Source organism: Elgaria multicarinata, chromosome 2 (assembly GCF_023053635.1).
Source record: "Elgaria multicarinata webbii isolate HBS135686 ecotype San Diego chromosome 2, rElgMul1.1.pri, whole genome shotgun sequence".
Taxonomy (NCBI): domain Eukaryota; kingdom Metazoa; phylum Chordata; class Lepidosauria; order Squamata; family Anguidae; genus Elgaria; species Elgaria multicarinata.
The window spans coordinates 145,008,897-145,153,075 of record NC_086172.1 but is presented as its reverse complement, the minus strand read 5'-3'; the positions used below and the strand labels follow the sequence as shown (position 1 = coordinate 145,153,075).

The window sequence follows — 144,179 nt, the reverse complement described above, 5'->3', positions numbered from 1 at the left end:
GCCTACCAAAATACATCCACACCAACATCCAGAAATCAGTCATACTTAAAACATGCTCAATAGGAAATCCCTAAATCAGTAAAAGACAGTATAACTTGGTGAAGTCCGTCATGTCCGTCCAAAAAACCACCACGAGCAGAAAAGGGAACAACAACAACAACAACAACAACAACGCCAGTGGGTCTGTCAAGAGAAGGGGGAGGATAATCAAATCAGAAAGGCCAACTATGGCAGAGGTATTTTCAATGTAAGAAAATGTATTAATCATATTGACATATCTGTAGCCTTTTCTTTTCCTGGGGATGGACACCCTTTGAAATAAGGATTTTGCCAGATCCACAATTGCAATGCCTTTTTCTCACCCTGCTGAGATGGGGAGATGGATGTTCCCTGCTGCCCAGGCATGAGCACCCAAGTCTGGATCTTGCTGCTTCCAGATTTTCAGAATGCTCCCTGCTCTGGCTTAGGCTGACCATATTTTGGAAACAAAAAAGGAGGACAACATGGCCGCCCCAAGGGGGCATGTCCACCAACTTGTCAAACCCCCAAGGGGGTTTGCCCACCAACATGAATAGCCCCTAAGTGGGCATGCCAACCCAGAAACAAGTCCCATTGATTTCAATAAAGCTTACTTCCAGATAAATGAATACAGGATTGCAGCCTCTTCACGTCTGTTCACCTTCCAGTAGCAAGTGCAAGCCCCTCCTGTCAAGGACAACCATGCACTTACAGGACCTGGCCTCGTGGCTCATGCCACCAACAGGTGCTCTCCAGAAAGATGCTTTCAGAGCCTAGGAGGTCCAGACACACTCAAGGAAGTCAGGCCAAATCATGCTATGCACTCACATAATTATCTCACTAGGACAGAACAATTGTGGTAGAACATTTGAGACATTAGCTGCCATGCCACAACAACAGTTTGTTCACAGATAACTGAGAATAAAAAGTGAACACGCCAAGATAAGTACAGATGGCTACTGAGAGGAGACTTAATATAGCAGAATGAGTAGCCCATGCTTGCAGTGTAGAGCAATTGTCTTTCAAATCATGCCAAAAGACAAACAAGCTGCTTTTCAAAACCATGGGTTGTATTCAGAGTCTAAATTCCATTCATTTCAATGGGTCTAAGACTAACATTGGATACAACCAATTGTTCTTTTTCATGGGATTTTTCATACACCATTGTCTTCATCTTCTTGCTATTGGTTAGACAACTGTGTATGGCAGCTGCAGATTAAATGCAACTAGTATGCTGACATGAATACTACTAAAACCAGATATCTCCAATATATTATACTGATTTTACTGAGGCAACTGCCCCATCATTCCAGATGCTCTTAAAACAACTTTCAGATATTCCCATTCAGTTACAACGAAATACAATGGAAAACTTTACTGAGGTATCATTTTATGGCAATTCCAAACCCACCCTCCCTAAGACAATTAAAAACAAACAAACAAACAAACAAACCACACACACACACACAGACACACACACACACACACTTAACTGGGGGTCAGGAGGAGCACAATAAAAATCCAGCCCACACTCATGAAAGGCAAAATAATAATAAACCACAGCAACCCACACAAGGAAAAATAACATTCATCAACATAATAAATCCACACAGGCATACACACACCCAAGGCAAACTAAACAAACAAACAAAAAACACCATTAAAAATACAACACACCCATATACTCTCCCAAAGCATTGTGAGCATCATCATCCCACATATGCACTAAGGCAAAAACTAAACAAACGAGAAACATACATACACAACCGGGCTAAAAAGTAAAATACAAATCTACACACACCAACATGCTCACCCACTAATAATTGTTTTAAAATACACCCAAGGCAAGCCCACTCCCAGCATACACTCACCCAATTAATTCATCAAAACCAGTACGCAAAGAATGTATAGAAAGTCAGTGACAATTTATTTCATCAATGCAGCCAGCGATTAAATCCAATCTACCTCCCTCCACTATAGGTTGCAGCTAGAGGCATTTCATTTGGACTTCAATTACTTTAATAAACCCCCCACACATACAAGAGCAGCAATTCCCAGAAGTGCAGAGAAACATGCCTGTCCAAAATACACACACACACACACACACACACACACACACACACACACACACACACTTTGTATAGTTGAGCAACTTTTAAAACCACTGCTTGAAGAGATGCCCTCTTTTTGGAGACCTGGGCATGCTGTGGCTGGGAGGGAGTTGCTGGACAACAAGGTGGGCTGCGCTGACTCAAGCAAGCAAGCTGGTATGGCCCCCCCAAAATTCAAGCCTCATGAGTGCCTATGGCGGCTGAAGAAATGCTGGCTGGAACAGAGAGCAAGTCTGGGCATGTCTCGAAAATCAACAAATTTTCTTTCTGTCTTCCTTTTTTAAATTTACCCTTTTTTGCCCTCTCAGTCACAGTTATAAGAACATTGTTTTTGTTTTTAATAGAAGGTAAAATTAAACGTATCCTACTTATGTGACAACAGCTTCTAATTCCAGGGGAAAGAAAGGAGGACAGGGGCAGCCAAGCAGCATGGGCTAGCAGCCCAGCAAAACACATCGCTCCAGCCTCGCAGGGGCACCGGCTCCAGCTCCAGCCCTGCCCCGGCTCCAACTCCAGCCCTGGCTCTGGCTCTGGCTCTGGCTCTGGCTCCGGCTCCAACTCCAGCCCCGGCTCCAACTCCAACTCCAACTCCAACTCCAACTCCAGCCCCGGCTCCGGCTCCAACTCCAGCCCCGGCTCCAGCTTCAGCCCCAGCCCCGGCTCCCGCTCCAACTCCAACTCCAACTCCAGGACCGGCTCCAACTCCAGCCCCAGCCCCAGCTCCAGCCCCAGCCCCGGCTCCAGCTCCAACTCCAACTCCAGGCCCGGCTCCAACTCCAGCCCCAGCTCTGGCTCCAGCTCCTTCATCCCTGGCTCCGGCTCCAACTCCAGCCCCAGCTCCAGCCCCGCCCTGGCTCCAACTCCAGCCCTGGTTCCAGTTCCAGCTCCAGCCCCAGCCCCACCCCGGCTCCAACTCCAGCCCTGGCTCTGGCTCTGGCTCCGGCTCCAGCTCCAACTCCAACTCCAGGCCCGGCTCCAACTCCAACTCCAGCCCCAGCTCCAGCTCCAGCTCCAGCTCCAGCTCCCGCCCCAGCCCCAGCTCCAGCTCCAGCCCTGCCCCTGCTCCTGCTCCAGCTCCAGCCCCAGCCCGGCTCCAGCTCCAACTCTAACTCCAGGCCTGGCTCCAACTCCAGCCCCAGCCCCAGCCCCAGCCCCAGCCCCAGCCCCAGCTCCAGCCCTGCCCCTGCTTCAACTCCAGCCCCAGCTCTGGCTCCAGCTCCAACTCCATCCCTGGCTCTGGCTCCAACTCCAGCCCCAGCTTCAGCTCCAGCCCCGCCCTGGCTCCAACACCAGCCCTGGCTCCAGCTCCAGCTCCAGCTCCAGCTCCACCCCCACCCCCACCCACACCCCCAACTTCAGGCTGATTGCGCAGGCCAAATACAAGGCCAGATCGGGGCTGAGCAGGGCTAGGGAGCATGCTGGGTGGCGCATGTTTTCTCTGGAGTTTTGGGGGCCAGAGCCAGTTGCCCTGGAGATGCTTCGTCTTACCGGCGGTCTCCAGGGTTTCCCGGTGCATCTGGTCACCCTGCTGCGATACCAGGGCTGGATTATGGGCTGCATGAAATTGGGCCTCAGGCTCCCCCCCCCCCCCCCAGACATACAAGTATAAGAAAATGCCTGATGTAAAAACGTTGGTAATGCCAGAAGAATGCTTTGAAATTTTGTGTACTAATTGCTTAAATCTCATCTAGAAGTGTAGCCCTGTGGTAGCAAAGAACACGAAAAGTCCTGTGGCACTTCAAACTCTCCCTCAACACACATTTATTGTGACATTCTGTTTTACATCTATGTTCCTGCCACAATAAATCTCTGCATTTTTGCAAGTACTATTCATTTTAGTTCTTCTTCTTATGTGGATTTCATACTGACTCAAGGGGTGGGTGGGAGAGAAATCACTTATGAAGCAAACTAGAAATTTGCCTACCTGCATTCCATTTATATAGTGAAGTATCCTGAGATGGCATCCCTCCATCTCATAATGAGTTCATTGTATTTGCCATGCAACTACACTCAGAATAACAAGACATGCCATTGAACCAACTAGGGTCAGAAAACTGTTTGTTCAAGAAGCATAAAAAAAATAGAAAATGTCATCAATTAATAATAGGTTACTGATACTTTGAAGGTGACAGAGAATAAATTTATGGGAGCAATCCAGCAAGTGTGGCTGCTGCACAACTTCCATCCATTTTATTGAGCCCCTAGTGACTGAAGTAAGAGCAGAACTGCATGTTATATGGGCCACCTTGCTTCCAACAAAAATGGCAGTCCTGTGTTGAGTTTCTCCTTCTCTGCAACATGTTGTACAAATTACTCTATGTCCTGATGTCATTTTGGTGATTATTTATCCACCTCTGCTCGTGGCAGCCAGTGACGTTGGTTTAAATGCACACAGCAAATTGGTGTCTGGTGATGATGTCAGGTAACTTATTTGAGGTAAGTTTACTACACTATACACTATGGAATGAGAGTACGGCATGCAATACAGGGCTGCCATTTTTGGTGGCAACCCCCTGCTTTTTATAAGCATTATTCATTTTGCTATTGAGAAAATTCATTTTTGTGAGTGTGGCTGTATAGTACCCAGTAACAGTTACCTGGCAATAATTTTATTTAGAAGACTTGCATTCCACTCAGCTTTCTTTCACACACGGCAGGATGTGTTTCTTCTCATCTGGCGGTTGATGGGTAATAGTTAAATAAATCATAGCTTTCTGTTATTCCTTTTCAATCGCAAGCATATATGTCCAGAGAACTGAAAATGTTAGATGCTATTCTGGGACCTTTACCGTTACTAGTCAGAAAAGGGCATGCAAATCGAAAGGGGTGCCTCATCACCTGAATTTCCTTGCAACCAATGTTTTGTCTAATGCATTTTCCTTAAGCTGAGCAACTTATGTACTGGCATTGTGTGCACGTGTGCAAAGACAGCACATTTCATTCTGATGCTGCTTAAGATGTATTTCCGTGTTTTCTCATTATGTGTAATTTTGGCTACAGTCCAGTGCACAGTTCAAAAAGAAAAAGAAATACTCAGAGATCATAAATTTCATTTTAGGGGATCAATTTAATTTACTGTTCTGCACCAGATGGGATGAAAAGATGACAGACCTCTCATGCAATATCAGCCAAGGTTAAAAATGCAATTTTCAGTTTATTAAACTGCAGAAGGTCGTACTTCAGTAATTGCATACCTACTATCATAAGTTCTCAGGAGACCACTGATACCAGTGCAAAGAATCCATCATCCTCTAAGAAAATGAGTGATGCTTGCTTTCCTGTAATACATGATGCCATTTCTGACTTGGCCTTCGATCAGTTAGAGAAGTAATACATTTGTCTATCTTATTCTTCTCTTGGGAATGGATTTTCTGATGCTTTGATTCTGTTCTCAGAATGCTTTTTTGTATATGGTTATGCTGTACATTCAAGGGATCATTCCCACAATACTTTCCCATGTACTATATATGTACTGGCAGTTCTTCAGTTATCTTAATCCAGCCTTCCCCAGTCTTCCTTCCTGCAGATGCATTGGACTACAACTCCCATCATCCACACCCAGCATGTCAAATTGTAGTCCAACACCTCAGGAAGGCCCCAGGTTGGGAAAGGCTAATTTAATCTCCCTGTATATGTGAACTTCAGTTTTGATTGATTTTGGCTTTCAAAATGTTTCTGTCCATTACAATAAGATGAAGTTTAATAGGGATGAAATTAGTTAGTAAAATTAACAGGCTTTGGGAATAGTTAATGAAGATGACTCACTCTTTGGAAATGAGTAAGTAAAGCAACAGTTTTTACTAGTGATGTTGCTGAATCCATTTTATCCATAGCAGTATAGATGGTGATTCAAGATTTCCAATGAAAATAATTTATTATAAATTTCAATCATGACCACAGTGTTGTTTCTTTATTTGCCCATATGTTCCAATGAGTATGCAAACTTCTGAGCACAAAGCTAAAATTACTGAAAGCCCTGGATAGAAATAGGGTTATTACTTGAAATTGTTGATATTTTGAGATAATCTCTCTATTGGGATAAAGGTTTGAAAACTGTCTGGCATGAGAATTTATTTCAAAGGGATATACACAGTATTAATGAACATGGCACATTAATTTACAATGTATATCTCAACCTACACTTCTAATATGATGGTGCATCACTTTCCCCTCCTACAGGAAAAAGTTGTGTGCATCATCCAGATAGTCTCCAGAAGAACTTTCCTGTTGATGTGAATAGCAGTTGTGCTGTAGGGGGCAAAGGGTTAAAGCTCCCTGGATCCCAAACTGGACCCCTCTGTAATGCCTGCTCTTTACTTAAAAAAAAATTCATTCATAAGCTTTTCCTAAGATTATGAGAACATAAGAAGAGCCATGCTGGATCAGACTAGGGGTCCACTGAGTCCAGCTCTCTGTTTATACAGTGGCCAACCAGCTGTTGTCCAGGAACCCACAAAATAGGACACAAATGCAACAGCATCCTCCCACCCATGTTCCCCAGTAACTGATATAGATAGGCTTACTGCCTCTGATACTGGAGGCAGGATATAGCCATCAGGTAGGGTGACCATATTTTATTTATTTATTTATTTATTTATTTATTTATTATTTTTATTTTATTTACTAGCTGTACTCTGCCACACGTTGCTGTGGCTCAGTCTGGTTAAATTGAAAAGAAAGAAAAGACAAAGCGGATGTTTCTAATATGTTTAATTTCACAATGCTTGTGGATATACAATATTTTTAGTTGTTCCATTGTCTGTGTAGATATAGAGATTGTCTGGTTTGCCGACTCTAGAACACGCAACATATAATTGTCCATGTGAGAAGCAATCTGTGTCTAGATCTAAACCGCACAATTCTAAAGATTGGCCTTGAGCTTTGTTGATGGTGATTGCAAACGCCAATCGAATTGGGAATTGCAATTTCTTAAATTGAAATGGCATATCTGTTGGAATCATAGGAATGCGAGGAATGAGGACATCTTCACCTTTGAAAGGTCCTGTCAAGATTGTTCCTTCTATGACGTAGCTCAGTAATTTTTTTACTGCAAGCCGCGTGCCATTGCAAAGTTTTGTGAGAGAACATGCAAATAGGAGAGGAGGCAGAGGCAGTGGATTGGCCTACTGTTTGGTTTTTTAAAAAAGGATGTTTTTACGGTGAGGAGGTTAGTGGAAACTCCTGGCAGTTACCTTTCTTCAGAACGTGTAACTGTCACAGGTGTGACATCTATATTCACTCAGCCAATTGTGAGAGAACATGCAAATAGGAGAGGAGGCAGAGGCAGTGGATTGGCCTACTGGTTGGTGATGTTACAATGACCTATAAGAGCAAATAGGAGAGAACATGCAAATAGGAGAGAAGGCAGAGGCAGTGGATTGGCCTACTGGTTGGCAATGTCACAATGACCTATAAGAGCAAATAGGAGAGAACATGCAAATAGGAGAGGAGGCAGAGGCAGTGGATTGGCCTACTGGTTGGCGATGTCACAATGATCAGCGGGACTGGTTTTTAGGAGGCCTATTTCTTCGATTTTAAGACAAACTTTTGACCCCATATAGAACATAGTTACATAACAACGCTTGCATATTCGAATGCAACATTGTGTCAAAATTTCAAAGCAATCGGTGAAGAACTTTCGGAGATATAACGTCTGTTTCGAACGAACATTTACATTTTTATTTATATAGATTTATTTAATACATTTATATCCCGCCCTGTATCAATAAGATCTCAGGGCAGCCAAAAAGGAGAACAACATGCTCAGCCACAGGGGGCATGTACAGCACCAAGGGCAGGGGTGTGTGCCCACCCGAACATAGCCTAGGTCACATGTCTGATTTTACAGCACATAATTAAGACAAATCTGTTCTACATAACATCTTAACTTAAAATCACTGAAATAAAGAACAAGTGAGACATTCAATGTATCTGAAATTAACTTCACTTACTCCTACTTTTGTAGCTTCTGCTGTACTTTGAAGCTTTTGCTATACTCTGTGTGATACATTCTCTCCTTCCCTCAAATATCTTTTCTGACTGTATCCTCACTCCACTGCAAGCTGCTACTGCTGCTGCTGTTAATGGTGTTTGCTGCTGGCTCTCTCACTCTGCCAAAGTCTCCTGATGGTCCAGCCGGGCTGCACACTTGTGGCCAGGGGTATTGCTTATTGCAGCTTATTGCTTGGTCATGTCTGGCGACTTACTTTAAAAACCTCTACCACCAGCTGCCTCCACCTCCTTTCTGCACAACCACTCGACTCTGATGCACTCTTAAAACACTCTGGGTGGAAAGCCAGCCTCTCAGGGCCAGGCTACAGGTGCATCTAGGTTGCCTTCAGCCTCTCTCTGCCTTATGCCAGCCAGCCAATGTCTACAGCCTTCAGCCTCAAACAACCTCCACCCCAATCTCTCTCTGCAAAAGTCTTCCAACGGTCCAGCCAGGCTGTGCACTTGTACCTGTGGCTGCGGGTAGGGTGCCAGCTTATAGCTTGGTCACATCTGGTGACTCCTGTTTTTTAAAAAACTCTGCTGCCAGCTGCCTCTCCCTGAACCAACACTGGACTCTGAGACACTCTTAAAAGGCTTTGTGTAGCATGCTAGCCTCTCAGGGCTAAGCCACAGCTGTTTCTGAGTTGTGACTCTGTCTGAAACGGATTCCAGCCAATGACTCCAGCCAGCCAACGCCTGCACCAACACTTGATCCTGAGATACTCTTGAAATGTTCTGTGTGGCACGCCAGCCTCTCAGAGCTCAGCTAGAGATATATCTGAGTTGTGTCTTGAGTCTAACTCCATCTCTAATAGATATGCCAGTCAGCCAAAGCTGCAAATCTATTTTTCTCTGACATGCACTTCAAATGTTCTACATTGCATGTCAGCGGTGCAGACAGAGCCTAGCTCACAATTGAACAAAGTGAAGTGGAAGGGAAGGGGTAGCGAAGCAAAGCAATGACATGCCAGGTTCCAACATCTGCAGCAATAGGACATCCACAAAGATGATTGCCTCTTTCTTGACTGGCACCTCACCGTTGGTTATGAGTTTTTCTCTAAGGATGACCCTTCATTGTCCTTGATGTGGAACTTTGAGAAAAAGGCCTCTGGCCCATTCTAAAATTATTATTTTTAAAAACAGCTGGAGCCATATCCTTCACACTAAAGTTGTCAAACCTCCTCTTTGGGGTCTTTCACCTTGAGCAGTTTCAGCCCTTGGCATCAAGGGCATCTCCAGTTTTTACTTATGGAGTGCTGGGAGAGCAGGGCACCTCTCCTGTTGCAGATTTGGTAGGCCTTTGGGTGCCTGCTCAGCAGAGGTGAGGCATCCACAAATCAAAATGTGGGAAAGGAGAGGTCTGTCAAAGCAGCCCTCAGACTGAAGAGCTCCGTGCCCAGTGCCCCTTTCTCGCCTCCTCACGTGAGGAGGCAGGACGAAGCCAGGGCGGACGCCCACACACCTCCCACGGTCTCTGGATGATCTCGAGACCGTGGGAAGAATCAGGTTTTCCCAGGGATTATTTATCCCTGGGAAAACCCGTGCTCATCCCCGCTTGCCCCTGGGAGTCCCTGTGCATCATTTGGACACACAGGGACTCAGCGTTGACCAGCCCGGATTTTCGGGCTGGTGTAGAAACGGCCTAAGTGTAATTATACATGCACAAACTTGCAACCAGTGCAAGTTCTAACTATAGCACAAGAACTTTCTTGTTTACAACAGCATTTCCCCATTACTTTGTGTTTTATTTTTATTACATTAAATTGTCTAACACAGGAACATTTGACCATGCTGCAAATTCTCATAGGGCATAGTGTACTTTTTTAAGTGAATCTATTGAACTAACAAAGACTGATTCTCTCCTCTGGGATTTTTGTTGTACTTGTATTACTTGCTGTATGCTGAATCTTCAGTACAATTTGCTTTGACGTTTCAATATGCACCATCTTCAGAAGTCTCTATCAAACATATGTGTGTTCCTGTGAAGAAAATGCTTAGCCACAGCAAGAGCAAGCATTTGAAAAAAAAGTCAATCACACCTTTGGTGTCTACAGAAAAGTGATAACATGCTTTAGCACTGAAGCGTGTGTAGTTTTTGTTTCAGTGTATATATATTCTCAAGAGAGGAGAGGTCCAACTCAGCACTTCTGTTCTTGCATTACTGTCCTGCAAGGCTGAAAAATCACAGACTGGAGACCTTTTAAAACATTACTGCAGCTGTGTGGCAGCTGCTTTTCTGTGAATGGCTCCTGGGCAGTTTGGGGACTGTTTCAATGAGTCATGGGGACTGTCTTCATGGAATCGAAGTGGTGGTGCTCTACTGCCAAACCGCGTGGTATCACTGGTGCAGGGGGAGGGGCAGCAAGTAATACAGATGAAGGGAGGCAGTGAGGGCTTTCTGGTGGCCATTAGATTCGCTAGGCCTGCCCTCTGCCTGTGCAGTTGGCGACCAATCAGGAGTCACCATCCACCCGGCCATGCCTCCGGAGGGAGGATAGATGGCAGATGCGCTTTACTTGCCTCGCTCCATAGAAAAAAGTTGGGGTAAGTACCTGCCTTTTTTTCTCCACAGCTTCACCGGAAAGACCAAGGATGGGTGTGCGGTGTCTGCTGCATCATAGTATTTGACACAGCGCCACCATGTACCTACTCCAGGACTTTTCGTGCATTTAGACAGCCCTATGGACTGGTTTTACATGATCTCGGAGGGGGAAATAAGCCATTGTGGGTTATTCCCCCCACCACACATGGTGGTTACATGCTGGGGGGATTTGTATAATGATTAAATTAGACAAATTTGTAAAATTACTAAATGATAGTGCTCCCGAAACAGATTATTCCACAGAGATTACTCCATAGGGAATTTGGACCTAAACAGAAAAAAGCTTCCTCCAACCCTGATTGAAATACTGCCCTATCCACATAGGAGATGTTCATGGAGTATGTTACTGCTGGGATAATATTAAAAGAGGCCTCGAAAAGCCACCTTTGATCTTTCATCCATTGCAGGAAGTCAGAGATAATGAAACATGTTAATCACTCCCCAAAGAGAACAAACCTTAATAAAATCAATTTCAAAATACATAAATAAAATGTTGTGGTATTATGTAGGGGCATTGGTACGTCACAAATATTAGCATTATGTGGCAGCAATATTTGCGGCTAATAGAGTTCTTTGACTGTGGAGTGGGGGAGGACACATTTAAGACAAATAATTGCATCATAAATTGGTTCCACATTAAGTAATATATGTAATGCAAAACAATGCTGTATTGTATTTTAGTTCAATGCAAGCACATAATAATCCCTACTAAGAAATGGTATTATCTCTCTTCCTATATAACTCCCAAGAGAGACACTGCTAATTTTTCTCTAACTAAAGACTAGAAGAAGGAGAAAGAGAGATAACTTGATAGCTTTTGTGTGCTTTTTGTGCACTGAAGAATTATAGTCCAAACTATCTGGAAGGCACCAGGTTGGGGAAGGCTGCTTTACATGATCCTAGGTGAAGAAACATTAGTTTTTTGTAGCCAGATTTAGAAATACAATATTTGCATTCATGCTTGAGGGCTTTTCTACACGAGGCATTTATTGTGTTCACGTCAATTCCTATTCATGGGTGTGGCGTTACACCCCACAAGTCAGTTCCCTAATGCATGTCTGATATTGGTAAGTCTATGGTGCTTAGAATGTTGACCTGAGTGGGTGGAGTTAGAATGTCTTAGGAGGTGGGAGGAGTGATATATAAGGGAATGACTGAGGGGGTTGAGTGGAGACTTTTAGGTACTCTTAGAGTCTTCAGCCTTTAGTGCTTTAGCTCTCTGTGTGTAGAGTACTTGGGTTCTGGAGAGTTTGAGGTTCAGTGTAGAGAGGGTGTCTTTTGAGTGGGGTGTGCAGATAGAGAGTTTGTGTAAAATAAACAATACTGATAATAAAATTCAAGAGTGAATGTGTGTGTGAGAGGAAAGAGTGTATGTGAATGGGTGAAAGGATTGGATGAGAGGTTTCAAAAAGGTTTTTAAATGTTTTATTTTGAAACAAAGCTTGTGAACTTTTAAAATAAATTTTAATTATTTTGTTTTAACTACCACAAAAATCCCACGTGTCTGTTTGGCATTTATCATCTGAAGTTTATTCATTTAGCACCCACTCTGACAATAATTCACCTCAGCACATATAATTCACAGCGCATTATTTTATTATTGAAATCCTTCTCCATCAACATAGTTTGGAGAAAGGCAGTGTTTGTCCCTCACCTCAGGTGTATCAAGCGGTGGTGCTTGGCTTGAGCAGGCAGTGTCCGCAGCCGGGCCTGTTGTTCAGAGCCTGTGTCGTGGCAATGGGTTCTTTAGATGACGTCATGACCCTTAAGTTTTGCTTCTGTTTGAAGACAGCACTTTCAGCGAATTTCTTTTAGAGCAGGGAAAATGGGGTATTATTTCTGATGGCAAAAGAAAATGCTTTTTCACTTGTGTATTTATGCCATTCCACTATACCACAGTGCCACTGAGAGATTATGTAACAGAAAAGTAGGAAAGGAAACATTCCATGTGTAGTGGTCAGATCTCAGTTCTGTGACAAAACCAAAGGTAAATGCAGTGTATTAACAATCTTGTGTAGAAAAGCCCTGAATGTTAAGCAATTCTGGTTTTCTAACAAATAATGTTATTTTTATTTATTGCACAATTACCTATGGATTTAAACTCTCTGCGCCTACCAAGGTTTAAACTCTTTTGTGCCACATTTTACTGATGAACAGATACTTTGCCTAATATGAAAAACTGAACATCCCCAAACACCTAGAGGGCTAAATGAAAGCTAATTTGGAGTGATAAGTAATTTGGTTGTTTTTCTAAAGTTTTTGTGATAAAAAAAATGAATTGACAACTGTCTGAAGGCACAAGGTGAGGGTGTTCATAACCCCCCTGTCCCAGGGTCTCTAATGAGGATCTTCTATGTGGGACTGCCCTTGTGCTTGGTTCAGAAGTGGAGCACCTAGCTAAACCCATTTTACACCTGTATTAAAAGAACTGCACTGGCTGCCTATCAGCTGTGGAGCCATTTCCAAGATTTTGCTGTTGACATATAAAGCTCTAAACAACTTGGGACCAGGATATCTAGCCAACCACCTTTGCTTATATATACCCAGTTGACCCATGAGATCTTCTGAGGAGGCCTTTCTGGTCCTTTCATAGCCAAAGGAATGTTGTCAGGTAGCCGTGCACAAGCTTTTCAGTGGTGGCACCCACCCATGCAAACACTCTTGCACATTGGCAAGTTTTAAACACCTTTTGAAAACACCGATTCACACAGGTTTTCTCTGATCTGTGAATGACTGATTTAAAGCACTTTGAAAACGTTTTGAAAACTGTATATGCAGTGTGTCTTGGGCCCCAACAGTTGTCAAAACTGTTATAAAGTGCTTTAAAGCAGTAGTGTAGATCCTGCCTCTGTTAGTACCCTGTTATTGTTATAGTATTATAAATGTTTTAATTTATTATTATTTAATCTGGATGTCATATTGTTATGTTGTATTTTAATGTGAACTGCTTTGGGCTTTTAATAGATTAAGAGGCATAGAAGTATTCTAAAAAAATAAATAATTCTGGCCAGGAATGTTATGTGCATAGCCTCTAAGCATCAGCAAGAGCAACCAGTCTTATACAATATGCAAACAACTATGTTCCCTTAGAGTTTTCACATAAAGTCTAAAACAAATGCATGGCATCTTGCTTTAATTTAATCATCCAATTATAAATCACAGTAGCAAGGTTCATCGTTATAGATATAAATTCTAAATAGACCATTCATCACCTAAATCTGTTTGCAAACTGTAATGGATTCAGGCACTAAATATTTCTTTGGATATATGTGAAATTCTGAAGCCCCTATTTTAAAAGTCCCATCCTACTTTTGCTCTGACTTAATGCTGATTTTTCTTTTCTTGCATGAATGAATCATTAGGCTTCATGATTCACTTTTGAAATATCACACTGAAATATCAAGCCATATTTTGAAAATATTTTAGAGTGTATAGATGTATTAAATAACTTCTTGCTGAATGCACTATAGTGATATTGGTGGGTAATATTCGGAACTTTAGAATTGCCAATTTGGAGAGATCAGTGTTTTACACTTCAACAGAAGCACATTGTAAAATGCACAATATGATAGTATTTCTAGTCACAGAAACCAAGTGAGAATCTTATACTGTCAAGCTGGATAACTATGAGGTGCTATGCAATTCCAGCTCACTGCAGCTGGTTTTATTTCCATATGAACATGTATAGCCTTGTTCAATTGGATTGAAACAAAATCTGGTGCGCCACAGGAGAAACAAAAGAAAAATAAAGGGAAGATTACCTTTCCACTTGTACACATACTCCTCTGTTCCTTCCATGTTGCTATGCGTCTGCCCTCATTTTTCCAAGTGGCTAGCAATTTCAGTGGCACTATGCTTACCTGAGTTTGGAATGAGATAACTGGAGGCTTACTGGGGTTTTGTAATATTTGTATTTATCTACAAATATGCACAGGGCAGTATCCAAAGCTGCCCGCACACCAGTCAGACCCACCACTAGCACAATGGAGAGCTAGGGGCTCTAAAAGCAACTGAAAATGGGTGGGGACCCTCATTTCTGGAAGTTCACAGTGGAGTTCTCAGAAGAGAGCTCTGTTGATGTGTCCGGACTGGGAAATGAGTGTTTCCATTTGTTTCCAGGGTTGCTTTAGAAAACACTAACTCCCTGTTGTGCAAGAGGTGGTCCTGCGGGCAAAAAGGAGGGAGGAAAAGATGCCAAAAGAAGACTAATTTGTGGACCCAACATGTTTCAGAAATCCTTCCTCAGGGGCACTATTTCAGCAATGATCCATCAATGCCAGAGGCACTCCAGTGGCTCCTATTGGAAGAATCCCCTTGAAATAAAGTCACTGCTATGGGAGGGATTCTTGAAGTAGGAGTCACTGGAGTGCCTCATGCATTTGGGGATCATTGCTGAAAACGTGTCCCTGAAGAAGGATGTCCAAAACACATGGGGCCTACAAATAAATCTTCTTTTGGCGTCTGGAGTCCCTCTCCTTTCTTTCCTGTTTGTGGTGCCATCCCCTTTGTTGTCTTTTTCCCTGTGAGTGCAACAGAATGATTGGAGGCACAGTGGCAGTATTGGATACTAACCAGGTTGAGCTGCATGGGTGGAGGTGCACAGCATAACACTCCAAATGCTGCTGCTCCCACGTCAGGCAGGGGAACAGTGTGCCCCCAAAGGTGCCTCTAAGCCCAGCTTAGTCTCTTGTCTCCCAGCCGTCTTCCAAAAACTGCCTGTCTAGGCTTTTAACTTTCACACACACAGCTCATTGATGAGACCATTCCCAGCCAAGAGAGGGGAGGGGATAAGCCCCCATCCAGGACAGTCCCCAAAGCCAATGACTGAGAGCCTTCAGCCTAATCTCTATAACAGGGAGCTATATGCTTGGAGGGGGAAATTTTTATCTCTAAAGAGGACAATAAGACCCCTGCCATAATCAGGACATAATACTATTGGTCAGTGTGAGCAAACAAGCACTATGATGACTTGCACTGTGGCTCATGCATTGAGCAGGGGATTGGACTATGGGTTTTTTGACATTATATTATACTTTTATACTGTTTGTTTTATATTTTGAATGGTTTCTATGGTTTTAATTTTTGTAAACTGCCCAGAAAGCTTTGGCAATTGGGAGGTATAAAAATGCAATAAATAAATAAATAAAATGAGGCTTAACCTGCCATTTTGCTGAGTCTTTTGCTTCCAGATTATTTGTGCAATTACACTCCTTTACACATGTTTCCCCCCGGGATTTTCCTTTTCTATATGTTCCATTACACAAGCACTAGGTGGCACTGTGGTATAGAGAAATTGCACAAATGCATGAGGGTTTTGTGCCATCATTTACGGATATACCAGACATTCCTCCTTAGAAACCCCCCTGCTATAATGGTTGCAAAGCGTTGGAGAGGCCCTGAAGGATGAGAACATCATGTAAAGTACCTTCCTTTTTTCAGGCTGTTCCATTGTATTATTTCTCCCTCCTCCTTTCAGACTCTTCCAGTGAATTCACTGTCAAGGTGGCAAAATTCTGTGTCTGGGCATGTTCTATCAGTAATCAGATGATTAAATCCCATTATAATTCATTTTAACATTAGCTGATACCAATAGATCCCATTGCTAAAGTTAGCGTTGATTGAATTTCCTCCTTTATGTATAATTTTGCATTTGTAGTTTGTATTTGTATTTGTATCTGCTAGTTGACTTCATATATTATATTTTAGTGGCTGGTCTGCAACTGTAACTAAATAAACTTGAAGCACCCACAAACTCCTGTGAGTGAGGAATCAGGAGTGCTCAATAAATGCCTCATGTCGAAAGGCTCTGTATCAGAGGTGCCGAATTTCTTTCAGCCCAGAGGCTGAATTCAGTGTTGGAGAAATTCTCAGGGGACAGAAAGTTGCATTCCAGTTGTGATCAGCGCCAAAAGGGGTGAGGTCAAAAATACCACACCCACCCCAGCATAGTTAAGCTTAAAGCTCTTACTGCTGGTAACTAAGGCTTAGGCAGGGCTTTTCAACCTTTTAGAATGGTTGAAACCTGGGAAACCATCCAAGGATTGGTGGAGGGCAGTGGGAGCTCCTTGTGACATGGGAAAAGGTTGACATGAGCCCCAGCGGGTTGGGCCTGAGGTTCAATACTCGTGGACCATATGATCTCCAAAGCCCCTCATGTAAAATATACTGTTTGTGTAGAAGCTTAGAAAGAAGCTTACTTTCATCTCTTCCGGCAATAGTGCTGAAGACAGATTGCTATCTCCTGGCTTAGGATAATACTACATGGTGTTTAACAATATTGGGCACCCCTTTGTGGATAAATAGCTCAGACTGAATGCAGCATGCAAACCAGAAGATTTTTACAAAGCTAAAATCCTGCGGATTAGCCATTTTGCTGAAAAGGGAAAGGGGCTCCCCCTCCCCCTCGTAAAACCATTTAGCTTGATCTTTCCCCCCAAAAAAGTCTCCATGTGTGCAGCCTGAGTTGTTGGATTGGAAAGGAGAACTGCATGTACAGGCTGCACTGTTGGATGTGGTTCTTCAGTCAGGTAGGGATAAACTGGGTCAGAGCAAGTAAGTTCTATACTTAGAATCATAGAATCGTAAGGGAAGGGACCTATAAGGTCATCAAATTCAACCCACTGCTCAATGAAGGAATCCACCTTAAAGCATCCCTGACAGATGGTTGTCCAGCTGCCTCTTGAAGACCTCTAGTGTGGGAGAGCCCCCAACCTCCCTAGGTAACTGGTTCCATTGTTGTACTGCTCTAACAGTCAGGAAGTTTTCCTGATGTCCAGCCAGAATCTGGCTTACTGTAACTTGAGCCCGTTATGCTGTGTCCTGCACTCTGGGATGATCGAGGAGAGACCACGGCCCTTTTCTGTGTGACAACTTTGTTTCCCTAGGGTGGCCATATGAAAAGGAGGACAGGCCTCCTGTATCTTGAACAGTTGAATAGAAAAGGCAATTTCAGCAGGTTTCATTTGTATGGCGCAGAGCAGTAAAGCAGCAGTTTCTGCAGCTGAAACTCTCCCCACGGCCTGAGTTCAATCCCAGCGGAAGCTGGTTTCAGGCAGCTGGCTCGGGTCGACTCAGCCCTCCATCCTCCTGAGGTCAGTAAACTGAGTACCCAGTTAGCTGGGGGAAAGGTAATAATGGCCGGGGAAGGCAATGCCAAACCACCCCGCTATAAGGCCTGCCGAGAAAACATCAGCGAAAGCTGGCATCCCTCCAAGAGTCAGTAATGACTCAGTGCTTGCCCAAGAGGTTCCTTTCCTTTCCTTCATTTGTATGCATGTAGCACCTGGTGAAATTCTCTTTTTATCGCAGCAGGAGCCTGCTCTCTTTATCTGGTCAAGAGGGCAGGGCTCCTGCAGATTTAACTGTTGTGATGAAGAGGGAATTTCACCAGGTGCTGCATGCATACAAATGCCACCTGCTGAAATTGCCTTTTCTATTCAACTGGTTAAAGATACAGGAGGCCTGTCCTCCTTTTCATATGGTCACCCTAGGAGACTGTCTCCCCTCAGTATAGACTTGCAGATCAAGCTGGATGGTCAGGTTTCTCGGTTTCTCTCTGACTACAAGTAGAAGTGTTGCATTTCACTGTGTTTTCTTTACCAAGAGCTACATGCCTGGAAGGGAAAATGTAAATCTCTGTAGAGATAAAAATAAGATGCCTGTCATGATCATAACATAATAATCCTCTTTGCTCAGTGTGAGCAAATAAACACTATGATGTTGTGTGACTAGATTTCTAGGGAAGTCTGATGAACACTGAAATGTGTTTATATGGCCAATTGAGCACTTTATTCAGTGCTTCATCAGAAAGGGCAATATAATAGCAGTGCACTGGGAACATCCTATATATTTAGAGCTCTAGATATTGAGAACAGGAATTTCAGTCTTTTCAGCATCTGTTTGGGCCAGCATCCAAGTTCCTGGTGTTTATTTGCATTTGTATACTTAACATAGATTCAGTTCTAAACCATTTCCCCAAACCATCAAGTAATGTTGTTTTGTAATGTGGACAACATGATTTAGTAATCACTCACCGCAGCCCAGCTGTGGGCCATAGGCATCTAGAAGCAGACCTATCCCAGTTGGGTGAAGCATCTTGTGTGCAAACAGGTGCACTGCACGTGCAGTTTCTCTCCCTGGTCCAGCTGCTGCAGTTGTGCATGTTGACCCCCTTCCAAAAGCTGTGCCTGCCAGCTGTTTGTGATGGGGAGCAGGTGGGAGAGCAGGATTTCATGGTCTCCCCTGGACTTTAACCCCTCTTCCTTCCTGCTGATTGGCGTGATTTATGAAGATAGCTTTACCCTGCATGCTCCATCCACACACACCATTATTAATATTAATATTTATTATTATTAATATTTATTTATATAGCCCCAACAAGTTTTCATGGCCAATATAAAATCTGGAACAAAATGGAGTCTGAGAAATGCAAGACTGAAGTATTATGTGTTGGATCCAGACTTGCTCCTCTGCTGAAGGAGGGAATTTGGACCTAGTAGAGGCTCCCTGCTGAAGAAAGGCGGCTGTGGGGGGGGGGGAGACTTCCATTACTTCCTACTTCCTCTTGCAGCCCCAGAGTCACCTCCAATGCTAATCTGGAGGGCCCCCATCACAATCACCCAGACCAGCCTTCAGGGGGCATAGGGGGCTGCAGGGGGAAGGAGGACATGGGCAAAAATGGCCTCCACCCCCTTCTTCCTCCAATGCAAGCAGATCCAGCCCAGTGCATGTGCTCAAAGATTGGTCTTCAGCTCATGAATCATTATATCCAACTGAAGGCGGATGCATCTGCGGTAGCACCACAATTCATGCATTGCAATTGTGGTTTGCTTGTCAGTTTACACTTTTAAGAGGATAAAAATGAATAAGAGAATAAGAAGAACAGAGAGCAAGAGGAAAAGGATGGTTATATATCGGGGCAAGCAGTTTGTGGCCCTTCAGATGTTTTGGCTTACACCACCCATTATCCCTAACGGTAGGGTGACCATATTTTGGAAACCAAAAAAGGAGGACAACATGGCCGCCCCTAGGGGGCGTGCCCACCAACATGTCCAGCCCCCAAAGGGGTGTGCCCACCAACATGCCCAGCCTCCAAGGGGGCATGCCCACCCAAACTTGGCCTTGGTCACAGGTCTGATTTCACATCACACAATTAAAACAAACCTGTTCTACATAACATCTTAATGCTAAAATCACTGGAATAAAGAACAAGTGAGACATTCAACATATCTGAAATTAACTTCACTCATTTCTACTTTTGTAGCTTTTGCTGTACTTTGAAGCTTTTGCTATACTCTGTGTGATACAATCTCCTCTTCCCTCAAATATCTTTTCTGACTGCAAGTCCTTCACTGGATGACCATAGTCTAACCTTTCCTAGCATTTAACACTCTTTCTCCATCACCTTTCTCATATCCATTGTCACATATTCAGCATACTGCTACCACTGGACAAATGAAGTAGTTGACAAGTACAGAAAAATCTAGTACAACGAACAAGCAACGAAGCATTCAGAAATAGTATAAACTACTATTACCCTGCAAACATTAGCCATGGAACAAAATGGACTAAAGGCTAGCATCTCTTAGCTTGTTTCAGCTTCAACCAGACATAACAGTCAAAAACAACCAAGAAAAACACACCTACCTCATTGACATAGCAATACCTAATGACAAAAATGTTTCAGAAAGGGAAGAGGAAAAGAGAGGAAAATATACACCACTGGCTATGGAAGTTAAAGAACTTTGACAAGAGGAAAAAATTACAATTATTCCATTAATCACATCACTCACCAGCATCACTTCATTATTATTATTATTTTAGAGAAAACCTACATGCACACCAACATCCAGAAAGCAATCTTACTTGAAACATGTTCAATAGTCAGGAAATTTCTGAATCAGTAAAAGACAGCATGACTTGGCGAAGCCCATCATGCTCATCTAGAAAAACCACCACAAGCAAGAAAAGAGAGATAGATGATGATGATAATAATAGTAATGGTTACCCTGTAATTTTTTTAAAAAGATTTTAAAGAAGGATGAACAATTAACAGCCATTGTTACAAAATATACGTCATGCCAATTATAGCAAACAAATTGGAGAGGAAGGTCTATGAGTCAAAATGCATTATTTAATAGGAATATCACCTCCAGCTCATCCCCCGCAACTCACACACAGAAAACTACAGCCCTCCCCCACCACACACTGCAAACATGCACATGCATTCAAACACCCCATGCACCCCATTCAGACATCAATACACACACTGCCAGCACCCCCACACGTGCACTCCCACACACACACTCAGATCACTGACTCCAAAAACACACTCATGCACACTTCCATTTATTTATTTATTTATTACATTTTTATACCGCCCAATAGCTGAAGCTCTCTGGGCGGTTCACAAAAGTTAAAGCCATCATAAAACAATCAACAGGTTAAAAGCACAAATACAAAATACAGTATAAAGTGGGGGTGGATTTAGGGTGGATTCCTGCACTGAGCAGGGGGTTGGACTCGATGGCCTTGTAGGCCCCTTCCAACTCTGCTATTCTATAATTCTATGATATATTGTTACCATCCTTGGACTCAATCCTCTGCCTGTTCAGACAGAAAAAAAGTCCTACAACTTCCAGAATGCCCAAGCTATCTATGCTGGCTGGGACATGCTGGGAGCTGTAGGACTTTTTCTGTCTATAGGATTGCACCCTAACTCAAGCTGACTTCTCTTGGACCTAGTTCTAACCTTAACCCTAAAAAGAGCCCTGTGCAACCCCATGCATGTCTACTCAGAAGTAAACATGCTGGCTGGGACATGCTGGGAGCTGTAAGACTTTCTTTCCTGTCTAAACCGACATAGGATCACGCCCTAAACTAACGAAAGGAAGAGAATAATAGAATTAATAATTAAAAGGAAAGAAAAGTGTTTCCCAAGCCTGGTAGGGTGGTGGATCAGTGCACGGGTCTGCTATGCCTGGGCTCTCCCTTCCGTCCCTCCTTCCCTCGTCCACGCCTGGGAAAGGCAGCAGCCGCCCCTGAGCTGTTGCTCGACCGTGATCTTGTTGATGTGATCCACGTGGCGATAAGCTCCTGCATGATGGGGGCGGCAGCGGAGGCAGCAACAAACTTGGGACGGGTGAGAGGAAAAAAGAAGGAAGCAAAGTGTCTTCCTCAGTTCTTCCTCTGCCATGTGCTCCACTCTCATCCCACATACAGTATAAAACTGTAACCCTTAAAGGGCCGTACTGCGCCCCTCTGAGGTCTGCGCCCTGCCTCCGTTCTGCACAACCTACAAACACAACACAGTCCCTTGCAAGCACTCCTCACACGCCCCAAACCCTAAACGCAACAACACTGAAAAGCGGTCCAGCCGTTTTACTTAATTAATAAGTAAGAGGCTGGGAGCAAAGGGAAAACAAACAAATAAGCAAAACAAACAGGAACGGAAGAGGAGAGGGAACACTCACCCAGTAGAATGACGATTTCCCCCGAAGGGATTTTAGAAAGAGAACGAGTGGCCACCTCGCTGAGGATACAGGACGCTGAAATGAGGGCAAGGGGCGGGGCTCCTTGTTCAATCCCCATTTCCAGCGGCTGTGCCAGGCCCGGACGGGGAACGAAGTGAGCTCCATCCCTTGCCCCTCATCGCAGCATGACAAGTGGGAAGGGGAGGGGCTCAGTGTTCGTTCCCCTTCTCCCAGCTGCACCAGGCCTTATCCAGGCGGGAGGAAGAGCAAAGTGAGCCCCGCCCCTTGCCCTCGTCGCAGCATGATGAGAGGGAAGGGGAGGGGCTTGGTGTTCACCGGGGAGCGAACAAGCCCCGGATGGCACTGGAAAGAGCTGGAGACGCATCCTCCAGGCCTGCCCACTCAGCCATCTGGGTTTTTTCTGGGCCCCTGCCCCTCCAAGCACGGCGATTGCGCCGGCCAAGAGAAGGCCTGGATTAACCACGAGACCGCGATTTTGCCGGACATTTGGGGGAATTTAAAATCTCCCTCCGGATCCCGCTTGGGGGCGGGATTTCCTGACATGTCCGGGCAAATCTGGTCATTTGGTCACCGTACCTAACGGGGAGGGATGGTGGGAGTTGTAGGCCAAACAGATGGAGGGCCAAAAGTTGTTCACCCCTGTTATATAGCGTCAAAAATGGATCCCATGTTTGGAGATAAAGGTGGGTTCTGCTGGATCTGAAAAAAGATGAAGACTACTGGGCTACGATAGGACAAAATTCCACTGAAGCATGTTATTATTCAGAACCTAACTTGAACATTTTCCCATCTCAGTTGCATCAGAGCACAAGGGCTTTAATGTCTTTTAACCAGTATTTGTTTTGGGATTTCTGCCAACCTTAGGCAAAGAACCTCAAAGCAGTGCGCATCCAAAATTCACAGCCCGGTTTGATGACTAAGTTCTTACCAATGCATTTGCCAAAATCAATGAAAGGGATAGTGAAGGTAATGCAAATGCGAAATACAGCAATTTGCCACAGTGCTTTAAGTTAAAGGTGTATAGCACATTTTGCAGATATACCCCTCTCCACCCATACTTTTATTTGCATAGGTTTTGGTGGAAAATGTCATATTTTCAGTCTGGCACAGCTCCAATGCCTCTAATAGCTGCTCTACAGGTAAAAATCAGACCCCATCTCCCTATTTAGAGATACAGGATTGTTCAGACTTCCTAATCCTCCCCTCCCCTGTGCAGTCACCTGTGCACCCAACTCTGTGGAACATATTTGGAGAGGAGGCTGGAGGGGAAATGTGTTCCACCAACAGTTCCCTCCCACTGGAAGTATACACCATTGGATATAACTCATATCCTCCTCCTCCTCCTCCATCTCCCCTTTCCTCTGTTGTTTTCCCTGTCTATAGTTTAGATTGTAAGCCCTTTGGGGTAAAGATGTGTCTACCTGTTCTTTGTGCATCGCCATGTATATAGATGGCACTATATAAAACCATGGTGTAATGCTACCTAGGAGCATCATTGCACACCTAGCCCTATCACATTAATATCTGCTGTTCTTAATCAATATTTAGTACTGATAATATTTGTAATCCAAGAGAGATAAATAATAACTGGTTTCAGCTTTGCAATATTTGCCACATGGATTCCTGCATAATTTTGGTTCATTTGTTATGCCAATGTTCTTTTTTAGCCCACTAACATTGGAAACGTACTGTACTCTTTTAGCTTCTCTTCGCGATATTGATGCGTTCCTGTGATTAGAGCACTGTAAATCACTGGGAGTAAATGGGCCTTTTCAGCATATGCAGCAGAATCAAATATATCCATTTGTCATGCCTGCACAAAAGCAAGGCCTGTTCACAGCAGCAGGTCACTGAGTCTAAATCACGGAGGAATGGCAGAATTAATAGCAGTGCTGCTATGAATGCTTCAAGATAATGTACTCTCATTACTTGAAAATAATGACCCAATAATGGAGAATTTAGAGAATCCTAGTTTGCAAGAAGATATTTAGGGTGGGGTTTTTTGCTTTGTTTTTCTAGCGTGGAAAAATGTGCATAAAGTTTAACCCAGGCACCCCTGTAATATTCTTCTGGACTAGTAGAAACAAAGAGAGTCTCTCTGGTTAATTCTCATTAGCCGATGAGTAGGGCCGTTTCTACCGGGATCATCCCTGCGCATCTAAATGATAAACGGGATCCCGGGAGCAGGCAGGGACAATCCCTCCATTTTCCTGGGATAATCATTAGGTGTAGAAAGGGCCTAGGGTTTTCTCTGTTTTCCCATTGTGCATAATGTAGATGGACCCGATCCCTCTCTGATCAATCAACAAAGTGTAATTGTCTGACATGTCATATAAGAATATGGATTATTTATCTGTTGATTTATGTCATGAGTGTTGAACTTCTTTCAACCTGAGGGATGAATTCATTTTCAGAGAAGCTTTTGGAGACCACATTCCGGGGGTAGGTGGTGACAAACGCAAAAGTGGCAGTGCCAAGGCAAAAGAGGTGGGCCCCAAATACAGGTGTGCGCAGCACATTTCCTTAGAGTGTGCACTGAGGGAATTTTTCTTTTAAAGGTGAAGATTTATTGAACACTCAATAATAAGGCATATTATTTTTATTCATTTATTTATTAAACACTGTAGGCACTGATGCCCTACTTCGCATTCAGCTTGCCTGACCATGAGAGGGCCATTGCAGGTGATGGGGGGAAATGAGGAGATGCTCCTCAAGCCCCAGCATTGGTGGGGCTTTGTGGTGACACTGGCCAGAGGAGGGGCTTAAGAGGCGACGTTAGCCTTTGGGGACCTCCACCTGGCCTCTTTGAAGCGTGGCTCCCAGCAGAGTGATTCCTTTTCATTCCTGTTGCAGTGAGCAACAGTGTGCAGTTGGTGGCAATGGGGCAGCTGGAGGACCATTCCTGCTGCACCTGGATCCCCCTCTGGATCTCTACTTAATGGCCCCCAATTTGGTGCTTATTGCTTGAGACATTAGGGTGTGCCTGGGCCCACTTGGCTCACCTATGGCCCCAAATACCCCAGATCATAGCATATTTTAGCTTAAACCTCTTACTGCTTGTAGCTAAACTTTAGGAGAAGCATTTCAACTCTTTACAATGGGGAAGAAATTGCACAAAAGCCAAGAAACCACCAAATGATGAACAGTGAGGTGTGTGTGTGTGTGTGTGTGTGTGTCGGGGGGGGGGGAGAAACCACTTGGTGATATGGTTAAGGGGCCATGGCCACATGGGGGAACCCCAGTAATCCGGAATGGCATTCTTATAGGTGGGCCAGATTTGTCTCTCACATGTGAGATACTTCTGTTTAATATAGTGCAATCAATAGGCATGGCACTTCACAAAGTATAAGAGGCAGGTGAGTTTGAATGCACATCAGAATGCACATCCAATTCAACGCAATGCGGTGCAGATAGATTGCATTCTCACTTTTGGGGATTATTCAAATGTGCATCTGAATGCACATCTATTATTTACTGATCACACATGTCTTGTGAACAGGCCGATTGTTACTTTCTTTCATGCTTGATCTTCACAGATAGGTGCATTTGCATGCAGTCTTGCAGCGTTTCTGGTGTTCTGTGAGGGCTGCCCATCTCAACGATTGAAATGCTCCTTCCTTGATTAATTTAACCCTTGGGAAATTGACCCAAGCCACAGTCTGGGCCAATTTCCATACAATCAATATGGAATACAAATAATTCCATGCAATGGCTTAATTGTATCCACATTTAATTGTCCCAAGAATGATTCTGCTTGAGTTTACCTTCTTGGTAGGTAAGAGAACCAGAGTTTTGTCCAAGAAAATACTAGGATGTATTTTGGGATGGGTTGGGGTATACCTTCCTTGGGAAATTTAGGGAAAGGATATTGCCATGGTTACCAAAGAAAGATATGAACCTTGTATTTCAGTTGCAGAGCATTTTAAAAACCTAACCTTTCTCATGCTCCTTTTGGTTTCATGTAGAGTCTTTGAAGCTACACTTATTTGACTGAATTGTATTCCCATTAATCCTAGGGTTGAAACCCCAGGATTTCTCCATACAGATAAGAAGGAAATGTGGCATTTCATAAGATACTGAACTGAAATTATGTTCAGCTGTAGGACTTGCTCACTTAAAAGAGACAGAGAGAGAGAGAGAGAGAGAGAGACTTGATCACCTATTTGTAGCAGAAATTTTGAAACAGGTTTAGAAGGTCCCTTGTGCTGGAATGACCAATACATGTGTTTTGTTTGCCCCCTGAATGCCTGGGGATCCTGGGTGAGGTTCTGCACTGTACTGTGCCTGTGCTTTAACTCATGCATGATGGGAGTGAGGAAACTGAGCTGTAAAGCCGAGCCATTTTCTGGTCTCTTTGGAGTGAGTGCTTGAGCTGCAGAATAAAAGAAGACCAAGAGCTTCGCTACGTTAAGCAAAAATCCCACATCCTCATCGGGCTTCTTCTTCCGGAGTCTTTCCATGTTTACAATGGGCTCCCTTAGATGCCAAACACATGATTTGGAATTGAAAATGACCCTTCTCGGCAATGCTCTGTATGTTCAGTGAAACAGTGCCATCTAGTGGCTGAATTATAGAGCACCGCCAGTATTATATGGTGTCATTCACTTTTATTACAGTTTATCTCCAATCTTTCTCAAAGTGAGAAAAAGGGGGTGGGGAGCATGGGAGATGTCCTGAAGGTTGACAATGTTATGTAAAGGACCTGCAAACTTCTGTGAGTGAACTAATCATGAGTGTGCAATAAATTGCTCGTGTAGAGAAATTCTGAGCCAAACATTTCATGGCTGCTCCTGCTGGAGAAGGGAGAGCAAATAGTCTTGGTTTGAGTGGGAGTGAGCCAGCGAGTGGAGGCCATATTGTTGGCTGCCCATGTGATGCCATTAACTGTTATTACAGTTGCCAACCAGGGATCTAATGTTCCTATGAAACATATATGTTTGGCTAGCCTTCATGCTCTGTGTTCTAAATTGTGTGTGTAGGCATTTCAGTGTAGACATTGTTTGAATACATGGTATACAATGCTTTGCATAAGTATTCACACCCACACACACCCCTTTGACTTGTCCACATTTTGTGTCTTACAACCTGGAATTAAAATGGAGTTAATTGGCACGTTTATCAAAAGGGAGTGAATAGTTATGCAAGGTGCTGCATATGTCAAGAAGATGATGTTGCAGGTGGAACCAGTGGGATGGTTCTGCTCCTGTGTTTGACCCATTCTGGCCTCAGATAGGAACCATGCAAGTTATGGCAAACCTACTTCTGCTACCTTCGTCATGCATCCGGACATTATTTTTGGGCAGAGCCTCTGGAAATTCATGCCTGTCTTGTAACAACACAACAGTGTCCTTTTAGTGTGTTGATTTCATACTATCACTTCACAGTTGAGGAAAGAGCAAATATATGCCCTTCTTCGGAAAAAGATTCATGAAGTTGTGTATTTATCCAACGAAGTATACTTCAGGCATTGTTATGTGTTGGGTATATTGTTTGTGTTCTGTTCACATCTGTGTCATTTCGTGGAGCCAGTTGCCATTCATCTGACAGAGAACTCCATCAATGACATTTTCAGAATGATTATTTGACCAGTAATTGTCAGCTGGCAGCTTTATTTTGTAATCAGTGTTGAAAAACCCTTATTTGCCATTACTGCATTATAGTTCTGTGCTGTCTCATATAACAGAGGGCTTGCAGCCCCTTTATATTTTCTTTAAATCAAGCGTGGTATTTTCTTTTGCCTGCTTGCTTTTCTTTTGCATTTTAATTTCACAGTGCTTAATCCGTACTAATGAAGGGGGTAAAAGGTAAATTTCGTTTTTGAAGAGGATGACAAAAATATGTATTGCTTGTATGGTTTGGCATCCAATCCAACACATTGTCCATTCCTGGATACTAACTAGATATCATCTAAGCCTCCAAGTTCATTCTAGCAGCAATTATTTAGGGCACATTTCATAGGATAAAATGATAATATGGCCAACATGACGCTACTCCATTTACAGAGCAACTTGGTAGTCTTTCAGACATGGGGGAAGGCAATGAATATTAATAATGATTCACTGTGGTTCTGCATTGCTAATTTGCATAAGTTACTGAGCAATGACTAAACCTATATGAGAGCAGTTTTGCTTCATTTCCTGAATGCAAACCTGAATATCAATAAAACATTTCACTTTCATCTTCAGTTTTATGATGAGGCATATGCTTTCAGTATTAATGTTGTAAATATCTAACCATGGTTCTTTTAATTTTAAATTATTTCTGTTGCACTTGGGTTACCATGATGGAAATTCCAGCCCTACCTGCAAGGATGGCTTCAGAGCTAGTCTTTTTGGCTAGTTGCCAGATTTTTTTTTTTTTATTCTTCATTCTGTTCCTGTGTTGCTTCAATACATTTCCAATCCATCACACAAAGGTCAGAAAAGGAATAATAATGGGAGAAGACAAATAGCAGACTGGGGAGCCGTACTTGTAAGCAGTACCTTTGCTAGCAGAAAGACATTCCAGCAACCAGCCATTTTAACTTGCAAGCCTAGGTGCCCATTTGCAAGAAGATAAACTGTACAGACTTACACAGGCCAACTCAGAAATAAGCCTCATTGTATTCAATGAGGCTTGCTTTCAGATACATGTGTACAGGATTGCAGTCTTAGATGTGCTCAAACATCAAGCTGAAGGGTCTACCTGTGAGTAAATCTACTTGCAAGTAGGCATCTCAGCCTGCTCTTTATAGCAGGAGCTTGAAGGGGAGAATATTCTTAGCGACCTCGCTTCATTTATCACAAGGAACATTGCAGGGAAATTAGTATGGATCCGATCCAAGTTTGACCTCCTGCCGCAGAACGGATACCCTCCAGAGCAGATTTGGAGAACATGCGGAGGCTACCGGGGGGGGGGGGGAGGGGGCAGAGGATGGGCAAGTCCTGTCCTGCCAGCTGTACCCTTCCACTGGCAGAAGCTCAGAGCTTGATCCAAGCTTATGTCTTTAATAAGATACTAACTTCCTGATACAAAACGCAGAAGGGGAGTCGACTTAGGGTGACCATATGAAAATGAGGACAGGGCTCCTGTATCTTTAACAGTTGCATAGAAAAGGGAATTTCAGCAGGTGTCATTTGTATGCATGCAGCACCTGGTGAAAGTCCCTCTTCATCACAATAATTAAAGCTGCAAAGTCCTGCCCTTTTTTGTACCTGGACATGCTAAGCAGGGCTCCTGCAGCTTTAACTGTTGTGATGGAGAGGGAATTTCACCAAGTGCTGCATGCATACAAATGGCACCTGCTGAAATTCTGTTTTCTCTTCAACTGTTAAAGATACAGAAGCCCTGTCCTCCTTTTCATATGGTCACCCTAGGAGTCGTAATACCCAAGATCAGTGGTGGAGCTTTGCTTTGATAGCAACCAACGAGTGCCGAAGGCACACAACTACTATAGTAATATACAATATACTAAAAAATACTAAAAAAAAAGGGGTGAACACTTATATCAAACAAAAGTTTATATAACATAATAATCAACCATAAACAGTCATAGTACACATTAGAATAATGATATACAATTGTAGAAACACAGAATCACAAAATGTAAACACAAATTTCAACAGTATTTTTTGAATTGACATAAGCTTCTTTCAATAGGCTTTTTGAATTGGCACCTTTGGCACTCGTTGGTTGCTATCATTCCTATCAACTACTGCCTTCTCTAATTTTGTACATGGAGCACATGCTTTGAACATTAAAGGTCCTGAGTTCAAACCCACCTTCTATTAAAGGATCATGGAAAAGACATAGGGGAGCTATTGCCAGCCAACGTAGATGATATTGGGCTACTTGGACATATAGGCAGGATTTACTCTACTGCTTTATAACGGTTTATAATGGTATTGACAACTGTTGGGACCCATGACACATTCCATATTCTGTTTTCAAATCACTTTCGAAGTGTTATATCCTGCTTGGTGTCTGATCTGGTAAAAGAAACGTTCCTACCCTGGATATCATCCGAGGAGAGGTTCAGATCTCACTTACTGTTCCTGATATGTATGCTAGGGACATATTTTGGAGAAGCTCTCAGGGGGCGCATTCCATGGTAGGTGGGGCAGTCAACTGCAAAAGGGGTGGAGCCAAACCCCCAACGTATTGTAGTTTAAAGCCAGTGGAGTGATTTTAATGTTGGGGTAATATGCTCACCTCTAGATGTACTGGTGACCAACCTGGCTGCCATATTTTGAACTAGTTGAAGTTTCCGAACTAGGTACAATGGTAGCCCTATGTAGAGCGCATTGCAGAAGTCAAGCCTTGAGGTTACCAGAGCGTGCACTACTGTCTTTAGGTCTTCTGACTCTAAGAAGGGGCGCAGCTGGCGTATCAGCCGAAGCTGATAGTAGGCACTCCTGGCCGTCGCGTCTATCTGGGCTGTCATTTGGAGCGACGGATCCAGGAGCACCCCCAAACTGCGAACACAGTCTTTCAGAGGGAGTGTAGCTCCATCCAGAACTGGTTGACACACCTCCAAACCTAGGTCAGAGCCCTTGACAGCAAGCACCTCTGTTTTGTCTGGATTCAGCTTCAGTTTGTTTTTCTTCATCCAGCCCATTACTGCCTCCAAGCATTCATTCAGAGGAGACACACTATCCTTAGCTGATGCTGTTATTGTAGTCATAGAGAAATATATTTGGGTGTCATCAGCATACAGATAGCACACCACCCCATGCCTCTGGATGATCTCTCCCAGCGGTTTCATGTAGATGTTAAACAGCATTGGGGATAGGATGGCACCTTGTGGTACAAGCATCTAAATTGGCTCTTATCCAAGAGATTTTATCTGTGAAATGATCATTAAATGCATCACAGCGAACTACCGAAGGCTCTAAAACTGGGTTCAGGGGAGGAGGTGCCTGAGTTAGACCCCTCACCACCCGAAACAGTTCTGCTGGATGTGAATTTGCAGACGCAATGCGGTCAGAGAAGAAAGCTTTCTTCACTGCACGTATTGCCACCCCATAGGAACGAAGATGTTCTCTATGACGTGCCTTGTCGGATATGAGATGAGTTTTCCGCCATCAGCGCTCCAGCTGTCGACCTTCCCGCTTCAACTTCCTGAGATCTTCTGTGTACCAAGGTGCCCGATTGGAAGCAGGTCGGAGAGGACGTTTGGGGGCAATCATGTCGATAGCCCTAGTTAGGTCTTGATTCCATCTATTGACCAGGGCTTCAACTGGATTGTCGACAATACCAGCCATAGCACCCTCTAAGGCTTTCCGGAATCCAAGAGGATCCATCAGCCTTTGAGGGCGGACCATCTTAATAGGTCCGCCACCCCTGCAGGGGCGGATGGTAGCCATGATATTAACCCTGACCAGAAAATGGTCTGTCCATGACAACGCAGAGGTATTTATCACCTCCGCCCACAGATCTGTCTGTTCGGAACTGAAAACAGCATCGAGGGTGCGACCTGGTGAATGTGTGGGTCCAGAGACCAATTAGGATAGGCCCATGTTTGTCATGGATGCCATGAACTCCCGAGCTGCACCTGACAAACCACTCCTGAAAGGGATGTTGAAGTCGCCCAGGACCAAAAGCCTGGGCGACTCCAACACCAACTCCGACACCAGTTCCGTGAACTCGGCCAGGGAGTCCGATAGGCAGCGGGGTGGCCGGTACACTAACAGAATCCTCAGTCTATCCCTGGACTTTAGACTCAGGTACACACACTCGATGTGAATCAATTCCCGGACAGGAAGTCTGGTCAGGTTGAGATTATCCTTATAGACCACAGCTACTTCGCCCCCACGCCCACTTTTCCTCACCTGCTCGATAACACAGTACCCAGCTGGGAGGGCCTGGGCCCATGTTGGGCCACTGTCATCTCCCAGCCAGGTCTCTGTGAAACATGCCAGGTTGGCCTCCTCATCTGTGAGGAGATCATAAATTATATTTGTTTTGTTTTTAACAGACCTGGCATTGCATAGGAGCAAGGAGAGGGTCTGTGGGTGGCTTGGTTCGTTCTCCAAGTTCCCCAGGGTGGCAGGGCGACTGGAAGGAAAGATGGGTGTTAAATATCTATCTCTCCTTCCCCTGTAATGGCACTTCGCCCTGCCATCACCATATCTCCCTCTGCCCTGCACAACTTGTATTGTCGCCTCCTTTCCATTATACATTATACATCTACAATAACTTCACAATAGCAAATTAACAACAATACACAATTAACAGGAGAAATTAACAGTTAATTAGCTCAATTTGACCGGGGAGGGGGGAATGGAATGGCTGCTGCCAGGTGACAGTTGCTGGAAGGAAGCAGGAGGGATGGCTGAGCAGGTGTCTTCTCAGCAGAGCTCCCCTTCTCACTGTGAAACGACTGGTGATTGGGGGGATTGGGGGAAGTGGGTGGTCATCTGGGCAACCCCAGCAGACCAGATCCGGCTTCCTGGCCTGAAGTCCTGCACCCACACTGTACATGCATAGATGCTGCTCTATGTCATCTGGAACCTTGCATGATTGGAGTTCCTGACCATGTGCAGAAGTTATATGTGTACCTCTGTACTTGCATAGGTGCCTCTTTTCTGACCTTCAACTCTAGGTATGGAGATCGGCGTAGGGCCAGTGGGTGCAGTTTTGCTCACCCTCCATGCATTTATTCTACATGTGGATGGAACGTGTGAAGATAGTTTTAGCAGGGTGGATATCCAGCCATTGAGCTGGGCTAACTTCACTGTTATTTATTTCTTGTTGTGTTATTATGATATGTTTACCCTGTTGTGATCGAAGGGTGGACGCAAGAATAAAGACACAGACACCAGAGCTTGGGTTAACTAGGGCCTCTTTATTAAATGCAAATCCTGTCCCTCCCTGGATCTGCCATGGGAGTGCGGGAATCATTCTAAACTCAGGCTTGCTGCCTGCCCCAAGGGCGAGCCACTCTCCAAAGTAAGAAGCAGGAAATCATGCTTCTTACTTCTGGACACTTATGTAAGTGTGGGGAGACCGTCCTTCCCCACCCCCGCCCACTGCCATAAGGGACAGCGAGTGGATGAAGACAGGCAGGCCTCCAAAGGCATACCATAGCCTGGCACGTGAGCCGCATAGCCCCGAGGAGCAGGTCCTCTGGTTATGCCGATCACCGCAAGGGGTGCCAGAGTGCTCACCATCCCTAACTTAACAAATCAATTCCCGCACCTTTCCTGCCACAAATTAACCTAATTAGACACCCAACCGTGCTAACGCTACCAGTATGAAGTAGGCAAAAACCATTATTGGAAAAAATTCCTACTTAGCCCTCCCCCCAAAAGGGAGCGACTGGCTAATCCCATACTAGGAACGAGGCGGGTGGGTGGGAGCCAAAATCGAAAGAGGCCGACGCACTGGGCGCGGCCGCCTTTTATAGGCGCCGCCCCTGCCTTGGCTCACGTGGCTCAACGGCCGAGCCCCGTGAGCAGTCTTCCTTCCTGCCCCACCCGGCCCACAACAGCCGTTTCCCGCCCAAACCGTTGGTTGGGCGGGAAACGGGTTTGTGATCGAAGGGTGGACGCAAGAATAAAGACACAGACACCAGAGCTTGGGTTAACTAGGGCCTCTTTATTAAATGCAAATCCTGTCCCTCCCTGGATCTGCCATGGGAGTGCGGGAATCATTCTAAACTCAGGCTTGCTGCCTGCCCCAAGGGCGAGCCACTCTCCAAAGTAAGAAGCAGGAAATCATGCTTCTTACTTCTGGACACTTATGTAAGTGTGGGGAGACCGTCCTTCCCCACCCCCGCCCACTGCCATAAGGGACAGCGAGTGGATGAAGACAGGCAGGCCTCCAAAGGCATACCATAGCCTGGCACGTGAGCCGCATAGCCCCGAGGAGCAGGTCCTCTGGTTATGCCGATCACCGCAAGGGGTGCCAGAGTGCTCACCATCCCTAACTTAACAAATCAATTCCCGCACCTTTCCTGCCACAGAAGGGGATCAAGCCTCAGCTTAGGTCCCCTTCCCCCACCAACCCGGGAAAAAATCCCGCAGCCCCAAGTGCAGATCCTGCAGGAAAATGTCATTTCCTACATCGGAAAGGTGGACCCCATCTGCCCTGTAAAGCTCTGGCCTGAATGGTACAATGTCTGGATGCGGGATGACCCATCCCCGCTTTCCATGGAGAAATAAACGAATTTCTCTGTTCACTTTAGCAACAGCCCTATTTAAACCTTTGGGGTTAATACCCTCGCGCCAGTGGCGCCTGGGTAACATTCCTGACCAGACGATCCACGTCAGTGGCCAGCGACTCCATATGGCTTCAAAGTCTGCCATAGCTTGCAAGATTAAGGCCTTGCCTTTTAACAAACCTAAATCATTGCCCCCGAGGTGAATAACAAGCACCTGTGGCGGGCCAAACTTAATCTCAGCCTGTAACAATGTGTGCCACAAACTTCCCCAACGCAAACCACGTCGTCCAACCCAATGCACAGAAGCCTGCAATCCAAGGCCCAGCTGAGAACCCATGTTTGTTCGCGTAGCTCTGCGGCTGGCCCAGAATATCATGCTGTGCCCACAAATGAGGACTCGGGGAAGTTCAGGCCTTGATTCCCAATCTGCTGAAGAAACATAACTATTAACTGGAGAAGGAAACTGTTTAACGAACATAACTTTTGAAAGCCCCCGATCGCCATCGACCTATGGCTTTAATTCTGGCTTCTTCAAAGCCCGCTGCTGCTGCAGTTGATGCTGCCCCAATACGGAAGGAATGTGTTCCGAATTGGCAACCACTGAGACCCATAGCTGCCAGTGCCTTCTTGGCCACAGCCCAAAATTGAAACTTCGTCAATGGAGATTTATCATTATGACGAAACAGTACTCCTGGAGCTAATCCCCTTAACAATAGAAAAGCTTTAAAGGCTATAATAGGGCAAATCTCTTTACGAAGAGCAGGTGCCAAAACGACACAGGTGCCCCTGCCTTTCTGGTCTGTCTTGGATCGTCTAAGGTAAATCTTCACAGCATTGTCTGTGACCGTAACATCACCAACCTGAAATGCTCTATCAGAACAATCCGTTCTGGAAGCAGCCAATACTTCGCTAACTCTGAATGCCCCAAAAAACATAGTAAGAGCCACAGCGTGGTAAAGCTCCTGCTCGAAAGGTGAAAAGCAAAGAGCTGCCCATTGCTCACGCAGCCCCAAAAGAATCTGTGGTGTAATGGGCTTGCGTTGATCAGCAATAGCTGGCCCTGTCCTTACCCAACCTTCCAACATCCTGCGGATACGTGGATCAGCTGTGGTATCTGTGAAACCATGAATCTTGGCTTCGAAGGATAGCCCGGCCAACTTTCCCTTTAAAGTTCTGATCGCCACCTTGTTATGGTGAGAGATCACGCAAAATTGCATTAAGTGCTCAATAGGGATGGGCCACGTTGTAGGAAGGCCACAGGCAAGCCTGAAGGTGAGAAATTCCCTACCTGCACGTTCATACATAGCCCTTGTACTGGGTGCCACAGATCTCTTCATGGCTTCCAAAGCTTCGGCTTTCCAAGATCCCAAAGCATCTTGGGCATGGGATCCGGATGCAGTCGCGCGGCTGGGGCCAGCTCCCGGAACCTGGACATCTGGTTACGCGACAAAGCGTCAGCGACTCCATTATCCAGCCCCGGGACATGCCGAGCAAAAATTGATATGTTAAATTGAAGACAACGGAGTGTCATGGCTCTTACCAGGTGCATCACCCTAGCATTTCTGGAGGACAGCGAATTGACCACTTGAACTGTGGCCTGGTTATCGCACCAGAAATGTATTGTAGAGTTAGCAAGACTTTCTGACCATAGCCAAATGGCTACTACAATGGGAAAAAACTCTAAAAATGTTAGGTCTCGACATATATCTGTTTCCTTCCAACTCTTTGGCCAACTCTGTGCACACCAGCGATCCTTAAGGATCACTCCAAAACCATGTGACCCAGAAGCATCGGAATGAATTTGTAGCTGGGCCTCTAAGAGAATGTCAGTCCTCCAGAATGAAATTCCATTATAATGTTCTAGAAATGAGGCCCAGACTTGCAAGTCTGCTCTCATTTCGGCCGAAACTCTAATGCGATGCGAAGGACGCTTAACGCCTCTCATTGCATCGCATAAACGTCTAGAAAATGCACGTCCAGGGGCAACCACCCTGCAAGCGAAATTCAAATGTCCTATCAGCTCTTGTAGCTGTCTAAGGGTGACCTTTTTGGCCTTACAGACTGAGTTTATTAAAGACAGTAAAGTTTCAAGCTTATCCTTCGGGAGGCTACAATATTGAGCTTCGGAGTCAATACGTATGCCCAAAAACGTTAAACTGGTGGCAGGTCCTTCTGTCTTGTCTTGTGCCAATGGCACACCTAATTGAGAGGTGAGGGATTCAAAATCCCTCATAAGCTGGAGGCATTGGGGTGACTGGGGCGCCCCAGCACAAAGAAAATCATCTAAGTAATGAACAGAGTTCCTTACACCAGATTTCTGCTGCCAGGACCACTCCAGGAAGGTACTGAACCTCTCAAAGACTGAGCAACTTACAGAACATCCCATTGGCAAACATCTGTCCACAAAGAACTGGTTCTGAAATGCAAATCCTAGCAATTCAAAATCCTCAGGGTGTACAGGCAAAAGGCGAAAGGCAGATTTAATATCGCACTTTCCCATTAAAGCTCCTTTTCCACACTGCCTTACCATTCGGATGGCAGCATCAAAGGAGGTATAATGAACAGTACACAACTGGTGTGGGATAAAATCATTAACTGACTCTCCCGGTGGGTGTGACAAATTATGAATTAGTCTAAACTCACCGGGAGACTTCTTAGGGACAATCCCTAAAGGAGAAACTCTGAGGAAAGGCAGGGGTGGTTGGGCGAAAGGGCCCAAAACACGGCCTGCCCTTACCTCTTTGTCAATCTTTTCTTGAACCACGGCCTCCATACCTAGAATGGAGGCCTGGTTTTTTGAAAACTGTGAGATCCGAGGTCCTTCAAACGGTATTCTAAATCCAAGCAAAAATCCATTAAATAAAAACAAAGCATCCTCCTTATTGGGATAATCACGCAATTGTCGTGATAATTCTTGCAGATTAATTGGACTGGGGCCCTTTTGATGAAGGGCCAGGGTTGTGGGGCATAATTCCTGCTTTGGAATCTTTACCCCCTTTTGCGCCCTTGGTGCGGGGGCAACCAGCGTAGGGGTGTGCTCCCCCACATACGGAACATTCATGCCTATATTTACATTGGTTCCGTAAACACACCCCTTTTGAGCTAAATTCCCAGCATAACAGGCGGGGTTGAACCGCCTGTCCGGTGGGCCCTCGAGGATGTGAGGGCCCAGCCGGACGAGATAAAATATGACCACTATCAGATCTTTCTCCAAAAATTGGCTTAGCGGGAGTCATGAATTGCAGCCAGAGTTCTGGCTCCTTTACATCCCATTTAACCTCAGGGTTAAATTGTGCCTTTAAACGAAAAGCCCCATCATAACCTAACCAGGCTGGTCCTAAATATTCGGTGTAGCATCTGAAAATAATATCCAGATACTTCACCAAAACTGTTGCTTTCTCTGGGTGTTTCTGCAATACAACTCCCATAAATATAATATAACCTGCGAGCCAGTTGGCCCAGGTCCTTTCAACTTTCTTCTTTCTGTTGCGCTCTTGATCCCTCTCTTTCTCCTGGTCTTTGTCTTTCTGTTCCTCCTCTCTGAAGAGAAGGGAGAACAGGTCTACAAATTCTCCCTTCCAAATCTTCTCCTTAGTAGCAGGAAGGAGATGATAACCTACGGGGGTTGAGATGGCGCCATAGGGAATAGAGGACCCTTTCGCAGATGCATATGGATCAGGCAAAGCTGACTCTTTGTCTTTCTCAGACTCTGTTTGAGTCGTCTGAGAACTGGTAGAGGTAGTAGAGGGAAGAGATTCTGATATATGAGGAGATGGTGTTTGTGTCTCCGCTACTGAGCGCCTACTAGTGTGAGCAGGAGCCTGCCAGACAGGAGTGCAGGCTTCCACTGGGCACTGTGGATCCACTAATTCCTGAGCCTCTTCAAATTCAATAGGACGAGAGAAGGGCCATATTTGACTCAAAGCCCAAGGAGGTAAGCCCCATTGTGTAAGTGGTGGCCATGTAGGAGAACCTGCTGTGGTGCGAGATGTGTACTCACATTGAGAGGTGCTAGCTGATGCCATTGGTGCAGCAGGTGTTGCAGCTGAAGACATCACTGGCAATGTTGGTGTTGGGACTGGTGTGGACACTGCAGCTTGCACAGTTGAGGAGGAATCATCTCCTAAAGACACAGCTACCATGGATTGACTGGATGGCTGAGGCTCCTGTGATGGGTCTGTAATGAGAAGCTGATTAGAATAACTCACTCTCTTACCCCTAGTTCTAGTAGAGGAATCCTTCTGAGAATTTCCCTTTAATTGTTGCTTTAGTTTTGCATTGTCCTGCTCTAGTGCAGCAATGCGTTGAAGTACTAAAGCCATTCCTGATTCCTCCTCATCGGAGGATGAGGAAATCGTAGGAGGTAAAGGCCTTTTTGCAGGAGGACGAGGTGCCTTGCCTTTGCCCTTCTTCCCAGCACACCCTTTCTTAGGAGGCATTGTAGTATTTAAGGCAACAACAAACTAACTCTGTTTAGGCTTGCTAGGTTTGCAAGAAATTACCAATAAACGAAAGAGGGAGCCAATGAACCACAGCAATGCAAAGGTATACAAATTCAATAGGGAAACGATTGAAAAGAGAATAATAATAATAATAAAAACTTTCAATTTGTTCTCCCTATCAAAAGTCTGTCCAGACCCAGCCCTGCTTAGCTTCAGAAAAGTAGCTGACTCCTATAAATTCAGGGGACAAATATAGCTCAATGGTTGCTATGGGGCGAGAAGGTGAAACCCCCCCCCCCAGCAGGCCACGCCGCGGAGCAGAGGCCCTGTATTTAAGCAATGTAATAATAATAACTACCAGGGAAAAAGGAACAATAATGGGCTAAAACGACCCATGCATTATAGAAAGGCAGCCCAGAATGAAAGAGGGGGGGGGGGGAAGCGAACCAGCTGCTAGGGCCGGCTGGGCCCGAGGCTGTGGGCCTCGCCCCACAGAAGGACCCACCACCCCCAGAAACTCCAAACCAGAGAGATGATCGACGAAGGGAAAAAACAAAAACAAAAACAAATGCTGTTTGAAATGCGCCCGCCGTCGAGAGGTTGTTGCAGGAGCCTGCAGCTAGAGCTGCAAACACACGCTGCTGGTCCGTTGCCGCCGCGCTCGTCTGCTGCTGCTGCTGCTGCAAAGCTCGCTGCTGCCCCCCAGAGGACAAACGCCGCAACTGCCGCCGCCGAAGACGCTGCTCCCTCGAGCTGCTGCTTACTCAGCAGCCAAAATCGAAAGAGGCCGACGCACTGGGCGCGGCCGCCTTTTATAGGCGCCGCCCCTGCCTTGGCTCACGTGGCTCAACGGCCGAGCCCCGTGAGCAGTCTTCCTTCCTGCCCCACCCGGCCCACAACAGCCGTTTCCCGCCCAAACCGTTGGTTGGGCGGGAAACGGGTATTGTAAAGCATCTTGGACATTTTATAGGAAGGAACGATATAGCTCTTGATGAATGAATTAATGAATGAAAAATAATAGCTCAGTTTTTGTTAAAAGATCCTAAATGAAATATCCTGCTATGATGCTCAAATTGGTCATGCTGTTGGATTCTAGAGCTCTCAATACTCACACGTAAGACAAATCTTGTGAATCATCTTAGGACTTCCCAAATACCAGAGCAACTGTGTCTGGGGAAACATGTCTTTTCTATTAACAATCTTTATAAGTTATGTAAAGATTCTAGACCTGGAAATGAAATTAGGTATCAAGGAATGATAATGCAAAGTCATTGACACAGGGTCATTTCATTGCTTTGTAAGAAAATTAGTTTTGACAGTCTTTTGGCAGTCTTTAAAAAAAGGGGGAGAAAAAGCAATGGCTTCTACATTCAACTCCAATTTTCTTCCAAGGGAAGAATAACCACTGATTTCTTCACGGTTTTCTGTTTTTCCATTTTTCTTTGAAGGTAACTGGATTATTTCAGAAATTATGAACATGTAGTAACTCCATTGTAATCATAAATATTTACCTCTGAAATTATGGGCTTAAGCTTTAGAATAAGTGCAGGTAAAATTCTTCTTCTGGTATTTTCCTCTTAGGTCTCTTGCATTAGGAGAAACTTGACTGGAGCATTAATTTTATATCAGTGAATAAAATCAAATATCCTGTTTCATACACAAAGTTTCAGCCTGTGATTTGTCCCAATGAACACAATCCAAAAGTTCCTTTGGCTGAGCCTTGTGCATTTGGCCACTTAATATATGCAGCCAAGAACTGGGAACGTTTCTACCTGATAACTTCCCACTTGAGGTATGGACCAAGGGGCTGTCTTCATGGCACTGGGTTGGCGCTGCCCCCTCCGAATAGAGGGGAACCAGTACTTTGCACGATTTGGAAGATATACTTCTATTAATGCATCCCAAAATATCATTTGCTTTTTTTGCAGCCATATCACACTGTTGGCTCATATTCAGCTTGTGATCTACAATTCCAAGATCCTTTTCACTTGTAGTATGGCTGAGCCAAATGTCCCCCATCTTGTAGCTGTGCATCTGGTTTCCTATTCCTAGGTGTAGAATTTGGCATTTATGGCTATTAAATTTCATTCTGTTGTTTTCAGCCCAGTACGCCAGCCTATCAAGATCACTTTGAAGTTTGATTCTGTCTTCCAGGGTATTAGCTATCCTACTCAATTTTGTGTCATCTGCAAATTTGATAAGCATTCCCTGCACCTCCTCGTCCAAGTCATTAATAAAAAATGTTGAAGAGCACTGGGCCCAGGACTGAGCCCTGCGGTACCCTGCTTGCTACCTCTCCCCAGTTTGAGAAGGTACCATTGATTAGCGCTCTTTGAGTCCAATTCTGTAGCCAACTGTAGATCCACCTAGTAGTTGTTCCATCTAGCCCACTTTTAACTAGTTTGTTGATCAGAATATCATGAAGCACTTTGTCAAAAGCTTTGCTGAAGTCAAGCTATATTATGCCCACAGTATTTCCACAGTCCACAAGGGAGGTTACTCGATTAAAGAATGAAATCAGATTAATCTGGCAGCATTTGTTCTTGACAAATTCATGCTGGCTTCTTGTAATCACGGCATTATTTTCCAGGTGCTTACATACTGACTTCTCTATAATCTGCTCCAAAATTTTCCCAGGGATTGATGTCAGACTAACTGGTCTATAGTTCCCAGGTGCCTCCTTTTTGCCCCTTTTGAAGATAGGGACAACCAGTTGTCCGGAACTTCACCCATCTTCCATGAATTTGCAAAGATAATAGACAGTGGTTTTGAGAGTGTAGTGATGTCCTGTTGAGTGAGGGTAGTTTAGCTGCTCCTGGACTTGATGTAACCAGTTTTCTCAAGACTGCACAGCCTTGATAAATTCCAGGATACTATAAATCAGGGGTGTTGAACCTCTGGCCTGAGAGTCCTGATCAGGCCCTCCAAGGTCCCCAGAGGGCCACGCCCCTTCCTCTGTGCTCAATGCAACATCTAGCATCAAGAACCAATCACACAGCAATTCTGTGTAGGCAAACATCATGATTCTGAGGGGGTGCTCCTTATTGGATTGGGGCAATAGTGTTTTTGTTCTATTTGTCAGCTTTCACACACTTTATAAAAAACCATATATGTCTAAATACTTATTGTTACCGACACAGCAAATTAATATCCCTTTGGCATTTACTGATTGAATTTATTTCTCTATTATGACAGGGAAGATACAGTGTTTCATGTCTCAATAAAGAGCATGCCTTCTAATTCACTGGGTTAAAGCAAATGGCTTAAAGTCCTTTAAATTAATCCTCACTACTATATATTGATTAAGCTTCTGGGTTTGATCAATAAGGCCGAACTTTGCCATGAAGCCTTTGAAAGGATTCCAACATGCTTTGCTTCTCAACTATTATATAACTAAAAGAAAAATGGGCCATACATTATTTTGGGGATGTCGTTTCAAGAAGTATTGTGTAGCTTTTAAAGATCTGAATTATTTCTCACTCTTAGTGCACGTTTCCCCACCCCCAAACATTATACAATTAAATTTAGTAATAATAACTTTAACCCTCACCTGAAATACTATTTTTCATCTGTTCTTCTTCCAGCTCAAAGTAAACCTGTTGTATGCCTGGGGTGCTGATTGCTTCTCAGTTCCCTTCTTCTCTATTCATATTTTTTGCCCTGATAATCTACAGCAGGCGTGTACAAGTTTTTGGCCCCAAGAGCTGCATTGGGTATTGGCAGGCAGGCTGCGGGGCACATCAGCATGATCATATATATATATATACACACACAGGATTGTTGGAGTTGGGGAGAGGCTACTCCATCGATTGCTGAGGGACCCCCCTCCCCACAGTGGCCCTGTTGTGAATATTGCAACCTCGCCTGCAAGTTACAGGAAGGGGGAAATGTTGCAGTTAGCTAGTTAATGCATGGGAATTTTGGGCATAGCTAGCCTTAGGATCTTTATAGTCTATAGAATGGTTTCTTGCTCCTCACCTTCCTTTCCACCACTCTCTGACCCACCTCCATTCTTGTGAGAACATGTGCCTGTTTTTTCCTCACTCCTGCTGGTGCAATAAAACACAAAGAAATGGACTGAACAAACTCTGTTTGAATCTATACAGTGTACCTGCATTTTAATGTGAGAATAGAGTGCCCAAATGACAGGATATACCAGGATTTGTCAGGATTTTTGCTAACAAATCTAAGAAGGGGGATTGTGAAATTTGAAGAAAAATCAGGATTTTTTCCCATTGTCCCCACCCAAAGGGCCTATGAATGGCAGCTCTCAATTTTCCCCTTATCTATGGCTACAAACTACAGTGGCCACAAAGAGGAATAGCCCTTTAAGGCTGCCATAGTTTTTAGCCATAGATATAGTAAAAATAGAGGTGCCATGACCTTAACTTCATAGGCCTGAGGAAAGACGGCTGCTGCTGCTTGTGCCTGTATGCACACTCACTTCCCCCTACCTTGTTGTAAAGGCTTTTTGTAAGAGCAGGGTGGGGTGAATGAGTGGGTGCTTCTTGAGAGAGGGAGGAGGAGGAAGAGGAGGCCAACACCCAATGCGTTTTGAGACTGGGCTGGGCTGACTGACTTGGGCTTAGCAAAAAGAGGAGGAGGGGAGTCCAAGGAGCAAGGAAAATGGTAGGAAACAGACCTGAGCAAAGGGAGGGGAGCATGGCAGAGAGAGAAATGAAGGAAGCACATGTTTAGAATTTGTGGTCTGTAACCAAAGTTCAGTCAAGATTTTGGGCTCTGTATCTTCTCAAATAAGTAGTCATAACTTCGTTTGGCTCATTGGGGAAGAGAGTTTGGTTTTGTTGCTCAAGTACTGGCTTTAGAAAATTTGTGAGTAAGGGCCACCTCTGATTTTTGGAACAGAAGAAAAGGGAAAACACTTGGAAAAAGAAGTTTAGTTCCTAATTGGAAGTGTAGAGGAATTTAAAACTTTTACTTCCCATTAAATACTGTGGGCACAATACTATTGAAATTAAGCATTTTTATGTCCTGTTGATTCAAATGTTTAATAGTACCAACCTTTGTATGTTTGCTCAGAAGTAAGTCCCACCTATGTTCAGTGAGGCTTACTCCTAGGTAAGTTTAATTGTAGTGCAGCCCAACTGTCCTATTGAAATGTTACTCTCTGCCAACTCATCCTTTTGCACCTTTAGCCTCACATGTCAGGAATCTTCTAACTGGAATGGGAGTCATTAATATTCTTTTGCAAATGGAAACTGAGGGAGAGTGGAGATAGCAATAAGTGGCAGCAATCCAATGTACACGTAGTTGGAACCCTTGGAGTAAATCTCATTGAACTCTGATGGACTTAATTTTGAGTAAATATGCATGGCCTGAGCTGCACAATATCACTCCAGGATCTTTGGAGGGAGGGTGGAACTTTACAAATGCTTTGCCACAGTATCTCACTATCAAGTCTCCCATTAAGGTATTTCCATTGGAGTCTACTGATGAAAATTCTGACCAGCAAAATATCTCAACCTATGCCAATATGAACGAGGTTTCCTAAAACCTTTTCTGAATCATCATACTTGGGATCAGGAATTTTAAGTCATGAAGGAAATTCCCAACACAGTTGTTTTTAGCCATCTTCTGTGGTATGTGGCTTGGCTCACTTCCTTGAGTTATTTGTGCCTACTTGCTCCATAGTGCAAAGGAAGAAGTGGGTCTCTAGCTGGTGCTAGAAGATAGCCTGAAAGCTTGCTTCCAGTGTATTAAAGAAGGTCAATCCAGTTAAAAGCATTGTTGCCTTATATTTCCTGAGCTTAGAGAAATTGGAACAGTCATTCTGTAGGGAGCTACCATGCCAATGAAATGAAGGGTCTGATCAAGCATTACAGTTTGCTACAGAGAGGAGTTCTTTGATGTGTATCTGTTAGGTAGTGTCGACTAACATCCTGGGTTGGCCTGTGATGCCAGCATAATGCTACAAGTTGTGTCAACAGAACAGTTCTTTTATCCAGTCCTATGCACTGTAGTGGCTATTAGTATTTGGCCATTAGTGTTGTTTGGGCAAACTGAATATCATGAGGAGAGTGACATTACAGTCCCTATCAATCAATCAATCAATCAATCACTTTATTACGGTCCGAGACCAGCACAACATTAATTCAGCAACAGCAACCATACAAAGTAGTACAGATCCTTAGTTCCCATCTCCCAGATATTTAACAGTCTTCTGAGGTTAATAGGTTGACGTGTCCTCATACCCAAGTGGCAGAATTTAGCAACCTTATAGGTAACTGTGGGGTTTCTATCGGCAAGGAGGAACTTGGTATAAAATTCTTCGGTGTTACCTGGAAAGTCCTGTAGTAGAGGATGGATTAAGCTTGACCGGGCCTCTGAGTAGAACGAGCATTGTAAAAGCACATCAGATGATGTCTCTATCTCACCTGAATCACATGGGCATAACCTTTGGGAGACTGGAATTCCTTGATATCTGCCTTCCGTAAACTTGGAAGGGAGAACATTATAGCGAGCCCTAGTAAACGCCCACCATTACTGTCCCTATAATATTATGGGTGTGTTGATTTCCCCCCCCCAGAGGGCATATGGATTCATTTCTTTGTTATGCTCCTTGCAGATGAAAATGAATCAATACAAAAATCTAGGAAAGGGAAAATGATGGATTGTGACTAAAGTAGTAGAGACCAAAGAAATCTATATGTAGTTTAAATATAATGCAGCTGTTTGGTATAAATATCTACAAGTTTAAAAATAAATATCTTCAAAACATTGCTAGCATTTTCAAAAACAAACAAACCAAAGTAATATAATTAAAAACAACACTACACCTAAGTTTGTCTGTGATGATTTGCTACAAATATTGTCCTTGCAGAATAACTATATTTTCTAAGTGTGTGTGTACGTGTTTCTTCTTTATATTGGAGCAGAATTTGGTTCAAATCTTGCCTCAGTTGTATCATGAATTTGGGGCACGCACAAACAGGAGAGGCCTGGTCTCATGATTTGATACCAGAACAGAACCAGAAAAATGGGAAACACTATAGATGCCTTCACCTGTGAATTGCATGAAGGGGGCATCATGGGGCTGACAGGGGTGGAGGTAGCTGGTGCTGGGCAAGTAAGTATCTGGCTCCACGCCCAGATGCCCATGCTTTAGTGTGGAAGCAGCTTACACGTGAACATCTGATTGCATGTGGGATTCTTTGGGGTAGATGTCCACACCAATGTGTAGGATATGCTGAAACATAAAGCTCTAAAACCAACAAAACTCTGAAAACATACACACAAACAAACAGGACATGAACATGACCTTAGGAGACCTGGGCAAGTCATCACTTTTGGCTTCTGCTCTCCATCTGTATAAGGAACTGTAGTGGTCTACCACTAAAGGGATAGAGTGCATATTTAAAATGTGATATAAATACAAAGTAATAACTCAGGTCTAATCTTTACGAAGCTTTTAATTACCCACCCCCCTGCAATTGCATGAGGATAATTCAGTAATGATGGGTCCTATCAGCATCAAGTGTGTTTTTGGTATGTCTGTATACTATAAGGCATCTCATCTCACATAAACCCAGGTTTCCTCAAAGGCTTAGAATCTAGTGTTAGTCTGCTCCTTTTAGACCCAAGGAACGGATGGATTCTGAAAGCTCTAGGGCAGCCATCATGGACTAAGGTAGATGGCAAATTTGGAAAAATCCAGCTCTGTATCTGTGCAAGCTGCGTGAAGTTTTGCTGAATCTTAATGACAGTCAACATGAGACCTTGGCATCTTAGTTGATGATAAGAACATAATGATGAGGAAATGTCACATATAAAAAGATGCTAACGTGAGCCACAACAGGGAATGTGGAACCATGCTATTATGGGATTGTTCAGAAAAACATGTTGAAATATGTCAAAATGGTCCGTGTAAGAATCTGCTGAAAAGCAGTTACCCTTCTCCCTAGATGAGGGGTGGGGAATCTTTGAGCTCATCAGACAGAGGGAAAATCATGTTTCCTTACCATCGCTTTGCCCTCCTGCTGCTGTCCCACAATAGGGATGAGCAGCTTCCTCTTCCTTCACAAGGGGAAGAAAGGAAGCAGCAACGACCATGTGGCCCATGGTCACACTACTTTTCTTGCACACAGCAGGAAATGGTGGCAAGTTTCACTTAAAAAACTGGGTCTTATTTTGTTGTGGAAAAAAGACCAGAAGGAGTGGTAGACACATGGGAGGTGGACGTCGTCATTGTCAAAAGGGCCTGCAAAAAAACATGAGTGGCCAGTAATGAGCATACAATAAAACACTCGTCTGATGATACACTTTGTCAGCCCAAGGGCCGAATTACAGCTGTGGGTGGGGCCAAAAGCAAAACGGGTGGGGAACGACAGAGTGGGAGGGCCCAAAATATGATAATTACCAATTTGAAGTTTACTTAGAAGTAAGCAGGATTGAATCATCTCAAGTACCAAGCCTCTGGATGTCTATACACAAGTAAGCAAGCCCACCATGTCTACTGAAAAGTAAGCAGGGCAAGGCTCTGCAGGACAGGCCTCAGAAGTAAGCAGGACTGAGTTACACAGCAACTTCCATCCCAGAACGCATCCCCTCTCCCCTGCATTGAAAAGCTCTTATTTCCAATCAGCATCTGATAAAGTTCAGCATTAAAGCATACAAACACCAATAGGAAATAAACATTTTGCAAATACGAATGGTGGGAAGGAGATGGATAGATGAACTTGCCTTTGGGCACAAGGACCTTTTCCATCCTTCCAGTTTTTTAAATCCTTTAGGAAAAACTCTACAGAATGTATCAGTGTGATTGAGTTACTGAGAACTTGGGTTAGTCACCGTTAGTGAGAAATTGAATGGAGAGATTGTTCAAGACTTTAGAAATGGCACTCAGAATGCAGGTGGGTGAAATCCTATGTCTGAAAACTCATGCTTCATTTTAAAACATTCCACCATGAGGAAAGCTGGTCAGAGATATGCTAGATTTCGGAAGACATCTCAAGGAGAGGAGCTTTTAAGCTTGCAATCCATCACCTGGGGTGTGTGTGTCTAAATGCTCCAAAAGACCCGGGGTGGGTGAATGATGGTGTGGTGTTGATTATATGATGCAGCTGCAATCATGCACCCACCCTGGGGCTTTCTACCAAAGCTGCAGAGAAAAAACGTTGGGGACTTACTCCAACTTTTTTCTCCAGAGCAAGGTGAGGACATGCAAGAAGATGTCAAGACAGCCCCTCGCCTCGCTCCGGAGTTGGTCGCCTTCCACCAGGAAGAGGGCGGGGGTGGCTCCAGTCCCTGGATGGATGCCCAGAAACCCTGCACTCTCTCCTCAGCATTGGGATTACCTGACATCACCCCGGGGGAGGGAAGCCATGGGGTTTCCAAGGGACATGGCACCAACTCGGCGCCATGAAGACACCCCATACATTCATCTGAGTGATACAGACCCACAAAAGCTGTACCAAATTATTTTTTCTACCACATGTTTCAATCAACGTTGAGCTACCTTCCACTGAAATCCTGACAATATGTGCACCGATCTGTGTATACCGTACGCCTTTTGGATAGATCGATTGTAACAACATGCAATTTACTTCTCTTACCAATGTAGTCATCCCATGACCATCATCACATTCTCCACTCTTTGAGTTTACCTTGACTTCATCCTCATCATACCTAACTTGATTGACGTTGCTTTCTTTTAGGTAAAGTGGGAATGTTTATGGGATAAAAATCCTTTGGAGGTTGCTGTGGCTCTCTGTTAGCCATGCAAGATCCCCCCCAATCGATTTGCAGTGGTATAGCACTTCCTTCTGATCTATTATTTAGGTAAAGCGCTCAACATGATGTAGGATGATAGCAGTCATGATTATTAATGCTATTTATGTAACCCCCTTTTTGTGGTTGTTATAACAAGTCAAACATTTCGAAGAGGCATTTGTTTGTAAGAGGTTGTTATGGGAGTGACTAACTTTTCATAAATTTCCATCCTGCAATTTAAGGGTAGTTTGTAATTTGCATCCTTTCCCCCTGTCAGTCCACTTGTTCAAATCTGTTTTCAGCTGCTTTCATGTAATTTGTTTTGACTACAACACAAATTAGTTCAGTGCACAAATTCGTACTGCTAGACTTTGCAACCTGCTATTATGCCAACGTGAAAATGAGAGAATTGCTATTTCAGTAGAGAGATGTGTTGATTTTAATACAAACTGAACAATATCATTGGGAACTAATAGGATGGCTGGAATCTAATGCCATCTGTGGTGTCTGACCCCCACATGAGAAATACTGCATTACATTATATTGAATTTCACTAGGTTTGGTTTTCTGGTGAGTACATTAGGTGCTAAAATCTTTATGGCATCCAAGAATGGCTAAATTTTACATATTGGGCTGGATCCAGACTAAGGGCTTTTCTACATGTGCTCATCATTCCCTACTCATGGTTGTTTATGGGTTCTTTAGATGATAACGTGACCTCCAGTTTTGCTTCTGTGTCTAAAGAGCACTTTCAGTGAGCTTTTTTTAGAGTGGGGAAAATGTGGTACTTAGTTGTACAACTGGAAAACCCCTTTATTCACTTGTATATTTGTGCTATTCCACTATACCAGAATGCCACCTAGAGGTTATGTAGTGGAAAAGCAGGAAAGGAAACATTTTGTGTAGAGCTTGGATCTCAATCCTCAGCCAAAACCAAAGCTAGATACAGTGTATTAACAGCCATAAGTAGAAAAGCTCTAAGTTAACTTCACTTGGGTCCCATTGAAATCAAGGCAAAAAGTTACTCATGATTTACCTTCATTCATTTCCAGTGGATTGTGAAGTGCAACTAGCATAGTCTGGATCGAGTCCATTAATTCAATGTATAAATACATGCCCCTAACCAATATGATGCACATACATAGCAGTGAGGATTATGCAAATATAGTCCTGTAAAATATGCTGCCATTGCACTGATCAGCTTTTTAGTGGGGATAAGTAATGCGCAGTGATGGTGGAATGAAATATAGCCACCACTGCCTCCTTCTGAACAGCTGATTGGTGAGAAAGCAACTTATTTTACAGAACTATGCATATGTAGTCCAAAGTGCTTCGTCAAGTTGGTGAATTATTCATGTTTTATCTCTTTGTGTCTGCAATTCCCAATCTAGTTAGGAATAAATGAATGCAATGTTGCTTTTGTGTGCCTCCTAGCTGGATTGGAGTGACCCAGAGAGAGATAGGCTTCTTTTTTTCCCTTTTTTCTTTTTTTAAAAATCAAATAAGGGCTAACCATTAAAAATAATAATTATATCAAATATTTTTTATGAGACAATCCAATAAAAATTAACAAAAATGTTATGAAATTCTATCCTCCTTTATTATATAAGCATGTAGTTTTGGAACAGTCTTATTTTGAAATTTAAAAGGTACAAAAAATGTTTTCATCGAGCATAGAAAGTCTTCTATTATACCATTAAGCTGCCAAAAGTTTGATTAGTGACCTGTATAAACACAGTTTATACTGTATAAACACAGTTGAGTTACTGTACAGAGTGAACCAAACTGGAGTTAGGGAAAGGATTTTTTCTATGCATGTCATAGAAGATTTGTCTACTGTGTGGTAGTACCAAGGTGCATTTTTGTGGGATGCTCAGTGTATTAGAATACTCCATTAAAAATTTGGGAAAGTTATGATGTAGAGTTAGTAAGCTCTTATATTTGCTAGTTTGGGTTAAGGGTTTGTGTTTTAATGAACCTAAGTGACTCCATTGGAAAAGGCAGGGATGTCACATAACCTAGCTCTGTTCCTACCTGTTTTTCTTGATACTTTTCTCCTCAAAGGATGGCTGTAGGTTTTGTCATAAGGATCTAGTCCTCCTGCAATCAATCCAAATGCACCTCTCCTTTTATGTACTCTTGGATGCAATTCCCCGCAGAACAACTGTCTATTATCTTACCATTTGCTGATTTTCCCATATGCATGGCAGCACTCAGCCTATAGACCAGTGTGAAATGTGAACCAGCCTTAACTTTCAATTACCTGACATTTGTGTTTCTATTTCTTTCCATAGGCTAAAGGTACTGTGGAAAATTGTACAGTAATGCCTTCCTAAACATGGTTCCCTCCAGATTGTGTTAGAGCAAAACTCCCATCACCCTAGGCCAGCATAACCAGTGTGGAGTGGTGATTAGAATGTTGGACTGAGAGTTGGGAAATCTGGGTTCTAGTCCCCACTTAGCCATGGAAGCTCACTGGGTGACTTCGGGCCACTCACTCACTCTCAGCCCGTTCTCCCTCACAGGATTGTTGTTGTGGAGAGGAGGACTATGTATACTATGTTGGGTTCCTTGGAGGAAAAAAGGTGGGATATAAATGCAATAAATAAAATAAAATAAATAAACCAGAGGCAGTACACCTCTGAATATTGGGGAACACAAGCATGAGTCTCCTATTGCATACATGTCCTGTTTGTGGTTATTGTGAGAACAGAATGCTAAATAGGCCCTTGGTCTGATCCAGCATAGGGCTTCTTATTTTATGAATAGTTACATTTTAAAAATGCAGTATTAGAAGCATTAAGTAGTATGCACCTGCTCTAGTGAAGACCTGACCACTGCTGAGCCATAAAACCTCAAGTTAGTTAGTCTAATGTGTTCCTCCGATGTAAACACATTTATTGCTCCTCCTCAGCCTAATTGTTAATGGATTTTAAACACAGGAGTGCCATAAGAGCACTCTCCTGTTTAACCTAAAAATGTTGCCCTGTCGTCCATGTGGCATCTTCTTAAAACCTGCATCAGTTGTAAGGTTTCATAGAACGTATTTGTCTGTGATTAATAAAACTTTCAAACATAATCAGCCATTGTGTTCTAGTTGTATTAATCATTTCACACCACTTTCCTGCTCCAGTGCTAAAAAATGCTTTTTGGCAATTCTGGATAATTTACTACTTCAACATCTCTGTAATTAGCAAATTAATTATTTGCAGCAGCTACATTTTGTTTCAGTAACTTTAGCGCAGCTGGCTTATAAAAAAGAAAAGGACTTTAGATGGTAAATCTTACTTGCATATGATGCATGAGAAGTAGATACTGACAATCCAGTTGTCCTTAATGATAGGCACTGCAGCTGATTAATAACAAAAATAATATGCATACATGTAGGCAGATATATATGTTGGGAATAGTATACAGCATGCATACTCCTGTCTCCATCAAAAGCAAACTATAAAGCCTATGTTGGCTTGTAGTAGCTTTGCTCCCAAGAGAAAGTTGCACATAAAGAATTCTGTTTGCCTTTGAAGCTGAAATTGATGCAGACCAAAATGGAATTGGGGTATTATTTGGAGAGTAGCCATGACTGCTTTGTGCTCTGGTGAAATAAGGGGTCCTCAGCTTTATTATATCTTGTTCTTTGATGTGCTGTGCTGAATTAGGATGTAAGATTTGTTTTTGCAACCTACAAAAAGGTAAGCTGTGGCTGCATAAGATTGCACAATTATGTGCGGTTATTTTTAGGCAGCACAAGAAAAATTATGAATTGCTGTCTGCTCTCTCTCCCCCCTCGCCCCACCTGCCTGTCCCACATTCCATAAACTTTTCTACACCTGGCATTTAACCTTGACATTTCAGCAGCAATCAACACGCAAAAGATTACCCAGAAATACTATTCATGTTGCTATAGTATTAAGTGACAACAGCAATCATCATGTATAGACCGGCACTTCTAGTAATTTATGACATAGTATTAAAACTCTGCTGTATTATCAGACTGGGGGAAAATCTTTTGGAGAAAAGCAATGACTTCAGAGCAAAACACCTTTAAAAATTATGCACTGACCTACTAACTTTAACTGATGGCCCCATCCTATTTATTCACTGTGCCGTACAATGGGATCCAATGGGTGATATATGGAGAAGCCATTGACCCCTGGGATGCTGTTCAAGAAGGCCAGATGGAACAGCCTCTCTAGAGATATAGAAGAACTGCTGGGGCACAGCTGTGCTGTGCAAGGGAAAAGAGACCTGCTAGAAGACCAGCAGTCTGGATGGAAATCATCATCATCATCATCATCATCATCATCATCATCATCATCATCATCCTTCAGAAACTAGGCCTACCAAAATACATCCAAATCAACATCCATAAAGCAATCATACTTAAAATATGTTCAATAGTCAAGAAATTTCTGAATCATTAAAAGACAGCATGCCTTGACAAAGCCCGTCATGTTCATCTAGAAAAACTGCCACAAGCGAGAGAAGAGAGATACTACTACTAATGATGATGATGTATTTCTATGCCACCTTTCTAAAGCCAAGAAGGTTTATAAGAAGTTTAGAAAATAAAAACCATAATAAAATAGAAACCTAGTGGGCCTGTTCAGACAACACGCTAAGCCATGGTTAGGCTGTTAAGCCTTTTGCAGCAAGTGGTTAGTGAGCATGTTTAAACCATGGTTATGTAGCCACCATGGTTAGGAATGGTTCACATGACAGTCATGGTTTGCACCACATGCTAAGCCATAATGTTTTGCTCAAAACACTTAATCATCATGGTTTAGCATGCTGTGTGAACAGGGCCAGTAAAAACCTTAAAAACATAATAACATTTTAACATGCCCAGTTAAGAGGATGCTTCTCGACCCCATTCCTGAACATACACAGAGAGTAAGGAATGTAGTTCTACTGTTGCACACACCGATTCCAACTTCACAGAAACAAAAGGATGTTGAATAGCCAGACTTGCTGTGCTTGAGAACAAACTTCAGCATGTTAACTCTTTCCAAGACTGATTATTGGTTTTGATCTGATCCATATTAATAATGAGCCAAATTAGTGGCAGTTCAGTGAAAGACTTAGCACCTATTCTTTTTGAGTACAGATGGCTGGCTTAGTCCATGTCAGTGCTGCAAGCATGCATTTATAAGCAGGACATGCATGTAATAGCTCCCTACTGTTGGGGAGAGATCAGATACACCCCTTCACTTAGTAAAACTTTCAGCAATTTTGACGACTGCTTTGAGATGGGGAAGTAGTGAAAGAACATAGCTGGTGGAATGGAGGCAATCATTGTTGACCCTCCCCCCAGTGGTCCCCTGTGTACTTTGCCCCCAAAATGTAATCCAGGGGGTTGGGGGGACCCTCCAGAACAGTGGGGGAGGTGGTGCTGGAGCTTGAGAGGGAAATTTGTGAAGATCACCTTTTCCGCTTTCCACAAGTGGGAGCGTTCTGAAGGGAACTCCACTTAGGGAATGCTCCTGATGGCGAAAAAGAAGCTGGATCCAACCCAGTATTTATTACTCATTTGGTGCAATTAGCAAAGAAAAATAGTTCTGGTAAACAAAGGAGTGGTGATAAATTTAGTATACAGCATCCCTTGACATAGTATATTTATCTTCTGGGCCTCCAGCAATTCCCACCGGTGCAACGTTTCAAAGGAAGTGAAGCTGCATGTATTATTGCTAGTTTCTGTGATTCTTCCAGTTGTATTCAGAAAAGAACCCATAACAAACCTCACTGAATTCTGAAAGAAGGGTTCTTAGGACTGAAAAAAATGGAATGGAACTGAAAAACCAGCTAATCCTACCCAGAGAACAGAGGGCTAAACTAGAGATGTGCACAAATGGACTCTCAAAATTCTCCATCCTATTTGTGGGCAGAAAAACTCGGAGGATAATTGCACCAAATTCCTCCAGGGGGCGGAAAAAATTATCTGTCCCTTTCTCATAGGTAGGGTTCACCATTGGCAGGGGTCGTAGCAGAGCATACTACACCTCTCTTAATATTTTTTTTGGGGGGGGCGAGTGAGGGGGGAGGTTGTGTTACTACTGCAAGGGGCAACAGCAGCAGGTGTATTGATAGCTTGGCGCCATTTAACATAGAATCATAGAATAGCAGAGTTGGAAGGGGCCTACAATGCCATCAAGTCCAACCCCCTGCTCCATGCAGGAATCCACCCTAAAGCATCCCTGACAGATGGTTGTCCAGCTGCCTCTTGAATGCCTCTAGTGTGGGAGAGCCCACAACCTCCCTAGGTAACTGATTCCATTGTCGTACTGCTCTAACAGTCAGGAAGTTTTTCCTGATGTCCAGCTGGAATCTGGCTTCCTTTAACTTGAGCCCGTTATTCCGTGTCCTGCACTCTGGGAGGATCCTCTACAATGTAAACCATCCAGAGAGCTTTGGCTATGGGGCAGTATAGAAATGTAATAGATGATGTTGATGATGATGTCGATGTCCCATACTTAACATCTTTCCAGGGCATTTTGGGGGAAGAGAGGGAAGGCAGCCACCATATAAGATTAATTGTAGTGCAGCAAGCTGAGGAAGCTACAGGCTGCTTGAGAGATGAATGTACAATGAAAGACAAGTCAGTTATGCCCATTCCTTGGCCACCTCGAACCCACACATGAGAATTTCTCCAACATTTTCTTCTCCTTTGAATTTCTTTTTGAAATTGAATGAAAATATATATAAAAAAGTGGGAGATTTTTTTGGGGGGGCTCAGTAACTAGTATAAGCTAAACGTTCCTTTAATCACGCATAGCTGAGCCATATGTGATTGTCCCCCCTACCCTCCTGCAAGTGCGCACAACCCCAGTTCGGATCAGGATCATGGTGCTGCAGAAGAGGAGCATTTATGTTTCCTCCTTCCCTTCTTTGCAGTGGTTAAAAAAGGGGAAAGTCTTCATTGGAAGAAATGGAGTATTATAGACCATTTTTGCAAGAACAAGAAAAAAACGAGTTATTAATCTGGATTCAATGATTGAGAAGAAAAAATTAAGATGAAAGAAAGAAGGGAATTGGGATTTTTGTAATGGTAGATTACAAAAATAGGTATATATATTTGGGCTGTGAAGAAAATCGGAAGTCAATTTTATGTTTAAAGTGTTATGTGTTTTTTTTAACTTTGTATATGTTTTTTTCTTCTCTTTTCTTTTTCTTGTATCGTGTTTGTTTAAGTTGGTTTTGTTTTTGAAACTAAAAACTTAAAAAGAAGAAAGAATAAATGGAGTATTTTATCTTTTGTTGACCAGGGAGGAGGGGTGGAATTTCAGGACGAAAATGAGGCAGGGGTACTTAAAACCTCCTCTCCTGAAGCATTTGTATTTGTGTTGTACCCTGCCTCGATCCAGAGGGAGAGGTGGGTAGCAAATAAACAGATGATGATGATGATGATGATGATGTTCCCAATCTGAATTGGGGCCATGCATATTTGCATGAGAGTAGGGAAGACAATCACGCATAGGGAAGTTTAATTTGGTCCTGAATGTCCATGAATTGACACATTGTTATCTTTCAAGCATGATATGATGAAGTTAGCTGTTCCCCAGATTTGGTACTCCGACCTCCTGATGATCAACCCATGATGTTCACCCATGTCTGAGCTTGAGCATCTTGTGGATGGCGTGTAAAATCTTTTTAAAAATCTAGCTAGGCCATGCATGGTTGGAGTCAAGTATGAGAATGGGTTAGGCTGTAACCCTATGCCCCAGGGAATGTGCCTAATAAAATACAGTGAGACTTACTTCCAAGTAAACATGCATAGGATTCTGCTGTTAGTTTTATATATTTTATACGTACTTTTGTGCTTTGATATTTCAAATGTTTTACATAGCTATCATGAGTTTAAGAAAAGTGGTGGATCAGTCAATCAAATAACTTATCAATTAATGAATTTAAATAATGATAAATAACTAACTAAAACTAACTAACTATCCCTGTTCACTGCATGTGCTTTTAATAATAAAGAGCTGAGCTATGAATTTGCTTTTGATGCTTTAATATTCTATAATACCCCTTCCCCTACCTCCCCTTCTCCCAGAACATTAATATATTACGTCTGTGCTTCAATACTGTTAATGCTGTTAACTAAAGTAACTGCTTACCGCATCAGCTGGATTTATTATTCATTCTGACATACTCACCTAATATAGGCACAGATCATGGCAAGGAAGTGTGCTCATAACCAGAGAGTTGAAGGCAGGGCCATCAATCACTTTTCCTTTCTCCCAGATGAATTAAGAAAGCCCTCCTCCTTCTTTCTGCTTAGGTTGTTTTCTCTCCCCCTCTGCTATGTCGTCTGTTTGTTCACTCGTATCTCAACTTCCCTTATTGAAGAAAGGGGTGCTGGACATGGATAAGCCATTTGTGCACCAATTTAAGGTCAAATAGTAATTTTATTCAATAGCTATTTATTCAAATAGCTGTATGAGAATACGTTTACCTTTGTCGCATAGCACCTTGTAACAACGGCGTTATCAGCAATGTACAAATGGAGTATTGTGTATATCCCATGTCATTCTTTAGTCTTTGTGTAGTTGTTCTAACTTTAAGATGGGCCACTTGAACTGGAAGAGGATATTGGGATGCATCCGACGGTGCCCTTCCACCAACGGAGTGGACATTGCCAGTGGATTACTCTTTTCCCCTGCAGTTCCCCCCCCACCCATATCAAAGGGAACTGGAAAATATAATACAACCCCCCCCCAACAAAACTAATTGGCATGATGCAAGAATGTGCAGTACAGCAATATATACTTCACTACTTGCAATTAGCTCAGCATGGCAACAGAGGGTCCACTCTGTTCCCCAAACAAGAATTGGACAAAACATGGGATAGGGAAGTAGAGTTCTGTGCTTAGGAACTTTATCTAAGAACAACAACTGTGTTAGATATAAAAGAAATTTGCAATCTAAACTTCAAATATCCATTTTGTTTTCAGATTTCAAATGACAAAATCCAGCACTGCCATTCCACATGGAGCTAATTATGGATTGAGGGAGACAGGTTATCTTATTGTATAGTCGTGGTGGGCACCTTTGGGGAATTCGGGGGCGGCTTTCCATCCCTTCTCTGCCCCCGTGCAGGCTGCATTCCTGCTGCTGCTGTGCCACTGTCAACCCGCCAAATAGATGGTATGTTTCTGAATTTTCGCAGCAAACCATTACTGGGGCTTAAAAGGAACAAATTTAGCTTGTTTTCAAGCTACAAATGTCCATTTCGAGGCTCCATAGCCATTTGCTGGCAACACTGGGGAGAAAACCACCTCTATATTTGCAATTGAAACACTGCTAAATTTCACAGGGTTGAGGTTGAGCTTTCAGGAAATAAATGCTCCTTAATGCATGATGATAGCTGATTTTGTGCATACAGGGTTCTTTCTTTCTCTCTCTCTCTCTCTCTCTCTCTCTCTTTTTCTTTCTTTCTTTCTTTCTTTCTTTCTCATAGCCACCAATTGAAAGTTAACTTGAAATGGTGGTAAGAATAAGCTCCCAGTTCTTATCTCCATGGCCACTTGAGTTGTTTACTAGGAGCTCCATCTGACAAGCGTTTTATTGCACGCTCGTTACTGGGCACTCACAGAGTTTTCTCTGGTCCCTCACATGACGTCGTCTGCCTGATGTTGTCTGCCTCCCGAGCGCCTTCCACTCCTTCTGGCCTTCATTTCACGACAAAAAAAAACCCCTCGTTAAGTCCGATGTATTTTTAAACGTGGAATTGCTGCTCTCTCCTGCTGTGTGCAGGAGAAGCAGCACCATTAGAACAGCGGACTCAATGGGCCTTGTGCTTATTCTGTTCCTCTTTTGATAGAGGAAGTAACTGAGGAACGAAAACACGGGCAGAGAAGTGACAGTAGGGAGCGTGTTTCCCCCCGGTGTGATGGAGCTCTCAGCCCTCCATGTGATCCATTCAACATGGCTGTGGCATGTTCTAGCTTGCATGTGGTGGTCCTGCTAGGCTTTAGTAGAAATGAAGCGCCTTCTTTACAACAGCTATCAAACTTTCAAAAAACGAGATTTATATTATCCTGTTTCCCTGATAGTAGATGTGTGATGTTTTAGAAGTACTTGATGTTTTTGTACCATAATATGCATCCATCAGGGCTCAGGTGAATGGCTGAGCCTGCAGAATTCTCTTGCTGGGTTGGAACGGTTGTGTGGATGCTTTGTTTGAAGTCTTACCAGGGTCTTGCAAGTCTCATTTGAGTCAGACTCTAGAGATTTACAATCTTCTCAGCTTACTGGCTAACTTAAACTCATATTACTAAAGAGAGAGGGGAACTAAACTGTCAAGAATGAGGAGTCACTCTTTCTCCTTGCCCATGTGGCCTGATAATTAGGGTGTGCCCAGTTGTTTCAGAACAAATGGAAAAGTGAACCCTCCACTACATAGAAAATTCTGTTGTTGTTTGAAACCTACCCACCCTAGCATGCCAAGGAGAAAGGTTCTAGGCTAGTCTTCTCACATTGCCAGGCTAGTTTTCTATTTGCACATTATTATTTTTTTAATGCAGAGGAAAATTCAGAAATTGTATTTATTTATTTATGTATTTATTTATTGCATTTTTATACCACCCATTAGCCAAAGCTATGGCCTCCCTCACCCCAAACTGGCTGCCAATCTGCAGTTTAAAAAGGTCCAAACCATTCTACAACCTTAGGATTCTCATTCCACTTCATCCTGTTTCATCTGCAAACTTGGGGCTTGTCTACACCTAAGGGTGTAGAGGGAGGGAGGGGGGAGGATCATGGACTTACCTGCTTCTGTGATCCTCCCCCAGCATCTTGGAGGTTGTGAGACGTCCTGGAAGGAAAGAGGGACTTCGCGGCCGCCATTCCTTCAACGCAATTGCGCTCCACTGCAACAGTAAGTTTTTTTAAAAATAAAACTGAACCCACTCCCACCCCCCCACAGGCATGGAGCATTGCTGTACAGCTTCGTGTCCATTTTCAGAGCCCTGCTACTCATGGGGAGGAAAGGAAGAGGTGGGAACGGTGGCCACACCGCCTGTGGTCCACGAGATGCTCCCAGGACCACGGGAAACATTGGGTTTTCCACGGTTCCTGATATTTATTTATTTATTGCATTTATATACCACCCCATAGCCGAAGCTCTCTGGGTGGTTTACAAAAGTTTAAAACAGTAAACATTAAAATATACAAAATTTAAAACCATCAAAAACATAAAAACAACAGTATACATTTAAAAACAACAATTCTGGGGTCCATTAAAAACAAACTTAACGTTGTTAAATGCTGTTAAAATGCCTGGGAGAAGAGAAAAGTCTTGACCTGGCGCCGAAAAGATAACAATGTTGGCGCCAGGCGAGCCTCATCGGGAAGATCATTCCACAGTTGGGAGGCAACCACTGAGAAGGCCCTCTCCCTTGTTGCCATCCTCCAAGCTTCCCTCGGAGTAGGCACTCGGAGGAGGACCTTAGATGTTGAGCGCAGTGTACGGGTAGGTTCATGTCGGGAGAGGCGTTCCATCAGGTATTGTGGTCCCAAGCCATGTAGGGCTTTATAGGTTAAAACCCGAGGAAAGTCCATGGCAGTTCCTGCTTGCCCCCAGGTTTCCCTGTGCATCATATGGATGTCATATGGACCCACATGAGACCGGCCTGGATTTAATGGCTGGTGTAGACATGCCCTTGGTCTCACTTAAATGGTGGGCTAGTGGAAGGAAGAAGGTCCTCCACCCACATTGCTATGTATTATCCTAACTGGTATAAAAGATAAGGTATTGACAATGGTTTCTTCTACCAATGATAATAAATCCGGTGTTTGTTGTTAGAAGGGGGAAACGACATAATTTTGTCTTTGTGCTGTATTTCATCTGCCAACAATAATTCTATATGTAAGAGGTTTTGACAGCAAATTCTGAATAATGGAAAATTTCTGTATCAGTGCTATTAAGTATGTCTAGTCCTGTGTTATTAATGCCCTCAATTGAGGGTAAAGATTTTTAACAATTGTGTATTTAATTTGTATAAGGCTTTGTGACTAAATTACAGACATAGACAGATTATGTTTTAATTGGTATGTTTTTCAGCCTTCACCGTTCAAGCATTCAGAGAGGGTAACTAACAAAACCAAATACAATCAATCAATATGTAGACTTGGTAAATGGAGAGGACAATTAACATTAGGAATAGGACACAAAAAAGATGCTTTTGCTAAAGTATAGAAGGTTCAGGCCATTTAAGTTTTTAAATTTATTTATTGTCAGTGCTCTGGGTGGCTTACAAACTAAACGAACAAAACCCAATACATTTTTAAATGAAATCTATTAACATAATGTTTACTGTTTTTAGCTTTTGTGAACCGCACGGAGAGCTTCGGCTGTGGGGTGGTATATAAATGTAATTAATTAATTAATTAAATAAATAAACAAATTTAAATTGTGTCTGTCAGCCTGCAGGAGGTAGTGAAGAACTTTGGAGACTGATTTTCTCTGGATGTATGGCATCCATGTTTTTCGCCAGTTACAAAGTTGAAGCAGATTTAGGCTGCAATCCTATACCCATTTCCCTGGAAGTAAGCCTCACTGCACTCAGTGGAACTTATTTCCGAGTAGACATATCTAGGATGGTGCTTTACATTAGTCACACTTTAATCCCATTGGGACCAAATTAATAGGAGAAATTAGTCATGACTGATTTAAGCCCAATTGATTTCAATGGAGCTGAAGTGTGACTAGCTTCGTCTGAGTACAGCCCATAGTTTCCAAGCAAACAGCAAAAAGAACTTCCCAAACAGAGTGTATAAGTGGGGCAAACCACCAGAACCTTTCATGGGTTACTAGCATGAGGGAGGTTGACGCATGTAAAGTGGCAGTGAGGCCTTGCCTCTGGCAGCACCCCACTGTTTTGCAGATTCCCAACCGCTACCCCCAATGCCTACAAATTTAGTGTGGACATCTGACTGGGGAAGCCTATGAACATAGATCTCCATGCACATATATTTCCATGGGAGCCAGAATCCTATTCTGTAGCGTTCCTGTTTCCATTGAAGCCTGTGCATGTGGAGATGAATGTGCATAATCTTCCATGGCTCAGATGTCCATCCTCAATGTGTGGATGTTGGAGGCACGACTAAGGGAAGCTGTGTGATATTGAAGTGGGGCCAGTGCCACGGTCCTGCTGCTCCATTCAATGTGTGTGTCCTGACTAGATGCGAAGCCCTGGGGAAGTGTGCTGTAACATAGTGCTCGCTATCTGTTCTGGGTCTTTTCAGGCAAGGCAGGAGTCCATCAGGACCTTGGACAGCACACTGCAGGAATTGCTGGCTGGAGTATTCTCCTACAAGTAGCTGTTGTTTCAGCAAAGGACTGCAGTCAACTGAGGCCTTAAGAAAGATCTGTCAGTGGTTCCATGCTTGGTTATTGACTGCAGTTCTTAAAGCACCACTGCCTGTTTCTCTAGTCTCATGCTCCTGTGTAACTGTCAGATGAAGGGAGAGCTATGGCTTCAGTCTAGGACAGAACAGAACAAGGTACCCGGGGCTCTCCTGGGGTGGGGTGGGGTGACTTATGACTGATCTGAATCTGAGGCCTCTGTGGAGTAATGCATACCTTCAGAACCAGGGGATATGACAGTGTGGGGAATACGCAATAATGTGTGAAGAGAACTACTCTGTTTGTCGAAATATTAAAGCAAATCCAGTTGGTTGGGATGATGGTGTTCTGGTGTGGGGGCTTTTTCTCTGATTCTTGTTATGTTCCTAATCATATCCAGTGGAATTTTAGGATGTTTTGACAATGTGTACTATGTTTTTAATCCATTTTATGTATTTATACTTATTGTTGTTCCCCACCTTGATCCAAACAGAAAGGTGAGTTGTTGTTGTTGTTATCATCATCATCATCATCATCATCATCATCATTATTATTAATCATTATTTCTTTTCCTTTTCAAATTTATGTAGCAGCCCAAGTGGCCTCCATTGCATAGAAAACCTTTCCTCATCTGAGGCTGATGTGTCCTGGATAGAGAGAGACATGATAGTCAATGCTTTGGTGACTTCCATATTACACTACTACTGTAATGCATTATATGTGGGTCTGCACTTGAAGACTGCTCAGAAACTGCTGCTAGTCTGTTCAGACTGTAATCAGTCATTGGGAATATATCTTGCTGGTCCTTAAACAGCTGCACTAACTCCTCATCTTTTTCCAAGTACAATTTAATGTGTTTTTCTTTTAAAGCCCAAAGTGGATGGGACCTATGCATTCCTAAACATAAGAATTGCCTATTCCCACATGAACCTGCCCATACGCTAAACTTAAGGCCATCGGGGTGCCCTTGCCAGTGAGAAGAGGTTGTGGCACTGCACCTTTGGAATATTTTCCTCATGGATTCTTGCTTGGCAACCACTCTGAAATCTTTTCCATGCTTGATGAAGATCCTTTAATTTTCTTTAACCCTTTTATTATATTGGCTTTATGCTGCTATTGATCTCCTGATTTATTCTTGCATGAATTTACTTATTGCTTCGATTTTACTGTTTTATTATTTATTTATTTATTTAATAGACATATACTGCTTACCATATTTTTAAAAAAACATCTTTAAGCATTTTACAAAAAAATACTCCTGGGTTTGGAGGTGTGTCAGCCAGTTCTGGATGGGGTTACCCTCCCGCTGAAAGACTGCGTTCGCAGCGTGAGGGTGCTCCTGGATCCGTCGCTCCAAATGACAGCCCAGACAGATGCGAGAGAAGGGGAGAGGCAAAGAAGTTCACTTCTACTAGCACAGTTCCAGTGTAAATCTGGATCCAATCCAATGAGTGTAAATAGGGGGCAGGCATGTGAAGTGAGGGCAGGCTTATTTATTTATTTATTACATTTTTATTTATTTATTACATTTTTATACCGCCCAATAGCCAAAGCTCTCTGGGCGGTTCACAAAAATTAAAACCACAGTAAAACACCCAACAGTTTAAAACACAATTACGAAATACAGTATAAAAAGCGCAACCAGGATAAAACCACACAGCAAAGTTGATATAGGATTAAAATACAGAGTTAAAACAGTAAAATTTAAATTTAAGTTAAAATTAAGTGTTAAAATACTGAGTGAATAAAAAGGTCTTCAGCTGGCGACGAAAACAGTACAGTGTAGGCGCCAAGCGGACCTCTCTGGGGAGCTCGTTCCACAACTGGGGTGCCACAGCGGAGAAAGCCCTCCTCCTAGTAGCCACCTGCCTCACTTCCTTTGGCAGGGGCTCATGGAGAAGGCCCCCTGTAGATGATCTTAAGGTCCGGGTAGGTACATATGGGAGGAGGCGTTCCTTCAGATAACCTGGCCCCAAACCGTTTAGGGCTTTAAATGTCAATACCAGCACTTTGAATTGGGCCCGGACCTGGACTGGCAGCCAATGAAGTTGTAAAAGGACTGGCGTAATGTGATCTCGCCGGCCAGTCCCTGTTAATAACCTTGCTGCCCTGTTTTGCACCAGTTGAAGTTTCCGGACCGTTTTCAAAGGCAGCCCCACGTATAACGCATTGCAGTAATCCAAACGAGAGGTTATCAGAGCATGGATAACTGTAGCTAAGCTATCTCTGTCCAGATAAGGGCGCAGCTGGTATATCAGCCTGAGCTGATAAAAGGTGCTCTTTGCCACTGAGTTCACCTGTGCCTCAAGTGACAGTTCTTGATCGAAGAGCACCCCCAAACTACGGACCCGATCCTTTAGGGGGAGTGCAACCCCGTCCAGGACAGGGCAAACATTACCTCGCCGGACAGAAGAACCACCCGCTAACAGTACCTCCGTCTTGTCTGGATTGAGTTTCAGTTTATTAGCCCTCATCCAGTCCATTACCGTGCCCAGGCACTGGTTCAGAACAGCCACTGCCTCACCTGGGTTTGATGAAAAGGAAAGGTAGAGCTGGGTATCATCCGCATATTGATGACACCTCAGTCCACATCTCCGGATAACCTCCCCCAGCGGCTTCATGTATATGTTAAACAGCATAGGGGATAAGATAGAGCCCTGTGGAACCCCATGGCTTAGATGCCACGGCACAGAGCAATAATCCCCCAGCACCACCTTCTGGAATCGGCCATCCAAGTAGGAGCGGAACCACCGCAACGCAGTACCTCCAACTCCCAGCTCAGACAACCTATCCAGAAGGATACCATGGTCGATGGTATCGAAGGCCGCTGAGAGGTCCAGGAGAACCAACAGGGTCGCACTCCCCCTGTCTCTCTCCCGACAGAGGTCATCCCACAGGGCGACCAAGGCAGTTTCCGTTCCAAAACCAGGCCTGAAGCCTGATTGAAATGGATCTAGATAATCCGTTTCATTCAAGAGTGCCTGGAGTTGTCCTGCAACCACCCGCTCAAGCACCTTGCCCAGGAAAGGGATATTAGCCACCGGCCTGTAGTTGTTAACATCCTCCGGGTCCAGATTAGGCTTCTTCGGGAGTGGTCTAATTACCGCCTCTTTTAAAGAGGCCGGCACCACTCCCTCTCTCAAGGAGGCATTTACAACCTCCTGGACCCAGCCGGCGATCCTCTCCTTATTTGATGTAATGAGCCATGAGGGGCAAGGGTCAAGCACACAGGTGGTCGACCGGACTTGGCCAAGCACCTTGTCCACATCCCCGGGCCTCAATAACTGAAACTCATCCAATAAAACTGAACCGGACGGCGCTCTGAACACCTCTACTAGTGGAGCTGCATTAAGTGTGGTGTCCAATTCATGATGAATCTGAGCGACTTTATCTTCAAAGTGCCGTGCAAATTTGTCACAGCGTGCTACCGAGGGTTCCACCATCTCTCGCCCTGGCCCAGAGTGTAACAGGCCGCGAAGGAGGGTTATGCAAATTATTGTGGGACTTTGGTACACAAATGGCTAATTGAGCATGTCTTTAGATCCTATAAGATCCAAAGAGAGGCATTTGGGCAGTCCGAATTCAATGGTACTGTTTCTGTAAAATCTCTGCACTATATAAGTATCTATATAAGTATCTAGGTTGAGCAGGGAGAAGGATTTGCTTGGAGTGGAAAGAGCAGAAGTATTCGTATGTGCAACAGCAGGCACTTATCCAAACTGTTTGACTTCTGCTGCCTTGCAAGCAATTTTTAAAACAAAAACAGAAAGAAGAAGCTAAAAGGACAATTTCTGTGTTAATAGGCAAGGCTTGCTGTTGTAGCATTCCTGATCCCTCTGCTGAGCACACCATATGCTTACGCAGACCTGAAAGGACGCTCCGTTAATGAAAAATCTCGACCACATCAGTGAAATACAATGGGACAGATTGTGCCCCAAGATATGCTCACGTAACTTCAATTGACTTTCCTGCTGCTATTTTCTTCCTTCCTGTATATATTGTAGTGACTGAAAGGGAAACGAGTTTTCAGCTTCTGGCACTCAAACGAAAAGTAAGAAAAATAGAACTGCGATGCTTAAATGCACACACTGAGAAACCAAACACAAAGAAAAAGCTTTTGGGCTGTGAGTTACTGAATAGGTGCTTTAGGCTCATTGCCGAGGGCCATCCACGATACAGCGCCATGCCTCCAGCCTTTCTGTCTTCAGACGGTATTTAGTGAGAACCTTTCAGTCTCCCACCTGTGTATGTTACTTCTGTATTAGCCCTATTCTAGAATTGCCATCTGTTGTCTTCTCTCTCCTTAAACAGATAATCCAGACAACATCACCCAAATTTTTGGAGTCCAATGTTTTCTGGATTGACTCGCTGTGTTTATTTCATACCCGATTTATTGCATTTTTTGTGGATGGAATAAAATGTAATGGAAAAACCATCCTGCCCAGTCTGGACATGCAAAGCACCATTGACGCTTTTCTGGGCTCCTGTGCCTTTAATAAAAAGTGTCTTGTTTGGAGGTGCTGCCCATTTTATTGATCATAGTTGGGGGATTAGTGATGAGTAACCTTAGTTGTCCCTTGAAGAGCCTTTATTAATTGCCCCAATACTAGTTTCTTTTCCCATTTAGGGAGAGGGGCAGGCTTTAATCATGGATTTCTTCATTATTTTTTCATTTCATTTCCCCCCTGTAGTGAACTAGTGCTAGTCCTCTGTGTGTGTGTGTGTGTGTGTGTGTGTGTGTGTGTGTGTGTGTGTATAGGAAAAAAGTATGTGAAAATCAGTAATTAAAATATTGAAGAGCCGCCTCCACCAGAAAACTCTTTGCCAGGAGAATCCCAGGAATCAGTCCTGTCCTGCCATCACCGCCATGGCATAAAGAGATTATTCTTCCCTCCTTCTCAAACTCTAAGGACTCCATTTCAGCATGTGTGACAGAGCCACGGTCCCCCCAATGTGACCAGAGCCATTTTCTGAAAAACCCCAGAAGGCTAACCACATGGACTGGGCAGCCACCGTCAGAGACCTCTAGATTTTTGCTGGAGTAAAACCTGAGCCAGCTCTGCCTTGATGCTCACATCCAGCCTGGAACTTCACCTGGCTCCATTTAGAGCTGCTCTTCAATGTCCTGCTCCTTCCTTTGGCAGGGGCTCACAGAAAAGGACCCCTAACGATGAACTTACGGACTAGGCAGCAGGTGTTATTTCAGATAACCTGGCCCCAACCCATTTAGGGCTTTGAATGTTAATACCAGCACTCTGAATTGGGCCTGGGCTTGGACTGGCAGCCAGCGAAGCTGGAAAAGTACTGGCATAATATGGTCTCATTGGCCAATCCCTGTTAACAACTATGCTGCCCTATTTTGTTCCAGCTGAAGTTTCTGGAGCGTTTTCAAAGGCAGCCCCATTGCAGTATTTCAGACAAGAGGTTATCAGAGCATGGATGACTATAGCTAGGCTATCTCTGTCGCGATAAGGGCACGCACAGGCATTTATCATGCGTTCACTCAAAGACATTTGTGGTTCCTTTTCACAAAGTTGTCAACCTGCTGTGCCTCTTCCATCATTTTTAAGCTTTATTCCGCCATTTTATAAATCACTGAAAATGAAGATATATATATATATATATATCACCATCAAAGAGGTGGTGTACTTCTGGAATAGCACAATATTGCAGCACCAACTCCTGGCCATATAAATGAAACAAATGGAACTTGCCCAGAAAGGAAAGGGGGTGGGGGGGAGCACTTGTATTATGCTGATTGTAATCCCGCAAAGGTTACGAAAGACGAAGCCTTGGTAAGGGTGCAGGATTTTGGTTTTAATGTAGAGAAGCCCTAAGCCACAGTATTTTAAACAGTACAAGTAATAATATCCTTGTTGGAAAATTCAGAGAAATTTGGGTGTGAGCATTGCCATGCAAGTAACCTAATTGCTCCAATAATTCCTTCATCTTCCTGACATATGAATTAGAACTGTAGTTGACAAATGTGTGCCATTTCTGTATTTTGGTTAATATGTTCTCTGATAAAACATGTAACCTCTACGTGCGAAGAGAGTGAACAGGTGTGAGTGAGCTGGTTCCCCATCCCCACCAATCCACCATCCCCACTCTCTTCTCAATGCCCCCTACATGTACAGGGAGATCCATCTGTCGCAAGGAGTCATCCTCCACATATGGAAAGTGGTGAGAATGGTGGTGGTGATAGTGGTGGAGAGAAAATGGTGGTGGTGGTGTGTGTGTGGGGGGGAAGAATGGTGGGGAGAACATACTATGCTCATGCCTGCTCCTATGCAGAGGTTATGTGCTTTGTGAAAACCTGCATAGGGCTACAATCAAACTGATATATTGGTAGAAAAGAACTTTGATTATGTAACCCAACAATGGGCCTGTTCAGATGACACTTCAGGCTCTGTGGTTAGCGAAACTCTGGTTCTCTGAGCAGTAACCACAAGCCGTGCTGTCGCACACAACACTTTAAGGCATGGTTAGAGCCGCTAACCCTGTGGTTAGCAAAATGCATCGCACAAGACACCTTAAACCTTGCTGCTTACCCAAAAGCCCGAACCAGCAGGGTTTAAGATGTCTTCTGAACAGGTCCATAAACTTCAAAACAAATCTATTCTGTATAATTAATGTACATCAGCTTAAAAAATAAAATCTAATCTATGTTGTATAGCTGATGTTTAATATCTATAACAAATTTTGGGCCTTCTTCAATGACATCCATGTTTTAAACTTACTAACATATTCTTTGCCTCTGAAATAGCTTTGATCACTGTACATGGCATGAGCAATATTCCTTATCTCTGAAATTCAAATATTTCCCACAGTAAAGAATATTTAGTTCATGGCACTTTTACTTTCGCTTACCATTTGTCAGGATAACAAATTAACATCAATATGAGCTCACAGTTATAAAGATACAAGCGTGTGGTATTCAGTAATAAAAAGATTACAACACAATCCTATAATCCAAGACAAATAATGTGACATAATTTAAGACAAACTTAGATATGATTTGGTATATATATTAACTTGCAAAAGTGTAATTGATATTAAGCAATTAATGAGTTGACATTTCAATTAGCAATACTGACAAATAGTATTTCCCTCGGGCCCAGCTGATGTTTCTAGACCATCAAACAAAATAAACCCTTTATATCACCTTGTCAAGCAAAATAAAGCAATACAAGGGCAGGTTATATGTGTGCGTGCGTCGAGTGGGGGAAGAAAATAATAAAACTTCACATCAAATATCAGGTGCCCTGGGCCAAGTAGTTATCCACTGCAGGATTTTGAGGCCATGAAGGGACAGAAGAAGAGATTTACACGGGGGTAAAAGGCATTCCCCAATGGGGAAAATGTCACTAATCTTCACAAGGTCAGATACTACAGAAAGAAGCTATTGAATGAAAGCATTATGATATATCAAAGTACAGTGATTTTGGGGAAGACAGTCGCAGCCTGGTCGTCTGGTTTGAGTAGGGTGACCATATTTGGGAAACCAAAAAAGAGGACACCTAGTGTGTGTGTGGGGAAGCAGCTTTCTGAGTCCTGCAGAAAGTACGTTATTCCCCCACCACCTTAGAGAACCCGATTGGAGTGGAGGAGGGGAAAGGATTTCATTCTGCACCACCACCACCCACTCCAATTGGGGCCTTTTCTATAATGTCCACGAATGACCCACTTTCCCCTTTAAGACCTCAGTTGGAGCTCGGGGTGGGGGAATGACGTGCCTCAAGAAAGCATGTCATTCCCTCCTGCCATGCTAATGGCAGCCTTAAAGGGGAAGGTGTGTCATTCCAGGACATTATTGAAAATTATAGAAAATCCCCCCTGACACCATGGAAAGAACAAAAACCAGGACAAATCCGGGGAAATCCTGACAGTTGGTCACCCTAGGTTTGAGTCCTCTGGCTCAGTTGAAGCCACTTCTGGAACGTGACATACTCAGGTAAGACCCTTCCCCCCTGCCCCTTTACCTGGCACTGGCGCCGGCGCCAGGTAAGGCCCCCTCCCTCCTCCCCCCTTACCTGTGTCCGTTGCAGTCCAGCAGCGGCTTCACCTGAGGCCGAGGACTCAAACAGGAAGACCAGGCTGCAGTCGTGGCCTGGTCTTCCTGTTTGAGCCTCAGGTGAAGCTGCTGCTGGAACGTGACAGACTCAGGTAAGACCTTGTCCCCTTGCCTCGCTCCACTGCTGTCACCGCATGGACTGCGGTGGCACCGGTGGCGCCAGGTAAGGCCCCCTCCCTCCTCCCCCCTTACCTGTGTCTGTCGCAGTTGCGGCCTGGTCTTCCGGTTTGAACCTCAGCCTCAGTTGAAGCCACCACCGGACCGCGACAGAGGCAGGTAAGCCCCCACTTACCATTTTTTGGGAGCTCTGGATTGAGGCGAAGGATCCGCTCGGTCTCGATCCTCTTCGCCTCGATCCACAGCCCCCCCAATCCGCTTCATCTCTGCCTTTGTCAGAGGCGAATCAGGCCACCTCGCTATTGCTTCTGCGCTCCGATGCGAAGCGGAGCATAGCCCGAATTTACTCACAATTTCTTCATAAAAATGCAGCTGCAGTATATAAGCGCCAAACAGAGTTTGCACAGTCTATTTCTTTCTGTTCTACAACACCAGCAGGAGCGAGACGTGTGCTTCTGGCAATGGAGGAGGTCAGAGGGAAAGAGGAAGGGGAGGAGCAATAAAAAGCAATCATAGGAAAAACACACTGGCTGAGTTCAGATGACACACTAATCAATGGTTGACTTCCATTTTGTGCCTATTATCCCCCCCGCCCAGTTGATTAGTGTGTTGTCCGAATTCAGCCACTGTAGGCTATAGAGATCCTAAGGGTAGTTACACCCCAAATTCCCATGCATTAACTAGTTAACTGAAACCCTGCCCACTTCCTGTAACTTGCAGATGAGGTTCCAATATACCCAGTACCATTTGCCACCACCATCCTTACTTTGGATGGCAGCGGAGAGCTTAACTTGGTGATTCAAACACAAAACAGGTTAAGCTGGGAAGTGGTATATGTACATGTTCTCAATCCGACAAAAGCAAATGTTGCTGACGACTCACTTGAATAATTGGACGTTGCTCAAAGTGTTTTTTTTTTATAGCGAAAAAAAGGATGGTTGACTGGTAACTTCTGATTAGGTTTTCAACCCTTGATTTCCCAGTGCTAGTGGTGATTTTTGCTAGGAGGAAACCATCTAGGCATTTCCGCATTTAAAGAAAACCAGTTATTTAGACAATAAAAATGCAAATTACTGCTTCCTCTTATCTTGTGTGATTTGCCTAGCATGGTTGGTTCAGTAAACATGAAAGTGTTGCAACTCTACATTGTATATTGATTTTCATGGATATAATTCAAGCACCCAGCTGAATAATGTAGGTAATTTAATTAATGTAACAAACTCTGTGTTGTATACTGAGATAGAATTATTAGTCTCTACTGAGTTGTATACTGTATGTACAAATGAAATGGATGAGCCTAATAAATGAAGATATTTGCATTTCACTGCTATGTTGTGTAATTCTGTTCAGCAGATTTTATAGGATTAATTTAATCTTGGTTTCTCTGCAGATGAAAATATCAATTCCTGATTTTTTTTCTTGATTACAGAAAGCATACTTAATTTCACCCAACTCCGTTGACATTTCATAAAAGCAACACAAATAAGTAGACATAACTTTGTTTGGCTCATTGGGGGAGATAGTTTGGTTTTGTTGCCCAAGCACTGGCTTTAGAAAATTTGTGAATAAGGGGCACACCTGTTTTGGGGAACAGAAAGAAAGGGAAAAAGAAATTTAGTTCCTCATTGGAAGTGTAGAGGAATTTAAAACTTTTACTTCCCATTAAATACTGCAGGTGCAATAGTGTTGAAATTAAGCATACCTCTGTGTGGCATGTGGTTTGTCTTGTTTGCTTGAGATATTTGTGCCTACTTGCTCCATAGTGCAAAGGAAAAAGTGGGTCTCTAGACAGTGCTAGAAGATAGTAATTCATTTTTAAAATAATGCATTTTGACCCATAGACATTCCTCTTCAATTTGCTTTGATATAATTGTAATGATGTATATTTTGTAACAATTGCTGATCACTGTTCATCCTTCTTAAAAAAATCTTTTAAAAATTTAACAGGGTTGCTGTCATCATCATCATCATCATCATCATCATCATCTCTCTTTTCTTGCTCATGGTGGTTTTTCTAGATGAACATGACAGGCTTTGCCAAGTCATGCTGTCTTTTACTGATTCAGAAATTTCCTGACTATTGAACAAGTTTTAAGTATAACTGCTTTCTAGATGTTGATGTGGATATATTTTGGTAGGCCTTTTCTGAAGGTTTTCTGTAAAAAGTATATATGATGTGATGCTGGTGACTGATGAGATTAATGAAATAATTTTAACTTTTGCTTTTACCATAGTTCTTTAACTTACATAGCCAGTGGTGTATGTTTTCCTCTCTTTTCCGCAACATTTTTGTTATCAGGTATTGCTATGTCAATGAGGTAGGTGTGTTTTTCTTTCTTGTTTATGACTGTTATGTCTGGTCAATAGCAAAGTTTTGTCTTGTCCCAGAATTGTTCTGTCCCAGCAAGATAATATATGAATGTATAGCGTGGCTTGGGTTAACTTGTTTGAATGTGTCTGGATCATCTAGGCTCTGAAAGCATATTTCTGTAGAGCATGTGCTGGTTGCATGATCCACGAGGCCAGGCTCTGTGAGTGCATAGTTGTTCTTGATAGGAGGAGCTTGCACTTGCTAGAGTAAGGTGAACAGATGTGAAGTGACTTGGTTCTGAGGTTTCTCTGGGTAGTTTTCTTTTGATCCCTGATTGGAATTTCTGTTCTCTGCACACTGAGGCAGTGTAAATTCAGGCAATATTTGGATAAAAGGAAGGAAATGTCCTTGTCTAGCATTGTGATAGTGTGCATCTGTTCTGGCCTTTCTTTGTATTGCTACTGACCATGGTCTTGTTTACATGGCTAATGAACCAGAGATATAATGACACGTTTTAGATTAGTTTCTCATTGATAAACCAGAAGTTGAAACAAGCTAAAAGGTGCTAGTGAGAAGTGACTGCAACAAGCCTTTAGTCCATTTTGTTCCATGGCTAATATTTTCAGGGTAATAGTATTTTATACTCTTTCTGAATGCTACGTTGATAGTTTGTTGTACTAGATTTTTCTGCACTTGTCAACTGCTTCATTTGTTCAGTGGTAGCAGTACGCCGAATCTGTGAGTATGGATATGAGAAAGGTGATGGGGAAAGTGTGTTAAATGTTAGGAAAGGTGAGACTATGGTCATCCAGTGAAGGATTTTCAGTCAGGAAAGTTATTTGAAGGAGGGGGAGACTGTACCACACATATTATGGCAAAAATTTCAAAGTACAGCAAAAGCTACAAAAGTAGGAGTGAGTGAAGTTAATTTCAGATATATTGAATGTCTCACTTGGTCTTTATTTCAGTGATTTTAACTAAGATGTTATGCTGAACAGGTTTGCCTTTATTGTGTGCTGTAAAATCAGACATGTGACCAAGGCTATGTTCAGGTGGGCACGCCCCCTTGGGGCTGGATATGTTGGTGGTCATGCCCCCTTGGGGGGCAGCCATGTTGTCCTCCTTTTTGATTTCAAAAATATACTCTTAAAATCCAAATTTTGAATTTCCATATTTTAGGATGAAATCCTTTGCATATTTAGACAGAAAAAAGACCTACAACGCCCAGCATTCCCTAGCTGACTGAGGAATGCTGGGAGTTATAGGGCTTTTTACTGTCCAAACATGCATAGGATTGTTCCCTTAAAACTTTAGAGAACCGTAACTGTGCAGCTTAACCATTAACAGGGAATGTTAAAACACACACTGTGTTTCCTACTGCTGGATTCCTAGTGCTCCAGCAAGTCCTAAAGAACAAGATGACAAATGAGGAGTGGGACTTGAATTCTCCAATCAGCCATTACATCTGTGGAAAGACTTTGCAGAAGATTAGTTCATTCTGTTGCAGAGCAAGTATATGCATTATCAACTAATGCAGAGTTATCATAAGTTCCAGTTTTGTAATTGGCAATTGCAATTACATATGTGGGATCAATTAAACTTTGCAGTTTAATGTCTCAGCAAAAGAAGGTACATATGAAACTAGCAGCACCATCAGTAGTCCTGTCTCTGTTTTGCAGTTGTACTCCTTAAAAGAAACGTCTCTGAAAGGCAGAGAGGAGTACAAGTTCAACAACCAAGCAATACGCTAAAGCAACATACCTAATCATTGAATGAACTTGAGTTCTGAAGAGGACGGGAATGAAATATATCTGGACTCTTGGGAATATTTGCAACCTCATCTGCAAGCTACCAGAAGGTCAATGCATGGGACTTTATGTGGGACATTGCGGACACCTGACTGGGTCCCACTCCTCCGAGTCTGACCCCCCCGCCAGACCCAATCGGGCACCTATGGCACATTTGTGGGCCTTCTTGGTGGCTGTCCATTTGCACCTTTACTCTTGCACCATTTACACAATGGGGAAAAATATAACATTTCTGGAGCCCCCACTGTTGAGCATAATGGAGGCTCTGCACGACGGTGTATGGGCTCGCAACATCGTTGTCCGATGGTGATCTTTAGCAGCCCCTCCCCTGTATTTCAACCAAAGCAACCAGCAATAGATTTTGCTGGAAACAACATATTAGTAATCTGGAGAGAAGAAATCTCAGAAATCCTCCTGCTTTCACCTGAACTGTGAACTTAATTGGATTTAATCTGTGTGCTGAATGAGGGCTGATAGGATCTTTTGTTTTTATTTATTTATTTACATCCCTTCTTTTTTCCTCTTGCAAGGAACACGAGGCAGCTTTTAGGTGGAAAAAGAAGAAAGACAGAAGAACGGGTGGGAGAACACAGGAGGCTTAAAAGTGGAAGACAATGTCATTTGGACCCCTGATAAAATTCCATGAACAGGGCAGGATGATTTCACAAGAAAATATTAATCTGGAAGTATCCCCAATCTCAAACTTCCTATTTGGTTGCATGTTATGTTTGTTACATTCCCTATGGAGGAAATCCATCTCACGCAGGTACTCAGATGTACATTCTAGGTCACAGGTGGGCCTTTGGATATTCTATGCAGCCTGCAGAAACCTTGGGAGCTACACCCATTTCCTTCTGCTGCCCAGCTGATCAGCCATCAACTGGGTGTTGGGGAAAGAGCCATAATTCTGACAAAGGAGGCCAGAGGCATTCCACCTACACATGCATATGTGCACATGCATGTTTTGCCTCTGACCATTGCCACATGTGGTCCTTGGGAGAATACAGGTTGCCCTCCCCTGTTTTAGGTCTTGTAGCCTGGATTACGTCATCCCCTCTGTATATTTGCCTGATATTTAAAAACCTCATTTGCCTACTCTTCTGAGATTGGATGCATGTTTCTAGTCCCTCTTCCCAAGACAAAAACATATTTCTAACAGAGCTAATTTAATTAGCTTACAGTCCCAAAGAAAAGACACAGGCAATTCAAAAAGAGGAAATGTTTCTGCAACGGGAAGAGGGGAGAGGTGACTTTTGCCCATTTCCCCTCTACTGCAGCCCCCAGCGCCTTAAAAATCTGTTCTGGAGGGACAGAGGACCTTCAGGACAGTGTGGGACGTTGTGCTGGGGGCTGCCAGTAAGAGAGGAAATTTCTAAAAATTGCCTCCCACCATCATTCTGCCTGTAGGAGTGTCAACTAAGTTGAGCGAGACCCTCTGCTGGATCTAATTCACTTTTGTGAATGAAAGGAACCCTTCCATTCAAGGAACAGCAAGTCTGGGACCAACCCATTATATGCTTTGTGGGTTTTCCTTCAGTTTTTCCATGCTGCACCACCAAGTCCATTTTGTTCCCCAAACAGTGTTCCCCAAGCATTCTTCTTGTAGCAGAGTGTACACTCTGATTCTTTCTAGGGTTAGATGTGCCTAAGCCCATTGGATTTCTTTGGAGGTCTCAGCATTTTGTTCTAATAGCTATCTAAAATTATATCTAGGTCGCCTTTCAAAGTGAAGATAAAATAATAATACACAAACTGAATACAATAAAAATCCATAAAGACATGTTTCAATAAAATCCATAAAAATCAGCAACTATAAAATAATTGAATGCATGGAAACATACTTCAGAATTATTGCTATTGATGTTGCCAGTATAAAAATTGAATATGAGGACATGAAATATATACATATTCTTATATTGACATTCACTAGGAAACATAAACCATGATAAATTATTATGAAACTGATCAGTTGAAATGCTGAACATTAATAAACAAAAGTTATTTTTGACAGATGTGGATATATAAGATTTAGCTCTGAAGTGTTAAGCAGAGAATATGCAAAAAGAAAAATGGTGCACATGTGGAGATACAAGAGAAAAGCAGCTGTTTTATCAGTACTTGGGAGTGAGTGATTATTAACTTCATAAACAAGAAAGATGTTTTAATTAAATTGCCACTTTTGCAATATGGAACGATTTTCCCCATAAAGTGGAAAATTACTATTGCTTGATAGAATATTATTGTTTCGCTGGAGGGACCTAGTGGTTAACAGCAAGCATTTCCACCACACATTTTTTCTTCATCCTGACAAATTACAATAGCAGACATTGATGTCATGAAAGTGCATATTTATGGACATCTGAGAAGATTATGCTGTTCTGCAGACTAGAATATATTTGAAAGTTCTATCCCACCCTCTTTTGTAGGGAAACCATCTCCCCCTCCTTCCATTTATTTGCTATTTACTGTTTACTCTGTACAGCACCATGTACATTGATGGTGCTATATAAATATAATAATAATAATAATAATAATAATAATAATAATAATAATAATAATAATTTAGGATGTAGATATAAGTGTAGCTCAAATTGTAAGAAATTATCTTTAGCTTGAGGCCCCAACTTACTTTTTTTTCATGCAAATGCGTCTAACAAAATCCTGGTGGCCCTTTCATCTGAGAAAAAGCAGCTAAAGGAGCAGAAAATTTGGGACTAAGAAGCAGTGAAGAAGGAGATGTGTTTCTGCTTTCTCTTTTTCTGTTGTACCACTCCAACCACCAACACTCCAAGCGGTGTTTTTCCCTTATCGGGTTTGAAGATGCATTGAAAACACATGCAGTTGGGACAAACGTAGCAGAGGAATAGGAACTGGATTTTAGTAGAAAAGTGGCAGGCAGGGAAAGGATTAATCCAGCCAGCATGGCTGGTAATGATAGAAGCTGCACTCTAACACATCTGGAAGGGCACCAGGTTGGGGAAAGATGGATTAAGAGCATCATCAGACAAGCGTTTTATTGCACACTCGTTACTAGGCACTCACGGATTTTCGTGGGTCCCTCTCATGACGTCGTTTGCCACCCGCCCCTTCTAGCCTTCTTCGCGCGACAAAATAAGCCCCTGGTAAGTCTGGATTATTTTTAACTGTGGAACTTGTTGCTATCTCCTGCTGTGTGCAGAAGCGGCGAGATAAAGACAACCCCTGAAAGGGCCATGTGCACTTTTTTACTTCCTCTTTCCTCTCCCTAAGAGAAAGAGGAAGTATTGAGCGACAAAAGTGGGGGCGGAGAAGAGACGGTAGGCAAGCGTGATTTCCCCCCGTCTGATGGAGCTCTAAGTATTCCCTTCACGATATTTCTGAAAATATGTCAACCTTTCTTTGTATGGTGTGGGTGGGGTGGGGTGCCCAGGTGTCCTACTTTACAGAGGACAGTCCTCTGTTTGAAGGTCTCACAAAAGATAGTGCTCTATCTGAACTTCTGTCCAGTCCATGTCAAGTTTAGAGATAAAGAACCATAAGAAGGGAAAACAGGGAGGGACCTTGAAGTGGCCTTTCAACAGTAAATAGCATGTCCTGCTTGTTCATCCCTGGCCAATGGCTGGTTGGCCACTGTGTGAACAGAGTGCTGGACTAGATGGACCCTTGGTCTAATCTAGCGGTGGCACTTCCTATGTTCTTAAGTCTAAAAATGGTGTCTTGTCCAGCCCATTACAAAATTCTGCACTGTCATAGCCTTGCTTAATTCAATCAATAAGGAGAAATAGAGTTAGGTGCCACTAGCGTACTGATGATGCTTCACTCCGGACATCCAACTGACCTCTCCCAGCAGCTTCATATTGGTATTAAAGCGCATGGGTGACAGGATGGAAAAGAAATGCCAAAGGTTTGATCAGATGTTTCCCAATGCAACCCTCAGGAAATGAACCTGCAAGTGGGGACCATTGCAACACTGTGTCACAACTCCGTACTCACAGAGGCAATTCAGAAGGATACGAAGGTATCAATTTTATGAATCTTAAATTCAAATAGTTTTTAAAAGTTCTGATAAATAGGAAGAAATGTTCTAAATTCAATTTTTGAACAATCAGGTAGTCTCTTTCCCTGAAGACTAGCTGTCACTCCAATAGTGCAGCATACAATTAACTAGATGCAGGTTCCTATAAGATTCTGGAGAAAATTTCAAGAGAGAACAAAGGTTAGTTCTCACTGAGGAAGTAAATCCATGTCATGGCGGTGCCCCTTGAGACTGCAAGTGGAAACTCACAGGGCTGGCCCAAAAGATTTTGCCGCCTGAGGCAGAGCAGTAAATAGTGCCACATCCCATCCCACCCAACTCAAGATACATCATACTCGAAACCAGTTACATTATTTTGGCAGCTGAAACTGAAAATCCCAGAAGCACCTTTCCCTGGCTGTAAAAATACAACAATAAAAAATTAAATAACCAGTATTGATTGCCCTTTCAAAACAGCCTAGATTGGCTGCCTTAGCAGCCCCCTCACTCTTCCTAATGGTAGCGCTGGCCCTGGGGACTCACATGACTGAATATTCGTCTACATAGGAATCCTTCCCTTCATGTGGAAAGCAAGCATGTCAAGGAGAAATGTTTTCTTATGTAGATTGATCAGGTTTTGTTGTGTGTGTGCCTGTGAGAGGAATGAGGAACATTCAGCCATGCAGCCTGGAGTGGTACTTTCCAGAAACTGATTTACCACCTCAGTAAGAACTAGATTGTAGGCTCTTCAGGTCATACAGATTGCTCTGAAAATGATGCATGTAACAGTATTACAAAATTAGGAGAATTTACAATCAATATTCTCTGATACATGGTGGAAAAGGTCATGAAATAACTAATGCCATTATCCTGTTATCCCACTTTTTTTGCCTCAGATTTTATTAGCATAGCAAACTAATATAGGAGAGATAAATTTGGCCTTCTGTTCCCAGCCTATGATGTGACATGAATTAGTTTGTGCAGAAATAGTTCCAAATAAAAATTAGATTGAATAGAACCAGACCTACTAGAGCTGTAGCGTTAGATCCTTCTACAATTCAGTAGGCTCATTTTTATTCTCTTTTGTGTCCTCTCAAAGAAAGCATACATTAAAAATTCAGAGCCCATCTCCTTATCTATGACCCGTTAAGATCCCAGGGTACATGCCATAATTCTGCCTACTTTCTTTCCCTCTGATTTATCCCTGGTATTCTCGTATTGTGCCTGTGAAATGTGCTTTTCACACATACTTCTTTTTCTTTGGATGAGTAAGCATCTGACTCATACTGGAATCCTGGAACCCAGACCTTATGAGAGCCCAGCAATGCAGAGGCCATTTAGAACAGGATTTTTTTTTAAAGGGGGAACTGAAAGGAACTCTCTGTCTCACCACCTCTCTTCCTCTGGATCTGGTTTGGTCCATTGCTTTCTCCCCTTCTCCTGGGAGCTTAGATGGGATGGGCTTTGCACAATAGTGGTAATTTATCCAAGGAACAGGGATTTGTAAAATGGTTGACCTGCACATCCCAAGACCTAACTCCTTAACTTTTAAATATCTTTAAGGTAGAACTCTCCCAAGATGTTGTACATGATAAAAAAACAACTTTATAAAAAATAAGTAAGGCTATGTGTGTTGCATATTTATTATGGTATGGGATAGGAGTGTGCAGAGAGGATCTTCTCCACCTGAAACCTATTGAGTGAGTTCTCTGCTCCAATTTTTGGAGGGGGTCCGTCTCTCTGCACCACTGGATTACTTGTCGGAAAACCACTCTGTTTTCGGAGAACCATGCTATTATTGTCAATGGGAATTAACAAAAATGCATACATCGCCATCATTTTTAAAGATAAAGATATGAAACATGGCAGCATGATATGAAACATGGCAGCATGATAGCTCTTAAGTAGAGCTTTAGGCATGCCAAGTTTGAAGCAGATTCCTTCATCCTGTGATTTTTAGGATTTTTTTTAAAATTTCCCCCCTCAAACCCACCCACCCACACACCTGATTCTGCATTAGTTCACCCCAGTGCATTTATGGAGGGAGGTTTTATCCTTTACTTAGTTGATGCAAAATATTGGCTTCTGTATGCTATAGCTATTTTAGTGAGAAGAGAGGGTGGGTGGGTACTGAAGATGGGTAGGTCAACAAATAGATTGTACCCAACAGAACCCAGGGTCATCCCATGAAGCTGATTGGTGGGAGATTCAGGACAGTAAGAGTACTTCTTCACACAGTGCATAGTTAAACTATGGAACTCACAACTACAAGACGTAGTGATGACCACCAATTTGGATGGCTTTAAAAGGGGTTTGGCTAAATTTCTGGAGAAGCAGCCTATCAATGGCTACCCCAGGATCAGTTGTGCATCATTTGGACATTCAGGAATGACCTTGTGACCACTCTGGGATAAATAGCAGGTGTGGACAAGCCCTAACTCTCCTCATTTCAAATTGTAAAGCAGAAAGTGCATTCTGTGTAGAAGCTTTCTTTAACTTTATTGATGTTGGTATTAGTTGATGAATCCTGACAAGACAATTCCATATGCAGAAGGACAGAAGGAATGCTATGCACTGCAAGAGAACCCAATATATATTTTTGTCTTTCAGTTTTAGAGACAATCCATAAAATGTTAACATACTATTCCTCATGTCAAATATAGATGTATTTTTGAAAGTATTATATGCATATTTAATTTCCCCCCTGCCAGCTCAGAGGAAAAAATGACACTGACAAATGGTGAAGTGAGAAGAGGGGGGTGGGACAGAGACTCAAATGAACATTTCGTCCCAGTACATCTCAGAGTCTTAAAGTGGCCCACGGTACAGACATACCTCACTAGTCCACCAATCCCTTAAATTATGAGAGAGCTCTGGGTGCTCCTGAGTTGACAATTTGCAGTCACTCTATGGAACCTTGCCTATATGTGGAAATGTTACATCAGAATAGATTATCTTGAGAATGTTTCTGTCAACAAAACTGCCGGCAGGATCCAACAAGAATATACAGTTTTGCTGGTGAGATCACCTTTGGAGACATGATGGGGTCGATCTATTCTGACCGAATTTCTTCACTCATGGAATAGGCCAACATTGATCGTTGTGGCCTTGTCTTGATGATGGGAAAGCCCCGGGGTGGCTCCACAGTGGTACTAGGTCATTTATATGATGCAGCAGCCATTGCAGAGCCATCCCAGGGCTTTTCTCCGAAGATCTGAAATGAAAAAGTTGCGGACTAACCCTGACTTTTTTCTCATGCAGCTAGGCGACGACGGCATCTGCCATCTGTCGCCTTGCTCTGGAGTTGCATTGGAGGCGTGTCCAGGCAGATGGTGGCCCTTAATTGGTCTCCATGTGCCTGGACAGGGGGGAGGGGACAGGCCAGTGAGCCGAATGGCTGCTGGAATGCCTCTGCACTTCTCCAGCGTGAGGAAAAGGACACTTGCCCCCCCCCCAAGTTTCAAAACAAAACAAAACTGGAGGGACGCAAGGAGGAGTGGGCACCCCGGTGCATAGGCAGTGGTGCACAGGCCAGGGAGACGAATGGCCACCTCTACACCTCCTCCGGTGTGGGGAGAAGGATGCTTGGCACTGAAAAAAAGGTTAAAACCAAAACAACAACAACCCCAAACCAACCCTGGAGAGATGCGAGGAGGCGCCGGTGCCCTGGTGCATGGGTAGTGCTGCACAGGATGGCTGCTCCTCCTTGCATGCAAACCCCACGCTCACTCCTTAGGTAGCTGAAGGTGCCAATGTGCCCTCCTCAAGACACCCCCTGTGTGAGTGCAGAACACTGCCTGAATTGACTAAATGGTGTCTTTGCTAAGTCTACCTAGATAGAAATTCACTCAGATGTTTGCAAACATCTGATCATCTTTGAGGAAGTTCAAGTTTATTTGCCGAAATGTTTTTATTTTTATTTTATTTTTCTATGGTTACTGTAACAGCTAATGTAACAGCTCAATCACACCACTGATCCAGGATCTAGGATAAGGAAATGGACTATGTGACAGAGCATAAGTGGCCATCAGTGCCCTTAATAAGCAACTACAAGTATGATGTGAGGCAGCTGTTCTGTACAGGAGAAAGAAAGAACAGCACAATTAATTTCTGCTGCACTCATGTTTTTGGTTCATGTCCAATTTGGCAAGCATCCATGTTGCATATTCTTGCACCTCCCCACACCCAGAAGAAAAGAAATAAAACTATTTTATAGTCCCACACAGCTTTGCATTCGTGGAGGGAGGTTTTATCCTTTACTTTGTTGATGTTGGGGTGAAGGTGCAGGAATATGCAACATGGGTGTTTGCCAAATTGGCTTTTACAAGAGGCTTTTTTTAATTTTCCCATTGTACCTGAGAATTGTTCCATGTCTTTGGTTCTGGACCCAGTGATCCAAAGTAAAGAGTTAATTAAAGGGATATGTTCATCAGCAAACTAAAGGATAAAATCTCCCTCCATAAATGTGCAGGGGTGGATTAACAGAGAATCAGAGAGCTCTCTCTCTCTCTCTCTGTTTTTATGGGAAGAAAGAATGGTTTGAGTTTTTTTTTAAATCCTAAAAATTCAGCTGATGAAGAGATCAGCTTCAAACTTGGCACACCTAAAGCCCTACTTAGAGCTATCATGCTGCCAAGCTTCATCTCTTTACCTTTAAAAATGAGGGCGCTGTAAGCTTTTTGGTTAATTCCAATAGGCTGTAATGAAGTGATTATCTGAAAATGGAATGGAAGTGGCCACGCCACGTCCATCACAACATCCATCAAGGACAAGAACCAATGAAATGGAGGGGGAAAGAGAAGGGGGAAAGAGAATAAGCCACAAGATGAAATAGTGCAACAATGCATGCACATGAAAGTGACCAGCGCTTACTGCGCTAATGAAACGGAGGTCAAAATCTAGGTGCATATCAGGGGGAAAAAAGTAGGTGTGATGGAGCTCATTGTCTGATCTTCTGCAGTGCTGTCTCAGTGATGGCTCCTTATGGTCCATCACATGGCCTATTTCCTACCTTATATCAGTCTGTTAGGCACAGTGGGTTATAAATGTAAATTAATACACTCACAAAGGCATGTTTTGTTATTATTTATCTAACAAGCTTGGTCTGTTTTTAAAACTATTCTTTTAATTAATTAATGCATTATGTTTTTACTCTTTTTTCATTTCTAGGCTAATGTCAGGGTTTTCAGCACGTTTCACAAGAAAAAAGCTTTTTATGACCTTGAATATTACTCTATTTATCATCCGTTTCCTAAAACCAATTGCATATAATAAATCTGATGGCCATGAAACCATAAAGCTTAAGTGTTCCCCATAGTTCCATCTAGATAAATGCAGAGACATGCAAGTGTGTGATAGAAATCTAAAGGCAGCGTTTTGAGCAGCAATCTATATTGAACTGGAGCTCCGAACATGCATTTCTTATTGCCTTATTTTTATTTTTATTTTAAATGGGTAATATATTAACTGGTTCTGAGGCACAAGGCTATGTTTGAAATTACTGTGGCATTCTAGAGCCATCAACATTGAAGGATTTTTTCTCATTATCTCTAATGGCATAAAGATTCCATCCTACATATATATTTCTTGCAAGTAGATATGTTTCCTTTAAAAATACAGTTATCTACTTTGTGGGAAAATGTAGGACTCCAGCAGGGTTGTTAAGAGTCCCATTTCTTCTTGCATGCCACTGCTGTGGTAGGCAATAGTCATCACTGAGTAGGGTGACCATATGAAAAGGAGGACAGGGCTCCTGTATCTTTAACAGTTGTATTGAAAAGGAAATTTCTGCAGGTGTCATTTGTATAAATGGAGAACCTGGTGAAATTCCCTCTTCATCACAACAGTTAAAGCTGCAGGTGCCCTGCCCTCTTTTAAATCTGGTCACTCTAGTATAGCAAATGCACCTTTAACTGTTGTGATGAAGAGGGAATTTCACCAGGTTTTCCATATATAGAAATGACACCTTCTGAAATTTCCTTTTATCTTTAACAGTTGCATGCATGCAGCCCCAGGGGAAATTCCCTCTTCATCACAACAGTTCAAGCTGCAGGAGGCCTGCCCTCTTTTGTATCTGGTCACTCTAGTATAGCTAAAGTATAGCTAGAGTGACGAGATACAAAAGAGGGCAGGGCTCCTGCAGCTTTGCTGCATGCATACAAATGACACCTGCTGAAATTCCCTTTCCTAAAGAAACAGGAGTCCTGTCCTCTTTTCCATATGGTCACCCTTTACTTCATTGGCTACTGCGGTGATGGTGGGGGGGAATGCAATACTCAAGTCCCTTCCTGTCTTGCTCTGGAATGTTACTCAGTCTGTGGCAAAGCACTGCTGGGTGTTTAGCCAACCGAAGACCAGAAGAGAACATGAGAATGGTAAAGGAAAACCGAGTTGTCAGAAGATCAACAGGAAGCAAACAATAAACAGGGTCATCAGCAGTTTGGCTCATAAATCCAGAGTTCAATAAGGAACAAGAAGTCAAGGAATCAGGCAGAAAAAGCCCCGAGCTAGATACAGGTTTTGTTTCTAGCAAGAATGCAGAGTTACTGGAAGGCTTTTCAAACTTAGAGGTTGCGTTCGGATGACACTTTAGGCAATGGAGGGGGGAATAGGCAACTCACAGTATGTTGTGCTGCCGGTTCTCCCCAGATGACATGTTGTCCCACCCCACCCCTGTTGAGTGGCTGAAACTCCTGTGCTCCTTCCGGCCAGGGTTGCTCCACCCGCCCTCCTCCCAGGGCTATCCCATCAGACATTGCGAATTCTGCTGGCTGTAGAGGAGCAGCCGAGGCGCTGTTGGCTGCTCTTGCTGGAGGACTCTATGGGCTTCTGAAATAGCACACTCAACACGTGGAATTAAGCAACGGAGCCCGCCACACGGCACAATAAGCACTGGGTCTCTGAATAAGCAACGGAGCAGCCTGTTGTTTTTCTCTGTGGCTTAATTCGCTTCCCACCAGACGACATGATAAGCAACACAATGGACGATTGTCTAATTAATCAACTGTTGCTTATTGTGTCGTCCGAACCCAGCCAGTGGCTTCTGGCCCCATCCAGTCCCCAGCTGCAACCAATCAAGACCAGTCAAATGCCCTCCTCCTGAGGAGACCTTGATTGCAGCTGGGAGCTGAATGTGAGAAGAGGAAGCTGAGCTAGGCTCTTCAGACGTCGCCTCTCCCTTGGGCTATGTGGATGTTCCCCCTTCTGCTATGAGTCTGAGCTCTCTTGTGTACCTCAGACTGCTCTTGTTGTTCACTGGCAGTCTGGCAGGGTGCCTCCTGGATTCTCCTACTGGTTCCTTGCAACTATCCTTTTTCATGGGTTGAATCTCATGCTTTGTCAAATATCACCTAAAATGCTATTTGCCTTTGTTATTCTTGCAATGAAAAAGGTGTATTTGTGCAAGTCTAGCGAGCTTAGCACACATCATACTGACACAGGGAGAGTTATGCATCTTCTAATAGCCCTAACTCAAAGTGCTTCTGCTCATATTTTGAATTTATGGCTTGCCCCTCTAGAGGAACCATATATAACAGGATGTGTCAGATGTTTTCTCCTATCTTTTATCTGTAACTACAATATGTATTTCATTTTCCAGGAAATTAGCCACATTGGTTTGTTTAGCAAAAACAACAATCCAAGGAAGCTTTAAAGGGTAACAAATTTATTGTGGCATAAACCCCCATGGCTTAGAGACTGCTTTGTCAAATGCATATTATGCCACAATAAGGTACCATTCAACTCTGATTTTTTTCTTCCTTCTTTTTGCATTTACAGTCTTAATGTTTCCAAATTATGGTAGGGAACAGTGTATGTGTGATGTATTGAATACAGCTATTTCTGGAATTATGAATAGATCACACAAAAGCATACACGGTGGGTAATTCAATTCCACAAATCTCACAAACAAATAATTATTGAGTGTTCATTTCAGCAAAAGCAGTAAATATAGAAAGAATAAGAAGGCTGCAATTATGCACACTTAAATCAGAGGAAGTCCCATTGAACAAAGTAGGACTTATTTCTGAATAAATTCGAATAGGATTTAGCTGTGTTTTAGATTTCAAAGCAAATTAAGAAAAAGTAAGCATATCATGACATCTTATCATAGTTTTAAAAATCTTTTTGTGGGGCTCTTCTAGTATATATTCAGGTGTATGCTGCCTTTGCAATATTATAACTTTCAGCTGGGAGTGGCCAACAGTGGACAGGCAGAGGGGAGTGACCCTGTGGGTGTTCTGCGGGAGGGGGGAAGTGCTATGCCCTCCATTTCGTGTTGTGGTAGTATCAGTGGTGACATTTTTCTCTTCTCCCTGGTCTATTTTTTAAAAACGGCACTTGCTGCTTTGCACCTCCACTGCTGTGCACCTGCTCATATGCAACACCGTGTTTTTAAAAAGTGTGGAGGTACTATCCACCGCAGGTAGATATGGCATTGTGTCATGTGACTTTAGAGAGGAGAACCGCTACACTTGACTGAGGGCATGGCTAGACGAGGGGGGGGAGGGACATGATCTCGTGATATGATGATTGCGAGATCTTCCCCCTCAGTCTACACGTGGCACCTGACGTCTTGGGAGGAAGAGGATGTCACGCCCGCCATTTTTTAAAATTTAAAAAAGAGCGCAGGAGCGCTCCTATGAAAAAGTAACTTTTTTATTTTAAAAAAGACTCCCCTCCCCCCTCCCACCCCTGATGGGCATGGAGCTCCTGAAGAGCTCTGTGCCCCATGCCTGGTTCCCGGCTCCTCGCGGTTACTTGCGAGGAGCTGGGATGAAAACGAGATGCCCAGCTACACCTCGGATGAGCCCGAGACCGCAGGAAAAGTCAGGACTAAAGGGTATGCCAATATCCCAAGGAAAGGGAGGGATCATCCCTTCCTGCTCCCAGGATCCCCTGTGTGTCATGTGGATGCACAGGGATGATCCCAGGGCGATCCGCGGGATATCGGCAGGTCTAGACATGCCGAGTGTACTCCACACATTTTATGTGCAATTGACACCATACAAATTTGTGTATAGACACAGTTGCATAAAAAAACATGTTGAACATTATTTCCTACAATGTGCCCTACGAGTAACAATTACTTGAGTAAAATATAAAAGCATAGTGGCGCCCCTATGATGCAAAGGTGCCCAGTGTAATCTGCCCCAGGTGTGTTTCACAGGTTCCCTCTCCAGATTTTAGGCAAGGGATTGAGGGCACTTCCAAAATCTTTATAAGAAGGAATTTTAGAACTGTTGTATATATGCTATGAAGCCAACATGCTCTTTTTCAGGCATCTGCTACATGAATGTTGGGAAGTTTATGCTCAGTTAAAACCAGGTGAAAGTCCTGTCATGCTTGCAAAACTTTTGCTACTGAATTTGTTCTAAACTGACTTGGGTCCAGTGTCACAATATAGACCAGCATTCTACAACCTGGTGACCTCCAGATACATTGGATACAACTTCCAGAATCCTCAGCCCGTTTGTCTGGGGATACTGGGAGTTGTACCCAACACCTCTAGAGGTCACCAGGTTGGGGAGGGCTGGTATATTATTATTTATTATTATTATTATTTATATAGCACCATCAATGTACATGGTGCTGTACAGAGTAAAACCGTATAGACCGTACTATTCCAAGGAAGCAAAGGCTTGTCCCAGACTCTGCACAGCAGCATATGTCTCCAATGTGTTTGGGATGAGCTTTTGACTCGTTTACTAATAAAACTCATTCAACTTTCTACGTCGAGTTTTAAGGTTAAACAAATAAACTGTACCAGCTTTCCCTTTGATCTGGCTGTCTGATATGGAACACTGAATAATAAATCGTGCCATGACAGTGGTAATCTGAAGATATATTGTATTAATATCCTTCCTCAGCCTACTATGCTATTTGAGACCAGAAGAAAAGCAAAACTCACCTCACTCCATCTTTTTTTTATATATATATAGAGCAAAATGACTGTTTGGCAACAATCACTTAAGGCGTGATAAGGAAAACATCTAAATTATGATTACCAGAAAATTGTTTTAGTATATGTGGCAGAAAGCCCTTCCTGATTTCTGCTGGTAAAAACAATTCATCCTTTGGTAGTGGTTTTGGAGTCACTCCAAAGAAACACAGGTTCTTTGTGACAGACTAAAGGTTGGAGACTCATAAGGGACTCAGTTGGAGTGGCCTTCACTCACTCATCCACTCTGCATAGGGGAACATTTTCTCCCCTGCCCCATGTGGCACTACAGACCTTTTAAAAAGAAATGCAGGAGGAGCAATAGAGGCGATTTTCACCTCTCTGTTCGCCTTTTATTTCCCCTTCCCTCTAGATGGGTCTGTGAGCCTGTCTAGAGGAATCACACTGCCAGTGGTTGGGCTGGGGCTGGAAAGGCCGTAGAATTTGGCATATCCCGGCCTCTCCTCTCCTCTCCCCTCCCTGTCTGCAGGCCAGATCTACACAAAGCAGGATATGACACTCTGAAAATGTCCTGGAGTGTGTCCTGGGCTCCCAGTTGTCATTACTGTTATAAATTGTTTTAAAGCAGTAGTGTAGATCCTGCCACAGAATGCCCCCTTTTTGTCCTCTACGAGGTCATTCAAGGCTGCTTTTGTGACCTTGAAAAGCAGGCACAGCAGTTCTTTCTGCAGTGGCTGTGAGGGGGCTGGGGCTGGGGCAGGATCAGATCATAAACTCCTTCTTCTGAAGTCATAGCAGTATCCTTGGCTTCATGAGGGGGCATCGGAAAAATCCTATAGCCCCTAGGATGCTCTCCAAGCACAATAGGAATGCACCATAAGGATGCAATCCTGGCATGTTTAGACAGAAAAAACCTTTTAGCATTCTGTGGGGAATGCTGGGAGTTGTATGGCTTTTTTGTATCTAAACATACCTAGGATTGTGCCTTAAACTGATTAGCAAAACAAGCTGCTTCACAAACAAACAAACAACAGTTTATTGTGCGGTGATAGTTGCTCTGTGACAATTACCTCAAGTTTGGTGACCAATTACTGCTGTTGTGAACAGTCACTTTGCTTATCTTAAGCTTTATATAATGCTGCATTCTAAACTCATATTTTTCCACGTTTACGCTGCTTGTATATATTTTTTCTCTTCTTTTAAAATTACTTTTAAATAATAGTTGCTGCTTTTAGTTCTAGTTCAGCTTTCTGTTTACACAGTGGGCAACAGATGCCTGTAGGAAGCCCACAAATAGGACAAGAGAGCAACACATGCTCCCGCCTAAGTTTCCCAGCAACGGGTATTGCGAGGCCTGCTGCTTCTGATACCAAGGGTTATATATAGCCATCATGACGAATAGCCATTGATAGCTTTATCCTCCTTGAATTTGTCCAATCTTCATTGTTGGTGGCCAACACTACATCTTGTGGTGGGGAATTCCATAATTTAAGTATGCACTGTGTGAAGACGTATTTCCTTTTATCTGTCCGGATTCTCCCACTATTCATCGGATGACCCTGGGTTCTACTTTTATGAGATAGGGAGAAAAAATTCTCCCTATTCACCTTCTCCACACCATACATAAGTTTGTACACCTCCATCATGTACATCTCCCTTGTACCATATTTCTAAGATAAACAGTCCCGAACATTTAACCTTTCCTCATTTTTGTAACCTTACTTGTTTCCTTAGATACATAATAAATGATTGCAAGAAAATTGATAAATTATATAACATCCCACAATAATTTACATAACATCTCACCCACTCTGCTGAGGGAACTGCACTGGCTGCCTATTCGCTACCGGGCCAGGTTTAAGGTTCTTGTACTTGTGTACAAAGCCCTAAACAACTTGGGACCAGGATACCTGAGAGAGCGCCTTCTCCCTTACCAACCTGCCCGGTCACTGAGGTCATCCGAGGGCCTGCTCCTGGTGTTTCCACATAGATCCATCCTCTGATTGGAGTCCACCAGGGGAAGAGCCTTCAGCGTGGTGGCACCCCTCCTGTGGAATTCCCTGCCTCTGGAGGTCAGGCAGGCGCCAACCTTGTACTCCTTTCGGCGCCTCCTGAAAACATATTTATTCCAAGAAGCCTTTCTCTAACATGCAGCCTTGGATTGCTGTTATTGCTTCTTTTAAATTTTGTTTTAACTGTTTTTATTCTGTTTTTATTTTCATTTTACCTTGTACACCACTCCGAAATTTTTACAATGGGGAGCGGTATATAAATATTCTAAATAAATAAAGGAGTATTATGTCTCTGTGACCTACCAAGCATGGCCACATGGTTGATGGCAAAAAGAGATAGGACCTTCTCAGTAGCTGCACCTGTATTGAGGGACACCTTGTTCCATGAATCACAGATGGCCTCTTCTCTGACTTTTTTTTTGCCAGTTGGTAAAGTCACTTTCGTTCTGGCAGGCTTTTGCTTGTTAAGTATCTGTTGATATATTATGGTTTCTGCTTTTGTGTATTTTTAAAGTATTTTATTTTAGTGTATTTTATGATATTTTGATTTTAAAATGTTGTAATCCACCTTGAGCAGTGCAAAAGTACTGGGAGGGCAAATGATGTGTTGATGATTGCTCAAACAAACATATTACGGTGTAAGCTCTATTAGAGATAGTGGGACTTACTTTCAAGTAATGCGTAGGTTTGCACAGTAAGTTGTATAAGCATTGTTTTTCCTTTACTCATCCTATCATCACTCTGAAATGTGTGTGGTTAACAAGAAGGATATAGTACACTGGCTGGCAGACAGTTTACTGGATTTTAAATTTATTTATTTATTTATTTATTTATTACATTTTTATACCGCCCAATAGCCGAAGCTCTCTGGGCGGTTCACAAAAATTAAAATCATCATAAAACAACCAAAAAGTTAAAAATACAAATACAAAATACAATATAAAAAGCACAACCAGGATAAAACCACGCAGCAAAATTGATATAAGGTTAAAATACAGAGTTAAAACAGTATAATTTAAATTAAGTTAAAATTAAGTGTTAAAATACTGAGTGAATAAAAAGGTCTTCAGCTGGCGACGAAAGGAGTACAGTGTAGGCGCCAGGCGGACCTCTCTGGGGAGCTCATTCCACAACCGGGGTGCCACAGCGGAGAAAGCCCTCCTCCTAGTAGCCACCTGCCTCACTTCCTTTGGCAGGGGCTCACGGAGAAGGGCCCCTGTAGATGATCTTAAGGTCCGGGTAGGTACATATGGGAGGAGGCGTTCCTTCAAATAACCTGGCCCCAAACCGTTTAGGGCTTTAAATGTCAATACCAGCACTTTGAATCGGGCCCGGACCTGGACTGGCAGCCAATGAAGTTGTAAAAGGACTGGCGTAATGTGATCTCGCCAGCCAGTCCCTGTTAGTAAACGGGCTGCCCTGTTTTGTACCAGCTGAAGCTTCCGGACCGTTTTCAAAGGCAGCCCCACGTATAACGCATTGCAGTAATCCAAGCGAGAGGTTATCAGAGCATGGATAACTGTAGCTAGGCTATCACTGTCCAGATAAGGGCGCAGTTGGTATATCAGCCTAAGCTGATAAAAGGTGCTCTTTGCCACTGAGTTCACCTGTGCCTCAAGTGACAGTTCTGGATCGAAGAGCACCCCCAAACTACGGACCCGATCCTTTAGGGAGAGTGCAACCCCGTCCAGGACAGGGCAAACATCACCTCGCCGGACAAATGAACCACCCGCTAACAGTACCTCCGTCTTGTCTGGATTGAGTCTCAGTTTGTTAGCCCTCATCCAGTCCATTACCGTGCCCAGGCACTGGTTCAGAACAGTCACTGCCTCACCTGGGTTTGATGAAAAGGAAAGGTAGAGCTGGGTGTCATCCGCATATTGATGACACCTCAGTCCACATCTCCGGATAACCTCCCCCAGCGGCTTCATGTATATGTTAAACAGCATAGGGGATAAAATAGAGCCCTGCGGAACCCCATGGCTTAGGAGCCACGGCACAGAGCAATAATCCCCCAGCACCACCTTCTGGAATCGGCCATCCAAGTAGGAGCGGAACCACTGCAACGCAGTACCTCCAACTCCCAGTTCAGACAACCTATCCAGAAGGATACCATGGTCGATGGTATCGAAGGCCGCTGAGAGGTCCAGGAGAACCAACAGGGTCGCACTCCCCCTGTCTCTCTCCCGACAGAGGTCATCCCACAGGGCGACCAAGGCAGTTTCTGTTCCAAAACCAGGCCTGAAACCCGATTGAAATGGATCTAGATAATCCGTTTCATTCAAGAGTGCCTGGAGTTGTCCTGCAACCACCCGCTCAAGCACCTTGCCCAGGAAAGGGATATTAGCCACCGGCCTGTAGTTGTTTACATCTTCCGGGTCCAGGTTAGGCTTCTTCAGGAGTGGTCTAATTACCGCCTCTTTTAAAGAGGCCGGCACCACTCCCTCTCTCAAGGAGGCATTTACAACCTCCTGGACCCAGCCGGCGATCCCCTCCTTATTTGATGTAATGAGCCACGAGGGGCAAGGGTCAAGCACACAGGTGGTTGACCGGACTTGGCCAAGCACCTTGTCCACATCCTCGGGCCTCAATAACTGAAACTCATCCAATAAAACTGAGCCGGACGGCGCTCTGAACGTCTCTACTAGTGGTGCTGCATTAAGTGTGGTGTCCAATTCATGACGAATCTGAGCGACTTTATCTTCAAAGTGCCGTGCAAACTCGTCACAGCGTGCTACCGAGGGTTCAACTATCTCACGTCCTGGCCCAGAGTGTAACAGGCCACGAACCACTCGGAAAAGCTCCGCCGGACGACACCGAGAAGACGCAATGCTGGTGGAAAAGAACTGCCTCTTTGCCACCCTCACCGCCACAGAGTAGGCTCGATAGTGAGCTCTAGCCCGTGTTCGATCAGACCCAGCACGAGTTTTCCTCCACCTGCGTTCTAGCCGTCTCCCCTCTTGCTTCATCGCCCTCAGCTCAGATGTATACCAAGGAGCTGACCGGGCTCTGCTCAGAGGGAGAGGACGCTTGGGCGCGATCGTGTCAACCGCCCGAGTCATCTCTGCATTCCACAGAGCGACCTGGGCTTCGACAGGAGCACCGGCCATATCAGCAGGAAAATTCCCCAGAGCCCTCTGGAATCCATCGGAGTCCATTAGCCTCCGAGGGCGGACCATTTTAATAGGCCCCCCCACCCTTGCAGAGGGGAAAGGCCGCCGAGAGTCTAAACCTCAGTAGGAAGTGATCCGACCATGACAAGGGGGTAGATGTTAGTTCCCCCACTTCCAGATCACCATCCTCCTGTCCAGTCGAGAAAACCAGATCAAGTGTGTGTCCCTTTGCATGTGTTGGGCCGATGACATGTTGAGACAGCCCCATGGTTGTCATGGCAGCCATGAAGTCCTGAGCCGCTCCGGATACAGCAGCCTCGGCATGGAAGTTGAGATCCCCCAGAACCACCATCCTGGGGGTCCTCAACACCAGGTCCGAGACAACCTCCGTCAGCTCAGGCAGGGAGACTGTTGGGCAGCGGGGTGGACGGTACACCAGCAGAATCCCTAATCTGTCTCGAGTACCCAACACACAGTACAAACACTCCAGACCAGCACTCGACTGAACAGGAAGCCTAGAGAGGGAGATTGTATTCCTGCACCGAGTACCCAGGAGGGCAGAGCTGGGTGAGAGCAACCCCACCCAGTTCACCCACCCAGGTCTCAGTGATGCATACCAGGTCAGCCCCCTCATCCACAATCAAATCATGGATGAGGGAGATTTTATTCTGGACTGACCTGGCGTTCAGCAGCAGCACCACCAGACCCGAGAGCAAGCTGATATGGCCACCAGGAACTATCCGGTTGGGGTAGGAACCAGAAGAGGGAATAGCTGTAAGGAATCTATCCCCTCTTCTCCTCATCTGGCCTGTTCCTCCCCTAGCACCATACCTCCCCCTACCCGTGACCACAGTTATGTGGGCATCCCCGTATCCCCCAGAGCTCCCCAGGCACATATTAAAAAGTAATTAAAATGTATTTTACAATTTGCTGCTGGTTGGCTGGTTGGAGATCTTGCAGGTACAGTAGTATGGTATCTCCTATGTGCACCGCAAAGTGCGGCGCCAAGTGCGCACTCGGCGCGCGCCGAGGCGCAGCCTCTGGCAGGCTGCAGATGTACCTGTTAGGGAGAGGTGGAGCACTCAGTCAGCTGACGCCCAGCAGGTGAGGGGAGAGACTGCAGAGGGAAGCCCCAGCAGTCCCTGTTCTTCTTTTCCCCCCCACCAGCCAAACACACCCCACCTTCCCAGCCTCTGGCAGGCTGCAGATGTACCTGTTAGGGAGAGGTGGAGCACTCAGTCAGCTGACGCCCAGCAGGTGAGGGGAGAGACTGCAGAGGGAAGCCCCAGCAGTCCCTGTTCTTCTTTCCCCCCCACCAGCCAAACACACCCCACCTTCCCAGCCTCTGGCAGGCTGCAGATGTACCTGTTAGGGAGAGGTGGAGCACTCAGTCAGCTGACGCCCAGCAGGTGAGGGGAGAGACTGCAGAGGGAAGCCCCAGCAGTCCCTGTTCTTCTTTCCCCCCCACCAGCCAATGAATTACTAGGAGTTCCAAAGGGATCCTCCAAGAAACCTTTAACCTGCTCTGCAGGAATGAATCTAGTTCTAGAGAACCATTTCCCACATTAAGCTCTAAGGTTTTTATCTTCAGGAAATACCAGAAGAATAGTGTTTTGTGTCATTTCCCCTCCGTCTGAGGTTTACATTTAGGAAAGCCAGCAGGGAGGAGAAATAGAACTTCTGAGTTATGAAATTAGATAGGAAACTGGACAAAAAGGAGATACGGTATAGAACAATGATAACAAAAAGGTTATGTCATCTTGGGTAGGCTGTGATGTTTGACTCTAAAAGTGACATCCAATCAAAAGCAACGTGTTTGGAAGAAAATATGATCAGACAGATTATTTTAAACTGCAAAATGTTTTCCACTCAGGAGACTCTACTCTGTATGAGGTTTTTAAAAGAAAGCTAAATAACATCTCTGCGTAGAAAGAAAGAAAGAAAGAAAGAAAGAGGGAGACAGTGGTGGGATGTGACTTTTAGAAAAAGTTAACCACTGAAGCTGTACAAAAAAGGGGGCACTGATAAAACCAAAGGCTTGGAAATAGCAAAGTATATGGTCAAACAAGCCCATATGTTACTTCCTCCATGTGGCTATGACCATGGGGGGAAGCTTACCATTTTAAATGTCTGACAACAGCCTGTCTGTGCATTACCTATGCACGTAACACTGAGGAATGTTGCAACACTTGTTCATTTTTCCACCTGGCCATTTTTAATAGTACAGTCTCATAAGAAAGTGTGTGTGTGTGTGTGAGAGAGAGAGAGAGCGCACACACTATGAGAATGGGGTGAAATGGGTGTGTGTGCTCTCCCTATGAGAGCACCCCCGCCCCAATTTCGCCCCATTAGAGCAAACTGCCAGGGAACCAGCAGTTCTCCATTTTTATAAACTGGAGATGCACAGCTGTGCATCAGCAAAGTAACGGATAAAAGCTCCCCCCACAAATGCGCAGTTTCGGATATAAATTGGGGTGAATTAACGCAGCATTACAGAAGTTAATGAACACAACTATGCCCTCTGCCTGGCTTCCAGCAACCAAACAGGGATTGCCACCCACCCCTGGCTCGACCCTAGAGCAAGGTCACGCGGTGGAAGGGCCGTGGTGACCTTGCTTTGAAGAAAAAAGTCAGGTAAAATTTCTGACTTTTTTTTTTTTTTACCGTGCAGCTTCAAGCAAAACATGGCTGTGAGTTGGTGCCTGTGTCATATAACTGATCCAGCACCAATGAGCAGCCACTGTGAGGCTTAGAAGTTGTATAGACAGCCCCATGAAGTGCGGCATGAGTGTTTGATTTTGCCATGGGTACATGGAACAGATGGCTATTGCAACAAAGTCTGTTCACTTCATATACTCATGTGAAACAACCAAGTTGCACTTCATGCATGATGGTGTACACATATTTTCCTATACAGGGGATTACTAGATCTAGACAAATTTTGCCTATGGAAGAGACCTAACCGAACAGATCAATTTAATACGTTTCAGCCCAGGGTAGCTCAAATCTTATTATTTATTGTTTGGGGCACATGATTGTTTGCTTCATCATGCTGTGTAACAGCTGAATGTGTGGACTAGAAGTCCTGTGTTCAAATTTTGTCTTGGCCATGAATTCATTAGGTAGCCTTAGACAAAGCACTACTTTCTCAGTTCTGCATCTGTAAAATAGGGTTAATAAATAATTACCTAACTTAGGACCAAACTGCTTGTTACTTTAAATGCATACTTGGTATTCCATCATCATCATCATCATCATCATCATCATCATCATCATCATCATTATTATTATTATTATTATTTACTTTTAAATACCATTTTGGCTGGTGGGGCGTGTGGGGCATGTGAAGGATCATGTTTGGGACTGTGGTGCATGGGGAAGGGGGAGTTAACCCTTTCCCACCATCCAATGGTCCTAATTAAAATGGCTCCTCCCCAAGCTGCTGTGTGGCAAGAGAGAAGCTGCCATTTGGTAGCTTTCTTCTCTTGCTAAATAGCAGCTCAGGGCATTGGGGCGGGGCGGTGGGACTACAAAATGGTAGGCCTTAACCGCTCTTTCCATCTGTCATGTTCTTGGTCTGGATTGCCCTCTGGCTGCTATTTGGAAAGCAAAAAAACAATCATGCAATACCACACTACACACTTAATGCAATCCATAGTTTTGTCCTTTCAGGGCTGTTTTAAATATTAATGAGATGATGTATTTGAAGTGCCCTGAATGCTGAAAAGCTTTAGATAAATGCTAAGTATTGTTATCGTGTGATATTCTGTTTCTGGCTGCTCAGTGATCAGGCACTAGAAATATTGAAACAAGAGTTAGGAGTGATGAAGCATGCATAACAAATACTTTCCTTGTTGTGCAAATTGTTGAAATAACTGCAAATACTTGTTCAAACAAAAACTTTTTGCAGAGAAAATACTTCTGAATCATCGATATGAATATAAATTGGTTGAATGTACATGCTGTTCTGGATATGAATAGTTGTTTCAGAACACTGCAAGGGGTTCTGCTGCTTTCACCCAATCAAGAGTGAAATAAGCACTAGAAACAAATGTTCTTAACGTAAATTCAGAACAAATTAAAGTACTGGGAGTTGTACTTACATTATTTCCATTAGAAGTTAATCTGAAAACACCAATTTTACTTTGAAAGACCTACACATTAGGACCCAACAAGTATAGCACGTGCCTTTTGGGTCTTAAATAAATAAATAAATAAATAATTTCTTACCCGCCTCTCCATTTTGATTGAGGCAGGGAACAACAGTAAATATAAAATACATAAAACTGAATTAAAACATAATATGCATTGTTAAAACATCCTAAAAACATCCTAAAATTCCACTGGATAGGCCTGCCAGAAGAGATAAGGCTTACTTTCCTCAACTAAGCAAGCTGTTCTTGACTTTTCAAACAGATTCTGGTGCTTTGCCTCAGCCACCTTCTGAAACCATATCATTTTATTTATTTATTTATTTATTTATTTATTTATTACATTTTTATACCGCCCAATAGCCGAAGCTCTCTGGGCGGTTCACAAAAATTAAAATCATCATAAAACAACCAACAAGTTAAAAATACAAATACAAAATACAATATAAAAAGCACAACCAGGATAAAACCACGCAGCAAAATTGATATAAGGTTAAAATACAGAGTTAAAACAGTATAATTTAAATTTAAGTTAAAATTAAGTGTTAAAATACTGAGTGAATAAAAAGGTCTTCAGCTGGCGACGAAAGGAGTACAGTGTAGGCGCCAGGCGGACCTCTCTGGGGAGCTCATTCCACAACCGGGGTGCCACAGCGGAGAAAGCCCTCCTCCTAGTAGCCACCTGCCTCACTTCCTTTGGCAGGGGCTCACGGAGAAGGGCCCCTGTAGATGATCTTAAGGTCCGGGTAGGTACATATGGGAGGAGGCGTTCCTTCAAATAACCTGGCCCCAAACCGTTTAGGGCTTTAAATGTCAATACCAGCACTTTGAATCGGGCCCGGACCTGGACTGGCAGCCAATGAAGTTGTAAAAGGACTGGCGTAATGTGATCTCGCCAGCCAGTCCCTGTTAGTAAACGGGCTGCCCTGTTTTGTACCAGCTGAAGCTTCCGGACCGTTTTCAAAGGCAGCCCCACGTATAACGCATTGCAGTAATCCAAACGAGAGGTTATCAGAGCATGGATAACTGTATCATCCCGCTGTCTTGGACCACATAATGTGCCCCTGGCTCTTCGGATCTTTGGTGGCCTCCCCTAGAACGTGACCATTACCCTATCCTGAATAACACTGCCTGCTTCTGGCCCTTTAAGACTCCCAGCTGCCTTTTTTTTTTTACTTGAACTGTATCTGCCCTAGCAATAAGGCATCTTGCGAGCGTCCAAGGTCATGTGATAATTGCAATGATAGTATGATTAACACATTTATCTGAGGGACTACCTCCTCATATATCAACCTGCCTGCTGTTAAATTAAGTAGGGAAGCCTTTCTCTGTGTTTCATTCATGGTGGAAGCACATTTGGTTGGGTCAAGGGTGAGGGTCTTAGAATCATAGAATCATAGAGTTGGAAGGGGCCTAAAAGGCCATCGAGTCCAAACCCCTGCTCAATGCAGGAATCCACCCTACAGCATACTTGACAGATCCAGTTGCCTCTTGAATGCCTCTAGTGTGGGAGAGCCCACAACCTCCCTAGGTAACTGGTTCCATTGTCGTACTGCTCTAACAGTCAGGAAGTTTTTCCTGATGTCCAGCCGGAATCTGTCTTCCTGTAGTCAGTGGCTGCCCCTTCCAATGGCTTGTGATTTTGGCAAACTTTTAATTTGCTAGGTGGAAGTGATTTTACTGAAGACTGTGTTTATTTGTCATGCCTGTCTCTGTTGTGTTTTTATTGTAATTGTATTTTACTATTGTGATTTAAATTATTGTAAGCCACTTTTCTGTATTAGAAATGTGGGGTATAAATCCTTATGATAAACAATAATCAAATATTCTTATGTCAATCTATCTTTAGGGGAAGCTACTGTAGGGCATGGGATTTCCATCAGGACTCTGACATGGGGGAAAAGGCTTAATCACCATCCCTCCATCACTCTAGAAGGCAGGGCTCCTGCAGTTTTAACTGTTGTGCTGAAGAGGACATTTCACCAGGAGCTGCATGCATACAAATGACACCTGCTGAAATTCTCTTTTCTTCACAACTGTTAAAGACACAGGAGCCCTGTCCTCCTTTCCACGTGGTACCATGAGTTTACCCCATCTACAATTTGTCACACTGTAGCAACAAATACCAAAGCAAAAGCAGCTCAAACCAACCAACCAACGAACAAACCCTGCACTATGAAGTCTTTGAGGGATGTAAGGCAGCCTTTGGTTTAAAACTGCATTGGAAGTCGCAGAACTGCTTTGCCTTTGGTTCTTCCCATGTTCTGTCTCTGGATAGCAAAAATCAGAGGCATTAAATTTTATTGCATTTATTTATTGAGATTACTTTAGCCTGTTTTTCAATCCTGTCAGATTCCCAAAGTGAGGTAAAATTAAAAGATTTTGATGATAGAAGTAAAATTAAAACCAAGACAACAAACACATGGACTTTTAATGTATCATCTAGTTTGGCTGTGAGTTTTGACATGGCTGTCGGTGTTCTTAGAAGAATGCTATAGGGATATGGATGCTGAATATATGCTTGGCTGACATAGGTATTGATGTAGTAGTAAGGAGGCTTAGTTCACTACCTTCAGGTCTGTCCTCTGTACAAGATCATCAGAGGTGAATTATTGTCCCCTACCATGGGAACAAGTGCTTACTGGCCAGTCATTCAGAAAATCGAGTTCCTTTCTTAATGGAAGGGATAAGGAAATTGCCCATGTAGTTGGTCTATTTAGCGTAATGGCTACTTAAACTAAGAGCTAATTTTATAAAAGCTGGAGTAGTTGAATATTACACAGGCATGTGCTGGAATGATATATTCACCACACATGCATTAGATTAGTTTTTTTAAAAAAAATTCATTGTTATTGTCTATGGATAAGAAAATGTAATGATATATGTGCACTTGTTCTCTGGTTAGTAGCTTTGTTGTCACTTTTATAGACTTAAATATGATTTTACTAGCTGCATCCTGGAACACACAGGATCCAAAGTATGCCAGATTAGAAACCAACCCAGCTCAGATTGTAGCAGCATCCTAAAACGATGTAGTTTCCAGAGCTTCCTCCCTCCGTAGATGGCACAGTTGTTCTATGCAAACGGTATTGTGCCAGCACAGAAGGCAAGGCAAGAGCTCTACGGGCTTTTGGGGACTGTACAAACTGAGGAGTGCATTTCCTTTTGCTAGGGCAGCTTTCCCTAACCTGGTGCCCCTCCAGATGTGTGGGCAATGAATGCTGAGAGTTGTATTCCAACAAGCCTAGGGATTTCCAGACAAGAAAATGATAAACAAGGGTCTAGAATCATTGGTTATGGAAAGAGATTAACAAGCCAAAATTTAATCCAAACAAGCTTGAGGTTGTGATCTGGGTGAGGTGGTCCAACCTATTCTGACTGGGGTTGCACTCCATTAAAGAGAAGGTAAGTAGTCTTTGGGATACTTCTGAATCCATTTGCATTCCCTGGATGCCCAGGTGAAGGTGGTAGCCAGGCATTTCTTTTGTTAGCTTCAGCTGATTAGCCAGCTGTGGCCTTTCTTGGAGAAAAGAAAAGACGTGGGTTCACTTATCTATGTCTGAAGACAATCTGAAAGCTTGAATTGGTCCAAAATGCAGTAGCCAGCCTGGGTCTTGTAGGTGAAGCATATTACTCCAAACTTATATCAGTTTCATTAGTTGCCCATCTCCTTCTGGGCTCAATTCAAAGTGTTTGTTTGGGCCTTTATAGCCCTAAATGGTCTAGGACCAGGGTAGCTTAGGGATTGCCTCCTTGCATACAAACATGCCTGGGAACAAAGATCAACTTCAGAGACGCAGAAGTTGGTGTCATCTGAAGATGTCTATGGACCTTTCTAAACCTAGGAGTGTAGAGGGAGGGGAGTGATCCTGGACTTATCTGCTTCCGGGGTTGTCCTTGTGTGTCTATGTGGAAGCCCGACGTCCTGGATGGGAGGAGGGACAACCGCTTGCCATTTTTTTTTTTAAAAAAAAGAGCCGGAGTGCACTTGCGCTCCAGTGCAAAAGTAAGTACAAAAAAAAGGCCTGATCTCGCTCCCCACCCCACCCCCGATGGCCCTGGACTCCCCCGGTCCCAGCTCCTTCCCTCTGCTGACCCTCGCTACTCGCGGGGAGAAGGGAAGAAGCTGGGACAGGTGCCCACACCACCTGCGGTCCTCGGGATCATCTCGGGACCGCAGGTAAACCCGGGATAACTGAGGTCACAGTTCTCCTGGGGAAATGGAAGGATCATCCCTCCCTGCTCCTGAGATCCCCTGTGTGTCATTTGGATTCACAGGGATGATCCCAGAGAAAAAGGCAGGTGTAGAAAGGGCCTATCAGACAAAAATTAGAGATAGAGCGCTTTCTGTGGTTGTGCTCTGGAATATCCATCATTATGAGATCTGCTGAGCCTCATCCTTGAAAGTGTCATCAGACGGGTGGATTTTCGAGTTTCCCTACTGCCATTATGGCCTCCTGCTTCTGTCTCACAATAGCAATGACCTCTTTATACTGGGAGAGAAAGAGGAAGCAGCAACAATCACGTGCCCCATTCAGGGGCCGTTTACATTGCACTGCTTTTCCTGCACACAGCAGGAAATAGTGGCATGTTCCGTGTAAAAAAAAAAAAAAACAATTAAAAGGGGACTTGTTTGTGATGGAAAAACAAGTCGAAGGAGCGGGAGGCAGTCATCGTCATCTAAGGGACATATGAACATCTGTAAATGGGCAGTAGTGAGTGTGTGATAAAATGCTCGTCTGATGATGTTCTGTGTTCGATTAGAAATTGAAGACACTCTTATTTCAACAAGCTTTTAATCTGGACATCTAGTAATATTATTGCTGCCAGATCTTTAATGTCATTGCATTATATTATTCATTGCTTTAAGTAAACCGTTCTGTTTTTGCTTTTGAATTTTATGATTATATTGTATTGTTTTTATTATTTATGCTTGAAAGCTGCTCTGGGAACAACAGTTAGAGAGCAGTGTATAAACAATAAATCATTGCTATTATTCTTAAACAGGTTAAAAACTCTAACAGATCCCAGGTATAGGATCCTGGAACATATGAATGTGCCTTATATCAAGTCAGACCATTGGTCCACCTAGTCCAGTACTGCCTACTCCGAAGGGTGGTAGCTCTCCAAGATACCAGCCAGGAGTCTTTCCAAGCATCTGCTGATATCTTTTTAGCTGGAGAAGCTAGGGGTTACCTGGGTGATCTGCTGGGGTACCAATTCAGAAGGTCGACAGAGGGCAAATAGCTACTTCTCAGACCCAGCTTTTTAATCTGTTAAATGGATATAACAGAGACTTATTTCTGAAGATGTAAAAATAAATATCCTCAAAACAGATTGTAACACATTTTTCATATTTTGATTCCAATCCCTGTATACACTGCGTGCAAATCATATTGCTGCAGAAGTAAGTGGGTATACACCCGTGTAACCATGCATAGGATGCAGCCTAAATGGTCACTTACAACACAATCCTATGCATGTCCGCTCTGAAGTAAGTCCTGCTGAGTTCAGTGGGATTGCTTCACAGATATGTGAGTGTAGGATTGCAGTCCAATTGTATTTATTCCGTATTAGCTCATGAGACCATGCAGGTAACATTATGGCAAGGAAAGCTAACCCATGAGCAATGACTGAACTTGTCTCACTTTTGATTCTTTTGAATAATTTCTTGAGAGATTATTGCTTTTATAGCCACTTTCAAGACTCCTATGATGATTCAAAGTAGTGACATAATTTAAATTGTGTTTTTTTAATCACTGCATGAATTAAATTTCTACTTGAGTACTTTTGAGGCTCCTGCAATAATTGGTCTTGCTGTTTAAATAAATTTGACAAATCAGTTCGATTTTACAGAGTGGATTAAATCTCCATGCTATTTTATAGGGTATGTTAAAATGAAAAGGTTCCATTATAAAGAAATTAGCTCCTACTCCTGAAAACACTTACATGTATAGTTAGTTTCTGTTACTGCTAGAATCAACAGAACCAATCTTTCTGGGTGTAAACACAGGTACTGTATTAGATGTGAAACAATGTGCCAGATCCTGGAGATGTTAAAAAGACATTTGTTGTGGTAATTGGATCGTTTCCTTTTGAAGAACCAGATTCCTATCATTTCAAATTCAGAAGGATTATTTGTCCAAAAGTAGGGTTACATACATTATTTTCCTGGCAGAGCATCTAAGTGTGCAGTATGCCTATGTACACCAGTTCCTGGGCAACACAACTGGAAGGGTGCTCTTAAACTCATCTCCTTCTTTTGGATTTCCCACAGGCAGTTGGTTGACCCCTGTGTGAACAGAAAGAGGGATCAGATGGACCCTTGCTCAGATCCAGCACTGGTCTTCTTAGGTTTTTATATGTTTTACAGTTGCATATAAGATAGAGATTTGTAAGACAGAGTGTTTTCCATTGCTAAATTTTCATATTAGCTTTTTAAAAAACCCACCACACAGTTGTTAAAAACACAACAGTGCTGCTAGAAAAAAAAGTGGCAACTTTGCCTCAAAATGTTGTGGATAGAGATTGATTCCTTTAAGGACATACACACTGACTTGGATGCTCAACCTATTGATAGACTGATATACACCAGGTGGACCTTAGTCATTAATGCAATGTCTTCTAATCATTCTTTGCCACTTTTGGGTATCCCTGCAGTTTGTGGAAATGGGCGGGGGGACCAAATGAGTATAGAGCAATTGGCAAAAAGCTGCCTCCTTCCTTGGCTGAAGATATAAGTGATTCTCTTCAGAAAAGCAAGCTGATGAATAGTCTTAAAATATGAGATACTTCTCTGATACTACTATTACAATCAAGCACTGGCAAACACTGAGTTCCATCACACCAGTGTTTTATCGCACTCTCATCATGTCTGGTTTGTGGTTTTGCAACGTGGTACTCGCATGACGTTGTCACTGTCCTGCAGTCATCTCGTCTCTTCCCCTCCCTTTTCTGTCTTATTTTGGAGCAGGGAAAGTCTGGTATATTTCCTCCATGCGGGATTAAAGTGCCTTCCGTCCCCGTGTAATGCCATCCTTGCATTTTTTTCCTTTTGTTGGGGGCATGTGCTTGCTGACGAAAGAGTAGGGTGAGGCGGTTCTCCTCCTCCAGCACACCATGTTGAACAAACTGAACTGGTTGAATGGGCCTTTGCTGCTTCATCTCCACCCTCCTTGCATGAAGAAACTGCACCTAGCTGAATAAATATTGAATTGGTAAAATGCTAGACAACAAAGCCAGAGCAAGGGGGGTTGGTGGAGAAAGGGTTCCATGTCCATCATCCAACAAGAACCAATGAAGTGGAGAGGGAAGGAGAAGGGATGGGGTGGGCGCAATAACGAGAGAGCAAACAAGTGAAAAGAGAGTCCCTCGGTATAGCTATGATCATGAAAGGGACCAGAGCTTGCTGCGCTAAAGAAACAAATTTGTTCTCTCCTCTTTCTCTTCTGCCATTTCATTGGCCAAACAGCAGTATTACTCAACATTGATCCAGTCAAATGCTAAGCATCCTCAGCGGCTCTTTGACCCCCTTCAATTCTCTTCTGAAGCCTAATCCACCATCTCTCCCCGCCTCTCTGTCTGCTAATAACTTTGCCTCTTTTTTCAATGCTAAAATCCAAACTATTCGCTCTGATCTGGCCAGCTCTGCTCCTCTTCCAGTTCCTGTTCCTCATCTGTCAGTTCCTCCTGCAAACTTCTCTGCATTTCCTTCGGTCTCAGCTGATGAACTGTCTACAATACTGCGCTCTTCAAAGCCTTCCACTTACTCTCGTGATCCGATTCCTTCTCGCGTCTTTATTAATCTTATCCCTGCTATCCTCCCTTCCTTGCTTCATATTATTAATTTTTCTTTGTCCTCTGGTTCATTTCCTTCTGCTTTTAAACATGCTACAGTCTCTCCTATTCTCAAGAAACCTACTCTTGATAGGCTATCTCTGTCTAACTACCGACCTGTCTCTTTGTTGCCTTTTGTTTCAAAGATCCTGGAGCGTGTGGTCTACTCTCGTTGTCTTGATTTTCTTTCTAGTAACTCTGCTCTGGATCCTTTTCAATCTGGATTCCATCCTTTGCATTCCACTGAAACAGCCCTTACTAAGATTACTAATGATCTTCTTATTGCCAAGTCTAAAGGCCTTTATTCCGTTCTTATTCTCCTTGATCTAACTGCAGCCTTTGACACGGTTGATCACAATCTTCTTTTAGATTCCCTTCATGACCTTGGATTTTGTGGCTCTGTCTATAACTGGTTTGCCTCCTATCTAGCGGGTCGCTCTTTCAGCGTGTTGGCTAATGGCAGCTCGTCTTCATCTTTTCCCCTTTCAGTAGGGGTTCCGCAAGGCTCGGTGCTTGGCCCGTTGTTGTTTTCTTTATACATGTTGCCCTTGGGTAATCTTATTCAATCTAATGGCCTCCAATATCATCTGTATGCCGATGATATACAATTATATCTTTCATCTCCGGATCTTTCTCCTGATGTTCACGATCGTATCTCGGCATGTCTTTCAGATATCTCAGCTTGGTTGCTTTATCGTCATTTGAAACTTAATATGGCAAAGACTGAATTGCTTGTTTTTCCTCCTAAACCTTCTCCTCATCTCTCTTTCTCTCTTACTGTCAATAATGTTACACTTATTCCAGTCAAGGAAGCTCGTAGTCTTGGCTTTATATTTGATTCCTCGCTCTCCTTTATTCCTCATATTGAGACAGTAGCTGAATCCTGTCGTTTTTTCCTGTATAATATTGCCAGGATTCGATCATTTTTGTCTGTCTCTTCTGCCAAGACTTTTGTTCATGCTTTGGTTATTTCTCGGTTGGACTACTGCAACTTTCTTCTCACTGGCCTTCCTTCTTCTCACATCAGTCCGTTGGTTTCTGTTCACCACTCTGCTGCTAAGATCATCTTCTTGGCTCACCGCTCTGACCATGTTACTCCACTTCTGAAATCTCTTCATTGGCTTCCAATTCACTTCAGAATCCAATATAAACTTCTCCTGTTGACCTACAAAGCTTTTCACTGTCTAGCTCCTTCCTATCTTTCCTCTCTCATCTCACACTATTGCCCCGCTCGTGCTCTTCGCTCCTCTGATGCCATGTTTCTCACCTGCCCAAGGGTCTCTACTTCCCTTGCTCGACTTCGTCCATTTTCTTCGGCTGCCCCTTATGCCTGGAACGCTCTTCCAGAACATTTGAGAACTACAAGTTCAATCGCAGCTTTTAAAGCTCAGCTAAAAACTTTTCTTTTTCCTAAAGCTTTTAAAACTTGATTTTATTCTGACTTTTATACTGCCTGTTTGGTGCATTCTCTTCCCCTCCTTATTGTTTTATTATGATTTTATTAGAATGTAAGCCTTTGCGGCAGGGTCTTGCTATTTATTGTTTTACTCTGTACAGCACCATGTACATTGATATTGCTATATAAATAATAATAATAATAATAATAATAATAATAATAATAATAATAATCAAAGGTAAAAATTGTGGGTGCATACCAGGAAAAAAGGTAGGTGTGATGAAGCTCACTGTAAGCTTATAAACTCTAATAAAACTTTTATCTACCTACGGCAGCTGTCCTGGTGCCTTTGCTTAACATGGGCTTTTGGGTCAGTTGCTGCCTGATTCAACATTTTTTTGGGTGGGGGGGGGGAGTTTGTGGAGCTGATAGTTGACTTGCACTGTCAGGCATTTCCAGATTCCATCAGATTTTAGCATGTGCAAGCATTTGCTGAGAGGGAAAACTTGTGAGCAGTAGAGATCAGAAAATCAGCAAGGTTCTCTAATTTCCAACTCAAATCTCACCTTGCCTCATTCCAGTTCCCAAATGGAAGCAGTTTTTTCTTCCAATGGGAAAAATGAATTTTTTAAAAGGACACATCCAAATGCATACTTCCTCATTGACTAAAGTGTGAAAATGTGTATTACACACACACACACCACATGTTACAATGCATCTTTTTCTATCAAACACATTTTGCAAATGTGATTGCAAGCTTAGGGCTATGAGAGCTGTGCCCAAAACTGTATTCACATTTGTGATTGTGAACAAGACAAATTCTGATAAAAAAAACCCAAATCAAAACAAAATTCCATACATCCTAGTGAGAAGGAGTATGTTCTTATTGCTGCTCTCAGGGAGGCTCTTTATCTGTTATTAACAGGAAGTGCAACCTGATACCGTTTCCCCTCACTCACAATTCTACTTGGTGGGAGAAAGATTTGGGTGCTGGACATAGTATGTGAAGAAATCAAGGTAGAAATAATTCACAAAAATTGATTAATCAGTCCAGCATAATTTCTTTTCATTTTCAACATGTGTATTCTCATGATCTTGGAATTGTTGTAGATCACAAGATGAATATGAGCCAACAGTGTGATGTGGCTGCAAAAAAAAGCAAATGCTATTTTGGGCTGTATTAATAGAAGTATAGCTTCCAAATCGTGCGAGGTACTGGTTCCCCTCTATTCGGCACTGGTTAGGCCTCATCTTGAGTATTGCGTCCAATTCTGGGATCCACAATTCAAGAAGGATGCAGACAAGCTGGAGCATGTTCAGAGGAGGGCAACGAGGATGATCAGGGGTCTGGAAACGAAGCCCTATGAAGAGAGACTGAAAGAACTGGGCATGCTTAGCCTGGAGAAGAGAAGATTGAGGGGAGACATGATAGCACTCTTCAAATACTTAAAAGGTTGTCACACAGAGGAGTGCCAGGATCTCTTCTCGATCATCCCAGAGTGCAGGACATGGAATAACGGGCTCAAGTTACAGGAAGCCAGATTCCGGCTGGACATCAGGAAAAACTTCCTGGCTGTTAGAGCAGTACGACAATGGAACCAGTTACCTAGGGAGGTTGTGGGCTCTCCCACACTAGAGGCATTCAAGAGGCAGCTAGACAACCATCTGTCAGGGATGCTTTAAAGTGGATTACTGCATTGAGCAGGGGGTTGGACTCAATGGCCTTATAGGCCCCTTCCAACTCTACTATTCTATGATTCTAAATACCTCTCCAAGAAACAAACTATGAATCTATTTCTGGGATCGGAGCCAATGTTTGCTATTCTGTATTAGCAAGATTATTCAAATCAGCTTGTTCATCAGATCTGTAATTTGCCTAATTAACCTGTCACCACCAAGAATCCCTACAATTTGATAAAAATGCAATAACTGACTATGCTGTTTTTCAAATAATGATTTTACAGTGTCCTCAAAGTTTATGAAAGGGATCAAGTTTTGGAAATTATTTATTTATTAATTTGTCCCAGTGTGATTATTGTTATAGTGTTCTAATTTATGTCTGAGTAATTTAAAAAAACATATGAAATAGAATGTTTATTAAAAAGACAGTATCCTACTTAGAAGATAATACAGTTAGACTAATTGTTTATCCACAGCCACATTGCATTGCATATTAAGAAACTGTACATTTCAACAATAGAAGAACACTGGTATGTTTTCATAGAGGTATGGTCATTCATTCAGCCCTAACAACTTCACTCCTTACTATGATTAAGGGAGGGTCACAGCTCAGCACCTGGCAAATTAACAGAATCTAAGGTAGCTGCTGCCAGCCAGAGTAGGTATTAGTGGGTCAGCTGGCCCAATGGTTTGACTCAGATTACAGCGGCTTCATATGTTCAAGGCTGCAATCCTGCACTCACTGGATATATGCCCGTCACTCATTTCAGTGGATTTTGCAACTGGGCATTAAGATGGCAACTTAAGTGTTTATCTCACCTGTACATTACTTCCAATCTTTCTGCAGATTGGGGTGGATGACCTAGGGTCTGGGGTCCCAGTCCAGCCCCCTGGGTTTCCTAGATGGCCATGCCCCTCCCCCTGGCTCCACTTCCTTTCACTTTCCCAGTTTTTGCGCATTCCCTCCCCCCCCCCCCCCCCATTGCACAAGCTACAATATCCTGGTTTGTTTGGGTTTTTATTAATTTTGCCCCATCCATCCCTTTGGACTTCAGTTCCTCCCGCCACTACAATGTGGGCTCTGAGACCTTCTCTGGAACTGAATTCAGCTCTCTGGCTGAAAGAGGTTCCCCATCCGTGCTGTACACGAAGGGCATATCCAGACCAGTGTTTATCCCGGATAACATCCCGGGATCATTCCTGAACATCCACATGACACACAGGGGATCCTAGGAGCAGGGAGGGATGATCCCTCCATTTCCCTGGGATAACTGGGAACACCTGAAGCCCAATTTTTCCTGCGGTCTCGGGAAATATACACTAAGTATCCACAGTGAGTGTAGGATTGCAGCCTTGAACATATGAAGCCGCTGTATTCTGAGTCAAACCATTGGGCCAGCTGACCCACTAATACCTAATACCTGGACATGTCCTTCGTGGGAGGTGTGTGGGTGCCCATCCCAGCTTTGTCCTGCTTCCTCGTGAGTAAACACAAGGCGGTGGGAACCGGGCATGGAGCTCTTCATGCCCATTGGGGGTGTGGTGTGGTGGGGATCAGGATAGTTTTTTCTTAAAAACACACACAACCACCTTACTTTTCGTTGGAGTGCATGTGCGCTCATCTTCTGTAAAAATAAATAAATGGTGGGCACAACATCTCTCCTTCCTCCCGGGATGTCGCACTCGCATGTGGAGAAAGGGGAGGATCTCGTGAGCAGAATATCGTGAGTTCCTTCCCCCCTCCCTCCCCTGGTCTAGACATTCCCGAAGTTAATAAATGGTGGATGTTTGAGGTTTTGCAACTTTTTAAATAAGTAAACAGAAGACACTGGGACTGGTGAAATTACTAGCATGAAGATTAAAGTAGGATGTGCTAGGAAAGCTGTGAAAAACATGAGGCATCATGAAGATGATTAAGCAAAAACTTTCACCTTACTTTCTGCTAATGCAACAAAGTTTTAAATTGAAATAGTAAAGGTAGTAGTTACGTAGGCTGAACAGCATCACGATGCAAGAGTTAATTAAATAACCACATTTCCTCCATTTTACAAGACGTTCTTAGGATGAGGCTGTGGCGGCAACTCCAATTATTCCCAGCCAGCATGGCCCAAATATGGGTTTACCTGAGATTAAGTTTCATTGAACTCAATGGGGCTTATTTCTAAATAGACATATATAATAGCACTGTTCATTACATAAGAATACACCAAGGATTATTTCGTTTTAGGCAACCATGGGTGAATGAGAAGATAATGTTTCCAACTAGGTGTGCCCAGAAATTAAATTATATAATGCCAAAGTTGAGTCCTGTCAGATATTAGGCCCAAATGATTTTAAGAGTCTCCCAGTTGGCTCTGAATAACAGGCACCAGAGGTCTGAGAATGAAATGAATTCAATAAAGCCTGTTTTCTATCCTAAAAGGCAACTGATAAACTACAGGCTCTTTCCTTATACTATCTACAACCTTTTGTTTGGTCTACAGATTCTGAGACTTCCCTAGAGGTTTAGAAACCTGGGAAACATTAACAGTTCTCTCTTTTCCCTCTCGCTGTCTTTTCGCCACCCCTTTATTGCATCCTGTTATTTGTACAACAGATTGCATTTCTATTCTGTCACTCATCCCCTTCCTCTCTTTTGGATCTTCCTCTTTCTAAACATCTAGCATGACCAGTCATTACCCATTTTCTGCATCATATGATGGATTAGGCCTACACAAGACTAATCGAGCTGAGCACAAAGGCCTGCCAGGTCATATGCTCAACAACCAGGAAGTGTATCAAACTACTGCTTGTGGGCAGCGTTTGGCTTGGCTGGACAGCTATTTTCCTCCCTCCTCTCTGGATAGAGGAGTAGGCTGCACTTGTGTATGCAGGATATCCTATTGGTTAGAAAATTTGCATTTGAACCAATGGTAGTGAGACCAGACACTAGTAGTAATTAAACTGCTGCTGTAGATAATGAGAACCACTATCACATTGCTTTCAAGCACTATCCTTGCATGACCTCATTCCATGCCTTTCGGTACCGCCTGTACATTGAGGATACCCAACTCTATCTCTCTACTCCTGAACTTTCTCCCTACCTCCAATCCCACATCTCCATGTAGCTCCATGATATGGTGCTGCAGATTCTCCAATTCAATGTCCAAAACTAACGTCCAAATGTCCAAAACTATCTTTCCTTCCTAAGCCCTCCTCTTCTCGTTCACTCTTCTTACCCATTGACAATATGAACAGGCACATCACTTTGGCTTTCTCTTTGACTCCTCTTTCTCCTTTGTTCTCCATATTCTGGCTGGTGCCAAGTCATATTAAAATATTTTTAAAATACCATCCTTCCTTTCTGTCCCCTCTACAATACTCTGGTCCGTCTCTGGTCATCTCCCAGCTTGATTACACAAACTTCTCCCTTCTGGTCTTTCAGGATAAACTTGGCCATTTTGTGACTAGACATGTCCACAATGGCAACCATTTTGTGGTGGTGCCCATGACAGTTTCTCCAATTTCTAAATGTGCCCACGAATCCAAAAGGATTGGGGACCCCTTGTGGAATCTCACTTTCAACTATGAACTGATGATTAGGGGATTCAAATAGCATTCTCAGGTTTTTTAGCTGTTTAAGCAGCTGGTTTAAATTCCCAGAGCTATATTTACATGATTGTATACTCCTCCAGCTATTTGCTTGGAAAATAGTTACAGGCGTTGCAGCTGTTACTTATCATAAAAAGAAATTAAAATTCCATGCAGGTTAATAGAAAAGGTCCAGATAAGGACACTTACAGATGGCATCCACAGGCATCAGGCTATAAAAAGGGTATGTCAACACAGTGACAGTATTTAATTTATAAATCAAAATATTTACTCTCCTTAATTATATCTTTCTTCAGAACTCAAGATTAGCTTCTATCTCTTCTACCATTCAGGTGGGAACTTAGCCAATTCTCAGATTAAAAAGCCAAATTCATTACACCTCACTTGTTTCAATAGGCTGGGAACAGACAGGAACATCTATAACAATAAATGGAAGTACCTTTTTTGTACGAGGTTATGTTGATTTGGGCCAATCAAGAGGTTGGGATAGTGCTTTTTAAGAAAATGGGAATTCCACTGTGATATTTAATCATGGCACTTAACATTAAACAAATAAGCTTTGAGTAAATATTAAGATAAAAATCAAAAGGCTATTATTAACAGTGACTGCAGGCAGTTCCATAAAGAAGTAATATTTGGCATTAAGAAAACACAATAACAATGGATTAGAATAAGTAAGTGTTACAGACAAACGTTTGATGCCACTGACTTTTGTTTTCCAGATGTTTCCTGCTCCCTCAAATGAATCTGCCCTCTGCTCTTGTGCATGGAACTGCCTCCCAGAATGTTTCTGTGATGCCACCTCTTCCTTCATGTCTATCCTCAGAATCTACCCTTCAAACAAAGCCCCTAAGCTTGCCTAGCCTTCTAAGTTAGGTAAACTAAACCTAACATGTATCTTTGGATGTAAAAATATTTAATATGAGGCTTCCCCAATGACCAGCTGCAGTGCTATATGGGGCTCTACATCTAGAGTAGGCAGGTGGATATATGGGATCCATGTGCCACAGTGCAGCGCTATGGTGAGTGAATGGAAGGCTTGCCACTCAGAACTTAGCTATTCACTTGAGTGAACCAGAGGCTTGTTAAGGATAGCCTTCTGGTGGCAACCTTAACTGGAGCAATGTGAATCTAACACCCAAATCTTGCATCCCTGCCTGTCCTTTAGGAGGTTTGGCTTCTTTGAGATTAAATATAGATTAGGAATGGACATATCCCTCAGCAGGGATACAATGCAGGAAGGGTCTGGTTTAATCTTTAGCCTAGGTCCTTAGAGTGACCATATGAAAAGGAGGACAGGGCTCCTGTATCTTTAACAGTTATATAGAAAAGGGAATTTCAGCAGGTGTCATTTGTATGCATACAACACCTGGTGAAATTCCCTCTTCAGCACAACAGTTAAAGTTACAGGAGCCCTGCCTTCTTGACCAGAAACAAAAGAGGGCAGGGCTCCTGCAGCTTGCTATGAAGAGGGAATTTCACCAGGTGCTGCATGCATACAAATGACACCTGCTGAAATTCCGTTTTCTATTCAACTGTTAAAGATACAGAAGCCCTGTCCTCCTTTTCATATGGTCACCCTAGCCTTTGTGGAAAGATTCTCCTTATAGGCCTCTAATTTGAGAACTAGACCATATAGAGACAGTAAGTTATTTTTATTTCTGTGTAACAGAAGGGGAAACTTTATTATTCAGTATATGCATATTGACTCCCATCAAAGCTTTGGTTATTTTTGGTGATTGAAATTACGTGAGAGGTCTTTATGTGATGATTCCCCCTCTGTGACAACAGAACAATTTAATCTTATTTTAAAAATGACCAACTATAAAAATATTATTACTGATATATTTGATATAAACTTCAAGTCAAAATATTCCAATATCTTGTCAATGAATTTGTGACATTTTCCATCATGTTCATTTTTCATAGGTCACATTTATCTAGAAAGCAATAACACAGAGAAAATTGAGACTGAAATATATTTATCTTCTCTAGAGTATTGTTAACTGAATATCCTTGGTACTTGCCAATTTCTTCCCAGAGGTGAGATATAGTTCCATCTGCACTTGTAACATTCAGATGCAATTCCCCTCTCCCAAGAGTAGCCTTTTGATTAGCTCATAAAATTTCATAATGGGTTGAAATAGAGCAGAGGGTTCTTTTTAATAGTTAGAAAACTCACCAGGCTTTAAGGAAGTTCCGAAGTTTACCCAACATAAAGAGCCAACTAGGGCCTTAGCTAGACCACCCTTTTATCATGCGATGGAGGAGGGAAGATCTCGCATTGTGTTTAACATGAGATCGCTCCTCCGTTTACACGCAACAACCTCAGGAGGAGGTGTGTCGCGCCCGCCATTTTTTTATTTTCTTAAAGTGACGGGAGCACACGAACGCTCATGCGCAAAAGGTAAGTGGTTTTTTAAATTAAATTAATTTCCCTGCTCCCCCCACCCTACCCTAATGGGCACAGCTCCTGGCTCTGTGCGAGGAATCGTGTGGAGACGGGTCAACCCGCGGCAACGGGCCACACATTCCGCAGTCTCGGGCTCAGCCCGAGACTGCAGAAAAACCGGGGCCCAAGGCAAGGGAGGGATGATCCTTCACTGATCCCAGGATCCCCTGTGTGTCATGTGGATGCACAGGGACGATCCTGGGGTTCGCCCCGGGATAAAGCCCCATCTAGCTATGGCCTAGAAGGGAAATGAACGTAAATGTGCTGATCTAATGTTATTAATGCATTGTATGACTTCTGAGAAAATTCAGTGACATATATTCCTATCACGGTGTATTTTTTTTAACCTTGCAAGGTGCATGAATATCCTGAATCTCTCTTTTTTGTAAGAGATATTGATTTTGAAAAGGAGAAACTGCTTTATGCTAAAACCTATCTGTATGGAAACAGTTTCAATAAAGATTTCTGTCAAGTGATAAAAATCCACCTGACTTTAAATGAGCTCTCATATCGTTACCATGTAGGAGCCCTACAGGGAAATTTTGCCAGTTAGCCTAGATGGTGGAAGCTTGAAACTTGTGTCAGGGGACAGGAGTCCGCTGATGCTATCATGTTGCTACTATTTGCAAAGGAAGGGAGGAAATGAAGCAAACACAGTCCTCTCCATGCCTATATTACCCTTGAATGTTCAGGCCAAATAAACCAGATAGTTTCCAAAATGGTTCCAGTGGAGGTTAATGGCTCTGATGTCAGTGGGAAGGAGAATCTACTCCGGGTTTTAGTCAGAACTCTAAAGGAGATATCCAAGAGCACCTTGAATAGTTCTTTTAGCATTCTGACTGAAGCCCAGAGTGGATTTACTGCCCCACTGACATCAGAGCCACCAGCCTCCATGGGATGGTTCAATATTTGTTCTTGCTGCTACAGATGAACATGTACTCTTTCACAATAATGTAATACTATTAATAAGAACTTATAGAACTTTTAATTACTTATTTCATCTGCACAGTAGCATTTTCAGTGTATGTGAGAAATACTTCCTGAACAAAAGCTCTAAATAGTTTTGGGTGCGGTGGGGAAGCTTTAATTGTGTTAAATGTTTGTGAAATACTGTGATAACTTTTGTCTCAGCCCTAGATATAATATATATCTTCATTTTAAAGTTATCATTACTGAATACGAACCTTGGAAACATATACATAATAAAAATATGCTCATTAAATTAATGGAAAAATTGATATAGAGATAAACTGCCTCTCTATGTTGAATTTTAGCCAACGTATTCACAAGACTGTCCTAGTTAATATTACTATGGCCATATGAGCACTAGGTCCTATAAGAAGATTCACACCAGCTTCAAATGAATTCTTTCTGTACATTAGTCCATAGGTTACACTTACTGGTAAAAGCGATGATCAAACTGGGTAAGTTTGGAATAGAAATTGCCCTAGCTCAAAAAATATCTGTTCAGATACTTCCAAATTTGAGCCTGCACTCATATAATGGCCCAGGTTGCATATAATGACAATTCTGGGATTGTTTAACCCAGGAATTGTTGGGGGGCAAGTAGCAGCAAGTGAGCAGACTTCCTCCCATGTACTTGTTGGTTCCACTTTCAATCAACAACCCAGGAATGCCTTCTTCCTAGGTTATCATGATGTCTGAACCCAGAACTCTTGGTTGTTTAAACAACTTGGAGTTTACCCAACAATCACTCATGGTTTGCTGTTGGGTTAAACTCTGGGTGGGTTAACCTGTAAACAATCCAGAGTTCTGGGTTTACATGTCATAATAACAACTGAGGAATGGGACGTTCCTGGGTTGGTGAGGCAGCCCGCTCCCACACAACCATGACAATTCCTAGATTAAACCACCCAGGAATTGTTGTTATATGCAACCTTAATCAGTGCTTCATATTAGTGTTTAGACTTCTGTCTGTCAGCCCTCTCCCATTCTCTGATGCCATTCGTGTTCCCTTCCTCAAAACTACCTAGTGGAGGGGTAGGAACACTTGCAGCAAGATAGCTCTCCCCTCCCCCGCCCACCCCTCCAAGATATTTGCCTTCATTGCAGTGTCCTGTCTTCTCTCTAAGGCCTAGAATGCTGCATGGAAGTCTCCCAGAGGTGGGGAGGCTTTGTTTTCCGAGTGCCCCACACTCTGCTAAGTTTGGGAGATGAAACGAGAAGGGGAATATCAGGCAAAGGGTCTAAGGATTCATGGGGAGATCACAGGGAGAGATTACAGGGAGAAGGATCAACTAAACTACTTGCTTTTTGGAATCTTTGTCACCATTTGAAAAGATGCAAGATATTCCCCCCACTCCCGCCCTGGGCATTCACAAGGAAAAATCACAAAAATATAAGTGGAGATCAAACAGAGCTGGGGGGAGTTTGTCCATCACTAGTTGCTCCATCTGGCCCTTTGTGCTAATTCTTTACAGAAGTATTTTATACAGATATGTTGCATTTTTAATCATTGACTCATTCCTTGTCTATCAGGCTGCAGCAGAAATTACATAGAACATTAGTTCAAGAGTTACAAAGATTTAAATTATTTTTCTGTATTCTTTCTTGTGACACACAAGCTACTCCTTTTAATTGCAGTACATTGCTTCTTATATTTTTATGTACAGCATTGCCTATTACCCACATGGAGACAAATGCATTCACTATGCTTTTGTATATTAAAAGAATTAATCTTCATGGTTTTCCTTTGTTAAATAGCGCAGAATCCTAATCCATTAGTTCAAAATAGGAATTATCTATCTTGCACCAGTTTCTATCCTTGCCAGTATAACTGGATCAATAATAACAAGGTGCCTCATTATCTATGTGCAGGTAATGTTTTTCCATAATATTTCATGCTCTGCATATTAAACAATCTTGCAAAGTGGGGGAAATACATTGTGCCTATGGCCTGTACCAGACACTGTATGCATTTACCTGAATCTTTCCCCTGACATTTTTTTAAAGCTGAAAGCAGCCTTTGAGTTTGAGTGAACAGAAAGTGGAGAGAAGGGCTGCTGCAACCTATCTCTTTGAGCCAGTTTTTGCTCAAAACTTTCCCCCCAATTGTGTGTGTGTGTGTGTGTGTGTGTAAAAGATATATCATTTTTGTTGGGAAAAATCAGGGGAAAGGTACTCACAAGTGCATGCCCTGTCTAGTTTTGGCTTATGTGACACTGAAGACACTATTGCAGTACTTTTATTTATTTATTTGTAATATGTATATTCCACAAAATACAATAAAACCCTTAAGCAGTTTACATATAAATATTAAAATCACATTTAAAATACAACATTAAAAACAATTGCAATTACAATAGGAGCAATACAAGAAGCAGTAAGATGGAGCAGTGTGATATTTTATTTATTTGTGATGTTTCTATAGCGCTAAATATAATAAACATTTTAAACACTTTTCACACCTGCATTTTGCTCTGAATTTTATAAGTCTTATAGTGCTGCAGGGTGGGTTTTTTTTACCCTGCTGATTTTTAATATAGCAATTTGGTTTTAGTATTTTATTATGCTATTTTAGACTGCTGGATCACTGTGGTCACTTGAAGAAAAGTACATGTTTACCCATGTACTTTACTCCTTTACTGCCCCTCTAATAGGATCATGCCCCTTATCTTTTTACTTAAAACAAACAAAGCCAAATTGCTTTGGGCATGGTTTCATAGGAAAGCAGTATTAAAACCCAGGCACAATAGAATCAAAGTCAGGTACATTTGATTCCCATCGATTTCAATGGGACAGTTAGGCCTGTGCTTAACTCTCTCTCTCATTGAAATAAGTGGGACCTTAAATTGGGCTGGGTTGCACCTTTTGGAAATAAGTAAATAATTATTGTGCAGAAACTGGAATGTCAACATAGTCAGGCATAGAAGAGCACAGTAAACTGTTATGAAGGACTTCTTACAGTGAAGCACTGTTGGCATAAGCACTCAACAGGAAGTTGTAAAGATGTTTCATTCCACTGACAAACAGAACGGAGTGTGGAAAATGATGCTAGCAAGGATATGCTAACAGGCGAAAAAAGAAAAATGATCAAAAAGATGGGAGAGCGGCTCACAAGAGACACTGTTTGTGCTGAAATCATTCAAAGAACAGTGGATCCCTCTGGCTAGGTGATGGCAGAATTGGATTTAGTTCAGGTACAGTAAACACATGGGACTACTGAGGTGGAATTACATTTCAAAGAGTTGAAGATTTTTGTTGAGGGGGAAAACATGGAAAGAAATGAGAACAGTTGAAATGTTTAATTCTGCTGACTGTTCACATCACAGTAGCTAAGTGTTGGGAGCATTCCATGAGCAAATAGCAAGTTTTTGTGGATGCTGCAAGAATGCTGAGGCTGACCTCTATAGCTTTCCTGTCAACTTCATGATTGAAGAAGAGATGCATCCCCCTATAATGACTGGCCAGACTCACGGGCTTAATCTATTTGGAGCTATATGCTCTACAGTCACCCTTCTGCAGTGGCTTTTCTGTCTTTCTGTGGCTGAGGGCAGAAGTTGACTCTACCACAGTAGTCCCCAACCTTTTTGGACCCATGTGCATATTTTGGGATCTGAAAAACTGCCGTGGGTGTCACCACAAAATGGCTCTCACAGTGGATGGGGCTAGTCACATAATGGTTACTGTGGGTGTCTGGCTAGTCAAAAGTGAGCTAAAGATGTGGTGTGTGTGTGGGGGGAGAGAAATAGCGAGGTTTGAGGCTTGGGAGGGAGAGGGCCATAGCAAGGTAGAAGGGAGAGAAAGACAATGTCTAGAAATAAGACTGCCCTAACGTTTCCCAAGGTTTTTCTTCAAACATTTTTGGGGGGGCAGGGGCAGGGAGAGGAGAGCTTCTTGGGCACCACTGGAGGTCCCTGTGGGTGTCATGGTGACTACATTGGGGGTCCCTGCTCTACAAGATAAATAGAATTGCTACTATTTCTTTCTCCTCTCTTCCAGGTAAGATTTAGTATAACATAACATGCAATGCCATTGCGGTGTGCATTTCCCCATCTCCAGCTCATGTCACTGAATGGCAATGATGAGGGTAGAGAAAGGCACAATCAGGGTTGGCTCCAGCACTTGTCATGATTGGACTAATGCTTCCTATGGATTAGGGCGTCCCTCCCTCCTGTCCTTCCTGTCTCTATTTGTACCTGACACATTGGGTGCATCCAAACTGCCCTGCCATTTAAAATCTCTCACAGTGCCCTGGAGTAATCTATGTCAGGGCACTGCAGGAAAATTAAAATGGCAGGCAGCTTATAGCACTGCTTATAGCACTGTCACTATTGCCACAGTATGCCCACTTGTGGGATGGGGCTGCTGATGTCAGGGTTTCAGTAGGTACCGGGGGACACTCAGCAGGTTTCTGAGAGGCCCAAATACAAGGGATTCCTCAACTCTGGTGCCGGTACAGTAACTGCAGTGGAGGCTAGTGGCTCTGATGTCAATGGAGTGGTGAATCCGCTCTGGGTTTCAGTCAGAACCAGTCAGAACTCTAAAGGAGCTATCCAGAGTGTGACCTTGGATAGCTCCTTTTGAGTTCTAACCGGTTCTGACTGAAACCTGAAGTGGATTCACCATCCCATTGACATCAGAGCCACCTGCCTCCACTGAGTAATTGCAAGTTTATAATAGACATTATGAGAAGAGAAAGAGACAGAAAGTGGCAGATGTTCTGTGTCTCCTGTAATATCTAGTTCATGCCTCACTACGGCTCATGTTGACAACGCTGTCCCCTCCCATAGGGCTGAACCTTGTTGAAAATTATGGAAGTGATGTGTACATCTTTTCATATATGGGAAAGGATTATGGGAGAAAAAGACCAGAGACAGGAACCCATGTGAATTGCTTCTCTGGTAGATTGCGCTCAATGAAGATAATGATAATTAATAGGACTCATTTCCCAAAGCGAAAATGTTTAACTTCATTAGCATACAGATGCATCAGGTCTTCCGCATGCTAAATTACATTGTAACAGGATAATGTGTTGTTGAGGTTTTTTTTAGATGCAGGTCACTACCCTGTGGAGATGAGCAATAAAACCTTCCGTATGTGTTTATGTGATCATAGTTGCTGCATCATCCCCGTGGGTAATAACATTATCATTACCATTAACACTGTCATGAATCTCATTTGTAAGTAAATGCATACATTTGGGGGGCATTAAAGCAGCAAGGAAGATTGTGGGGAGAAAAATGTGAGCAGACATTATTCAAGAAAGCTCAAGGAGTATCACCCATAAATAATTTTACCTTGCAAAGCATTTAACCCATTAGCACTAATGTAAAGTATGAAACATTTGAGAGAGAAATAAGACAGCAAAGTGTTTTCCATTATTTTGGCTGGAACCAACTTCCATTTGGCTCCTCCTCCCACAGCTGTCTCTATCAGGAGTCATTCCATCTGGCCACTATGTAACATTATGGGGGAGTGCAATCCTATGGTTTCGGGAGAGCATCCTAGGACCATAGGATTCTTCGGAGTCCCCCTCCCCACTTCAAGGCTGTAGACTCCGGTATCTGATCCCTCCCAACTCTTCCTTGCACCCACTATGGAAAGAACTGTGCCGGCTGCTTCCTGAAGTCACAAAAGCAGCCTCAGGAAAGTCAGAAAGGTGGGGGTGCTAGTGGATGGGGTGGGGAGAGGCCAGGATATGAGGAATCTTATAGCCTCTCCATCCCCACCTGCCACCAGCACACCCTCTCTTGGGGACAGAAGCTTAATTTTTTTAAAAAACCGCTTATCTTTCGGGGCGCACGTGGCCCCTTTAAGACGTTGCAGGGCTTCCCTCGTCCCTACGCGTATCCCGGCAGCTTATCCCGGCAGGTCTAGCTCAGAGTCACCGGACGAAGGAGGTTTACTTCAGAGCCGGTATGAGCATAATGAAGAACGTTCTAAAGAAGAGTGTGCCGGGGTAAAACGATAGAAGAAAAGGTATTTCGATTGACTGGGCTCAAGTTGCATTTTGTAACGTAGCAAGGGAGGACGCAACAATGCACTTAAACAACGGTGTAATGAATAGTGTAGATCCTGCCCAGAGCTTCCAAAAAAAAAAAAAAACCAAAACCAAAAAAACAACCTCAGAAATCCCTTTGCTCGCTCAGAATCAAACTCAGGGAGTGGCCGTGGCTCATGTTTTGTATGCAGAAGGCCCCAGGTTCAAGGCTGAGCATCTCCAGGTAGAGCTAGGAAAGAATCCTGCCTGAAAACTTGGAAAGCCACTGCCAGTCAGCATTGACAATACTGGGCTAGATGGCCCAATGGTCTGGCTCAGTATAAGGCAGCTTCTTATGTTCCAAACTGCAGTCTTGTCCTTTTGTCTTCCTTTATATAGGCACCTGGCTCAACCCTTCCCCTAGCTGCTGGGGGAATAAGCATGAGCATTCTCATCCTCCCGTATGCCAGCTTCCCTCAATTGGGAACCCCACATATGTGTTGGATTGTAACTCCCATCATTTGCAACCAGCATGGCCAGTGGTCAGGGATGATGGGAGTGGTAGTCAAAAACATCTGGAGGGCCCCAAGTTGGGGAAGACTGACCTGTGCCTTCTTGGGCAATATTAGCTCCCATTGAGACACATCACTTGAATGGGCCACCAACAATCTTCTGTCAGGTTTAAGAGATACTGACCAGGTATGCATAATTGCCCACACAGTTAACAAGCCACAGTGGCTTGTTCACCACGCTCTGTGTGCTGTTCGCATGCCAGTCGGATTTGCTTAATTACCCTCACTGGTGCCGCTTACCGTGTCATCTAAACCTGGCGAGCATGGGTTGCTGCCATGGTTAACAAACCGCTCAGAATCAATGGGCTGTCTTAGGAGCAGAGAGGGTAATTAAGAGAATTGGGACGGCATGTGATGCACACATCCATGTACATTGATGGTGCTATATAAATAAATAATAATAATAATAATAATAATACAGTGCGCTTAACAAGCCACCATGACTTGATAACCACCTGGCGATCGTGCAAACCGGCCCATTGCCTTACTCACTGAACTCTGATAGGAAACCCATAACAATATGGTCACCGAACACTTGTGTGTGGGGGACATCCATAAAGCCCTACAGTGGTGCTTCCCTAAAGCTGAGTAATAGCTGCATATTCACTGCACAACACATAAGGTGGCTGGAAATGCTCTAAGGAAATGTCTTTATTCCTAGGGAGAGCAGAGCGGGAATCAGTGCAAACGCAGAAAAGAAAGAGAGAAGACAATGAAAGAATGAAGTACAGAACAAGGAGACACAAAAGATACAAAATATTTTCTCAGGAAAATGTATCTTAAAGAAAGTTGCATACTCTAGATTTGACCCTAGGGAGAAAAATAACCTCAGTGTAGGGAAAGGTATGTACGTTTTCTCAAAGAAAGTGTAGCATAACAGCCTATTTTGTAGTGAATAACAGATCAGTAGAGGCTGGTGGCTCTGTTTTTGGTAGGGCTGTAAATCCATTCTGTATCTCAGAACCAGCCGGAACTCTTAAGGGGCTATCCAAGCTGCTGAGCTTATTTGGGGGAGCCAGAGTTCAGCAGCTTGTATAGCTTCTTTTGAGTTCTGGCTGGTTCTGACTGAAAGCCAGAATGGATTCACAGCCCTACTGAAATCAGAGCCACCAGCCTCCACAGACACAGATTAGGCAGTCCAAACACAATGCACATTTCCCAAGGATGGTAAAAACAACAACCCCCAAGTTGGTGAACCCCCAGATTTCTCAACCAAGGAGTGGGAAAACCTTTCTGTAGAAGCATTCAGCCTTAGGAAATCCCAGCTACTCTTCTGCTAGCATTGCCTGTCTTTTATCTTAAGCGAAACATAGTTTTATAAGTGAATCTAAGCCATGCTGAAATACTGATTTTTAATCCCCCCCTTTTCACTCTCATATCTTTCAGAATCAAACCAACAGATCAACATGCAGCCAAGGACATCACAGACTACACAATTCGAGTGTAGAATTGGCAGCCATTTGTCAGGGATAAACTGGATGTCTGCACTGAGCAGGGGGTCAGACTCGATGGCCTAAATGGTCCCTTCCAATTCTATGTCTATGACAAAGATCAGGTGATTAAAATTCAGTCAGTGCCCTCAAATGGAGGTCCATGCATGGTCCAATGTGTTCACAAGTCTCTGCAAATATTCCCCCATCCATTTAAATGGAGGGGGTGTCTTCCTGTGTGCATCCCTTTATGTGCACGGGCATTTTCCATTCACTGAAGTGACTGAGGACACCCTTGTGGGTTGGGAGAGCTGTATGTGGTCCTTGGAGGTCCCACAGCAAGATCAAAAGAAAAATCTATCCAATGTCATGTAATCCATAGAGACTGTTATGGCTAAATGCATGTGGTCTACAGCACACAAAATATAGACCTGTCCAGTACCATTCCTGTTACCTTTTAACTTCCTAAAGTTAAAAGGTAACTAGTGATGACCACCCAAGTTAGGCCTGAACAGGAATAAAACCCACAGAATGTAGCACAAATATGTGCTTCATTTTTAAAACCAATATGTCTAAGCTTTAACAAGCATGAATTCTGCAACAGTACTTTGCATTATTAATTTACAATTTCTTAATTAAGTCGATCAAGCTTTCTCTCTCTGCCATCGAGTCCAATCCGCCCCCTTCCCAAGTACTTTTTGATGCCAAGAAAATTGAGCCAATGCAGTTCAATCATTACAGTTTATGCTCATGCTGGAGAGCAATGTGGGAAACGGCAGAATAAGTTACAAGAGCATAATGATGTGTAAATTGCTTGCACAATTATTCCAAGTAGAACAGTCAAAGTTTGAATCATGAAAGAAAAACTCAGTTAAAGAGGACTGTCAATAATTAAATCCTGTACTAGCCAGCCAGTGATTAGTTATTTTTCTCAGTCAAACTGTGCATTTCTGACAATGTTGCGGATTAATTTGAGTCATGGCACGAAATCAATATTTCATGGAGATTTAAGGAAGAATTTTCACAGCGTTCAAAGACAGAATGACTTTCACCTTTGTCACAGTTAAACCTGACGTGAATTGGGGAAGTCTCAACTTCTTCAAACTCAGTTTCACGGGGGTGGGACAAATTTATGTTGTCCTTGGTGTTTGTTTATTTATTTACATTCCAATTGTGAATTTTCTTGGATTTATAGTTTTGGAAAACAAATGGAATGTAAAAATATTGGGCTTGTTAAGCATCCATCCTGCATTTAGTCTATACGTCCAGCCTGGGATCTGCCAGACCCAAAGTCCCCTTGCTCCCCTGACACCCCCCCACCCCATAATGAGCAAAAAATATGCCAGCCCTGGAGCTGGCGTGGTTACTTCTAGCACTGTGCTGAAAATTTCTTCTGCATTTTTTTCAACCACTCTCATTCAATTTTATAGAAGAAAAAATGTTTTAAAAAAGAAATTCAAAGGAGAAGAAAATTGCAGAGAAATTCTCAGTCTTCTTGTGCCTTATCTTACTTAGAAGGTGGCTGAGGAGTGTGTGCCAGTGCCCTGTCTTTCATTGTACAATTAGCTCTCTGGCAGCCTGTAGGTTCCTTTGCTTCCTACACTTCAATTAAAGCCAAGAGGAAGACATCATGGAAAAATCAGGATTCTAAAATCTCAGGGAGAGCCTCCACAGATAGATGGACTCACGCAAGCATTTCTGTGGACAAAAGTTGCAAGGTAAAAACCAGATCTTAAGGCTTAGAGAAATAGGCTTTTCCTTATTCTGAAGCACCAATGCCCTTATTAGAACCCAGAGAGTGCTTAGTACATGACAGGATTAGAGCCTTATATAAGGCCTGCTTGATTCAATAATTCCACCCATGAATGCAATGTGGATGAATCATTTACTAGGCAGACAACAAAAAGAAATATCTACTTATTCAATTACTCATTAAAAATATTTTGTTGTGTTATTAAAAACTAATTGCCCTTGTAAAGGTTTAAACAATTATAATAAACAGATGGAGAGTTTTAAAAAATCCAACATCATAAAAGAATATGTGTTGGCTGAATTTGTGGAGTTAAGGGAGAAAACAGGGTGAAAGATTTCTTTCATTGTGAAGTGTTTAGCACAGCTCCCCCAACTTGGTGCCCTCCAAATGTGCTAGAAACACATCTGGCATTTACCAGGCTGAGGAGGGAAGCTGGTTTAGCATAATGTGAACATCAGAACCTTGTCTTGCCCCCGCTCCACGTGCCAAGTTCAGGAAAAGTGCAATGTGTTTGTATCCTTTGCCCTGGCAACTTTTATCAGATACATAAATGTTAAGAAGCTTTTTTTATCATCAGTGATTTCAATGAGCTGTGTTTTATTCATTGTCATAAAAGAAAATGGAAACCACAAACCCTGCCTGAGAATACTCACCTAAAGTGATAGGGAATGTATACTTCAAAATTACATTTCTAGTCACTAACTTTGACTTATTGCTGCACTTCTGGTTGGTCTGTTTTGGTAGTGCAATCATTTAGGAATAATGTTGCATAGAGAAATCCACAGATGTCTCAAAGGAAATATGGGTCCTTTCATGAGTGTTAGATATCACCTTGGATTTTTTTGGTTCCAAAACTGTCTTGCTTACCTGGGGAACTGTTATAGGATTTAACTTAGACTCAGAGGAGGACCTTAGATGTAGAGCGCAGTGAGCGGGTAGGTTCATGTTGGGAGAGGCATTCCGTCAGGTATTGTGGTCCCAAGCCATGTAAAGCTTTATAGGTCAGACACCCACCAACCCCCGCCACCAAATCTGGAAGCTGCTCAGGTTTCCCTGCTGCTATTTACCTAACAAAAACATGCATGTTAACTGCCTTGGGTGTCTCTGAAATCAGTGAAAATAAACTAGCTTAAATCCAAGTTCTCTGATTTAACTAATAACTCAACAGTCCTGAGGCACTTTGAAAACTAACACATTTATTATGGCATGAGCTATCATAGTCAAACACACACACGAACATTAAGCATGTACATTACATTTTCCATCAGCCTATGCATATTCAGATAACAAGATCCAACTTTCCACTAGAGAGACCAAGCGGACAGGGCTCCTGCAGGTTTAACCGTTGTGATGAAGAGGGCATTTCACCAGGTGCTGAATGCATACAAATAACACCAGCTGAAATTATCTTTTCTATACAGGAGCCCTGTCCTCCTTTTCATATGGCCACCTTAGTAGATTGTGTTTAGAAATTAAGAAGGGGCAGAGGTTAATATTTTTTTTTTAAAAAAATGAAATAAGTCTCATTGCAAATTTGTCAGACTCATACGAAGAATGGATAGCTGGTTCTTTCTGCATTGGACTTCACAGTGACCACCTGTCCTTTACCTCAATAATAATTGCTCAAAGTCAGAATGCCCTTCCCCTTAATTTAAATTTTTGGCTATGCTGAACTTTTTTGCAAGCACCTGCTGCCTTTAGGATGCTCAGCTGAAGGGTCAGTCTAGGCAAAATGCCAGGAATTGAACTCATTTATTTATGGTTAGGCTCAAGGCTTCCTGCTATTCTAGTGAATTTCCGTAGGAAACTTTGCCTCATCACAAATGGAGTGGAATTCCCCAGAGTTTGATTTACTCTTGTATTGGGAGCCATTAGAAAGCACAATACTTCCATCTGATGCTATTCCTCAACTGAGTGCAGTTGTGTGCCATTGATATTATATATGAAATCTAGCTTGTACACATGCTAAGAAAACTAGACATTGCTCATAATGCTACTGTCACAATAGTCCTAATCAAGGAAGAATCAGCATATTAAATACCCACAGTTGGTGTGTGTGTGTAGGCTGCATTCAGACAACTCTTTAGTCAATGGCGGGTTAATAGTCAACTCTTGGTTATTTTGTGGGTACTCCCCACACAACATGTTCCTATACAACTGTGGAGTGGTTGGGGCTGGCGTCAAGTAGACTAATAGTCAGCCCGCAGTTTGACTAACACAGCCTCCACACCTCTCCCTGCCCTTCCTCCTCCCTCAGTCCTCCCGGTGTTATCGCAGCAGCCTCTGTGAGTTGTGTCGACTGTAGCGGAGCGGCTGGTGCAGTTTTGTCCACTCTTGCCTGGGAACTCTGTAGCCTTCTGAAATTGTCCACTCAACCCTGCAAAATCGTCCACTCAGCCCGACAGACAACACACTAACCAATGGTTGTGCAGATAGTCAACTCTGCAGAGCGTTGGTTATCTCAGTTGGTTATTTGGGGAAAATAGTCAACTGTGGCTGGTTTTTGCCCGACAGACAACACAATAACCAACTGCTGACCACTCAACTGACGGTTGACTACTTAAACTACTATTGGTTATGGTGTTGTCTGAACCCAGTGTTTAACATTTGTACTTCAGAGCTGTTGAGGTGGAGCATATATGCGTTGAAAAAAATAAAACAAGACTTTTTAGAAAGGCTCTGCAAATTAGCGAGGCACTGCACCTGTTGCTTCTTTACTTTCCTTTCCTTTTACAGAACTTCACGAGTACTCTTGCATTTGAGTGGTACAGCAGGGAAGTCCTTAGCCTCTCCAAACGGTATAAAGAAATGAGAAAAAAAATTAAACCTAAATAAACATGGTTTTGGCATAATGTTGCAGTCATTTTGTTATTTGTGATATCACAGGCACTACTTAAAAGGTGCCCATGACACTGAAGTAATCACATTCTAATTGGCAATTGCAATACATGTGCTAGCTAGAGGAAGGAGCACGTGCACTTTGTGAGAAAATACTTAAGGTTGACAGTTAGGAAAATGTAGTATGTTAGCAACAGAATATGACCTTGGACAGAGTTATCTGTATTCATCAAGGTGTTGAGACACTTTGTTGTTTTAGAAAGTTATAATTTCTGAGTCCACAAAGCTTTTACTCTGGATTCGTCCTTGGCTTCAGATTTCAGCCACTTATAGAATCTTGGCTGCACTAAGAACAATGGGAATTTTGTCACTACCTTCAGAGAAGCCATGGTGATGAATTATGGTGACATTAACTTATTCAGAGCTCATGTTGGTTCTGGAGATTAAAACTAAAATACTGTTTCACTTTTGCCCTGAGCTGAGCACTGGGGAATGGGTAAATTCTGCCTTGTTTTATCCAAGCAGCATGGCTATGGGAGTTATCGGAGAGCAGAGCTATTACAAATGAATAGAGTTCCTGCAACATTTTTTTTTACTGTTCAGAACAAATGCCAAAGGGAGGAAATATGATAATAAATGCCTGAGAATTAACTTCCTAGAAGTCATTTACTTTTAATTAATCTGAAAAATCACTATTACGCTATCCATGGAGCAGTTATGGTTCCTGAGACACCCCTTTTCATATCACTTTCATTAATGAGCATTTTTGGTTGTTTTCTAAAATCTGAAATGTTTAGATACCATGAACAGGTAGTTGAGTTAATCTGTTGCAGAAAATGACAACAGAGTCTTGTGGCACCCAAACACTAACCAATTTTTATTATGGCATACGCTTTTGTGGATTCTCCTCTTTAAGGTGACACAGGACTCTTTCTTGTTTTAGATACAATTAAGTGATGTATTATCACCCTAATTCTCGTATTTTGAGAAAAAGAGAATATTTGTTTCTATTTATTCTTTGCGCACTGTCCATAATTTTATAGATGTCCATCATTCCACATTTCAAACCTAAGTCTTTCTTCATCAGGAAGATGCTACATCCTCCTGAGCAATCTATTCATTTTCCCCAGCTTTATGCTGTCCTCTTTTGACACAGGTGATCAGAACTTTTCGATTGTAAACCTGAAGGCAGAGGCTGACTTATTTTTAATCTTTATAAACCACTGTGAGCCTTTTTTTTTGGCTGAAATGTTGCAAATAAAAATGCCACAAATTAATACATAAACAAATTGTTCCAAAGCTGGATGTCAGTAGATTGCTGGTGACAATGTTGGTGATGTATTCAGAAGAGGGTGAGATTCATCTTTCTCTCACTAATTGGTGCTATCATTAAAGATCAGGTGTGGGTGTTAGCATTTGGAGATATCCCCTGAGTTTGAGATCCTCCACAATATGTGATATGTGGAAAGATTCCCAAAACAGGGACTTCCTGGATTTGTATGTTGCGTATGCCATTGCTCATTTGAATATCCTGTGACTTTATATGCAACTGAACATTAGAAAAACAAGGGGGAGTTTAAGAACATAGGGAGCTGCCTTATACCAAGTCAACCATTGGTCCACTTAGTTCAGTATTGTCTTCAGTGACTTGACAGTGGCTCTCAAGGGTTTCAGACAGGTATCTTTCCTTGCCCTACTAAAGATGCTGGGCATTGAACCTGCAACTTCTGCATGTAAAGCAGATGCTCTACCTCTGAGCTATGGCTCTTGCCCTGATTTTATTTTTAATCAAGGCAATTTTTTTTTTAAAAAAGTTCTCAATTTCACTTGTGAACAAAAGCAGCAATGATAACCAATTTGCGTTTCATATAAAATCATATAGCATTGTGCTCCTCGTGGTGAAAAGTCTGATGCTGATTCTGGCTGGTGTAATAGCTCAGAATGTTCAGTTGCTCAAGGAAAACCCCAGTATAGATCCTGTGAAGGAAAAGACAATTGTCAATTTGGGTGGAATTAAAATCTCACCCAGAAGCCAACTGAAGACTGAGAACAGGTCCCAGAAATAAGGAAACCTATGGGACAGGGTGTCCAGAACAAAGGAAATGGAAGGGTAGAAAGTAGACAATAAAATTCTGAAGAAAGGGATGGGGTAAAATGAGGCTTGATTGGGATGGGGGAAGGCTAATCAAAGATAGGACTGAAAAAACTTCACAGCACTTCAGATGAGGAGAGCCATATGATAAGGGGTGGAGGCAGAAGTGCTAGCAACATACAGGAGTGGCTAATGAAAGTGGGACAGGGTAGGCAGTTGCCTTAACAATGCATAGTAGACGAAGAGCCAAGGAGAAAATAAGACAAGGGACAAAACTACACATAGAGTTTAGCCTAGACTAGCAACAAGGGGAGCTATGCACTACAGACCACTGGAAGGAGGTGGTCAAAATCAGCAAGAGAGAAAGATAGGTTGTTAGATTTAGAGCAGTGCCCTTCACTGCCAGGCGCAAGGGTCACTGGTAGCTTCCAATCACTGTTTCTTGGGTCTTATTGTATTATTTTTTGTGCACATTTTGGAAAACAAACGAAGGTCATGGTGGAGCTGCCTCTTGAGGGAACCTTTCAGGAAGTACCTTTGTTTGTCATCTGTCATGAAGCCCTTAGTAGGTGATACCAGCATTAACTTGTTTGGTAACTTCTATTTTTATTGAATTTTTATTGGTAGCCTGTTTTTATCAAACATTTAATGAATATGTATTTATTGAATTTTATTTAATGTTTTGTAAGTGTTTTTTAATCTTGTACTCTGCTTTGAAAGGTATCTACTCTTAAATATGGCCTAAATATTTTTAAAATAAAATAAATAAATAATATTATAGAGCCTGACCATCTATGAGTAGTCTCTGGATAATATTTATTTATTTATTTATTTATTTATTATACTTATATACCGCTCCCATAGCCAGGGCTCTCTGGGCGGTTTACAGAAATTCTAAAATTGAGATAAAAACAAGAATACAAAATTTAAAACTCTAAAACACAGTACATACACACATAGAGCATTAAAAACCAATTAAAAACTAAACATGTGGGTAATTAGGATGTGCCGCCATATGCCCGGGCAAAGAGGAAAGTCTTAACCTGGCGCCGGAAAGATAGTAGTGTTGGTGCCAGGCAAGCCTCATCAGGGAGATCATTCCACAGTCTGGGGGCCACCACCGAAAAGGCCCTATCCCTCGTTGCTACACTCCGATCCTCTCTCGGAGTAGGCACCCGGAGGAGGACCTTAGATGTTGAACGTAGTGACCGGGTATATTCACGTCAGGAGAGGCGTTCTGTCAGGTATTGTGGTCCCAAGCCGTGTAAGGCTTTATAGGTCAAAACCAGCACCTTGAATTGGGCTCGGAAACATACAGGCAGCCAGTGCAAGCGGACCAGAGCAGGTGTTATATGGTCAAACCTTCTGGTTCCCGAAATCAGTCTGGCCGCTGCATTTTGCACGAGCTGCAGCTTCCGAACCGTCTTCAAAGGCAGCCCTACGTAGAGCGCATTGCAGTAATCTAACTTGGAGGTTACCAGAGCATGAACAACTGAAGCCAGGTTATCCCTGTCTAGATAGGGGCGTAGCTGGGCCACCAACCAGAGTTTGTAGAAGGCACTCCGTGCCACTGAGGTCACCTGAGCCTCAAGTGACAATGATGGGTCTAAAAGAACCCCCAAGCTACGAATATAATATCCTATAGGGAAACAGATGTTCATCCCTGCTGAAGTTGCATCATACTGGGTTTTGGAAGCATGCGGGAAGAGATGTGTGTGTGTGATAGAGGTTAACTCAGCTTTTCCAACTTGATGCTGTCCAGTTGTTGGGCTAGAACAGCCATAATTCCCAGCCAGCATGACTTTGCTAGGTGGGAATTGTTGGAGTTCAGTCCAAGGTCTTAGCTGGACTGGGCGAAATCCTGGGGTGAACCCCAGGATCATCACTGTGCTTCCACATGACGCACAGGGGATCCCAGGATCAGGGAGGGATGATCCCTCCCTTGCCCCGGGATATCGCCCTCCACTTTGGGCCCACTTTTTCCGCGGTCCCGGGCTGAGCCCAAGACTGCAGAACGTGTGACCCATTGCCGTAGCTTGACCCAGCTCCGCGCATTGGGTGCAGCACTCCTCAGGAGCGCTGCGCCCATCGGAAGTAGGGTGGGGGGAGCAGGGAAATTAAGGTAATTTTTTTTAAAAAGTTACCTTTGCGCACGACTGTTCGTGCGCTCCGTCTTCTTTAAAAAATAAAAAAATGGCGGGCGCAACGCCTCTCCTCCTGAGGTCGATGCACCTTATGTGTAAACGGAGGAGGGATCTCACCTTAATCACAATGCGAGACCTTCCCTCCTCCATTGTGGGATAGAAGGTAGGTCTAGCTAAGGCCCAACACACCTGGAGACCACCAGTTGGGGCTGGCTAAGTTAACTAGAATTGTAATTCTATTGCATTCCACTAAATTTCATTAAGCAATTATTGTGTTAATAGTTTGATATGTTGAAATCTGTGCTACACAGCCCAAATAATCCAATAGTTTAGACATCTGAACTATGTTTACTAACACAGCTGGGGGAAATGATTTGGAGTTATATGCATGCAAGAATAGTACCTTAGAATGCCAGTCTGCTTTCTTATGTGTGATTTATGTAGACATTTCTCCAATGATCCCCTGTGAAGTGGAAGCAAGAAAATATCCCCTGTCGTCCCTGGAGATTGGTTTTATCAGATGTTTCCCTGTTTTGGAAAGGAGCCCTTGGCACATGCACTTCAACAAATCAAGGATGTCAGGTCAAGGCCTAGCCCCTGACACATTTCCTTTCAACTACTCCAAGGGAAGGCTGTGGGAGCAAAGATATTGTTGGGAACTGTGAGGAAAAGGAGTTGCCTCGACACCACATTCCTTCAATCCAGGCTCGCCCATATCTGCGCCCCCCCCCCCTCCATTGTGGAGCTGGGAGTCAAGATGAGGGGACTCATTCTTGCGTCTCTCGTCCTGCTGCAACCTTTCTCCAGGCCGTGGGGGTCTGCGGAGCATCTCACGAGCGAGCGCACTTGGTGCCGCGGTTCTGGGGCCTGCTACAGCGTCCACCTGGGCAGCCTGAACTTCCACCGGGCCCAGAATGCCTGCGCCGAGCTCGGGGGAAGGCTGAGCACGGCGAGCGGAGAAGCCGAAGTCCAAGCTATCCTCACTCTGCTGATGGGGGTCGCCAACGGGTCAGGCGCCTCTTTGTTCTGGCTGGGCCTGGTTCGGAAGGCCCAGCAGTGCACTCTGGAGGACTTGCCGCTGCGGGGTTTCTCCTGGGCCCCTGCTGGAATTCAAGAGGCCACGGTGAATGAGACCATGCAGGCGCCCTACTGGGTGAGGGAGCCGAGCAAGTCATGCACCATGCAGAAATGCGCCGGGCTGCTGGTGACCTTGGGACAACCCGGCTTGGAGCCCTGGGGCTTGAAGGAGCACATGTGCACCAAAGCGAGCCCGGGTTATATCTGCAAGTACAGCTACGCGGGCGCATGCCCCGCGCTCCCGGCGTCTCCTGGCCTTCACTATACGCTCCCCTACGGACTACAAAGCGCAACCGTGGAGTTCAGCCCGCCGGGCACGGTGGTGACCCTGAGGTGCCCCAGGCGAGAGGCGCGTTTCACTTGCCGTCTCTCGCCCTACGGCTACCATTGGGAAGGCACAGAGCAGAGGCTCTGCTCCTGCCCCAGCGGCTACTGGAGCCCTAGCAAGGGAGCCTGCGCGGATCCGGCAGACTGCCTTGGTGCCCGAGGCGCGTTCCTTTGCCTGTGCACCTGGGGCTCCCGCTTGGGGACGAACGAAAAGTCCTGCGCCGTGCCGGCGGCGACAGGGGAAGTAGCCACGGCGAGGCCTACCCCGCCTACACCCACCACGAGCGAACCTTTTCCTTCCAACGGCAGTAGCCGGCCGGGTCAGAACAGCTCTCTGGAGCCCTTTCTTTCTGGGCTGGGCAACGGCAGCGCTGGCGGAACGGAGAAGACGTTGACCCATCCCGACTCCTCCAACTATGTCTTCATCCTGATCACGGTGGCCGTAGTGATGCTGGTGATCCTGGTCATGGCCGCGCTGCAGGTTTTCCAGGTCTGCTTCAAGATGTGCTCCTCCAAGGGAGCGCAGCCCAACAAGGACGGAATTCCCGCCTCAGTCGCAGAAGGCGATCCGGAGGCCTCCGCCGCCCGCACCAACTCTGAACATTCCCTGGGACCAAGCAAGGCAGAATCTGTAGAGACGTCTCCGGAGGACTCCAATCCAGGGGCTGGACAGGTGGAATCGGGACAACCATAAGGGGAGGGGGACAGTTCGCTAGAGATGATGGACCGGCAGTCAGAAAAGAAACTCCCCGGGACAGGAAGGGGACGATCGTGCTTGCATCTTTTTCTCACTCTACTTTTTTTTTCATTTTGAAATGTTTGTGGGTTACAGATGCAGAACTTGGATGCTTCAATTTTATTTGAAAGGAGGCTTCTTACTATCCGAGGAAACAGGCTGGTTCCGTGCTTTGTGGAGCCCTGCCTGCATAGCATGCCCTGGTGAGACCCCCTATCCTTCCCCAGCTGTTTCTTCCTGCCCTCCAGTCCCAACGTCCAGGTCACCTAGAAAGAAAGAAAGACAGATGTAAGAAAGAGTTCAGGTGAGCAAGCAGAGGCAGGCGGGTGCGCCTTGCAGCGCTGCTGCCACTCTCCCACCCAAGCAAGTGAGTGAGCAGCAGAGTTGGCTGCAAGGAGCAAGGGCGGCCTCCGCTCACTTGCCTTTTCTCTTTTTCTCTCTGGGTGGCACAGCAGTTGCGACAACTCTTTCTGGGCAGTGCTGTGGCTTTGCACTATGCCACCCAGAGGGAAAGAGCAAACAAAGGCAGCTCTGATAGCCACCGGAGCCTCAGCTCACTTGCTTGCCTGCACTCTCTCTCTCTCTCTCTCTCTCTCTCTCTCTCAACGTTTCAGGAGTTGGGGTTGATCAGCAGGCCTCATCCTGTAAGCGAGCCCATGGAGGTGGCTGTGTGACTGCAAGGACTTGCTGCCTCGGTTTACTCCCCCCCCCCTTTTTCTCTCTTTGCAGTGTGGTAGTTAGGTGGTGTCGCTGAGCTGCCAATACCGATTGCTGTGGTTCCTAGTGGGAGAGGGCAGGCAGCAGCTGCTGTTCCTTGCTACTACACCTTGATCACCTAGCTTTCTTATTTTTAACTTTAAAATGCTGATATTATTGGTATGTCAATTCTCTGTTAATGTGTTAATGTTGTCTTTAAGTCAGTGACTCAGTCAGCATTCAGAAACTTTTCCAAGTGCAAAGCTTTGATTAGAAGCTGATGGTGTTGTTCAGAGAAGATTGGCAGCCCAGTGATTTATCCAAAGTATAAATACTGAGTAAGAGTAACCAATAATCAGTTTGTCTTTTGACACAAGCCCTAAAATAGGTATCAGATGTGCTTTGACCGAAAAATCACTGTAAATCCTAAAATGGGTATAAGAAATGAATCCTAAAACACACCATGGCTTATTTGACGGCTGTCTACCCCCCTGCTGCCTGGGTTCACACGACATGACAACTCAGGGCAAGATGGGTGCCTGGCATGAAACGACAGCCTTCACAGGTAGCAGTATCTGTTAGGCTGGACACAGTTAGGCTGGACACAGCCATTTTTGTGAGAGGAAAAACTGAAATGAATGCCCATGTTTGATTGATAGGTAACTCAGTAGGTTTGAACGTGACGGAACCATTCATTCATTTTTATGAGACTGTGAGTGTAGATTTAGCATATTTCTGATTAGATTTAATGGTGACTATGTTCTTTTCAAATAAGAAATGTAAATGAGAGAAATTTAGGTTTTTATGGATGATTTTCTTTAAAAATGAATTAAAATGTTTAAAATCTGTGGATTGTTTTTTATATATATATATAAAAAGATCATTTATTTTTATCTATCCCAAGTTGGAAGAGTTCTCAGGGTCTAATCAAACATTTTGCACGTTTGTAAAAACTCAGTAGACGGCTACTTCGCAGTGTAGGAAGGAGATGGGTTGTAGCAGACAAGCAGCATGTGAGAATGCTTAAACTTGCTTTCCCCCCTTAACCTCCTTCCTTCTAACTGAGAAGCTCCAGTGGAGCTCCAGACACATTTTTGTAAGGAAAACATGAACTTGGAGCCCCTCAGTTCGTCTAATGATCAGAAATTTAAGCATTGTGGCCAGATCGACACATGAATCATATGCATGCGAACTAGTGAAAGAGGTATGGTCCTAGCAAGAGTGCACACTACATTTTAAATGCAAAAGCTGTATGAATTTCTCATTTCTTAAATGGAAATCCCAAAAATGGAGCGAGAATACACACTGATGTTATTGCATTACAGTCAGAGAGCAGAAAGACAAGGAACAGATTTCAAAACAGACTCTCCACTGAAAAACCAGGTATTATAAACCACAGTGGGCTGTTCTAGAGGACAGAAAAATTTCTTTAATAACTTGATCCTATGCAGAACTAGGTGTATCTAAGGCCTTAGCTAGACCTAAAGATTATCCCAGGCAAATGGAGGGGTTGTCCCTGCTTGCTCCCGGTATCCCCTGTGTGTCATTTGGATGTTCAGGGATGATCCCGGGATATAGGCCTAGTCTAGCCATGGCTAAGCCTATTGATTTCAGTGGATTTAACACACCTAACTTAGTAAGATTGAGCTGACAGTATACTAGCAATTCTGACCCAGTTCCTGCGGTACAATATCCTATGCATGTATACTGGTCCTGATCCAGGTCTGCACGCACAAACATAATTAGCTAAATTGGAAAAGCCTTTAATTTCCAACACCAACCATATTTTTTGCAACAAATGACTACATATTATCAGTAGCATATTTTACATCATTGAGTGCTTTTAAGGCACTTAATGTTCAGCTATGAAAAGGCAACTGTTATTGGTCACAGAAGGCCGATTAACTTTGCAAAAGATGGGACTGCCCATTCCCCTCATGTAGTATGATGACAGTATATTCTCTTGTCACTCATTACATCTCATTTCTAGACCATTAATTCCTTCTAAGACACTTCAAAATGGTCATAGGCGTCTTGAAGCAAAGGGGGAATGCAAGCTATGATTGTGAATATATGATGAATATTTGATGATTTATCTTCATCACATAATCAGGAATAAAATTCAAATCCTCAAAAAGACGTTTAATAATATTTTAAACTACAGAGGGCTTGATTAACTGTGCTACTGGATTAAAGTGGAATCAAAAGATATCTGGGGGCAAAATTCAAAGACTTCAAAGAACTTTTTTTGAAAGAACCTTTACTACAGTTTAATGAAGATTTTGTAATGTGAATAGTTTGAGTATTTTCCTATCATTTGGAGAAGTTTCTTTACATATGAAAACAGCTTTATCTCTTAGCATCCCAATCCTGAACACACTCACACCCATCCAGGAGATATACACGTGTTGCTCATCGTTCAGGGGTCAAACCTGTTCATCTAGGTGGCACACAGGATCCAGTGCTCAGGCAGGGGTGAACCCTGGATGATCCCAGAATAAACCTTAGGACTAGCTGTGGCCTGGATGATCGTAAATGTCAACTGGGGCCACAGCTAGACTTAAGGTTTATCCTGGGATCATCCAGGGTTCACCCCTGCCTGAGCACTGGATCCCCTGTGTGTCACCTAGATGAACAGGTTTGACCACTGGATGATCCAGGGATAAACCTTAGGTCTAGCTATGGCCTTAGTCTCCACTGAACTTGATGGATGCATCAAATATGAATGGGGATGTGCATCCGGATCCAGAACAACTAACTGCAGGGAATAATGTGCTAATAGAGCAGGAATGGGCAAATTGTGGGCCTCCAGATGTTTTGGCCTACAACCCTCATCATTTCTCACCATTGGCTATACTGGCTAGGCCTGATGGGAGTTAAACCTCTGGAGGGCCACAATTTGCCCATACCTGTACTAGAGCTAGGTTGGATCTAGTGGTTCTGCTTCAAATAGTTTGGTTTGTACAGCTCTGCATGTGCAATGGAGAGCAAAACTGCCCACATTTTTGTAGTGAAGAGGGAACATTTCGTGAGAGCTCAGTGTCTATATGCCTCAAACAAACAGGATATCCTGTACTGCGACATCATTATACAGTGACCTGGTTCGCACAACATGACAGCCCATGGCTTAATTTACCTGTGGAGGCTGTTGCATTGTGCCAGGCGCCCATGGGCTCCATTTATGCATGGTGCCCATAGGCACCCAGCTTGAGAAGTCATGTGAACCCAGGTTGCAGGGCTTGTTTGAGGGTTAAATAACTATCAAATGCCCCTTGGCTTGTTTTAGCCTCAAATTATCGTTGTTGTTTGGGCTCGTACAACATGAGAAGCCATGACAGGTGAGGCACCATGCAAAAGTAGCACCCATGGGCGCTTAGCATAACACAACAGTCCCTGCAGGTAAATTAAACCATGGTGGGCTGTTGTACCAGGTATGATCTCCTACCAATGTCAGTGGTAAACAATCTCCAGGTTCACACATAATGAGAAGATGCCATGTGTTAACCAGGGGGTTGTTGCTGCAGTGGCAGCTGCCATTTTGAATATTCGCGCTGCTGTGGCGATGCCATAGCTTGTCATTACTTGTGAACCTAGCAAGGGTGGGTTGTTGGGGTGGTTAACAAGCCACCTGCAACCCTAAAATAGGTCATGTTTCTCAGTGGCTTGTTAACCACCCCAACACTCTACCCTCACTGGGTTCACACATACTGACAAGCTGCGGCACTCCCGGCCGCACCTTGAATATTCAAAATGGCGGTAGTTGCCACCATGAGAAACCCCAGCAAGAAATTCACCCATGGTGGCTTCTCGTTGAGCCTCAAACTAAGGATGCATTTTTCATTTCAATACATATTCCAGCCCATGAATTCATAACACATCTGTATCCTTGAAGAATTAAACTAAGTGGCACAAGAACTCACAAATGGCTTTCTGTGACAATATGTATACATAGCGAGTATTTTAGATGTGAAATGGATACAGTAAAATAACCTCAAGATAATTTACTGTATCAGAAATGAATGTTGAAATTGGGCCATGCTATTTATTCTTTTCTGAGGGATGCAAATTAATAACTACTTGGTATTCCTGTCTTCTTGATAAAGTGAATATTTTAGAATAGATTGTTACCTAACATGAAGTACCTCAAAAATATTTCCATATATAAAAGGAATTAATATGTAATGGCATTCCTCTAGAAATTCCTGCAGAGATGGAAAATCTTGAGGAGGTGAAAGGACTTTAGAAGTTGCACATGTTTACAGTATTCAGGAACTGTAATTACCTCACATTTTACATTGTCTTACATAGTTATTTACATCATTATTGGGAAATATTCTGAGCAGCTATAACACTTTTAAAACTCTGCCTTAAAAATATTCCGTTCATCACTCTAAAAGAGAATATATTTCATATGTGAGGGTTGTTGTTGTTACTATTTTGTTATCATTGCTATTTTTAAACCTGAAATACTAGGAAAACTTTTTTTAACATTTAGATTTTTTTAAAAAACAAAATGTCTTACAAAATAGCTGAAATACTAAGTACACTTTCTAGTGAGCAATCACCATTATACACATTGAGACTTATTTCTGGTAGAACTTCCTTGTATTTATTGCTGAAGAGGCACCCAAACAGGTAGGTGTGTTGATGATGCTCCACTAGGGCACAACTATATTTTAAACGGTCCGACACACCATTGCAACTAGCATGCTTATACATGCTGTTACAGACAGAAGGGTATTCTAGAGGGAAGGTTTCCATTCCAAGCATTCAAATGCAGAAACAATTTAGAAACAAAGGTGGGTCTGGGGAAGCTATTTCTGTCTTCCTCCATTTCTGGGAACATATGTGTTTGTTCTCTTGCTCCTGCCTGAGTAATGGAACACAAAACGGACTGAACAAACTCTTCTTTGAAACTCTACGCTGTACCAGCATTTTATATGCAAGAACATTTTGTGAGTAAAACCATTTTAACTTCTTCACCAAAGAAGGGTGTGGTCTCCTTTTAGTGTTTTAATATAATCTGTGTGCATATGGGACTGGTAAAGGCTCATTCTGTTTTGCCTTTTATTTTTTCTCTGCTAATTGTAGGAGGCATCATTACTAAATAATCCCATCACTGACATCCCTGCCTCTTAATCCTTTTCTTTTTTCATCTGTAAAAACTGCCATCCCCTGCCTAGCTTGTACACACCCTTCTTTGTTAGCTGGGGCAACCACTTTTCTAGGTGGGGCATTTGGTGGTGGTGTTGAGGAAGAACATAGCACCAGTCATTGTCCCCTTCCCCTCACTGGTGGAGAGGATGTGAGGGCCAGCCTTGGGGAAGGGAAAGGCAGTGACCTCCCCCTCACTCCTCCATGCAGAGAATTAAATTATTTCCTCACTTCCAAGCAGCAAAACTCGGGACCAAAGTCCAGGTCCTGTCAAATTGTCACAAAGTATGAATGTGACATGTTGATAAGAATTCATTGTATTTCAAAGCAGTGCTATTCATTCTAATCTACGTGTGCTAACTCTAAATGATTAGTAGTGGTGTGATTAGCTCTGTATGCTATAAGCTAACTGAGTACTGGAAAGTGTTCTTGGAAATGAGGCAAAGAGAGTTGCTACAAGTGGGTTGGTTAACCACATCCATCAAAGTGAAAGCTGCTTGGCATGGGAGGGATATCTTCATGGAGGAGCTTCTCAAGTCAGTGGTTAAACCTGGCTGCATTGGGAAGCACCTCTGTTAGGTAGAACTAGGAGTAATGATATGACCAGGTCTGAAACTTACAACGAGGTCATAGGCATTACAAAAAGCATGGGTTTGATCTGTTTGAGAGAGAAATTGGGAGAACGAGAAGCCTACCAAACGTGATCACCTAAACTCTGCCAACCATGCCTGACAGATGAGTAACTAAAAGATCTTAATGGGCCTGTTCCGACAACATGCTAAGCCATGGTTAAGCCATTAACCCATTATGTAGTAAATTGTTAGTGAGCATGTTTAAACCATGGTTCTGTAGCCACCAAGGTTAGGAATAGTTCACACGACACATTAAGGCCTTAGCTAGACCTAAGGTTTATCCTGGGATCATCCTGGGGTCATTCATGTTCATGTAAATGACACACAGGGAGTCCCGGGAGCAGGCAGGGATGACCCCGGGACGATCCTGGGATAAACCTTAGGTCTAACTAAGGCCTAAGTCATGGTTCACACGATACATTAAACCGTAATGTTTAGTGGAAAATGTTTAATCACTGTGGCTTAGCGTGTCATCTGAACAGGGTCTATGATGAGTGTTTTGTTTGCTGAGAGGCACAGAAATTTAATTCTACTAAGAATATGCTAGCCACTATTTCTATTATGCTTTAATCATCTTAATTGCATTGTATATAGTAATGTGTTTTGCTTGTTCTATCCTTTCAGAGTTTTGTTATTCTCTAATACTGTTTTAGCAATAAATATATATTTTGTCGTACTACTTTGTGTTATTTAGCTTGAGGGATGTTTCAGGGGCCATAACCCATACCAATTACTTCTTAAAACCCAGAACATTCAGCTGGGATCCATACATCTGCTCCTGAGTGGGTCTGTCTACACAACCGTCGTTTTCTCTCTTGGTCAAATGAGTCACAGACACTCCTGTTCAGAGAAGAGAAAAAAGTTGGATGGAGCAAGAATAGGTCACCTGCCTCAAAATAACTACCCAGACAGTGGTAGCAGCAGCATCTGGACCGGCATGGGGATCCTGAGGCCCACCAGAGTTGAAACTAGTCACTGCAGTATGTTCCTTATTTTTAAAAGGGGTGTAACCATACTGGGTATGTCCATGGTTACATATGTTCATCTTGTTATTTGTACTTTAAAAATATGTTATCCCTTTCTCTAACAAAGGCCTTAGTTAGACCTAAGGTTTATCCCAGGATTATCCCGGGGTCATCCCTGCCTGATCACTGGATCCCCTGTGTGTCACTTACATGAACAGGTTTGACCCTGGGATGATCCCAGGATAAACCTTAGGTCTAGCTAAGGCCAAAATGGTGCTTGATCCCAAATAAATGTGTCTGGTAACAGGGCAACAAAACCAAACTCCATTTCATTCCTGTAGTCATGATGTTGCCATGATTAAAGTGAGTTTAAAATCTGAAACTGCACATGTTTGCAGGTTTGACATATAAGGATGTTGATAATGATGATGGTGTTTTGCTGTAACGTATTAAGACGGTGAAAGCAATTGTAAAGCATGGAATGGCTGTGGTGGTGTGTGTAAGGGGGAGAGAACAGAAATTGTAGTTGAGTGCTTCACAAATGAAATAATACAGCCATTTAAAGCCACCCCTGTAAGACCATTAAGGTCTAAAATTACCTGGCTGTACCACTGACCATTGTATAACAGAGCCTACCCACTCCCAGTAATTTTCTTTAAGGTGAACCAGAGGGGTGGGTGATAGGTTTGATAATGGCAATGAGCAGCAGGCTGGATCTTCTCTGTTTTTGTGTGTGTGAGCAGAGTTTTTCAAGTTCCAAAGAGCGGATGGCAATAGTGGTAGCAGGTGGCAGCCTGGCTCTAAGTGCCCAGGTGTTTGCATGTTTATACAGAAAAAAGTCTTGGAACTCCCAGCATGCCTCAGCAAGCCATGCTGAATGGGGCATGCTGGGGGTTGTAGGACTTTTTCTGTCTAAACATGCATAGGTTTGCACCCTAAAAGGAATAAAACCTGAACTTCTAAAATCCAATAGTCTAGTCAACCAACTTTAGCCCCCTTGTTTCATGCACCTCAGTTCATGACTACCCTTTAATTTGCAATATATTCTGAAAGTCTTTCTTTCTTTGTCTTTTTTTGCAAGAGATTTAGGCTGCAGCATTCCTCACCTTTCTTACCTAGGAGTAAGGCCCACTGAACACATTGGGAGTTACTTCTGAGTAGACATGTATCGGATTGCACTATTAATTGTTGAACATGCATTTCTTTCTTCTTAGAAACCCAGGTCTCCAACTATTGGTCTGGTGGGACTCTGCACAGAGAAATCTGCAGTGCTGAATGCATAAGAAAAAACCCACACACATTTTATTTGCCTCCATAGATTTATGTTCCATTTTCTCAGCTGCTAACTCCTGAAGACTAATACAATTCTTGGGACCAGAAATTGTGGAGGCCAAACAGAAACCATTTTTTTCTTGAAAATAGAATTTCTTTTATGTATCTATTTTTTTTGTTTCTTACAAATGTATGGTTTTTTTTAGCGGGGTTATAATTAATTTTATAAATTTTGAATCCTGCTGTTTCAGCCAAATGAAATGAAATAGTCAGTCCTTGCTTGCATCGCTCAATGTACTTCTGTCTTAACAAGGATAAGGTTTGGAATTAAAATGTGCAGATCGGACGATTCCCCCTCATTCCAGAACTGAAACCAAGTGCAGCTTCTAATATATTCACATTAAAAACTTTGAGGTTAGATAGGGTGCTTTAAAAATTATGCTATGATCCTAAGGTATAACAATGCCACTGAAAAATGGCAATATGTGAGAAATGTAATATAAGAAAGTCTCCCTCACAAAAGATGCATAACTAGCAAAGTAAAAATCACAATAGTACAGGACTGTTGTACAGCTGCCCCTTATGGTACACATCCCCTGAATGATATTTATAATTGTGTATATGGAATGTACATTGGGAATGGGATTGCATCTGCTCACCCACTCTGGCCTGACCCACATGTATTCATCATAACGTCTGAAAGAATCTACATGTAGCCAAACTTCTGAAAGTATCGACATATACAAAGAATAACATCAGAGATGTTATTCTTTGGTTCACACAAACATCTTTCCTCATGGTATAGTATAACAATAATTATACTAACAACAGGATATATAAATTAGATCTTACTCATGAATGTGCCCCATGATATCCTATTAGAACGTCAGTAATATCTTTAATAATAAAAGAGAATATGTGTCTGTCCATCTGTCATCACCATAGCTCCAAGCGCATGAAACCTAGACACCTGAAAGTTGGCATGCATACTAAGTGGATCCTAGGGATGGGCCCTTTTGGTATATTTTATTTTAACAATGCATTAATTCATTTAAATGTGTCCAAAGCATCAATGTGTTTGAAGCTTGCAGTAGGTCTTCCACCACTAGGGGCAGACTTCCCTGACAAGCACATAGCTATAGTCCATACAGTTTGAAGCCAGGGGAGATTACTATGGCTGGGGAAAAGAGTTACAGCCTGCCCCCTGCCACCTGCTGTGGGGCACCCCCCTCAGAGGAATGGA

At 43.2% G+C, this 144,179-nt stretch overlaps 1 protein-coding gene across 1 annotated transcript; it reads left to right on the top strand.

Moving 5' to 3' along the window:
- The first annotated feature begins 39,330 nt into the window (after nucleotides 1-39,330).
- CLEC14A (C-type lectin domain containing 14A) lies at nucleotides 39,331-135,633 on the top strand. The gene is made up of 3 exons (XM_063115833.1): nucleotides 39,331-39,738; nucleotides 40,394-40,590; nucleotides 132,783-135,633. Exons 1-3 carry the CDS (start codon nucleotides 39,331-39,333, stop codon nucleotides 134,173-134,175), a joined length of 1,998 nt encoding a protein of 665 aa, XP_062971903.1. The 3' UTR covers nucleotides 134,176-135,633.
- The last annotated feature ends 8,546 nt before the right edge of the window (nucleotides 135,634-144,179 follow it).

What these genes read in the sequence shown, in the direction of transcription:
- CLEC14A (XM_063115833.1), top strand. Translation starts at nt 39,331, where the DNA reads ATGATCGACGAAGGGAAAAAACAAAAACAAAAACAAATGCTGTTTGAA. An exon ending in GTTGGTTGGGCGGGAAACGG is followed by an intron (nt 39,739 to 40,393) that starts GTATTGTAAAGC and finishes CTCTTGCATTAG; the next exon opens with GAGAAACTTGACTGGAGCAT. An exon ending in CTGATAACTTCCCACTTGAG is followed by an intron (nt 40,591 to 132,782) that starts GTATGGACCAAG and finishes CCTTCAATCCAG; the next exon opens with GCTCGCCCATATCTGCGCCC.